This window comes from Aulonocara sp. 'chitande type north' Nkhata Bay, linkage group LG14 (genome assembly GCF_057382095.1).
Source record: "Aulonocara sp. 'chitande type north' Nkhata Bay isolate Kocher_YH1m ecotype deep benthic linkage group LG14, A_spYH_male_GT1.1, whole genome shotgun sequence".
NCBI classification, from domain to species: Eukaryota; Metazoa; Chordata; class Actinopteri; order Cichliformes; family Cichlidae; genus Aulonocara; species Aulonocara sp. 'chitande type north' Nkhata Bay.
The window spans coordinates 17,168,195-17,312,373 of NC_141357.1; the positions used below are offsets into that span (position 1 = coordinate 17,168,195).

The window sequence follows — 144,179 nt, forward strand, 5'->3', positions numbered from 1 at the left end:
CTTTTCCTTCCTGTTTGATGTCACAACTTTACACTGTGTACAGCTAAAACAGCCACAGTAGAGGTTGGCACCAGTCACAGTATGTGCTTTGACCTTTTGTGATCACAAGTCCTTGTAAGGAGCTTTGATTCCTTCAGATGGACAGTAGAAACAGTAATATGGCACAAACACTGTATTGGTTGAAAATCTTTTTTATTGATATCAACATTTTCTCCCTGAGAGAGAATACAAAAAGACTTTACAAACACAAATGCATACTGTACTCAGTGCTGCACGCTTGTTTTCTGTGAACTTTGTTCACTTCATTTAAAAAATACAAACAAACAAACAAATAAACAGAACAGACACGAAACTATATAAACTAGTGTTGAAAAGACTTGCGCCAGTACCCAACCATTTGCCTGTACCTCAGAATCTGAATAGTATTCCAGTGTTTCAAGTTCATGTGTCAATTCTTCTACACGTTATGGCAGTACTTAAAGAAAACTTAAACTTTGGTGTTTTCTCACCAAAGGCAACAACGTTGCTTCTTCAATACAGTTTTACACATTGGTTTGTTTTTCTTCATGTCCATGCTCTATGAACCTGAGGTGAGGCAAGTGGTAAAACAGAAGAGCTTTTCTTCATTTAAAGCAGGAGCATACTTTGTTCCTGCATTGAAGCGTGTTGTATAACCAGGCCTCCCTTTTTGAAAACAGGCTTATGGTCAGCAGACAGTGGCAGGTGTGGTTTTATATCTAAATAGTTCACAATAATGCTATGGAATTGATGGTGGCTTAAAAACACACACACACACACACACACACACACACACACACACACACACCTACACAAGTGCAAGTAAGCAGATTTTTTACTTCATATCTAAATGCTACACAATGTGCTGCCATTTCTATTTGTGTTGCTTTCCACCTCTTACATTTTGGTGGCATCTTGGGACTCAGTGATTTCTATCACCTCAAAGCCAGGATTGTCTTGTCCTTCTCTGGAGTGGTGATGATGACCCTTGATATTGTGGAAACAATAGGCGCAGTGTGCAGTGGCTACTGGCACCACTTTGGAGAAGTTGGAGAAATCGACTCTGTATTTGTTATCCCTGCTCCTTGAGATGACGGGCAAGAAGCTGTAGCCCCACATAATTTCCCGAGGAATATAGGAGGTCCGCACTTGACAAGAAGCACTTGTGGACTCCGCTGTGCCGTCCAGGAAGACGACCAGCTCAAAGTCTTGATTGTGGAGTGTGTCAACTGCAACCTCGAAGAAGGGGCTGCTTTTGTCGATTATGTGATGGAGAGTGAGAGGACAAATAAAGAAGAGGTTGTCCTTCCCAGCATCCACCATAAAATCAATGTTCACCTGATCCATGATTATCGTCTCTCCATCTTGTGTGGTTGTCGTTCTCAGGAGCTTACCGTAGATCTGGCTGCCGATCATCAGACTCTTACGTAGGTTGGCCACTCTGATTGAAAGGCAAAGATAGTCATTTCTGGGGCTAATCACAGCCATTGGACTAAATGAGATGGTTTTAGCTCTCTTTTTAGGTAAAGAGATCTTGGCCATTATAAGACCACACATGAAGCAATTAATAATTGCTCCGAGGACTGACTGGATAGTGACAAGAGCAACAGCACCCGGGCAGTGAGGTGTGAGTGCTCGTACACCGTACCCAATAGTGGTCTGTGTTTCAAGGGAGTAGAGATATGCTGTGGTGAGTCCTGCAACACCCCAAACACACGGAGTGTGATCTGGTGAGGGGTTTTGCCAGGTCAGATCTCCATTATTACGCACAATCCAGTACCACAGCAGACCGAACATGAACCAGGTGAGGGTGTGAGTTGCAGTGAAATTGAAGAAAACGAACCGCCACCGGGCCTCCACCAAGGTGGTCCAGAAATCTGCCAGGAAGGCAAAGTGTTTGCTGTACTTGACGTTTCCATATTCAATGTTGCAGCGGCCATCTTTGGTCACTAGCCTGGTCCTGTGATTTCTTCTTTCATCCAGATACTTCCTGATTCTTGTGCCTATGGATCCACACATTTTGTTTTTTGTTTTGTTTTGTTTCACGAGCCAGCAGCCTAAAATACAATAAAATAGGAAATGATGTAACGTGGATATGCACAACATGTAAATACGTAATAGCAAATCATTAAACAGTCTCTAGACCAAAGATGCTACGATAATGACAAAAAAATATTGAGAAAAAGAAATATGCTCTGCACTCGTTATAATGAAGAAGAATATAAAACTGACTAATAATCGCTTAGTTTCCTTAATATTGACAAAAAGATATTTTTACCACACAATTTGAGTTCTATATTCAATTTGAAACATAAAAAATAATGAAATAACATAATTGTAAATGAATAAAACAATCATTCTTGAACTTTAAGAGGCAGATTTTATATTTTATTTCAGGGCATTTTCTACTTTTTGATACCCTGTTGAAAGATTTTGCTCCTTGCCCCATGATTAGCTGAGTCTCACTGTAAACTCCCTATGCACAGCCTCAAATGTTCCAAGCTTCCCTGTCCCACAGTAAATTTAATCATCACTGAATGCCTGTAATCCTAAATGCAGCGCTGCAGTGGAGTCCTGACATTAATGAGAAACAAAAGTTTCCACTGAAGCATAACATGTAAGTGTTCCAAATAAACCAAATAATTCGGGAACTTTGGTCCTACGCAAGTGTCTAAACACAAGGATCATCTTTGTTTGCTGAGTTTCAATGTAGCATAACTTAACGTGGCATTAAAATAATTTGAGCAAACCCAGCCAGAAGGGGAACAGCTCACAGGCATAACAATCTTTGACTTTATTCAAGCTTTTAGTTCTCTCATAAGTCTGCTGCTTGATGGATGGTAGCTGGCAGTGTTGGCTGTACAGAGGTTTCCAAATAAGTATGGCCTCTGTTCTTGCCAAGCCATGCAAACAGCCATTTGGATCATGCTGTGCTTGTTAGCAAGTGTGAAGTAGGACAAAAAAGTCAGTACAGCGAGTTTATTTTTTTGTTTGCAGTCCTCAAAGCTCAAATCGTGACATTTTGCCAAAAGAAATCTGATAATTACACGCTGTTGCTTGTTGGCAAGCTTTAATGCTTTTAGAAGCAAACGTAGTCATTTTACACCTAATCATTAGATCACCATGTTGTCATGCTGTAACAAGATATGTGCTGAAGTAATTTCAAATTATATAGGCTTTTTAATTGCAGATATGATAAGTACAAAAAAACAGGTAGAATCACAATTGAAAACGTGACATAGAAGAGAACTCTTGATATGCGTCCTCATAGCTTTAAATGTACATTAAAACTGCTTGAAGTTTAACATTTAAAGCATAGTATATTAGAAGTTTAGTATATTCAAAGTTTAAATGTAATTCATGTTTGTAAAGCAGTACATGTACATTTCTGTATTTTATTTTTTCTGTAGTAAAAATTTAGTTCATGGATTTTTTTTTTGATTGAGCAATTGTTGCTGTGACTGAAATGCTGTAGCAAAAACACTTTCTTAAAGCTACACATAAAAAAATCACGACTGGTATGTTATGTATGTTTTTTGTCTAATATGTACATTGCTGTGGTAGAAACAAACCAAAAACAGGTCACGAGTGAAGTAACCTTGTTAAACTTCCTTGAAGTAAAAATGTACATGTGAAAATTCATACTTTAAAATAAAAGGCCTGAAGCCAAACTCACCGAAGTGAAAAGTTCACGTCGAAAAGTCAGTTTCGTCTCTGTCTTTCTTGCTTCCAGCTGATTGGGACAGTTTAGGCGTGTCCCTCTCTTGTGCTTGCTGATCTGTACCTGAGTGGCTTTATATCGTCCTGTCTCAATGTGCTGGAATCACCCAGGTGATGTTTACGCCCACAGACACATCAAGTGTCCCCACCCCCATCCCCACTTCTGACTCAAAACATACACATGACCAAGCATCCTAAGACACACACCCATGCACATGCTTCCCAAGTTAGAAGAAATACGGTTTATTTCATACATGCTTGGCACCTAGAGCCACCCTGACCTCTGTGCATCACACTTTGTGCCTATTGTGTTGTCAGAGTTCCTCTGAATTCACAGTTTGTTGGTTCTTTTTTGCGGCTTTCGTGCTGTTGCCCTCACATTTCGATATTGTGTGGTGTTGACACCACACGTTTCGTGTTCTGGATGCTGATGACGAAACAGACTGTGTTGCATTATTTACTGTAAACTCTATACACACATAATATTATTGACAGTTTGGGAGGAAAACTTTTCTTTTCTTTTTTTTTTTTGGACAGTGAGACCATTTTCTGTGTCTGAAGTTTTTTAACAGGTATGTTGTCCATTTAACAAGTAGCGTGTATATTTCACAATTAACTCATGCACTTTACCAAAAATGACTGCTACAAAAATATGAAATGCACACTGCATGCGTAGTGCTAGCACTGTCAATAAAACATCTGCACTCACACTGTTCACAATTCTGAGTTATCATTCTCTAAGCAAAAAACACTTCCCCCTCTTTACTGTTGTGGTAAACCGTTCCATTGTGGTGGAATACAGCAATAAGTGCAACACGTGCATTGCACTGCACCATTAGGTGTGGTGCAAATGCTGCAAGGTCAGCGGTCAGTCAGGAATCAAATGATTTCATCATTCTAAATGCAAAGGGATGATTTGCCCTCATTCTGCAAGTACTGCAGGGTCTTTTTTCTACTTTTACAACTAATTATGGGGTACATGCTACATCACTGTACCAGCATGCATTAAAATGCTTAAAGATATTATGCTTTACATTTGAGCCAAAAGTTCATACACAAATTTAGTCTCTGCTGCAGTCTCAAGTGACAAACTCAAACTTTGCCATGTCGGCTGATTTTGTTATTTTCTTCTTCTTTCTTTTGAATGGCACAAAATTATCACAGTGCTCTAGTTACTGGTCAGCTTTGTGGCTATTTGTCTCACAGTAAAAGAAAACAATGCCAGTTCCTGTCCAGCTTAACTAAAACATTTAGCTGACCAGTGCTTGTTTCTGGATCACTTTTGGAACAAAAGGTTTGAAGTCATTCAGTTTGTGTCTTTGATTTGATCTGTTTGTTGCAGAGTCAGCACATAGAGCCAGACAACCATTCACTTTCACACCGACAGTGTGGAGTTAGGATTGGCTATAAATTTATGATAATGAACCCCACGCATGTCTTTAGACTGTAGGTAGGAATCTGGAGTATCTGGAGACAAGCTTTGCAGACTGGATTTGAATCCAGGATGTTTGTACTGAGAGGCAACAGTGGTACCACAGAAACACCATGCTGCTCAGTACGGCAAAACATTTATACTGTATTTAAACATATAAAGAAAAGAGTTTTGCGCAGTAGTGTGGATGGAGATCTGACTTTATTTCTTTATTATTTAGATGATAAAGATGAAGTTACAAAGCTTCCTATAAAAAAGTTAAAGTCCATCTAACTATTTCAGCTGGTTTCCCCCTAAAGTTATGTTATGTGTCAGTCCAAGGCCATCATTGTCAAAAAGTGTTGACCTCCTGCTCCTCTAATGGGTGCTGTGCTAAAAAAAAAAAAAAAAAAGCCTATAGGGAAAAAACTGTCACTTTTTGTTCTTACATCTCTGGTGGTACAAGGATTTAGAGAATTTCAAATCTCTGGTGCCTTTTGGTGGCATGATATGAAATATATAAGTGAAACATTTATTATGCAGGTTTAGAGACACCTTCTCCTCTAGCAATGCTGTACCACCACTGCACAGCAGAAAGTGGCCTTCATAACACAGGAGTCTTTCTTTTTATTGGTCTCATATCACCCTTTGGAATACAAAAAGAAATCAAGGCCAATGAACAGTTGTACAGTTTTATTTTTCAGTGGGGTGATATTTTAGCATTTTGGTGTCATTTCACATTATACAGTATTTTATTTGTTTTTATTCCTCGCAAGCCTTTGTGCGATTGCAGAGTGGTGAGGTGAGAAAAAAAACAACTTTGAATGAGAGAAGTGATTTAAGCTTATAAAAAAAGGGGTTTTGTATTTTATTTCCTCTTCACTGAGTTAATTGTTTTCATCTACTAATGCAAGCTGAAGTCCTTTGAATTGTGGGAGGGAAACAGTAAGGCAAGAACATATGAGAAAAGGAAGTCGAGGGAAAAACTGCGTATGCTATCCGATCCCTGTGAACAGATCAAATAATGCCATACCTAAGACACGAGCTTCGATTTCGTACACATTTCTTAGCAATAGGATTAGTGAGGCCTACTGAGAACAAGAACCGAATATTGTTTTTGAAGAGACAATGTTCAGTTCATCCTTACTAGTTGTCCACTTGCCTGAATGATTTCCTTGCTCTATACTACAAATTCTAAATGTTCAAAACAGCAAAAGTTTACACCACTGCAGTACTCGGTGTCCTGTTCTTCAGGTCTTGAGCTAGGACTCTTCCGGTAATAACCATACTTGCTCTGAATTCAACTGAAAACTCTAAATATAAACTATAAACACTCCTAAAAAAAAACCCCATTTGGTTTTATTTTCATCATAATGAAAAATGCTGTTTGTGGTGTTTCAGTCTGTCAATGTGACATATCAAGAAATCAAGAGAGATCCCAAGAAATGTATAAGATTTCTCTTTAGCATGAGAATACACTAACAAACAAGTGTTGCATAAGATAATGGAAGATTGTGGAAGGAAGCAAGCCAACAAAAACTCTTTAAATAGTTTTGTTATGTCAGTCCATGCATGTAGCGCAGACAGAAACAGATACTAAAATGCAATCTATTTAGCCTCTTCAATCGGAGACTAAATGTGAAAAGCTTTTATGACAACAAATATTTCCCCAAAACTTAGATTCTAATATTCCAGTTCAGAGGCCATAGTAGTCTGGCTTTAAGGATCTTTCTGTTTGCAAATGCTAAACTTCTTACAGAAGAGCAATATAGGAATTATTGCCTGCTATACCCATTATCACCACATAGTGTCACTGTGTCAGGGCAGTGCAGTGGTGTCTATAAAAGGATCATTCACTTTCTCTTCACCCAGTTAAAAGTGTAAAACAACAAAACAGGATTTATGATTTGAACAGTCATGGATGCAAAAGACTACATTTAAAGATGTTCTAACGGTGTTGATACATTGTGATACAATTACAGCAGTTTGCTTCTATAGTGAAATATTACAGCACAACTCCAATTTTAAAATGTAAAATGTAAAATATAAATAACAGACTGCAGGGATTTACAAATCCCATAAACCCATATATCTTGTTTTTTCAGCAGAACATAGAAGCACATGACATGTTAAAACTGTGACTTTTATGGAAAATACTAGCTTAATTTGAGTTTAATGGCAACAACACATCTAAAAAAAATGGAACGGGGGAGACAAAAAGGCTGTAAAAAGAAACAAGTGGGGCAACATTTGACAAATAATTAGGTTAACTGGGTATAAAAAATCTTAGAGAGCCAGAGTTTGTCAAAAGGAAAGATGGGCAAAGATGTACAAAGCCACAAAAAAAAAATAGAGTCATGTTCTTTAATTTAAAACTGCAAATACAGTGAAAATCTCATAGTACACAGAATCTGGAGAAAACTGTGGGCAAGCAACAAGGCTGAAAATCAACAGTGGATGCCCGTGATCTTCGGGTCCTCGGACGACACAGCATTAAATTCAGGCATGGAAATCACTGCATGGGCTCAGGAACAGTTCCAGAAATCAGTGTCTGTGAACATAGTTCAGGGTACCATCCACAAAATTCAGGGTACAGTTCTGTCATGTAAAGAAGAAGCCATATGTGAACATATGAATGCCATCACCCTCTCTGGGCCAAAACTAATTTAAAATGGAATTAGTGGAAAACTGCTCTGTGGTTGAACAGGTTGAAATTTGAAATTCTTTTCTGGAAAACATGGACATTGTGTCCTCCAGAATAAAGAGGAGTGGGACCAGCACTCACTTCAAAAGCCTGCATCTCTGGTGGTAGAAAGGAGAATTAGCTTGCATGGAATTGGCAGCTTGAACATCAGGAAAGGCTGCAACAGTGCAGAAAGGCACATATATGTTATAGCATAGCATATGCCCATCAAGATGGCCTTGAAATGAGAGCAACACTACAATTCAATACAACATGACCCATTTTTTTCCTTAAAATGGTTCATTTTCTTAGTTCAAGCATTTGATATGTTGTCTATGTTCCGTTAAGGATAAAATATGTAAGGGTTTTCAGATCATTACACTTTGTTTTTATTTTCATTTTCCACTGCACCCCAACTCTTTTTGGAATTGTGGTTGTAATTCTAAAAAGTCACTGACTGCTATTATGTTGCCAATAAAAATAATAGGATCAATGCGCCTTTAGGAAGCAGTCCAAGCTTTGTTCACACATAAAACAAGAGCAGTGGGCTGACTTAAGCTTCACATTTATATTATTTACAATTTAATACTAAATGATTTAATACCAAAAGTTTGCTTGCCTTTAAAAATTGTATATAACTAAAAACAATTCACTGACAGTTACTGCACCTAAATATTTCTTTATAAAATGATGTGAGCTAGAGAACTAGACAATGTTGAGTAAGTAGGACAAATTGTTTGATAATTTACACATTACTGATACCAAGCATATCTTTCTTCTCCATGCAGTGACTGGTTTGTCATAATATGAAATTCCAACCTACAGCTTTGCCCCTAGGTTTTGTAGTGCAAAATTAAAAAAACAAACAAACAAAAAACACTTGTTTCAAGTATAGATATATAACATAGATGGAAGTATAAGGTCATGTTAGTCTTTGAATTCAGGTGTTCCCAGTCCCATTGCCCTGCCGTTCACTTTGTCTTTTCAGACATTTGTGACATTGTGTGGATTGTTCTAAAGAGCTCACTGAATTCAAGCCGGGTACTATAATAGAATACCAGCATCAACTGTAAGCAGTATTATTGCAGAATGGAACTGTTTACGAACCGCAGAAACTCAGTCATGTGGGGTTGCAGAGTGGTTAGACACATCGCTGAAAGTTGCTGAAACAGCTGAAACCTCCTCTGGCATTAACATTAGCATGAAACCTGTACTATGGGAGCTTCATATCATGGGTTTCCATGGCCGAGCAGCTCCTGGAGGTGTAATTTCCATTTGGCCATACAGTGTATGAGACTATAGCAGTAAAAATCATAGCAGCTTCAAACTTCAGAAATCCTGCTAAGATAAGATAACCTTTATTAGTCCCACATGTGGGAAACTATTCAGTGCTCTGTATTATGCCCTCCTACTATATTTTTTTCCCGGCTGGCCTCTGATTTTTCATTCCCACTGTGTTCTGGGTTGATGGTAACAATGCACTTCATCGTTGTGCCATAAGCTCTGACAAGAGGATCAATCAGAGCTAATGAAGCCTAGGAGGAGGTGAGAGAAGTGTAAGAGGGACGGCGCCGAAGGGGGACTTGGTGGGAATGTGAGGATGGAGGCGGGTGTGGCGGTGCCAAGGATGCAGTGAGGGGGATTAAGAAAAATGGCACTTCCACCAGTTCTTTTCCATTTCCTCACTTCCTGTGGAATAACACACACCGTTATCTGTGGACCACAATCTGCTGACCTATGATACTATCATTACATTGCAGAGAAATGGGCATTGCCAACATTTCTACATCGTACATTTCCCTTTTGCAATCTCTACTATTTGTAAAGATTTAAACCGCAGCTTACCCAGTGCTTGCTATCCTCATATATTTTTCATTTTGTAGGAAGGAAATCAAGAATAACTGCATTGAAAAGAGGAGATACCACGCGTTTTTTTCATATGGAAATTTCTGCACTGATGGATATTAAATCAGACTGGAAGCATACATGACACTTAACAACATTTGTATTATGCTTCTTTATCCTGCAGTTCACCTTAGCAGGATAACCATTTCATGCTTCTAATGGATTATTTATTACAGGAACAACAAAGAGCCTATTATACTGCACACCCCTTAAGCATCATACAAATGGGTGTACAATATACACAGGTTTCCTTCAAGCACTTGTAATAGCAAAATGTGCTAGGAAGCTTTATTAATGTATGATGTGTGGTTAATGTGATATGTGTAAAGTCACCTGCAGGGATTTCTCCACAGCATGACGTGGAGAAGTAATAAGGTGGAAGGGGGTTCAAGCTTTGATCAGTCGTGTAACCTCAGGAGGGGAAATAATTAAACATGCCCCAGATCTGAACAACTCAAAGCCACGCGGGGCTCATCCACAGCCGGGATCGGCACAGCTGTTGCTGAAGAACCTGAATTATTACAATTAAAATCACCAACATTTCATTATTACCGTCGAGCTTAGCGCCGCTAACCCTGAGTACGGTCCAGAACTCATAACCCTCGGCCAAATCCCAAGTTCCTCATTATTACAGCTTCGCTCATTGATGTCCCATAATCCGCTGTCATCGCTTCCCCAGTCGGTGAATCCTGGGAAACAGAAACAAGAGTCTATCCTGGTGACAGGAAGTGGTGGGTGGGGGGTGATGTGCAGAAAAAAAAGGGGGGGGGGGGGGCTGCAGAGTCATAAATATCCTCCCAAACTCAGTGTAGGATGTACGAGAAGAGCCTTTCTGGTAATAGCTGCTTCTGTTGCTCCTCCCCTACTTATCATCATCTCCTTATCTTTCTTTCTCTCTGCTCTCATTTTCATCTTTCGCCGTCTGTTAAGTGGAGAGCGCACATTCAGTTTTCTGTATGTCATGCTAATAACATCTCAGTGTCAAGCATCCACCTCTCTGCCCGCAGCCTGATGGGTATCATATTTTGTGTACATATTACCCTGGTAACAAAATTTGAAATATGATCAATGAATATCTACATGGATGTATTTGAATAAACTCCACACTGATCATTGCCCCATGAGCTCAGTGACCATCAGCATGGCTGATGTGACTGCATGAGACTATAGTTTCAGTTTGTTTATACAGGCATCCTTTATTCTACGTTAGGTGCTAGTGTGTGACTTGAAAACTGAACTTCTAGGTCCAAAGGGTCCTTTTCACTCTTTTTAGCACCTCCTTCACCTCTGTCTCGTATGTTTTGGTTCTTTTTTCCCTTTTCAGCTCTTATTTGTCTTGCTCCAGCTATTTTTTATATGAGATCTCTTTTCACTGTTTCTACTTTTTTATGACTCTCTCAACCCCTCAGGGTGTTTTTTCAACTGCAGTTCTAGAGCAATTGATTATACCACACTACTGTACATGACTGCTCTTTCCCTGTCTGCAGCCAAACACACACACACACATACACCACCCTCATCTGACTTTGCCTCCCTCTCACTGTACTTGACTTTTCTGAGTCTATTTCTCTCTGCCTATGCAGCAGATAAAAAAGGAACCATGTGGTAGATGTATACACATACACACACACTGAAACTGATGCTCAGTGCAAACAGGCATAAACACATACACTCCAATAAAGGACAAATCCCGAGAGACGGAGAGTACAATCTCAGTCGAAGTGAGAAGACAGGAACAGGAAAAATAGACAGGAAAAAAAAACACATACATATTAACATCCTTCCCATCTCCTCTCGCATCCACTCTACCTCTAGCTCTCTCTCTCTCACTCCCTCTTTCCCTCACACACAAGCACAGACAGACCCCCCTCTCACACAGGAGTAGATAGAGAGTGGTGAAGAGCAGAAGGAGCTGGGTGGCAGGAGGGAGGCAGGAGGGCTGTTGTTTATTGAACAAAGCCAGGAAAGGAGCGTGCAGTCCTGGGAAGAAGAGCCGCTGTGAAATGCCTCGAAGGGAGCCCGCCAGCTACTCCTGCAGAGACCTGAAGGTAAGCGTCGTTCACCGCCGATGGAGGAGGGAAAAAAAAGCAGAGGAAGAGACAGGGAGAGGAAGGCAAAAGAGGAGAGGGGAGGTTTTTAAAGCCATTGATGCATGATACGACCGTGGCACCTCGTCCAAGCTGTCTTCTCTCAGTTTGACTGCGAATGGCATAGCATGACAGCATTATTTGTTTGAGAATTGACAAATAAAAAAAGTGTACATTACTACAAGGAGAAATCCAAAACTGTGAGAATCCAATATCCACTATTTAGAAACAGCGAATGCAATGGCCGATTGAAAGAGAACATGTAAGCTAATTCAAGAGGAAGAGACCGGGAAAAGAAAAATGTTTATGGTACTTCAGCAATAACCTTTATCACCACATCTTGCACTCCCCCCCCTTTACCCCCACCCCAATCCTATGTCACTGCAGTGATATATAGATCATCACTATGCATCCCCTCATTGCAGGGGGCAGGGTAATCAAAAAGGCATTGAATATCTCTGACGCAAGCAGAGAAAAGCCTGTCAACGCTTCTACTGTTTGTGCCTATTTGGGCTCCGTGCTGTAGTTCTCTCAGTACAATGCAGGAGTTTTACAAGCGCAGCAGCGAACCTAAAGTGAACGTGCATCTGTGTGTTACTGTAAGTGTGACTGTGCGCGCGTGTGTGTAGAGGAGGGGGTCTCGCACGTCCAACATGCAGCGCAGCATGTTTGGGCTTTGCATGTTTCTTTTTTTACATTCTATAAAAGTTGGAGATGAAGCAAAGGACACTGGGTCGTGATAGCTGCTGGTATGAATATTGCAGACTGCATCAAAAGTGTTAAGAGAAAATAATTCCTCTTTTCTGGCCTGGAGATTATACAGCTGCTCGCTTTAATGTCTCATGCACCCCACTTTTTTTCCCCAACCTCCCTTACTGTATGGCGGACTCTCTGGGAGACACATCTCAAGAGTTGCTGCTGTAAAACTTTGATGACATTGCAGCGGGCTTAATGGTCACATTAATTGATCTCTAAAGCTCCTGTCTGTCCTGGTATCGTCTCATCAAGGCACATCGGGAAGACGGTGTCAAGGCAATGTGCAGACTCGATCATGATTTTTTAATGTGGAGGAATACTAAAGCCGATGCTCTGATCATTAACCACATTTTTACACATCACTCAAACTCAAACCCAGAAAAAGGGAAAGCCCGGGGTGATATCCTAATGCCGAAATTTGCAACAAAAACCTGCTTATTTGCCACGCTCGATGTTACTTTTAATCACTGCAATTCACCGTGACCCTTCTCGCATCTGCTTGAACAGTGATTTGCTATTTCAAGGCTGCAGATGGAAAGTGTGAACTGCTGTGATGTAATGCTTTTTGATAGATAGGCCTTTGACCTCATAGGGCTATCATTGCAACTGTAATTCATGGCTGTGCACCTCATTTCCCCCTCCTACTAAGCCCGTGTTCAGATCTCCCTAACAAGTGGACAAAACAGGGCAAAGGGCAGGAATAATGCTCAGCAGGATCTAAAGAGACTCTCAAAAGACAAGACAGTGTGAATAATTAATTGGATGTGTTTATTTTGTTAAGACTGTGTGTCTCAAGGGGATGGGGAGAAAACCACATCCGCGATTCTCTAATACCACAGTGGCACATTTGTGTCAAGAGATTAGCCAGCCGTGAAGATTTTGTCTGTCTTTCTTTTGCTTTTTGCATCTTTTCTTTTCTTTTTTTTTTTAGTATCACACACCCTGGAAAATGTGCATCCATCTCCGAGTGCAGCTCAGAATTACAGTATCTTATTTTTTTTATAGATCTACATAAAGATGCCTTGTTTATGCAGCCCTACTGAACTAGTTGCCATCTATAAATTCTCCTTCAGTTTTAGCTTGTGCTCTTGATAAACTACTGTCTATAATTCAAAGCCCCGCCACTCTGTGAGCTGTACATGCAAGCAATCTGATGCTTGTGTTACTTGCAAGAGACAGATGTGCTGAATACAATTTCTTAAATAATCTAGTCTTTCCCTCAGGAAGATCAATCACTCTGTTTATGTGCTCGTAAATCTGCAACCAATGGAAATCGGTGCTTGTCCACTGTATGTTAAAGTGGCACCTACAATGCTTATGTAGCAGATTTATAACATGGCACACTCTCTGCTTCTGCCACAACTTCACAGAGCGTGCGTTTTCTCTATAGTCTCATCACACATAAAGTTGATAGAGTGCATGAGACTGCTGCTGCTGCTGCTGCTCCAGCCTACACACAACACAAATAAACCTTCACCCTGTGTTTGGTAATGAGATGACTGCTTCAGGGATCACTGCTTTGTGTCATGGTTGTCTTTTTGTCCAGCACACCTATACTAACATAAAAAACATTAAAGCATGTCTACACTTCTACATATACCTAGGGTTACCCATCATGAATGGGAAAAAAACAGCTTTAGGGATCTTGTAGCTTGATGCAGTGTTGTTCTGTACGTGGGTAATTGCCAAGAAATCTTTTAAAAATTGTTGGATGTTTCAGGACACTTTGCTCTGAACATCCCTCAGTGAGCTTTCTAGTAACATATGCTGTCCAGGTGGTGTGAGAGGATTAAAAACTAATGCTGCAAAGCTACCTCTTTAACAACAGGACTGTAAAATGTACTCTGTCACTGGCTACATTTTAAAAAATGTGAAAAATTGTCACATTTCCAGGTTAAGTGGACATGTTCATGATGGGCCGCGCTCCTTTCTGGTAGCAGCAGGTTATTGCTTGCACTATCCTTTATTTACTATGTTAAGGGAGAATGCTTGCACTATGCACATGGCTGCCTTTGTCAGGCATTGCAGTCTGTAGGAGATGTGCATTGATGTCTCATATCCAGTGGATAACATTTCAAGCCAGGCCAGTTAGCTAAATCACACAAGGGCAATTGCATTGTGGGACATTTACATGGTGCATGTACTTGTAAATATCTGTCTTCAGACATGCTGGCAGAATTGGATGTTGTTTAGTTTGAAATGCACCAGTCTGCTATTTTGTTTGGCCAGTATAACAAATGCCCATCAATATCATTTGCAGACACAATGACAGCTTGACTAAATTCGATCCATATTGTGTAACCATGTTTTTTTCCTTTCTCTTTTCGTAAGAACAATGCGCATTAATCAGCATTGTGATAAATACAGCTTTTTATACAGAAGAGCACATACTGCTGATGCACATACTTAATTTTGAGCACTCGAAAAAAAATTACAATAATAACGTCAAAAAGGATGAAAATGTAAATACACCTCGGATCTGTTCTATCGGATCAGAGTGATTTTTATCAGGTTTTATGCACGGGATGTGAGCATCCATCACCAAGAGGAAGATGATGGATCTGCAAAGTCTCCGTACATTTACCATTCATTAGCAGAGATGCAAGAGCAACGTGCTGCACGGTTAAGGCCTATGGAGTGACACCATGTTCTTTTTTAATTTGACATCTTTTGAAAGAATGTTTTCAAGATTGCTCTGCTTTTTTACTTCGACACCAACTTGCTTCACATTTATGCAGATTGGACTCACTCACAGCATGTCATCTGCTGTCAGAAACAGAGGTTTGAGCTTTCCGCTGAAGGACACGTCAGCAAAAAACTGAGCAGAGACCTTGTTACTCTGCTGCTATACCCAACATACCGGAATAAGGTTTGGGTTTGTTTTGTTTTTTGTTTTTTAACATGCAACTGACAGACCCTAATCTCATTTCATTCTGACTTAGTATGTGCTGACTATGGAGAAGGAGCATCCTCAAAGGGACAAGCACGGGGACACAGTGAAGCATGTTATGAATTCTGATCCAGATCATGACCTTTGGCTCTTCCACCATTCTCCATGTGCTGCCCGGCTCTGCAGCCCCACCCCTACCATGCTTGTGGCCTCACTTCACCTCATCTTCCCCTCCTGTTCTGTCCTCTACAGTTAGATGAGGCAGAGGATTAATAAGCGAGTACACTAAGACTGATTTTGGATGCAGAGAATTTGTATCAGTGGGTCCAATTTATAGACTGCACAGAAGAAGTTAGGGGGTGTTAGGGAGCATATCCACCTCTCTGCCTCACACATCTCACTTCTGTTTCCATCACGTCTCTCACACTTCAGGCCAGCATGGTTGAAGAGGGTGCAATTTGGCTCCAGTAGGTGTTGGGTTTTAATCCCATCGACTGCCACTTCAGCAGCAATGTGAAATGGCCATCACTTTTTCTTTTGTAAAGGTGCTCATCTTAGTGGAAGACTGACATTTTTGGCTTTGGTGAATTTTTTGTAAAAACTGTACAGTAGTGAAAAGACTCAATCAAGGAAGGTGTGATGCAAAGGATGTGTGTGTGAGAGAGTGGGATGAATCATTAGGAAAATTATTTCTCCAGTGTGAATGGAATGTCTTGGTGCAGCAGTGTCACTCCGGAGAAGGTCATTCGAAGGAAGGGCACAACTGGATACACTCAGCTCACTATCGGGCATAATGGGAAAATGGTACATGGTAAGTTGGTAAGTTCGTGTGTGTGCGTGTGTGTGTTTGCAGAGCCTGGAGACAAACTAGCTGGGGACATTTTTAGTCATTTGACCTGCCCGACCTCAAAGTGTCATAAGTGAGCAGAGATAGGGATGAAGCCATGTTATTTTATGGGCCAGTCTTAGCCTTGGATAATCATGACAGGTCCAGTAACCATGACTGAAGGGAGGAGTGGAGAAGCGTGGACAGTCAAGCAAATACAAAGCTCTTGTGCTCCTGTAGAAAGACTCTACCAGTGCAGATATCTTTACCATGCAGGGACTGGTAAACCTAAACCTAGCTGACGTCTTAATGTCTTAAGATAATCCTAAAAACATCTTCACAAAATTAGCAACATCTGCCTTTCTTCTCTTTTTATTCTATTTTTTCTTATTCTTCATCCTCAGCCTGTGTTTTTATTTATTTTTCTCACTATCAGCACCATTTGTCTTTCTTTTTTTGATGAAACAACAGAAAACACTCATCCATGAGCTCAAAATCTATGGATGAGATCCTCCAATAGTCCTGTTTTTACCGTTGAACTAAGGGATACTGCTGTGTTTGCTGCATATCTTGCTGCCATTTGTAACCCTGTCATGCTCAGCAGAAAGGTCAATGAGGAATGGTGAAATGAAGCACCACTGTCAGGTAAAAGTCTAGTGTGAAGTCACTAAAAATGCATGCTGTTTTATTTGTATTAAAAATACTGCAGATTTTATCTTTTATTTTGGATCCTGAAAGTTATTCCTGACTGGGGCGAGCGTCAGCATTTCCAAAATAAGCACAATTGCAAAGCTTTCAGACAGGAAATAAGGAAAGCACAATCGATAATCTCCACATAATGTGAAATAAAGAAGAAATTGGGGGATTACTGAACCAAACAGTTGATCAAGTAAGAATTATAATTCAGGATTGGATCTGATTCAAGGGCTTTATTTGCATGTTGGTGATTAGTATTGATGTGAACCTCTCTTAGCTCAGTTACAAGCTCGCTCTTACTTCACAAAGCTGACAATACAAGTTTCTGAAGTTCAGGAAAATATAGGAAATTAAATCACAAAGCAAATTCTATTCAGTACCAGTCAGCCCCTGAGGGGAAATTATAGTGCTTGCTACAGGTTAGACGAAGAACAAAACACATTTTGCTGCGCTCTGTATGGATAATTGTTTATAGCATGCGGTGTCAGCAAATAAGGGAAATATATGTAGTGTAGATATCCCTTAGGAGGCAAGTTGCCTGGTTTACTAGTACCTCTTGGCTTTAAACACAATAGATGAGTGCTCTTGTTATCAGGACACAAACACAATTCAACCAAAGCATCCAGTCACTCTTCGGGTAACAAGATAAATGCTTGTTACCCTCTTAAAGCGCTGAGATAAAACACCCCAGCTGGTATCCATTTCGAACACTTCTCATTCGGGCTTGTTGAATCTGCAACTGCGAGCAGACACTGCAATTACAGCCTTTCTGAAAGCGCACACGGGTCTGGAGTTCACAAATCTCTGGGGAATCATATTTAATTCATGGGAGAACCTAAAAAAAAACGAGTCAGAAAGTGAGACCTTGCAACCCCTGCAATGTATTCAGCAAGTTATGCTGAAAGCTTTGTGCGCACCTCTGCTGTCTGTCTGTCTGTCTGTCTGTGTTTTCTCTGCTCAGATGCCTGTCACGTCACTCTGCCCTTTGCTTTGGACGAACATTGTCAACACTACATTCCTGTGTGGATCTGGTTTGTGACGTGGTCCTCTCACTTCCCCTGTGCTCGCTTTTGTATTCCCTCCCCTCGTTTGTCAGTGATCAAATAAAGTAACATCAAAGACAGATGGCAAAGAAATGTCAGGTGTTGTTAAGGTCAAGAACGAGCCACAAAGGTAATTTACTGTTCCTTTGCTTGGTTACTTTCAAGGCCCCGTGTATCCCTTGTTCTTTGAGCAAATTAAAAGTATCTGATTTTCAAATAACACCCAGGGGCTCTATAAATTAATTGCCTCTTTTGGGGCTCCAAAGGTGTAGTAAGATTGCTTCCAAAACTAGGGCTTCATCTGAAACCCCACATACACACCACTTCCCTCTAAAATTATAGTAGTGGCAGTAATTAAATCCCACATCATTCAGGAGACGTTCAAAGTGTTCCCTTTCTACTTTCCCTGTCACTTTGGACCTCACACAACAGATGTTTAAAAATACCTGTTTTGTAATACAACTCAACAGCAGAGGAAAAGCTCTTTAAAACCGCATCACACTGCACCGGAGGCTGTCACAGCACATCACCTACTGGCTTCAGTTGTGCTAAAAACAACCACAAAGAAAATATGTATGCTCATTTTATATTGGAATGAATGTAAAGGGAAGGAAACAGCTGAAGGTGCTTATTTCTCTGCCACTAACTGATTAAGAGAATAATCATTAAATTTAATGGGCAGGATGATGAATAGAGTGAAAGCAGTGTTCGGGTTTTTGGTTGTTGTTGTTTCGTTTTTTATCGAGAGAGCAGTGTGTGCGAGTGGGTACACACAGTCACAAGAACTGGCAACGATGGCGATGAGGAGCCTGCTCTTTGGGAAAATGACATCATTAAAATAAAAATGTGCAGCTGAGCCTCATCATCCAGGCAAATTGGTCAGCATTGGGCACTGGGTCACCTCCAGCGTGATGAGGTCAGCTAATCCCTTACTTAGGTCTTGTTTGGTGGTTATAGTCAAATATTTAATATTTACTTCATGAGTCTGAACTGGAAATAAAATTAAGCGAGCACATCAGGGTTGTTCAGGTGCTGACTTTTGCCCTCACGTCCTCCATTTGTGTGCATTATTTTGTGCATGAAATGATGCACAAATGATTTGCTTTGTCAAACCTAGTTTACAAGAAACTGAATTCATGGAAATGCTCAGCCTCACAGCTGATATCCTCAGTGTGGTTAGGTTTATGTAACAAATGCTCACATCCTGTCTTGTGATTCAGTCTTGACCTCAAATGTTCCCTGCGCTGTGTATACCAAAACATAACCGTGAAAAAATATTCATGCTTGACTTGCTACATGCAGATAGTGCATTGCCAGTACAGTTATTGGTAAAACATGCAAACTACACTGTCAGCAAACATTTTGGCACGTTCAGTGCTCTAGTTTGGCAGTGTGCTGTGTTCATTAACTAGCAGCGTGCGGCCATGATGCTAGCTCTTCTTGGCGGTGATCACCTACAGCAGTTTTTTGAGCTAAATACTAATAAATACATATGGCTGTGTTCTCACTGATTAAAGCTCAACTCAATGTCATTCAAGAAACCAGTTTGAGGTGACTGGAGTTTTGTGGCACCAGAAGATGGGTGCACTGTGGTCATAAAGGGATAACAGGATCAGCAACAATACTCAGATGGGCTGCATTACTTAACTGGTACAACTAGACGCATTTTCTAATTTTGATGACATAATTGGGACCTGTGTGGTCTTCTGCTGCTGTAGCCAATCTGCTTCATGTTGTGCATTCAGAGACGCTCTTCTCCATAACTTAATTGTAATGAGTGTTTGGTTTGTTTGTTTTTTTGCTTTGTTTTTCAGTTGTTGTTGTCTCCCTGTCAGCATTTGGTCATTCTCCACTGACCTCTACTATCAGCAAGACATTTTATGCCAGTGAACTGCCACTAACTGGATATTTTATGTGTTTTACTGACCAATATAAAAACAAAAAGGTCAGGAAAAATGGGAAAAATCCTAGCAGGTCAGCAGCTGTCTCACGTTCAGATTCACATAAATCACCTTTCTTCCTCATTTCTGACACAGTTAGAACTTTAGCTGAATGTCTGGGCCATATCTGCATTCCTAAATACATTGAGCTGCTGTCTTGTGATTTGTTGGTTAGATATTTGGGTTAACAAGCAGTTAAACAGGAGTAAAAAATAAAGACATTTTGTGCCTTTATATTTTGAATATCTTTTGTTTTCTTCAAAAATAAGCTTACTTTTGCTTCTACGCAGCAAAGTCAAGCTGCCATAACAGTAATTTCCCCCCACAAGTACATCCCTGGAAATGCCTACATGAAAGAAATCTTTATATAGACTTTTGAAAAAATATATTGCAACAATTACAACTGCAATGGCTTGACCTTTTTTAACCTTATAGCTTTCTGTGATCTCTTAATATACCATCTGGCAAACCCTGACATAATGACAAATTCATGCGATTTCAAAGCCATTCATCCATTTTCTGCTTATCTGAGTTCTGGTCTTGGAGAAGCAGTCTGAGCAGAGACACACCTTCTTTCTATGCAGCCACAGGCCAGATGAGACATGAGCTCCTAAGTGTATCCTCTTCAGGCCAAGTGTTTTGGGTGCTCAAAACACCTCGCCTTAAGAAGTGTCCAGGAAGCGTGCTGTTGCCCAAATTGTCTTCTTTCAATGTGCCATCTCTATTCTGAGTACTTACTGAATTACTGAGATCCAAGAGTGAACCTAGAAACCATTTGAAGTTTGTTTTATTGAGTCTATTTTGTAAAACAGTGCACTTTCATGGGTGATGTTATTCTTTCATTTTCTACCTATATGTTGTAGGCGTGGTTTAATTCAGTTTTAATTAGATTTTATTTATATAGTGCCAAACCACAACAACAGTTGTCTCAAGGTACTTTATGTTGCAAGGTAAAGACCCTGCCAGAGATTAATAATAACTAATGATTAAATTCAGAATGGTGTAAAAACACAGTTAGTGGGGGGAAGAAAAAAAAGAGTGAAGAAGAAACAACAAATCAACACTCACTCAACTCACCTCTCATTCTCACCAGTCCACCTCTTAATTTCAAGCTGGACCCTCATCCCTCATTTGAACCAGGCCTGAGATACTTTATTGGTGCAACAACTCCTTCCCAGTCTGGAACCTACCATTTTTTTTTAGCTTAAAACCACTGCCTCAGATCTGGAGGTGCTAAGGAAAACTGCCGCAGTGTAAGCTGGAGGTCAACAATCCACAAAAAGCAGAGTCGAGATCCTGTGAACATAAACCAGACAGCCTTAAACCACTGGCTGCGCCTACAAATCCTGTCTGCAAAAGTTATGACCAACATATTTTCCAAAGCACCCAAATCTTGCTACAGTTGCACACGGACCAAATCAGCTTCAGTAATGGATGCAACTAAATGCAATGTGTTCACGCAATACCTGTATCTGTTATGCAATACCTAGGGGTTGAAATGTAAAAAGCCTGAGATTGTACCTACAATGCAGTATGTACTCTTTCAGTAACATAGCTATGACCTTTTATTGTTTGTCGCATTGGTTTATTTAAAAAAAAACAAATGACCATTCTGGAAATATGTTTAGTATAACAAATCCCATGAAGCACTTTTTCATTTTCGACAGGTTAGCTCCAGCTGAGGATGGCAGGAGATTCCCGAGTCCTAATGGACCACAACATGGAGATAGGCGTCACCCCTGCACAGGTATTCGCACAGTACACACACTGTATTTTGCCCAATCTGTATTACTTTATATTTAAACAACTGGGAGAGATTAACTGTGAAATACTAGAGAAACTATATGAGAGAGTGGAGGTGAGACCTCGTTTTTGGGAAAGCAGGGGTAGAAAAATAGATGAGAGATATATAGAGAGAAGATAAGAATGAATAATATGGAAAGCTCTGACATTGAAAACAAAGCATTGTGGAAAGCATTATGGAAATGCTTAAGAACTTAAGAATTTATCTACCCTATAAAGTAGATATGCTGTAGAATTATTGAATAGATAAAATAAGTACTATGAACATGAATTAAGGCTACCAAAGTGTAATTTTTTTAGTAGTTTAAATAAGTGTTTAATTCAGTTTACCTGGCAGTGAAGATAATGACCAAAAAAACAGCCATCCCAAATAACTAGTGGAGTTGTTATCCATCCTGAATTCCCAAGCTGATTGAAACTTATGCAGCTTACTCAACCTTGTCTGGCGAGGCTCAGTGAGAGAAAACTCCCAGTACTTACTAGTGCCAAACAGAGACAGCTAATGAATTTGTTTTAAGGGCCATCACCCCCAGGGACAGTATTGACTACAAAGGCTGGAGTTTGGGCAGCACTAGCTGTGATGTCTTCATCTATCACTCAATTAACCCAGCTCAAAGAGTGGAAATGAAAAGGCCTGTTTTGGCTGTCTTTCATTGAAAACCTCTGTAGTAGCGTTTAACAACTCGAGAAAACACGGCCATACGTCAAGTCATCTTGTCAGTAGAGAAGAAACGCTTAAAGCATTACCTTAAAAAGCGGTGTGCCGACTGCATTCTGCATGACTGTTTGATGCATTTTCCCTGACTATGGTCTGTAATAAGGAACCGCATTGACATTTAGTGAACGCACGGTCATCAAGCCACTAATTGCAATGCAGATCAATAAGAATAGTCTTTCAATTCTTCTTTTTCAAAATGGTCCTTAAAAACTGATTACATTAAATCTATATCTAGAAAATCAATAGTATATAGATGTGACCTAGCACAGCTGCAGTTAAAAAGCAGCTGACACAGTAAAACGATTTGAAAATTAAAATAAAAATCCGGCAGGTTTTATTTTTCAGGCATTACAATCAAAGGCACCAAAAAGGACACTGTTTGTGGCTCACACTGTGCTGTTCTCCAACTAAACTACGATAATGATCATCCCTATGATGGATGCAACTTCCCTGTTGATGAACGTGTGGCTGTGGGGAGAAATGGTTTGCAGGTGTAAGATTAGCAGAAAGAGACACAATCGTTGTCTCGTCTTGACACAATCATTTCATTTACCAACTGAGATCTGACAGCGTCAATGTCTCAATAAAGAGTCCCTGTGCTTTTCTGAAAGGTCCCTTAAAACACTGTCTTTGGTGTATGTTGGTCTTTTATGTATTTATTTGTGTAAGAGGGAGGCCAAAAAAACATTTTTTTTTCCAAATCATGTTTGAATTTATAGCTACATTGTGAAGCATTGCCTTTTCTAACCATAAATAAACTCAACAAAATATGATATTATAATATGATATTATAATAATGCCTACAAGTGTAAGGTGATTCTTTAGTTATACATCAGTTTTTTTAGGGTCTTTTAAAGGGTCTTTTAAAGGATGGTGGTAGATCTGTTCTTATCCGAGGTTGCAAATGTTCCATAGAGTGCAAAAGAACACAAGGGACAGGGAGGAAGGCAGGGCACAGTTGTGGAGCCAGATTGCCTCGCTGGAGCTGGGCCAACATAGACAAAGGCTTGAGTGTCCTTGTGTTCTTGTTGTGTCCTTACTCTCTGTTTCTTTTTTGCCCTCTGTGTATACATAGACATCTACAAAGTGACTTTGTAACGGCTCTTAATTTGATTTGCCTCGCTTATCTTCTCTCCCTCACCTCTAGTGTGGCTTAGCAAAACCTGATAGAAAATCCCATACTGCAGTGATAGTTAACACATACATCTTCCAGCACACTATGCCTAACAAATTCTTCAGAGCAAATCAATGCGGGTAAAATATCTCTCTAATTCTGTCTTTTCATGCCTAATTTCTTTGACCGTTTTTCTTTTCCTTACTTTAGCACTCTGTCTTTTTTCTTTCACATAGGTGAAGAAGCTTCCCAAACATTTGAGGGAGCCTCAGATCTCTACAGAGCGAACCCACCTGATAGCCGACCCAGTGAAGAAGCCACGTCAGCGCTACGTGCAAAAGGATGGTAAATGCAACGTTCATCATGGAAACGTGCAAGAGACCTACCGTTACCTCAGTGACTTGTTCACTACGCTGGTGGACCTACGCTGGCGTCTTAGTTTCTTTATTTTCACACTGGTCTATGTAGTCAACTGGCTCTTCTTTGGGTTTCTTTGGTGGCTGATCGCACTCATCCGTGGGGATCTAGTGCATGGTGACGAGGAGGGCTGGACCCCCTGTGTGGAGAACCTTAATAGTTTTGTCTCAGCCTTCCTCTTCTCCATTGAAACGGAGACCACCATTGGGTATGGTTATCGTGTAATTACCGAAAAATGCCCTGAAGGTATTATACTACTTTTGGTGCAGGCCATCTTGGGTTCCATTGTCAATGCCATGATGGTGGGCTGCATGTTTGTTAAGATTTCACAGCCAAAGAACCGTGCTGAGACCCTCATGTTCTCACACAACGCTGTCATATCGGTGCGAGATAACAAGATGTGCCTGATGTTTCGGGTGGGCGACCTGAGGAACTCTCACATTGTGGAGGCATCGATTCGAGCAAAGCTGATCCGCTCACAGCAGACCAAAGAGGGGGAGTTCATCCCGCTCAACCAGACTGACATCAACATTGGCTTTGACACGGGGGATGACCGGCTGTTCTTGGTCTCACCACTCATCATCTCTCATGAAATAAATGAGAAGAGCCCCTTCTGGGAAATGTCCCTGGCGCAAATGGAAAAGGAGGAGTTCGAGATTGTGGTTATTCTTGAGGGAATGGTGGAGGCCACAGGTATGAAGGGGGTAAGATTATCAGGAAGGGGTAAAGGAAGTATGGGAGGGCATACAAATGAGGATAAGTCAATAAAAAAAGAGATGAGGAAATGTTGCAAGCAGTGAGCTAGGATGGATTAATGGATGGAGAGGCGAAAGAGGAAAGGTGAGCCTGCCAGTAAGCGCTGCTTACTGGAAATGATGGAAAGACAGAGATACTAATTAAAACCTAATAATAATGCATTAAAAAATAGAAGACATTTTTTTATATCTTTCCTATTCTATATGGGTCAGTTTAGAGTCAATAAATTGTTTGAAATGTATATTTTCTTAATTCCACAACAGTTGTTGACTGTTCTTTTATTTAATCTTTAACTGCAAAACTAAATATTTCTTCCTTCAACCGAGGCAGACAAATAAACTCTAAAACCTCTTTACAAATGTTTATCTGTACCGGCATCTCTACTGTTGCTACTTCAAAGTTTTGCCTTTGATACTGTTTATTTTCAATTCAATGAAGCGTACCTACCTGCAATGTTGGCGTGTGTTTTTGGTAAAAACCAAGCAGTCCTGAAAAGTGCTGCAGGCTGGTTACATTAATGGCGCAGAGATGACCAGGTGTATCTGTAAAGTTCCAGAAAGTATTTCCCAGCTTAAAACTGCAGTCAAGACCACAAGTTCAACACAAGTCATTTGTCAATCTAACTTGTTCCTGTGGCTAAATCAAGTATTGTTTATATGCCTAACCTGCATTTTTTAATGGCCTTTGTTGAAGGACTTATTACAATATACTCATTTTAAATTAATTGAATTATACATGCTACTAATTTACTTTACTGGATTGCATCATACTTCACATGAGTAAAGGAGACACACAGTGATTAGCGGTCTGATGATGCCACAGTTGGCTTTTTGAAAATTCTAACAAACCATCAAATGACCTAATATGACCAGACACAGCTTTGCATTCGTGTGAACATTTCTGCTCTATTTCATCTTATTTATTTATTTATTTCCTTTTTCCTGCAAAGCACCAGCAGTCATCCCACTTCCTGCTCACACTGCTTGATACTTGACTCAGGCATTAAATCACCTTTCGCTTCACCGGCAGAGACCATGGCATCATGCAGGGGTTATGTCGTCACTGTCCTTGACCGCTAGGCAACAAACTAATCTGACCATCCACCAGCCCTCCCCCACTTCCTTTTTTGTATGTGAGACTTTCATTCTGTGCGTGAGAAAGAACACAGTGACAGACAGAAAGCTACCTCAGGCCCAGGCTTTACGTGTCGTTAATAAAAAGTCATTAATAAACAAAATATCCTGCGTACGACCTCACGTGGATGTCGTCACGTATATTTTGGAAGCGATACATACGTGGGTGGTGAAACTGGCTTCATGCTCTCGCAGCCATTACTTGTTAGCTGTGTAGCCTGTGGTGTGCAGCATAATGGTGAGTAAGGCTCTGGAAATCACTTACAAGAGGTGCTTCCACATTATTTGTTTGTTGTTGTTTTTTGTTTTTTAAAAAAAAGCAAAACACAAACATGACATATTAAACCAAATTTTGCTTTTCAAGTGTAATTGCAATAACAAAGCGGCTCTCTGAAATAAAAGCAGCTTATGATACACTTCACAGTTAGTCAACTTAAAATCGTGGGAAAATGTCACGATACAATAACCGAGTCTAATGAGTATAAGATGAGTAAAATTATGCAATCATGTTCACACTTTTTATTCCAAATTTAAATTGGAGTTTAAAATAAAGTTTAAACTGAATGAGATTCTTACACAAGACTTTGGATCACTTTAGCTGATGCAACAAAAGCTATCAATTTCATATTTAATTGAAAGCAAGGAATGGTTTTACTTTAATAAAAACAAACAAAAAAATAGGCCACCCCTGCTTCCCTCACTCCCTTTTCTATAAAGTCTTAATGGGAATTACTTATTAATACTTATTATTATTATTATTATTAGTAGTAGTAGTAGTAGTAGTAGTACTTATTAGTACTTATTAATACTTTTTTAATAATACTATTTAATAAAAATAATAAAACCTTTTTTAAAAAGTTTTATGACACCTATTTGAAAATTCCAAAGTGGTAATGTTGTGATTTGATTGAAAAACTTTCCTACATATCCATAGATGTAGATACTAACGAGCCTGTTAAATGCTATATAAGTGATAAGTGCTTATGGAGAAGTCCAGCACAACAGGATAGTCTTTCTCCCACATAAAATGAGGTCATCGCACCAGCTATTTTGCTGCAAAGAGCAGAGATCCAAACTTCCCTGGTCAACAGCACAAACACCTCTGCCCTGTTGTAAAGGGGGGACAATGAGGTACAATCAAGTTTTTATGAAAGTACGCCATATGTAGGCAAATAACATTGCCGTGCAGTCAGCTATGAGAAGAGCACACAGAGACTGTGTGCAAAGTGCAAATAAATGATTCAGTCTTCTTTCATTAATTGGCATGCAGACTCAAACATGCAATCCATATTGTATTAACTCAATTAACAAATATCCATCTATCTTTCTCAAAATAGCCATACCCGACATGAGAATACTGGTGCCTTGGTTTGAGCTTTTATGCTGCAACACAGCATGAGAGAGAAGTCATTCAATGATTGCAAACAGCAATTTGCTGACCCTCCTTTGCAGTGGAGGTTTTAGTTATCTTAATAACAATAATAATGATGTAAAATTCGTCTTTCTTTTTTTCTTTTTTTTCCTTTTTCTTTTACAAAATGTTGTGGTGTAACAAACAGGACGCTGTTGGTGTCTTGACTGATTTTGGGAAAATATCCCTTTACAAAGTTGCACTTTTGAGGAAAGTCTCTTCTCAATTACATCACAGTCCAGTGCAATTCAATAATCCATTTTGGAGGGTGGCTTCTTTAATGAGAATCAAAACACTGGAATGAATCCTGTGGCCAAGAATTATGGAAATGTGGGGCAACATTTATTAAAAACATGGGAGCAAATTGTATTACATGTGCATGCACTACGTTTTATGCACTCAATTTAGTAAAGTGTGCCTTGCTTGTAATTTCCTCATTGGCTGCACTCTGGCTGTGACTTTGAGTCAGACTCTAGATTTAAGATGTACGGTCACGGTAAAAAGAAAGTACACCCTCTTTAAATTCTAAAGTTTTACATATTGGGATATGATAAGAAATAATAACAGTGCCTTAGATGAACTGCAAAGCAGGAAATATATATTACACAGTTTATTCAAACAAAACAATGGCCAAAATTCTGAAACACTTTAATATAAAAGGTACACCCTTGATGTTTCCATATAAACTCAGAGAATAAGTAGCAGCTAGATGCTCCTAATTAAATGCACTTGATAAAGTGATCATCAGCAAGTGTGTACCTAAAAGGTAGAGCTTTAGGTATTTGTCAGGTCTGAAACACTCAGTTTAAAACAATGTTTGGAGGAAATACATTCAATTGAGTTAGATTTTCCTTATATAGCACCAAATTAAAACAACAGTGGCCTCAAGGCGATTCAGATTGTAAGGTAATGGCCCTGCGACAATACAGCAATGATCCTAAATCTAGTCAATTTGGCATAAAGTTGATCATCTCCTGTGAGAAAGATCATTCACAAGTGGAAAGCATTCAAGACAGCTGCCAATCTTCCCAAGAGTAGATATCCCAATAAATTAATTCCAAGGTCAGATTGTGCAAGGCTCAAAGAAACTGAAAAAAGAAGAGCAAGTTGTTTGGATATAATGCATAGCACCATGTTGGTAAAAACCAAACACAACATATCCACACGTACACCTTATACCAACTGTAATGCATGGTGGTGTAGGGCTAATGATATGGGCTTTTTTTGCATTCATAGTCCCTGAGCACCTTGCAGTCATTGAGTAGACCATGAACTGTACTGCATACCGAAGTATTTTAGAGGTAAATGTGAGTCAGTCTGTCCTACAGTGAAAGCTTGCCCCAAACTGAGTGATGCAACAGGACAATGAACCCAAGTAGAAAGAATCAAACAGAATGGCTGAAAAAGAAAAGACCTAAACCTGACTGAAATCCTGTGGCAGGAACTTAAGAAAGCTGAGCATAAATGCAGGCCCACAAACCTTGATGAACTGATACACCTTTATAAAGAAGAGTGGGTCAAAACTCCTCCACAGCTATGTAAGAGATAAAGTCATACAGCATCTTCACTCACAAAACACTCACTGCGGTACTTTAAAACAATAAAGCCACTAGAGGTTTGTTGTCAGCAACATACAGCAGATGCAGTTTTGATGTTTTATATTAGGAAACTAAAACTGTACGTGACCATGCTTCATTCTATTTAGTACTTGCTGTGATGGAGGCCCAGTCATATACACTATGTTGCTAACAACAAACTTTGCTGTCATTATGAGAAGTGTTTCTAAACTGAACTGAACATAGTGTGTTTGTCCCCTGTGTCCTTCACAATATTTATATATAAAATAAACCCTCTTTTATGCCAGTTCTCAGAATACAGAAAGAATATTGCATCATCATCATTGTTGCTTGTGAAAACAACAGTGTCTGCACTGCTGTTTTTTGTTTTATACTTTGCAAGAAAATTCATAAAACCGATATCTGCAGCAGGACCCACAAAGATGATTTCAAATGGTGAAAAGAGAGACAAATGAAAAGAAAAAAAGTGAATATGACTGTAGGCTGCCAGAATTAATATAAAGCAAACAATCTTTTCAAACACTGAGATGGGGCCATTAAAGTTTAATACAAACAATAACTAAGCTTAGAATGACATTTCAGGAGTCATTACTTATTTATTTTTTTATTTACTTAGTTGGTTGGTTTTCATTGTTTATGTTTATTTGTTTGTTTGTTTGGTCATCATTTGTGATTCTTTGATAGAGGCTGATTCTTGATTTACAATACAAAGCCTGCAGCCTATGTATCAGCAGTTAAGTTCATTAGAGCATGTTTAATAGCAGATTTTCAGATTGAAGAAGGATGGTCGATTGTCTCGAGGTTTTTGCCTCGGCCCACAAACAAAAAGTAGAAAGAAAGTCACAAGATAAGCCCTCAGCATCTTTGTTCATCAGAGGACACGTGTGTACTGACAGGAACCCTTGAGGGCAAAAACAAAAGAGTCAAGACACATGGTCAAGTTACAACCTTCAACTTGACCTTTACAATTTAACTTTTTTGATGATACTGTTTATATGGTTTATCCGTTAGCAAGATTACTACAACTATTTGCATGATGGACACATTGGTAGTAAACAAAATCACCTAGAAGAGACTAATACATTATGTGTCAATGATGTTCTAGGCTCTATCACTGTCACTTACTGTAAGGATATGTCAAGTTCAACAAATCGTTTCCACCTGGATTTCAAGTCATGGTATGCTCACAGGTCATGATCTTTTTCCATGACGGCAGTTTTCCATGGTAGCCTTTTTCCTTTGGAAAAGAATCTGTTCCATTTTCCAGCAGGCATGATACCATGAGACTTAAAGTTGCACCTCCAAATGGAAACCAATGAAATATATGGTTTCCATTTGGAAAATCCTTTTTTTTTAATTCACCCTGATTACTACATTTGTGCGGCATTGTTTTGGAGGAAATGTACTCGTTGCACTCACTGTATGGATGAAACAAATCTGAGTCCTCTTTACAAGCTGTAGAAATCTCCAGATACTGCTTCTACAGAAGTGACCAAATTATCCTAAAAGAAACATCAGTTGTTTTTTTTACTGTATATTTATAATGTATCACAATGAAATTTACAATAACAATCTACACATGGCTATCAGGAGGGTCTTTGTTCATTAAAATGGCTAATAAACAAGGGGGGGGGGGGGGGGGGGAGTACTATCTGATCACAACAATAGGGACTAAATTAATTCATTAGCAAAATACTGTAATTATATCTGTGAAGTCTCTATCTTCCACGAGGCCAATATAAAGTCAAATATTGTTTTGTGACAGTCATGACAAAGCCTGTGCACCACTACTTGCCAACAGGAGAAGGTACTAAGGATCTTCATTGAACAGCTTAATGGATTTAGACTACGAAACTAGGGCTTTAAAACAAACACATCAAATACTATTTCAACAACCTTAAAATACACTATAGAATCTCTTGTCATTAGGAACTGAAAGATGCTATATTTCACAAGTTAAATGTGGAAAGTAGGCCACTCATATCCAGAGGGAAAGCTGAAGAAAATGTGCAAAAGCCTCTCCTCTCACACTAGATACCATATCAGTTTCATCCCATGCTTGATGTTTTTGGGGATGTTACATACATACAGATTATTTATTTCAAAGGTTATCGATGGAAAGTCAGATGTTTGCAGTTTAAAGTGATATACAGCTACATATCGAGCGTGTGAATGATTGCTCCAGCTTGGAAAGTTGTGGCAGTGATTATTTTGTGGCTATTTTAAAAGCTGTAAGTCTTATTAGCTAATTGACGCAGACTTTTCAAAGCTGCTGATATAAAAACAGACAGAATACTGAGAAGTGGGAAAACTTACTTTGCTGTCAGAAGTTTATATGCATTCACTGTGGGCACGAATGCCATGGTAATTTGGGGTTTTAATGATTTCTTTGAACTGTTCTTTGTTCCTGGGTGGAATGATTGTACAGCACACATCTTTATTGAAAAACAAATTGCGTGGACAGGTTTCCATACAATTTGGAATTCTTTGTTCCATGCAAGGACAAAAGCACATCTATACAGACCCAAATCTATACAAACACTTGAAGGTTATATAATGCCTTTTAACTTGATAAGCCTTAGGCATATTGAGTAAACAACTGCAGATTCCAAGAGCAGTATTTCAAACAAATCTATGTAAATATAAGTTATTTGGGTATGGCACCCCTTTGCCAAGACGTAAAAGAAGAGCCAAACTGTCACAGAGAAATGGTTAGGATGTTCATAAGCCCAACTGAGCCCAACTTTATATGATTAAATATTGAAATGCTTCATTTTAAAATTGCTTTAAAGTTATCAATGAGGAGGTATGGTGAAATACTGTTTTATTATTTTTTCCTCAATAAAAAAAATGCAGTGGTTTCTGATGCTAGCTGCTATTTAGCTTTAGGTCATATTTAATTTATTAACAAGAACATATTAACTGCACCACTAACTTCCTGCAGCTCACATTTTTAAGGCTATTTCACACCAGCTACCTACACTGGAAGAAAAACACAGTTATAACTAATGACAACGATAGCAAGAGTTCGACTTAGGTTAGCCAGTTTTCTCAGCCCTACAAATGATATGTAAACATGAGCAGACATTTGCACTTGTCATAAAAGAAAACATGCAAAGGGACTTTTACAGTTGCACTGCTTCAGTAGCTGTGCCACACAGCCACCATGTATAATAACAAGACCATGGATGTAGCTCATCAAAAAGGAATGCTATTTAGTTGGAGATTAAGTATCGGAATTTCACGAGCCGGACCACGCCTCCATACTGCTCCTTCTGGTTCTCATCTATATAGGTTCCCCCAGTCCTACAAGCTGTTCAATCTTGTTTACGTGCCCTACCGTCCCTCCCCTTTTCAATTCTTCCTCTTCAGTCCCCTTCGAGGCCTTCCCCAAACCACAGCTCAATTCATGTCCAAGCCATTCACCTTTACCTACTAAAACGCTGTCAAACATAAAATGAGGACGTTATTTATATATTGTTAGTGTTACCAGTTACACTTTTGCAAGCAGAAATGCTGTTATAAAATATATTGTGAATGCTGCCTCCCAAGTCTTATACTTACACCAAGCTTTTATTGTTGCTATTTGAGTAACACACCTGTGTTAAGCCACAGTGTTAAACCATACTTTAATACTTTACTGAGCAAAAGCTACAAACATGCAATTAACATGTGCCTTTAGCATTTAAATGAATCAATGCGTAGTTGTTTTGCCTTTTGACTATCAAAGCATGTGCACACACAATATTGGCATGTGACGTGTACTATTTTTATTCAGATTTGCTTACTATTAAAACACAACTAATGGAATATATACAGTCTTTTTTATGTGTAAACTCAACAAACTAGCCAAATACTTCAGTGTTTAAAAAAATACTCTAGTTATATGATTGGAGACTGATGATAGGAGTGTAGAGAAAACAGTATGCACGTCTTTGCTGTTCTTTTGTAACCATGAATAATTAACTGATGCTCTTTCTCCCTATGCCTCTTTCTATGTCATTGTGTGCTTACCTATCCACTCTGGTTGTGTGTGTTTGGCTCTCTGGTTTCTCATGTATGGACCCCTCGGACTGTCGTGTGTGCTCTTTGATTTTGTGTGAATGTTTGTGTGTGTACATACACCTGTCTTTACCTTTTGGCAGGGATGACGTGTCAGGCAAGAAGTTCGTACCTGGACACTGAGGTCCTGTGGGGTTACCGCTTCACTCCAGTGCTATCCTTAGAGAAGGGCTTCTACGAGGTAGATTACAATAATTTCCACGATGTCTATGAGACCAACACACCCACCTGCAGCGCCAAGGAGATGGCGGCTAAACTTCGCGAGGAGCCGTTATTGCCACAGCTTTCCCTCCTCAGCCCTGAACCCAAAATGCATACGTTTGACCCCCTAAACCGACTGTCACAGCAGGATCCACTGAGCCAAGATGAGGAGATTGAAGAGAGGGTTTCAGGGGGTGACAGAGGGGAGACCAATGGCTCAGCCGCTGCTTTAGAGGAGCTCCCACTTGCTGACAGACTGTCTGACTGATGGGTTTGACAGCTAAAAGCCCAGAAAACTTTGGATAAAGACATATGACATTATATGGTTTCATTTGGTCAATGGCCGGCTTGGTCCTTTGCAGCACTCAGAGATAAAAGACATATCTCCAGCCACCAACTCATGCAATATCCCTCTACTAGAGTGTCAATCTATAGTATAGATTGGTTTTGTAGACAAATAGTCCACATACAGAGAAACACACGTACAGTATCTATATCTACACTTACAGGTGGGGGGGTTCAGATTGTGTTTTTATATACAATAATGACCACTTACTGCTATAACTCTGACAGTTCAAGTTGTATAATGTAAACTTGAGCGGAAACTGGTAGCCATGACAGCTTACCATGGGCTTATTATGAATCCAGTATTCTCATTTTAGAGTGTGTTAATTCAGCTTCGTTAAAGCATAATCTCATAACTCAGCTCGTGTGTCTGACTGCAGCTTCTGTGTGGTAATGGAACCTTGTTATCTGCAATTTTTTTGATTTAATATAGGAGATTATTATCCTTTCTCTGTCACTGTTGTTCTTCTGCGTCAGAAATCTCACTCACCTAGAAGGAAAGAGTCTTCAAGTATGCACAAACAAATAAGAACATTATGAAGGCAATGTGTGCCGGCAACCACAATCCAGTGTTATTTTCTTTGATCGCACTTTTTCTCACGTCTGTGCTGTCTCTCGTTATAGATGTCTAATTCTGTCCTCGACACACTGGGAGCCTTGACCCAAAACAAACCAGCTAGTACCTCATTTTCTACCCATTTTCAGGTTTTTAAACTAAGAATAACAACAAGGCAAATGCTGGCAAAACTGCATAAATGTGCTACGGTATGGTTGGTTAAAGATTTAATTCACCTGCCCACTGCAGCAAATGAAGCTTTCATTTCAAGCCCCTGGTACATAAAGCACAATTTCTTTATAAAGGGGACTCCACACTGACCTACCCTACCCTCCCACCTAGCCACCGCCACTGGCTAATGCATGTCAGTTCTAGTTAAAACTAACATCCAGATATAGCTTTCAACACTTATATGTAATGTTCAAGCTCAAATCCTATTTGAAATGCTCTTGGTTTTTATATATGACAATTTCAAATGCTCCTCAAGCAAAATGTAATATTCCATGTATCCTTTTTATGTTTTTTTTTTGTTTGTTTTAAAAGCTTACAGATAATCAACCTTGATATTTTCAGCTGCATTAAAGCTAAATATACTAAAGATATAAACAGGATGTCTTATTTCGTGACTTTAGCATCTGGCTAACTTATTGCTGTTCTTTTTTCCCCCCTTTGAAGGTCACCCTCAGCTTTTGCCCTATAATCTGGCACTTTTTTAGTGAGCACACACATTCAGTCTGCAAATTCACCACCATCACACAAGCCCTAGATGTTTCACATTATATACTTTATGGTCCTTTAAACTTTAGACTTGTCCTTGAAGGTCACTTGAGCTTGCATGGATGAGGTAACAGGAAAAACAGGGTATTTTCTAGTCAGCCAAATTATACATTAATTAATTCTACATTCATTCTACAGTATACTGTCACATGATGTGCAATTTTAAAATCACCAAAAGAAAACCCCCCATTTTTTGGGTAATTTCTTTTATTTAATTTGATGCCTTTTTTTAAAAATGATTTTCACTATGACATTTTGGCACCTTAGTATATTTATCATTCAAGTGAGGTCATTTTTTTCATTCCTTGAATGTCATCTGTTTTCTGTGTGTTCTTGTGGGAATAAACATAATATGGCCGAAAGAACAACATGTTCCTTTTAGATAATCTGCACATGCACAAACAAGTGTATGGGAGTCTATGAATGTGTAGGCATTTCGCACATGACGTTGCGACTGAGGATTTAAAAGTACCTTGATGTGGAGTGACTCTGAACTCTATCAGCTGATGTGTGATAAAATGACACATTTAACTCAAGTGGCTCTGGGTGAAACGACTGCGCCTCGTACACATGCTACCTGAAAACTGGATTAGCTGTGCATCAAATCATGAGAAGGGAACTTTAGCAACCAGCAATTATGAGTGCAGAACAATCTCGTCTTGCATTTAAGCTTGAGGCAAGGAAAACAAATGTGGGAAGATTAGAGCAACTTTGTTTCCACCACACACCCCCTGCCCCTACCGCACGCCTGAATTTCAAAAAATGGATTAACATTACTGTGGCTGCTAGAACCTTCAGGACTTAAACAGTTTCCCTGAGTCAGCTTTGTGTTTTCTGTGACTACGATTGAATTTGCATGCACAACAGCCAGCAGACTGATTAAGAAAGGCACCGCAGCTATTAACTACCAACAGAGAAAACACTGCAGAAGTCACAGGGGTAATGACATTTCAAAGAGTACAACCAGTTAGGAAAATGAAACATGGTGTTACATTCAGTGGCCAGCGTGCCATAGAAATTCAGTGAATCACAGCAATGTGCTGTCAAGGCTATTCTTGTCCAAGCTATTAAATGTGGAAGTTGAATTGCCAGCAAGCTGACAGACCCTGATTCAAATCTGAATAATGTACGATGATGAATATAATGCATCCATTCAGTGGTGCATTGAAATAGATACCCAAGGCAGGTGCATGGGGATGAGCGTGTGTGTGTGTGTGTGTGTGTGTGTGTGTGTGTGTGTGTGTGTGTGTGTGTTTGCGAGAAAGAGAGAGAGAAAGAGGAGACAGACAAGACTGCACAGTCATGACAACCTCGTGCCTACAATGACACATGCAAACAAAACAACACACAAAATGTTCTTTTATTATTTTGCCAAGTTGCACATGCTATTTCTGCCAAAAGGAAATCAAAGACAGGTACATTTCTAAAGATAAAGATGAATGGCACCACTTCAAGACACTAACTATTGTTCGTCTGCTTAAGACGCCTAGCTAAAATGCTCCCCCTTCTGTTAAATTATGCATGTATTGAATGAAAAAGAAAGCACGTTGGCCATTAACATCTCAGTAGTCAGAATAAAGCATCCTGCATGAGGGAAAGAATCACAGTCCCTGAGAGACAGCAGGCGGGGATGACTTCTGCAGTTGTTTGAGTTTTTTCCATATTCTTTTTCTGTCCATCATGTTTTGTTTTGCAAACAAGTTGACCCTGTCAAACATCTCCCACCGAGAACAAACACGGACAAACTGACAGAGCCGAGTAAAGCGAGCAAATACTTTATGCCCGTGCTGATTTCAGACGTTTCTTTCTTTCAGAATCCATCCAGAGACTAAAGGACAAGCTCCTAAACCCCATTGTCCCATTTTTAGCAATTATGTCTCCCTGCTGCAATTATATCTTATTAAGCATTCAAATCTCGTCTTACATGATACTGTAATGACTCCCCTCGTTTCATTCCCTTGAAGCTCCCACTGGTAAAAGACGGGTTCGTGTCACTTATATCTTTTCTCTCCCTCTTTGTCTCTGTCTTTCGTGAAAGGCTGCAATTTAACTCCTTCGCTTGCGTGTGCTACACACATCAGCAGAAGGCACTTTTGCACACACAGCTGTGCACGTGGTCTGCTGGGTTTCCTGGGAATCTTTCCCTGCAGTGTTAGTCAGAACAGAAGCTGAAATCCTCTTGAATCCAGCAGTGAACGTGTTAGAAAATGTTATGTAATGCAGCTTCAGATGGAGGAAAGGAACCAATTGCACTTTACGCGGTGACGTAATTCAGTCTGCTGTTTGTTCATGATGAAAATTTGTCTGCTGCAAGTCAGTTATACAGTCTGTGGTTCAAGTAGTTGCAAATCCACATAAAAAAGTTTTCTGAACTTCATAAAGCAGCTATGTTGTTCTTAGAGCACAAATATGCTGCAACCCTTGTGTTAAGGACAGCATCATCACCACACACTCCACCGTTAAGTCAACACAAAAACTTTTAAAGATGTATAAAAAGAGAAAATCGATAGCACTGCGAGTTGAGGAATGATCTTTTTCCCGAGTTTTGAATGATACAGACAGATGGAGGCACAGAGTGAGACAGAGAAACCTTTGCCTTTTCCAGCCAGTAGACAGAGGTCTACCCTTTGATGTCGATGGCAGCCTTTGATGAGGATTTCTATGGCTGTAGAGTGTGGCTGCAGATTGAGCTCCCTCAAATTTACCTGCTAAGAAAAACAGACAACCAGGAAGAACCAAACATACTGAAGGAACTAGTCAGTGTTAAAGTTAATAAAGCATTAGTACAACACTAAGAATCCAAAAAATTCATGCTGATAAGATTGTGTGGTAAGGTAAATATGAAGCGATAGCCAGCACCTGGCTGACAAAGTTTTCTAATGCAGAAAATCTTTCAGAATAATTGGGTGAAGTTTTTTTTTTTATGGTGGGCTACTGTTTTTGCTCATAGCTCACATTATGTCGATGACATTCTAATTCTGTATAATTCTAAACAGTAAAGCTAAGATGAACAAACTATGTCTAGCTACTTCCTGTTGGAGAACTCAACGTTAAGGCTCAAAAGGGGAGGGGTCAGGGGGAATCGACCTGCGACAGCAGTACTGTTCATATGTCGCTATAATAAACCAAGGGATCTCCATTTCTGTCTGTTTCACGCTTGAGTGGTTGTCTCATTTTTGGGGTCATCTCCCTGTTGCTAAGCAACATCATTAGAGGGACTGGGACCTGATAAAGATGTCACCAGTTCTGATCACATAGTTCATAAATTACCAGACTGTGACTGTGACCGTACATCTAATGATGCCAAAATGCCTGTGATAGTGAGCACTGCACTAGTTTTTCCAAACCATAGAAGAGAAACCATAAAAGAAAATTCAAAGGATTGCTTCATGTTGGAAACTTCTGGAGCATTTTTGTTCCTAATGCCCTGTGAGCCAATTCTATCACTCAAGGCCTTGTTTTAAACACCATTGTACAAACCAATGGAGCATACACTGTTGGATTAATTAACAGTAACCTTTTAGCGTCATTGTCAGACATTGCTTCTACATTAATACTGCAGTGATACACGAACAGAACTTAGACTTACTGTATGTGTGGGAGAGAAGCCTTAGAAAAGTGTAACCACTTTGCAAGCTTATCCTGATAGTGGAAATAAGAGCAATGCCGCAAACCTTGAGATGCTTAAGATTTTTAACAAAACAGGCAGATTATCTGAGAGGTTTCTTTACTTTGATGAAGGCGTTCCCAATCAGATGCTTTCCAGGTGGTACTGCATGGTGGAAAAAAATGTACTTTTCTGGATTCACAATTTTTAACAAGATCCCCAACAGCACTGTTGTAATGCAAGCCCAAACCATGACAGAGCCTCCACAATGTTTTACAGATGGGTGTAAACACTCCTTGACCTCCACTGTACATACTAATATTTGAACCAAGGTTTTTAGGTTCAAATCACTGTATAAGATCTGTTGCCACTGATTTTAACCAACGTCTTGTGTAATCTGGCATACGTTTTCCTTCCTTACGAATGGCTTGTTCACAGCCACCATTTTCTATGAGGCTTCAGTGAGCAGTAGATGGATCAACTGAGGGGCCAGATGCATCTATGTCAGGTGTTTGCTGATTATTTGTCCTTATTTCTGAAGTTCATGACTTTAGATACTGTTCATCTGCAATAGATCTTTTTTAGTTAGGCCTGTCACCTTTTCTTTTGTCATTCATTTACTCAAAATATTTAACGGCGCACTGCACTGAATGAATCACGGGTCATTGTTAGGTCACTTGTGAAAATAAAATTAAAAAATTGGAAAGTGGCAAGATACAAGCCATCAGAAATCCAGGGAACTGTTCCTTGAGACCAATTTTAAAAAGTCACAAGAAAGAGTGGCTCCTTGGAAGAAAAATATAAAGGAACTCGAGTGTCTCAAGACTTTCCTGGAGTACTGTCTAGTCTCTTCAGAGTATTTTTTTTTTACAACTTCTAACTTTGTGAACTATATTTTTATTCAGTTATGACATAGAACCTGTTTTTCTCTCTTATCTCAATATCACAGTGGTAAGTATAGGAAAAATGGTGTGGAACTGATGCTTGCTTTTGAACTCTTGGTGGATTTAAGCCCACTTGAGAAGCTTTGAATGAGTAGGAGAAAGGCGAGAGAAAGTGTGTGAGATATCCCACGTCAGTGATAGAGATAACATCAATACTTCCACACAATGGCTTCAAATGAATGCATGGGTTGTCTTTCTCTGAGAACTCGGCTACCAAGAAGCACTTTGTTTTAAAAGGATATCAAGCCTTAAAAAAAGCCCTTTTTTTGACTTCAAGCAGTCATGTTTAAAGTAGTAGGCTGACTGCCATTCACGTGAAACCTCTTTATGTGTGTTGTGAAAGCAAATAAGAGAAGACAATAAAAACAGATAGCAAATTAGTGACAAACAGTGTTTGATTAAATTCCTAAACCAATGAAGAAGTCTCCTCCTGTGAATCATACAGATTAAATTACAGCAAGCTTATTCATGTGTCCAATACTCCGTACATTATGCAGCAACAAAACAAAGTGTGATTTTACCTGAGAAAATAGTAACATTGCAAGAGCGCAAGAGTGCAAAAAGTTTTGTGTGCTCTCAATAAAGATGGCACTGTGTGTCAAAGACTTGCAGTGCTGGAAAAACAAGCACTGCAAATCGTAAAATAATGCTTGACTGTATAATGCACAGTTCACCAGCATCTGAAAGAGGCAACTGTGGGAAACCGAATTACCTCATGCAGAGATGAGCTTGTATTCTAAATTTATCTTTCTATTTCTCTCTCCCTCGTTCTTTCTCTCGCTCTCTTTATCCATTGCTCCTGCTCATTGAGTTGGTAACCTTCATGATTCCTCTCCCTCCTACGCAGCAAAACAGTACTAGAACAGGAAAGAGAGCTGTCCAGTTTTTGCCTGCCTGTAGATGATTGCTTATATGTTTTGGCTGATGCAGAAGATTGCAACAAAATTTTCAATTACCAGATTAGCACTAGAAAGTTCTGCTTAATGCTTTTCCTTAAGGACTGTATCACAAATATGCAACTCAACCAGCTGACAGTGTGAGAGTGTGCTGGGCAAATCCTTGCCTCTTATAAAACATGCTCATTTATTACTCACACCACCAAATAACATCACTTGTGTAGTGCAAAGTCACTTCAGCTGTGGGTTGGTTTCGGTTTAGGAGAGAAACATCAAATATTTATAGATGTGACAAAACCAAGCTGCAGCAAATTGTACTAAACTGAAGCATTTTCAACCGGGCCTATTGTCTCCTTTGGGTCCTGGCATTAACATGCATCTGTGAACTGCTCTGTCATATATCTCTTCACGCATAAGCCAGCCACCCTCTGTGAGTCACACTATAATCACATCAAGCATATACCTCACCACACATCCTTTGCTCCTGTTTCACATGCGCTGACAGAATGCCACTCAGAGCGCACCGCTGAGGGAAACGCTGCGTACATCTTAGTCCTTTTGTGCAAACTAAGCCAATGAGTCTCAAAGACTCTTGAAGTCCCAGAAGCTTTATGCATCTTCGACACGTGCTTCCTTGTCACTGCATGTCCTCCCTCCAGCCAAGCTACTTGTTTTGCCTGTGACCTTTTAACAGATTCCCTTGGCATCACTGAGGCCTGCAGTCATTTGCAGTGTGCACTGTCATAGGCAGCATAGTAAACGTTTCCAAAAGGGTCATAAACTGTATGTCAACCATCAGAGGTGATTTTCTTTTCTTTTCTTTTTTTACACAAACTGTGCTGTCATGCCAAAATACTTTAGGGGTGAAGAATTTGTTAAATGCCTCACCCACCAAACACACACTCGCATGCTGTATGCGATTTGTTTGTTTGCCCTTCAGCATTGGATTAGGACTATATTTAGCCCAATGAAGTATGCTAATGAGCACCTAGTTTCTGGAAGGCATATCTGACAGCTTCCACCACACTCTGCCAAATCCAGAATCTTTATCACTGTTCTTTTTTCTTTTCTTTTTTTTTTTTGTTCTTCACTCGTCTTGTTGTTAAAATGCTTAAGCATTTGCATGAGATAAGGTTGACATGGGTGCACAGGGTGGCAGGATGTTTATTGGTTGGTGAAATTCATCTTAATTTGACAGACAGCAGACCTCCCCTGTGAAAGAAAACCAGTGGCCAGTGGCTGGTATCCCCATCTGCCAGTGTCAGGGGCTGGGTGCTCGGGTGTGTACTGGCTTACTCCCAGCGGCTCCATAGCGGGACCCAGGCCCACAGGCTCTGTCGGGTGTCCTTGGGTCTCAGGTCTCCGTGGCCGGAGCTCGGTCTGCTCTGACATAGCCAGCTCCCAGCAGGGCCTGGATGTCGGTGGGGTGGTGGGGCCTGGGTCTTCACTGTTGTTTATGCATATGTTGGTTGTTGCTGATGTTTCTTTGCTGTTTTCTTTTATTTTCTCAGCAAGTGTTGAAGCAGATTCGCAGTGTTTGTTTCTGTTAACTTTCTCACCAGCTTCACATTCTTACTTATTTTTTCTTTTCTGCCCTTCAATCTTTTCTGTTGTGGCTGTAATAACCCAAAATTAAAAAAAATCCTCATAAAGTTCTGATAAAATACGACTATCGAGTGGATCATTATAGCAGGTGCCTTAATGCTGCACTTGTGAAAGTAAATCTGTTTGGCATGTTTTGGCCTTAAGACAACAATTCTGATTGCTACACTGTTGGACAGGACAGGAGGAAAGAAAACTGTTGCGTAACTGTGCTTTCTCAGATAGCAGTTAGAACTGTGACCCCTGTCCAGCCAGAGCTGAGTAGCCTGGTGAATCACACACACACACACGTGTACCTTTTTATATTAATTTTGCGATCTAAATTAGCTTGTCAGGTCATGTTATCCACCAGTAGACAAAAGTAACACTGCAGCCTTCACCAAACCCAAATTATTTTTCAGTTTCATTTTAAAAAATAGATGATCAGGCTAATTTTGCTATCTAGACTAACAGATACACTCAAAAAAGCAAGGACAATCATCAACCCGACAAACATCATTGATTTAAATCTTATATTGATGTGAAGTGTTGTTTGAGGGAAGAAATAAAGCACTGCTTACTGTTTCTAATTAAGCAGCACTCGGTTTTCTTGAAATCAATGGAAGTTATTTTCAGGAAGCTTTTAAACCACATGTATTGATTTTTGTAGCCATCTGCACTGCACTGATATTAGAAGACACATTTTGGGAAATGTAAACTATTAAAAGTCTAGGAAAAACTACAAAAACGAGCAGCAAACACCTTTTCTATGTTACAATGATTAATTAACCATTTACCAAAACCATGCTGTATATGTTGAAACAGTTATGTGGACAAGTAAATCTATAGCATGTGCAAATTCTGAAAACTGTCTTTTATCCGTAGGTTTGTAATTTTGAAGCTATAATTGATTGACTTGTCTGGGAAAATATTAGTAAATTGGATTCATCACACTCTCCCTTACAAATAATGAAATACCAAGTTACTAGTTTTTGTTTGTTTGTTTGTTTTACACCACAGAATACATCCAGATATGTTACATTTTAAAGCTTAACGCAATTTACCAACTCGTTTAACAAATAAACCTTCACCACGAGACGCTTTGGGATTTCTGTGGTTTTACAGATTGCTCTTCGCTGCAGGCAGTGATATCTGGGTATTGATTCTTGATGGACGCAGTCTGACAACTTTAAAAATCTCCATGGCGGTGCAGTGCAATTTATATTCCTGAACCTTAACCGGGATGGATCAAATTTATGTTTTAAAGCTCTTAAAAATCCTCACTGGTCATTTCCCCGTGGCTCAGCAGATTAAGGCGGATGTTGGCTCATCAAGACATGGTGCTCGAAGTTTTCATCATTTGCATAATAAAACCTCATCCCTCGTATCTCATGTGCACGCACTCCACATCACCTAATCAAGCAGATATCCCATGATAGCAGACTTTCGATGGCTCTCAGGAGATGATGAATAATGTTTAGCAAATCCTTCAGTCCACTGATGTGCCTCTTATTAACGTGCTACTAAACTGTGATGGGCTGTGAAATCAGCTTCTTGTGATACTATAATGGGCTGCTGTTTTGATTAACCTCTCTACTGCTGATGAGTCAAGGTGCAATATGATTTAAAGTTTTCTTGTAGAATCGCTATTTTAACTATAAAGCTGGTGGTTGGTCATTTTGAATTCATGTTAACCTGATTTTCATCATTGCATCCATTCACAGCATATTTATCTGCACAATCAAATTCAGATTTGAAAACATTAAAGAAAACTGTGAGAAACGGCAAATATGCATTAAACCTCTTATTTGTTATTGTCCTACTGCAATGATCATATGTTTGTATGCCTGAATGATGCCAATTTGGAACGCATGCCATTTTTACATACATAAATGAACATAACTGTCCACATAACATTCTCATGTCTGTCACATTTTAAGAATGGGCATGTTTTTATTCCTGATCGGGCATGCTGTTATGCCTCTATACCATTAACTGAGGCTGAAAGATGGTCAAAATACATTCAGAGAAAGGGCAGTTTCTCTGACATTTGAATGCTACATGCAAAGAACCATGATTGACATAAAAGGTGGGTGTGGCCATTCATTCCATGAAATATCACCTTGCCTTACCAAGTATTTGTCATTTCTGTGTAAGGCAGGAAGGAACCCATAGGTGCAGGACTTACAGGTAAAACTAAACTTAAATGCACCTTTGTTGCTGAATTATCGAATACAATATATTTTTTTTTTTTTGGGTTGTATGGAAGCCCCAAACGCAATTTCATTGTTCTTGACAATGACAATAAATAAATAAATACTAATAAATACTAAATACTAAATACTAATACTACATTTACCAAGGAAGTCACAAGGAACCTAGACTGAGATATACTTAACAGACAGAACACAGCCAGAGGACGAAGGAGAGCAGAACAAGGAACAGAGGGAAATGCAGCCAATTTATACACACAGGGAATCAGGGCAGAGAGGTAACACCTGGGGAACAAGGCTGGACATATTCTGACTGACAAGACACAAAGCAAAACTCAACATGACGCAAACAGGACAAATGACTATTAGAATAAAACAGGAAACAGACAGAAATCACGGTCACATTGAAAACACAGGCACACTCAGACTGACTAAATACAGTGAACGGATAACAAACAAGAAAACTTCCAAACAAATCAGAGGAGACTGCGCAAATGAGGCTTTTATGGTCAAATGTCTAGGAATGGACACTGGACCAATGAAAATCTGTACTTTGGTCTGAGCAGTCTAAATTTGAGGTTTTTGGTTCCACCCGCTGTCTCTTTGTGCAATGTGGAAAAGGTGAATGGATGGTCTCTAAATGCATGGTTCCCACCATGGAGCACGGAGGAGGTGTGATGGTGTGGGGGCGCTTTGCTGGTGACACTGTTAGGGATTTATTCAAAACTGAAGGCACACTGAACCACCATGGCTACCACAGCAGTGACATGCTCATCATTTCCAGCACTGCCATCCCATCCCATCAGAATTTGGTTTCTGCTTGTTTAAAAAAATAAAATAAAGATAATACTAATTATTATTGGATGACCTTTGGAGGTGCTGATTAATCAGGGTTTGTTACCTTTTGACAGAGCTAGCCATGTCTTCTCTGCATCTTCCATTTTTGTTAAAGCTGTCTCTTAACTCTTGACAAGAAATGTGTCAAAGTATTAATTTAGATATTAAACTCTAAACACAAAATTCACTATGGTTTGTCTTTGCATGTGTTCGTCTTTGTGTGTTTCCATTTCTAGCCATTGCAGATGTGTGGCACCCATGGCTGCCAGCACTGTTCTTGCTGGTGTTTGCATGTGTGTACTGGTGTTTGTTTGTGCATGTCTGTTTTTTGTGAGGACTCAGCTGTAAAAGGTTTTAATTAGGATTGGATGGCTTCATGCATTATTGTTAGTTATCACAGTGGCAGATCTCCAGTGGGAAAAGGTTCCCTAAATTAGACATGGACAACTGGGTGGGGGGTAGTTATTTGTTTTTGTTTTTTCTTTAATATTTCTGCCATCATTATATTTATTCATCAAAGACAATAGGTCTCATATTTATCTCTGTTGTTATGCTGTATAGTGTGGACTTATGTTAGGTGTTAAGTTGTGTTTTTGCTGTTTAACTAGATTTAAAAACTAATCTCTCTCACAAATGCCTTTAATTGCTTTAGCTTGTGTCCTCCATGGCGGTGGCATTCAGAATGATGACAAAGCAACAATCGCTTCACATGATTTGGTAGTTTGAAAAACACTAATGTGCCATCTGACAGATGTCTTTTGATGGCTTCTGTTAATGTCATTCTAAATCCACGCATATTCCCACTGGGTAGATGTTACGGGTGAAGGAGATGTCAGCCATCTGCAGTGTGACAGCGTAATCAGGACAATGTCATATGACTTGATGAGTTCCTATGAGACCCTGGTGACACGTACTGTGCAGTGCTGTACTGTGAAAAGCAGCTTCTATAAGGAACAGAGAAATGAAATGTTTAAATGAAATGTTTCCGCCTGTGTTTTCTTTATTTAGATCACAGTTGTTTTTTATGCTTGTACTTATTTGTCTGTTAGTGCTTTTCTTTTTCTCTCAGCAAGTGTTGTTTTTAAAGTATGGTACTAAAATTACTGCCAACCACAGTGTATAATCGTGGCGCTTTCAACAGCAATCAACATGAAACCCATTCATAAATAGTTTAAACAAGTACTCAGTATTATGACATAAATCTCTTCCCGTGGGTTTGTGTTTGTAAACTGTTTCTTAGCTGATCAGAGACTCGACTAGACACTTCCCTGCTGGCACAGACAGAATCACCAAATAACTGTCTCGTCTCCTTCCAGCTGAAAAGGTAATATTCTTCATCAGAGCAGTCTGTTTTGCTCAGCGTGCCAGATCTAAATGGCTGAAATTCCTGCCCACTTACAGCAGTTATGTGAGCTGCTTTGGCTAAGATCAGCTGTGCAAGAAATACAAATTCCCAGCCAGTTTTTTCAGATGTTTCTTTCACTGACTACAAAAATTGTACCAGGTTTTTTAAACATGACATCTACATGCACCAAATGATTAATAACCTACCAGAGAGGCAACACCAGTTATTATCACTGATTCTCATTAAAACACCAAAGATTTCCAATTGACCCTTAAATTGAGTGCAACAACTTATTGGCCTCACTGACTGATATCGGTGACGATACAATGCATACATGCATATTTACATATATATTGAAAACAGATTTCAACTTGTCATCTTGTGGCCTACGTCTGGATGTCGCTGTGAAAATGATGTGGATGAATAACACTGTAGTAACATAATTGCATCAAAGAAAATGAAGGTAGCAGGGAGGAAATTAGCAAATGAAAATATGTGAAGCAGCAGGTATGACAGGCAAAGTAATACGCCAAAGATGAGGAGCTACAGGTAACACAGCCTTTAATTAATGCTGGCCCAAACTCTGATTAATGCAACTGTCAAGACTGAATTTGATGGATGGAGAGTAAATGTATTTGCTCACCCAGGATTTGATGTAAGATTTACTGCCTTGTGGTACCAATGTTTTATTCTCCTTTTAGGGTATGGTATGAGAGTAAAGGAAGGGAAAGGGTGGTTGTGGAAATGATGCAGATGAGAGGCCTAATTTAGAAAACATCTCCAAGCCCATAATCTGTGAGGACTGGCCTGCACTGCCCACCTTGCGGTTTCAGCCTCAAGTGTTCCTGCATCCTATTATGACACATGCTGAGGCCTCAACTTGAGTAAGAGGTGGCAAAGAGATTATGCTGGGTGAGTATTAAAAATTTCATATACTGGCCTTAAGCCCGTTTTCCCTTCTTTTCTGGGGAACCTGTGGTGCTTGAGATGAGGATGATTACTTGCAGTAAGGCAATTTTCTTTCTTCTCTTTTTTCTCTTCTTAAAACATAAAAGCCTGAATACAGTTTCCCCTAATGGAAGGTACATTTTATCCGCTTGTGTGTGCTTGAGAAAATGTGAAAAATGCAAATTAACTAAAATATTAGGTAAAAGTTGGGGGGAGAGATGTTTCAGAAGGAACTATTGTGTAAAGTGTCTACTGGCAATCACAGTGAGTCTTGTGTGGCTCCCTGTGCACAGTGTGGCACGCTCCTATTTCAGAGTAACTGTCAGTCTCTTGCCTTTACTCTGACAGCTGTGTTTGAGATGTGTCCAAATGTTTGAACAATGAATTTGATAGCTGAAAGTACCTGTTTCGTGTGTGTGTGTGTGTGTGTGTGTGTGTGTGTGTGTGTGTGTGTGTGTGTGTGTGTGTGTGTGTGTGTGTGTGTAAAGATAATTTACAACTTGGATACCTTCCAACAAACATGCTACCAAAGTTGAGCTGTAGTGCTGAACAGTCTAACTCTCTGTGACACCATCATTATCTGGACTGGAGCTTTAACTCATTCACTTTTTCTACACCAATCACCCTCTAACAAAGTTAGACAGCCACCTTTTGATGTGAGGCTAGCAGAATAAAATACGGCCCTGTGGCTGAGTTTTTATTAGCCAGCGTTTTCATTTAGCAAGCTGAACGTGGATAGCCTGTCTAATAGCTCTGATTCCACCCTTCACTCCACCCAAATCTCACACACCTCACCAGTTGATAGTCAATATATACTTTCCCTATTTTCATCTACTGCCTGGTTTTACCGTAGTATGTCTTATTACACCCTGAGCCCTTCTCTCTGTCTCTCCCAGTAGTGTGTTCTTTCTGCGACAGCTGTCAGTCAAATGCAGACAGATGGCAGTTTATATTGAGCCAGAAATATGGGAGTGAAATTGTGCATCACTGCCAATTCTTCCCATCAGTTACACTTGGTTTCCTCTAAATGCATCCTATAGCTATATAAACCTGGAAAGTAACTGAGACGGAGAAAAAGAAAATGCATTTGAAGTAAGAAGAACACAACTCTTTTTTTCTGTCAGTCTAACACAGTTGCAAATGTATGCAACACCAATATTAATCCTGAATATTATGCACTAATCCTCTGTTATTTACTGCAAAGTATAAGATGATCAAACACGCTGCCTTAAGATAATACATTTTAAACATCTTTCTCATCTGAAGACTTCAAATGAACGTGTTGGCAATATTTAGTTGGACCCAAGCATAAAATTGAAATTCATGTTTGCCTTCTGCAGTAATCATTTCAGGCCTATCTGCTAGAGGACAGTCTAGGAAAATACCTTACTTATCCTTTCTGCTTTGTATACACTGGCTGATTTTTACAGCACTGACTGTGCCAAGGCTAGAATGCTGGGGGAAAGTAAACTAGGACACTGCTGTAATACACACTGGCAGGCATCTGAGCTGTTTGATAGATAAAAGGGAAAGAAACATATAGAACAAAACAAATGGCACAGAAGAAGAAATGACGCAGATAGCATGAGCCGATGTGCTCATCATTTCCAACACTGCTCACGCAACGAGTCAGGCTGTAGAACTGGTGCTGGGTTACTATTACTAATAACAGCCTGTCCTCATTTGTGGAGCAGTATGGAAAAAAAGTTTTGTAATGTTGTTTGAAGACAATACATGTACAGCATTCACTGTTATTTTGGAATAATTATTTAAAGGTCTAGAGGAAACTTTGGGTTTTTGCAATTTTCTCCACTTTAGACGTCAAATGCAAATGCTCTTGGACATGTATCAGTTGCTTTCATACAATTCTCTACCGTCTACAACATTATCATTTGCTTATGTCATGTCAGTCAAAATGAACTATACTTCTGGATGCTGAATAGTCGTTCCCAATAAAACTAATAGTCTTCATTTCATTGCTCGAGTCATCACATACAAAACTGGTGAATTAGTTTTCAAATGCTGTCCAGCAAATGTTATACCTTTTTTATTATTTTTTCCTGGAAATGTCCCCCAAATTGAACAATTTCTCTCAGGTGAACTTCAGCTTTCACTGACAAGGAGGTGTGTGTGAAGTATTAGTTGTAACCAATGACAAGCCACTTGTTCACAGTCACTCATGGATTAATCCCATGAACCCTCAATTGGCAAGCATATATGAACCGAGCAGGACATAGTGTGTACCATTTCTACAAGGTCAGCATTGTGGAAGAGGGGTGAGGATGCGGGGGGGAGGGGGGGGGGGCAAAACAGCAGAGGGAAAAGACAGCAAAAACATAGGCAGATCCCTAATGAAATTAGGGCAACACTTGTCGACCATGTTGTCAATTACGGCCTCACAATGGATGATGCTGCAAACAAATGTTGGAAGAACACTGTGAAATCAATCAGTCAAACATTTCGTAGGGAGAACAGGTATGTATAGTATTGGACAGTAATCCAACATCTCATAATATCTCATGTTTAGTGTACATTACTGTAATTTTACTGTACACGACTGTACAAAAAGTGTATAGTGCTGTCTTGAGCATTTTCAGGTAGTGTCACTGAGTTCTGACCTTTTTTTGCATTGGAAAACACTGAAAGAATACTGTACACTGTCATAATGGAAACGTGACAAAGCCACATGACTATCTTGTTCCTCAAGATGGTGTCAACACTTCTCATTTTGATGACACTGGCAGTTTCATTGACGTGAATACTTGCTTTTAGACAGACAGACAGACAGACAGACAGACAGACAGACAGATAGATAGATAGATAGATAGATAGATAGATAGATAGATAGATAGATAGATAGATAGATAGATAGATAGATAGATAGATAGATAGATAGATAGATAGATAGATAGATAGATAGAAGCTTCATGGTGAGACCTGGTGGGGCCTGTTTCCTTATAATTACATAAGACATTAAACATATAAAAGATCTGCAGCTGATCGCAGGTGCTGTTCACTAGAACTCTCAATATGAGGACCAAAGACATGCAAGTGAGGGGACCATATGTCAGGCTGAAAAAATAAAATAAACCTTTTAGAGTCAGAACATAAAATCTGCAATTATACCCTGCATACCTGAGTGTCTCTGTGAGCGTGAATACATCCAAGTCCAAGCTAATTAATTGGGGCAGGGACCAAGGGAAAGAGTATCTCCAGCTGCTCCTCACCAGCTCGGTGCCCCTGGGTTAACTCAGTCCTGTGAGACCAGTGCATACACATGCACACACTAGTCACACATACTCACACAAGATCTTATGTACCGTATAACAAGAGAAAAAGAGAAAGTCCCAGAGGAAAGCCATTTAGGGGAGCCTAAATGACAGTTTAAAAGAATGTCATCAACTTCACACTAATTCCTCTTTAAAATGTCCTCATATATATTATATTTTTCATTGTTTTTCAAAAACAAATTAAGAACGTGGATTAAAATTTTGCTTCTTTCTTCTTTCTCCCTAATGAAAAGAAACTATTGCAAACTTTGGTTTCATCGTGGTCTAATGCAAATGATCTTCTTTTTGCATTAATTCAACAGAATATTTATATCAGAGTTCGTAGGCAACAGAAAAAAAATACATTGATATTCATAATCTTTTTTAATGCAGTGACATCACTGCTTTAATATTGTCAGCACAGACAACAACACACTGCCAGCTGTGAATACACATGTTGTCTTACACCTTCAATGAAGGTGAACAAGCTAAAGCATACTTTTCTAAACATGCTGCTTGTGCTATATTATGTTTGCTAAGGATTTTGGCTTCTTAATAAGCTTCTTTTTTGTTTTGCATTTGATTCATTGGAAGGCAACTGAGCTCCCAGGGCTACTGTCTAATCAGCAGCAAAGCTGCAACCCATTAAACTGAAGTAAGATACTTTTCAATACCATTAACTACAAGGACCATGAAAATACATTTGTATACTGAGACATTCATGTATACTGAGACATATTTATTTGTTTTTGTGATGTGAATTATTGATCTTTTAATGAAAAAACCAAACCCAAGTGACAGCAACCTGAGTGATACAAGTGTAAGTGCAGAACATGCTCAATCTGAGCTTCTTCTCCTCTGATTTAGAAAACACAGACAGGACACAGGTCCTTGTTGTAAAAGAATTGTAATACTGTCAGCGCTGACACTGATGATAACGTTACGACTGACGTTAACAGTGACAGGCCTGACACTTTGGTAAGAATGTTTTTGGGGTTTTTCTTTTACTGACAGCTGAACTGTAAAACTCACAATTCTCACCCAGAAACCTCCTCCAGTAGATATCTGACATGAGGTGTTCTGGATTTGCATTTCATATTTTTAATGTATAACGTTGTACATTTAACAGTAACACAAATTAAGCACAAAGATTTTTCGCAGAGATGGGCTTTTGATGTTTTACTCATTTCCCGAACTGTAAAATATGTATTTAGACCCCTGTAGGACAATGTTGTTATTCTAGTCTAGGTCAAAACGCAAAGACATGTCCACTGACAAGAGAAAGTCACCCTTCATGTCCATCAGGACGTAACACAGAATCGCACTGTAAGCAAAAGCTATTTTGTCGACAAACATGGCATGATTTATCGTTTCCTTGCACCCAGTCATGGTAACATAAGACATAGCATCACACTAGACATGTTTTCACTCTTGTTAAATCATTGAGGGTTACAGTTATTTGTTTGTTTTTTGTTTATTTGTTTTTATTTAATAAAAAAAAGTTGTTCTTTCTTGTTTATGTTGCTGATCGTTTTGTGAAACTGTAATTTTCTATTAGTAAAAGAGATCAGAATTAGAGATATTCTGCCAGACTGATTATTAAATAGTTTCTGATCTTGTGTGGTTTTATTAGCAAACCTTCTTGTCATGTTGCGTGACCCAGTTTCGGTGAAACTTCACATCATCGGACTGATGATCTCACACTGACTCTGGAAACTCTGGCATACAGAGTTCATGGTCAACTCAATCACTGCAAGGTTTCCAGGACCTGTGGGTGGAAAGCTCATCACCCTTCCACCACCGTGCTTAACAGTTGGTATGAGGCGTCTGTGCTCATATGCTTTGTTTTATGGCCAAACAGGTCAACTCGGTCCAAAGGACATGTTCCAGATGTCTTGTGGTTCTCTTGGCAATCCTTCCAAACAATGCATAACTCTTTATTCTTTTTCCATTTGTACCTTTGTTAGCATATTAAGTGTTAGCATAACATCGTTTTAGCACAACTTTACCACAACAGAATTGTTCTAACTCCTGAATGCTTTGGACCAGTAAATAGTCAAAACTTATCCTTTTATACATGTGCTCACCCTTAATGATGATCAGTTACTCAAATGGATGTAATTAGCCACGTCAATCCTTATTACTTATCCTTCCAAAATCCTGTGTAAGCTAGAGTTTCCGTTGTGCTCCCTACACTGTTTCAGCATTTTGGCTTGATATTTGTTACATAAATAATGAAATGGTGTAATGTCCAACTCAGGCACTTACCTAATTTTAAGACCTGGTAGGGACCAGATGACTTGTTATTATGACCTGGTAAAGTCATACAATTTAAAAATTGTGTACTTTCTTTTCCACAAGACTCTAAGCATTTCTTTTTCTCTACCCTAAATCCCCCCAGTTCCTCATCTCCTGTTGCAAGGTGCTCATCAGAAAGTTTTTCTTATATTTGTATATATTTATATATTGAAGTCTTCGTTATAAAATAGATAAAATACCTACAGCTGCCACACACTGTAATTTGCATAAGCCTGCTTCCTGCATGGAGCCTCTTTGGAGGTTGTAATTCAGCCCCACTGTTCTAGTGACTTTAAAAATGTCTTTTGAAACTAATATTACTGTGATAATGGCGGGACTAACAGATGACACCTGAAGGCATTTTTTGACAACTGGATATGGAAGAAATTGAGTCCAGGCGAGTTTGTTTCTGCCTTTAGAGTGGTTAAACATGCTAGTCTGCACAATCTCAGTTGCTCATTTTCTTTTTCATTCAGGGAAGGAAATACATGGCAAGAGCAGGATACCCACTGTTTTTATACTCTCTGATACATGGCATACATATTATACAAAACAGTGAGGGAAAATATTACAGAGAAAAGTATGTTTTGGAGACAGGCTTTTATCAAACAGACATTTGTCAAATGTAAAATATGTATTTATGGAGGACAATACAGTGTAGTGTTAGGTCAAAATACATGTGCATCATGACATGACCCAGAATCACACTGTAAGCAAAAGCTATTTTGTCGATAAACATGGCATGCATTATTGTTGTTTCCTTGACACAGTACATAGCATTAGAGAGCTTTCAGATTGTATTAACATACTGAGGGTTCGCAAAGTTTCTTTTAGGAACCCCCAGTACCACCACCACCACCACCGCAACCCCCGCCCCAACTCTCTCTCATCTACAGGTAGTTTCCCTTTATAAAAAGGGGAGGGGTGATCACTCACAGAGGTCCTTTTCAAAAGGGCAAGCAGGTTTTGGCATAGGGCCAGCTAATCAAGGTCATCTCCTCTGCTTAGTACAGCACTTCCTCTCTGCAGTGATCAGGACTAAATAAAATAAGGTGTGTCAGATATGATCTCTCTCTCTGAATACCATGTGCAATGGTAGAATGAGCTACTGAAAAGACAAAGAACTGCTTGTCCAAGCTTAACATACGTGGCCATCGCTCTTTCGCATATGTTTAGGCCAACCAGACACTGTAGTGTAAATAAAGGATGGGCATGGTCATCATGGCATTACCATTCTCTGGATTTGCATTTTAAACAAACATCTTTTGTTCGTTTGTATTTTTTTTTTTTAAGTCAAAGGAGCAACTAAAATGTGATGCATTGCAAGAGGAATTATGTTTATCCACCATCACTCATACCATGCTGGAAAGTCAGACATTTTAACATGGGCTTCATTATTTCATTGCAGTGGTTTCCAGCTTGAATTTCACCCGCTGCACCCTTGGTTTAATTTTATGGTCTGGCTAAGACGTTCAACAAAAAATATGTATTCCAATTGTGACGCAGCACTGGAATAAAAGAAAAGATAGATTGACCTTGACCTCTTCTTCACAAATGATAGCACCTTTTGTGGGTAGGCTGAAAACAAGCGGTTAACAGAAGTCAGCAAATAGGGTCAGTAGATGAGCTCCACAGCTTCTAATGACAGAATCATCCATCACTGTCATTCGAAAGCTCGGGGAGGAAAAAAGCTTGAACCCTTCTCAAGTTAGCCCCAGATGGCAGAAGCTGGGCTTACAGTTCTGACAGAGTTTTGCTCTCGTGTGCATATAGGGCAAAAAAAATACAGGAATATGGAAAATAGTCTGCTGAAATCTCAGTTGCTCAAAAGTGGAAAGCTTACCACATTTCAGCATTACTAAATTTTCATTATGTGCTTTTTGAGCAGTCTTGCGAATACTCGCTTTTTTAACGTGGCATCAGTTAAAACTGGAACAAAAAAGTGTTGTGACATTTGACTTTTTCACTTTCACACTTTAAAACAGCTGAAAAACCCGTTTGCAAAATAGACACACACCCTTTAACGTAACAGAGTGGCTTCTCCAAAGTACCTCTTTTACAGAAGTCAGCAGATTGGCTTGTGAATATCATTTAGACAGGAGGGCGGATTTAAGGCATTATGAAACACTCCACTTCTGGTTGTATTTTTACATTGTTTCGTACGGTCATTAGTCAAACAGACAGGGAGAGGAGAAAGAGAGAATTGACCTCTTGATATCGTGGGAGGGCATTACCGCGTTGAGAGGTGGTTGACAGGTAACAAAGGCTTCAGTTCACTCCAAAAAAGTCTATTGAATGTCGAAAAAGAGACATCACATTCTTATGTAAGTGCATATTACGAGACAAATCCCCATAAGCATAACGGGCAGTGCAATTATAGATAGCAAGTCTGAGAGTGGTTTAGAGAGAAACACAGAGAGAGAAAAGTTGGAAAAAAAACTGAAAAGCTAACAACATTTGCACAGATGCAGACTTTTATTTATCTGTATATTATAATAACAGTAAGATCAGGCACCACGTGACACATCCCATGAGCAGTATCCTCAAACCATTCGTCTTGATTTACAGTCAACAAGGACTGATGACTGAAATGCTCCCATGTGTCTGCAAATATTTTTATTCAATAACATATACTCTTAGTGTGCCATAAAAGAACAAGAAACATAAATAACTATCTCTGCCATGTAGTGCTGGTAATGTCACATCCAAAACATAGTCATTATGTGTACAGTTATATTGCAGAAGTATTCAGTGGTAAAACAAAATATATATATATATGCATATATATATATTAGGGAGTGGGGAGGGAAGAAAGGTGGATAATCCCTAAAAATGTCTGATCTTTTAAAATAGCTACTCTGCTGTCAAATCTGATGAGCTATAATGAGGTCCTGTATTAAACTAGATATGATAAATTACGAGTGCAAATCAAACCGTGTGTTCCCATCACTGTCTTTCTCCATTTTTCTTTTTTACCAAGTGAGGTAACATCTGTCCCACAACGTGCCAGGTGTTCTGCAGCAGATCTAATGAGAATTTTTTTTACCATGGAGGTGTCGGGTCTATACGCTGAAAGCTCTGAATTATCTGGGTATGTCTTAGATCTTTAAATGTCTGGTTTTATTGCCAGTTTATCGCTGCAGACGAAAGTTTAAAAGTTTTCTGCACTTCTGAACAGCCATTCATTTTTTCATTCATTGATCCTCTTTAGTTTTTTTCATCTGAATGGACAACAGTGTAACCCATTCAGACACACTCATCCTTTGTTTGGTTGCTTCATGTGAGAGATTTTTGTGTTTCTATTTTCTCTGTGCTTATCTCACTCATTTGAAGAGGCTAGTTCCAGAAGAAAAGGTCACCCATTTCTTTTGACTCAACAGTTGACTGGGGTTCATGAAAGAATGCTAATACTACACGGTGTGGGCACATGGCACTTGATGATTAATAGCTGGTACAAATTAGAGATTCACCAGAACCACTTTTCTTAAGATTAAATATGGCCGTGCAGCACATGTGAGGCTCTGTCTGTGAGGCTTTTGCATTAGAAATTTGCCAACAAGTAATAATATGAGATGTAGCAAGTCATCCATAAAAGCCATAGTTTTTACTAATGCAGGAGGAATCTTTCACTATAATCATGAAACACTCCGAGAGTGTAAACCTCCACCAAAGCAGTTCACTCTTTGTATTAAGTTTGTTTTAGCATATACACTTTGTTTTCTTTGTTTTTTTCAAATTACTTTAGGAAGTTTGTAGTGCAGTAAAAACAAGTTCAGACTTTTGCTATTTGAAACTTATTTTATATTTGACATACTTTGGAGTATTATTGTTTTTATTATTTTTATTTATGTTCATATAGTACATGTTAAACATGCATTTCACTGTTTATTAATATCTGTTTAACTGTTTAGTAATAAGTATCAAGTGAAAAAAGTTTATTTGCTTTCCAAACAAAAATTATACTTCATCAACATTATATATGTATATAAATGTGTATGTATTTAAAGGGCTTTCAAGGTCAAAGGTCCAAAGTAATGTGAATCCCCATATATGAAACCCTGTATACCTGTATGTTGCCAATACAAACAATGGGAGTAAGAATTCAGTTCAATTTAGTTTTATTTATATTGCGCCAAATAAAAACAATAATACAGAGAAACCTACAACATTCAGATGAACCCTATATGAGCCAATACTTGGCAACAATAGGAAGAAAAACTCCCCTTTAACTGGAAAACCTCCACCAGAACTAGGCTCAGGTAAGGGCAGCCTTCTGCCACCACTGGGTGGTGGTGAGAACCAGTAAGAACTATCATTTTTAATAGCTCTATATAGCATTATTATCACTTGGACCTTCAGATCATTCTATTGACCTTGAAGGAGAGGTCGGAGGTCAAATGTGACTTGATGTTTTAAAATTTTTATATGGCACTTTTTAAACACCAATTGAAAAAAAAAGCCAGAGTTATTTGGCTTTTTGTCCATTTTTGACCAATAAAGTTTTACAAGAAATTTATTCACTACATTAAGACTTAGCAGATTTACAGACAGAAAGGCACGCACAGATGCACGCAAACAAAACCAAAAACGTAAACTCTTTAGTGAACTATAGAAACTATAGATGCATAAGTGTGAATCCTGGAAGAGACGGAAGCTGGCTGGATGGATGGATATTATGAAACAACTTGTTCAAAGGTCTTTTGAGTGATATTTCTTGGCATTAAGAATTTTACATGCACAGTTTCTTACACCATCTTCTGGATAAGATCACAGTGCACTGGAACACTATCACCAAATGGTTAGGTGGTCTTTGAGGGTTTCAGTAGACTCAAGCCCAGAGGTGGTGAACAGTAAGCTCACTGATCTCCACAGGCCTCACCCTGCACTGAATCAGCTTCTGTGAAGTGGTGAGAAAAATCCTGTACCATCACAAGAGCGTCTGTTGTTTTTACTCTCCACGGGTTAGCTCTGGACTCTTCTTTTTTCTCATTTCTCTGATGTTTGCTGCAAGTTTGGTTGTTACTGTAACTGATAGCATTACCCAAGTTCTTCAGCTGCCTTAGGAGAGCAGAGCTTCCATCTGCCTTCGCTTTTGTCGTTGGTGCATATTTTAAACTCTGAACTGCTAATATTTGCTCAGCAAATGTGGGGCATGCCATAAATAGCCACAGGAATAGCTGAATACTAACCATCATTGAAATATGCAAAAGATTTGAAATAGAGTTAAAGGATAGATTAACAGTACAGGCTGCATTCTGTTTCGCATTCTGTTCATGCACTTTTTAGATTTTCAGTATTGGAGGGGGTGAGTACTCAGAGCACTCACCCCAAAAATATTCCCACTCTACTCTGCCACTGCAGTGCAAGGTTGCCCGCTGCAGCTTTCAGGTCATGCAGCACATGTGAGGCTCTGTCTGATGAAACAAAATAGGTCCTACGTTATGGACGAGAAGCACACCCTGATGCCTTCAGTTCTCCGGGACCAGCAGACAGATGTACCAGCAGACTGTCAGACAGAGTGGTGCCAGGATAAAAACTCCACCTTCTTTGGCACAATAACAGGAGAACAGGATTGCTGAAGCCACACTCAATGTGCAGATTGGGATAACATAGAAAACATGGAAATGGAGCCAGAGCACACTGGTGCATCCAAACACACAGTTTGGATGTGAAGGTCATTCAGAAAAAAGCCTATTCTGGCAGTTGTTTAAAGACACATAGGGGCTGCCTTACTTGCCCTATTCTGCCTATTCAGCCAAGTTTTAGAACGAGACAGGCGATGTTTATTTATTTTATCTGTTGCCTAAATAGTTTCTTGTTATTTATGGTTAATGTTCCATTACTTGTAAAATGATCTAAGACAAAGCCATCATATAAGATAACCATCTTACAACTGTGTATATCCGAGCCACATTCCGACTATTTCCCTGCTGAAGCAGAGATGGCTGAGCCTACGGGTTTATTTTGCCTCGTCACGCCAATACACAAATCTGAGAAGCAAGATCTTGTGAAAAGAACAAACACTGTGTATTTTTTCTAGATATATTATATAAACCATTGTGTGTTCTTAAGCAGTGCACATGTAATATCTTCCAGCTTTCAGCTGTTGGCCTTTTTAGAAGAAGGTACTGGAGCTGATTCATTTTCCTAGGAAAAGCTGTAGATACGTGATTATTATTTGTATCTCAGGTGCAAATTTAAAAAGTAAAAGTCCATTAATATACATTAAGGGGGTGTCAAACATACGACCCCCTTATGGAGGGGGGGGGGGGGGGGGGGGGCAAAGACTGTGATCTGGCTCACTGGATTGCTTTAGAAAAATGGTAAAGGGGGCATAAACTGGACTTTTAACTTTATTTTTATATGTTTAACAGCTTTTTTTAATAGCAATAGCTCACCCCCCTTAAAATCAAAGTGGGTTGTATATGAGCTTGACATCCTTCCATTAGAGATGTCACATTGAAGAACAACATTTTTCTTTTTTAAATCGATGAAAAATTCTATTAGCGTTGCCCCAATGACCTTTTATAGTAGGGTGACCAACCATCCTCTTTTCCCCGGACATGTCCACTTTTCACGTTCTGTCCGGGGCGTCCGGGGGGATTTTCGAGATTAATGAAAATGTCTGGATTTTCGTACAGTGGACCCATATGTGTGACTTCATCCCCGAGCAGCTGCTTTGTGAGTGGTTGTTCTGCGCTCACAGATGGGACAGATAGCGTGCAGCAGCGCCTAGTGATGTTTAAAAGATGCCAAAGCACAACTGCAGCTTTTCAGACAAACTGCGAAAAAAAAATTCCCCCGTACCATACCGGTACTGGTAATTTTTCTTATACAGTTGAGGCCTTATTTCTGTACCATTATTTAATTCCAGAGGTTTTGAAGTTATTTTTTTTCCCCTTGTTGACTTGTAAAAGCCTATATCACATTTTTTTCATTAACCGCACAGAGAGGCATCGTTTAAATATGTTAAGATTTTCTTTAAGCAAACAGTATTATTAAAGTTCTTCATGACTGGGCAAAGTGTCCTCCTTTTTGGAAATCAAAATATGGTCACCCAATTTTATAGTGAAAACATTTCACAACAGGATATTATCATGAAACCTCCTCAGTTATGTTTATATGTAATACACATTGAATATACAAAGTATTAAAATAGTTTTAAAAAAAAAAGACCTAAATGTGTTTTGTGCAACAACAAAAAAAATCCTAATATCCCGCAGCTGATCAGTGCATGATCAGCTCTTTGGAGTACAAGATGACCTTCACAGATATTTTACCATCCATGAATTTATTTTCTTTCAAACTTGCTTATCTGCAGAGCTTTTGCACTGAACTCATAATATTGCATAATTTATAATGAGATAAAAACAAAAGAGGCACGAACATAAAATGCTCTTTCTGGCTGCCTGTTAGGAAACAATGACACCGTGTTAGCCTTTAAATCAGCTGAGCTGGCTGACCTTTCGGGCTGTGCAGCAGATACAAGGAAACACTTAGCATAAAGTGTTGTGAATGAGTCTATTTCTATTTTTTTTTATCGCTTTCTCAGTCTGTTTGCAATTTTTGAGATCTGTTGTTGTCAGTTACCTAAGAATCAGTTGGTTTGGGGTCATTTGAAAACAGGAAATGGAGCTTTTTGAAAAAAGATGAACAAATAGCAAAACTGACGCTGTAGAAAAGCTGCTTATCTTTTTTTTTTTTCTACCTCACTCGTCTTATTTCCTGCTCATTCTCGCAGTTCCCATGGTAGTGTAATGTTTGAGCACCTGACTCACGGCAGCTCTCCGGGCTGTGGGGGTGTTACAGGATCACCAAGCCAAGCCAGATGCCCTCTCACTAGGTAGCCAGCTACATACTGTACATCTTCCACCTCTTCCCACTTTAACGGTCCACTGGCCTCCTCACACAGACACATTGTGCATCGATGCTGTGCCTTACTGTTTGTGAAATAGGAAAAAAAGGAAAATATCACATACTGCTGAGCTCCATTTTTTTTCTTGGTAGTGATACCTGCTGTTCAACAGACAGTAAAACACTGGTGTCAGTATTGACAGAGTAGAAAAGCAGTAGTCATGTAAAGTCATGTAAAGAACAGAAAAGCAGCCAAATACCCAGGATGCAGATGAGCGATGGTAAATCTTCCTTACTGAAATTACACACAAGCTTCATTTCATCTTTTTTCATGGTCAGCTGTGCAGAGAGCTTTAAATGGTTAACGTCATTTTCAAGTGACTTTTTGACAAATACTTCATTTTCCTTTCCCCTTAACAGTCCATATAATAAATAGAATATAGACGACATATCGCAGGTTATACCATCCCACACTAAATATGCAATACACAAGTAAGAATTAGAGTTCTGCAGTGTTTTTTTTTTCTTCTTTTTTGTGTGTGCGTTCATTTTGCAACAATGCTGAGAAAAATGTAGGCCATAGGAGTCTTCAGTAGGCTACTATGTACCTCACATTAAGTCTAGTGTGTTTTTTATAGTTTGGTACAAATTTCCAACCCTTAAAACTCACAAGCATAAAACACTAAAATCTGCTTTTCTCTCTCTCTTGTTTTTTTTTTTTTTAATCACATTGCTTACTTCTAAAATGTAAAAAAAACAAACAATTTGTGTTATACTGCTAGTGTGCAGCATGTGCAAAATTTTTTGTTTAAGGACATCTAATTAGAAAACAACTGCGCTAAAGTAAGATGTTGCTTGTGCAGGCTGAAAGCACAGTGACTTGAGCAGATGGTGTAATGAGATATATGGTAATAACCACACTGTCAGCGCGTTGGCCTGTATGAGACCGTGCTTAGACAGTGGCATAGCAATCATCCCCCACCGCGTCTTTATTCCGAAACAGATGCATTGTGAACTACAAGTTAATGCATTTGTGATCAAGATGTCCTGGGAGTCTGCATGAAAGTTCAAAGCTGTGCATTGTACATGCATTTTGTTAGTTTAGTACAACTTTTGGGTTCATTAGGTCAACATTACATGCACAGGTGAGCTTGCAGGGCTCAGTTGGTGCGGCGCAGTGTCATTAGTAACAGGGTTAGGAGTTTACGTCATGCAAAAAAGTTTACTAACTCACTGTATGTGTAATACACTGTGGCACCGGATGTTTAAAAGTGTTCATCGTATACAGTCTCATGAAAAGTCTGACCTGATTTGCAGCTGTCATATAAACAGCCCGCACACAAGGAGTCACACAAACCTTGTTCAGTTATGTAACCCCCTGTTGTGTAAGCATGCATACCCCATCGAGTGTGATGGGGCTCATTCTTTAATGAACTCTGAAATTCTGTGAAAAGCATTAATTCAAACAGATATCTGTTTATTCTCAAAATAAACAGATCCATGTGAAGCAGTTACATGTGAAAAAGTTCTTCTGCATTTGAGATTAAACATATGGTGTGTAATTATGTAAACAATCATGAATGTGAGTTGGTTTGAGCAAATCTAAGGGTGAAGGATGAAGGATGATGTGCTCTATTCACTCTGTAACTTCTGATGATAACCTATGAGGAAAAACACTTGTCAGTGATGGGAAAGAAGGGCTTCCTTTAAACACTCAAAGTCCTGAGCTCAGGAAAGGGTAGCCATCTGTCACAAGTAGTTGGACAGAGGGAGGAAAGAGGAGATTTAAAAAAAAAAAAGTGGAGCAAAGGGAGATAACAAACAGCAAGTAGCACCATTCACAAGGAAAACTACAGAAGAGAGAGGAGAATGGTTGTTGACATACTGGAATGTAAAAGCATCGTGATCATGGAACCATGGAAGCTAAGGGATGATTCAGGGTCAGCTGATAAATTGCTGATAAAAGTTTTATAAGAAGAGGAAAGTTTTAACTTTAATTTTGAAAGTAAAGAAGATGTCTGTCTCCAAAACCCAAACTGTGAGCATGCTCCACAGGACAGGAGTCTGTCTCCCATTCTTCTTTTGGTAACTAAGAACCGCAAGCACGCTGTCTGACAGAGAAGTGCTCTATGAGTTTTTTTAAGATATAATGGGGCCTGATCATTCAAGGTTTTATATGTGAGAATAGAGAATTTTAAACTGAATTCTAAATTTACTGAAGTCGAAGAGAAGCTAATGTTAGACAAATATAACCTCCCTTTCTTGTTCCTGTTTGTACTCATGCATTAGCATTTTGGATCAAGCTTTTCAGTGAGCTTTTAGGAAAACCCAATTGTAAGGAATGAGAGCAGTCTAGCATAAAATACATAAATGCACAGACTAGTTTTTCTGCATCATCCTGAGACAGGATGTTCTTAATTATGGCAACAGTGCACATATGAAATGAGCCGGTGGTAGATGTTTGTTTACCTTGCAAGTTAAAGCCATCCACAAAACAATGGATGAGTCAAATCTGATTATACTGTAAATGTGTTTTTGCTTTTAGATTCATTTGCAAATGTGTCAGTTAGCAACTGTCAATTTGAGTGTAAGGGGTGTATGACGTTTGTTTCTACTCTATTGAAAAAAAGGACTGTCCTCCTTACGGGTGATATGCAGGCAAAACATGTGGACGTGAGCCACACAGCAAATATACCGAGTTTGTAGTATCCATTCATGGTCATGTGGTGGGTTCTGCTATTATGCAGGCGCAGTAAATCATATTTGCAGCTTAAAGGTATCCCGCTTCCAGTGTGACCTTCAGGAGAATGTCTGCATTGCTGCTCAGAAGGCACAACACTACACTCAGGTGTGATATCGCTCTAGCTCCACAGACCACATTCACATCTGGAGAAACTACAGTGTGAGTGTGCTTTTACTATTAGTCAAAGTTGTAGCAGTGGCTGTATCACAGCATTTGCTGGGGTAATTGAAAACGCAGCATATGTCTGCCATTAAACTGACATAAGCAGATGAGGCAGTCACTGTCACTGCTGAGGATGTACCACTCTGTGAATGAGCACAGCTCAAGCGCCAAGGGCCAGGCTCCATTCACGTTAACATTAATAGAAGGTTTGGTGTCTACAGAGAGCAGAGAGCAGACCATCATCGCTGGCATGTCACCTGCAGCAATTGTATCTTAGTCCTTCCAAGTTTTTAGGTTTTTGGTTTCCCAGACGTTCATACCGCACACGTTCACTAGCACATGCACTAGTGCTAGGTTTAGTGTTTCCATTACTCCAGGCACTTTGGGGCACGTGGGGTGGGGGGGCTGCTGCATGATTGCACCATGTGCAGTGCAGTAGACTGGATATACTGTATATTATGCATGCAATGGAGACATACTGCCATCTAGTGGTAACAACAGCAATATTCAAATAAAATAAAACATTAAGAAAGGGCAAAGCAACTGTAAAATCAATTATGATCAGTTTTGATCACCTTTAATTTACGAATGTATTTTATTCTGTACATTACAAAATATCCAGTGGTACCATTTGTATCTGAAAAAAAACCATGAAATAAATAATGAAACAATCACCGTAGTCAAAGTATAACAAATGAGCAAAATTGTCATTAGATTTTTTTAAAAAAACATTAACTTGAACACAGTTCCATACTTTAAAGATAAAGAATCAGAGTTCAAAAGAATTAACAAATTTCATTCTAAACTCGATAAACCACTCGCATCAGGCTTACATCTTAACGATATACGTGAAAAGTCCAGACAAGTGAAAACTGCGCATGTCAGATGTTTTCATTCCATCAACTCAGTTCATCACAAGAACCGAAAAACAACAAGCACCAAGACTGGACATCTACTGATGAAACCAGTTTACTGCAGCTATCTTGTCACAAACAGCTGGGTCGCTACACTTAGCATTGATGCCCAACATTTTTTCTATTTCAGAATTTTATTAATTAATTTCTTTATCTACAGAGTTGAAGATTCTTTAGAAAAAAATGCTGAACCACATCGCCAAAGAAAAACATTTGAAAAGCGGTTAAATCGCTCTATTATTTCACTTTAGGAAAAAAACACACATAAGGTGCCAGGATTGTCACGTTCAGAAAAAATCAAATATCCAACCACAGAAGGCACATTAAGAGCTGAGACAGATGACCCCACGAAAAATGGAGATGGATCTGTATCATAAATGTGGATGCAGGTAGAGAATGGCTCCCGAATCCTCCAGTCTTTTTAAGGCTTCAGCTTCATGATTAAGGTCGTGGTAAGAATTCTGTAACAGAGTGGAGGAGCATTAGTATTCAAGGAATATGAAGCTTTGCCAGTGAGCGTGTTAAAACAAAAAGTACATCACTACAGGTGGCCGCGCACCTTCATAGACTTCATGGTGGCATATCCATAGTAATGGATCGGCTGCTGCTGTTGGCTCTTTGAGCGAGGGTATCCGAATCCAGCAACGTGGACCACGTCACAGTAGTTGAGAGCAACAAAAATGGCAAGTATACCCGTGGTGGGATGCACTGGGATCTGCAACAAGCAAGAGATCATGACAGCCCACTGCACTTCTTCTTGTTTTCATGATTTATTATTTCTAAAATTAGCAAATATTAGTAGATACCCCCAAATAAAGAACTGAAAGATTTTTACCTTGCACACCTGAGTAAAAACAGATAAAAAAAAAAAAAAACAATAAACAAAAAAAGGTTTGTATAAATCAAATTAACTTTATAGAAGGAGAGTTACTTAAAAATGTACATGCTGAGCTTTGCTGGTTGTGCAAAAGAGCTTATGATGTAAAAACAATCTCCAGATGGCTTTGGAACTGAAACCCTAAAAGAAGCCCCTCATTTCACCACTAGATGGCGATAGAGGAAAACTGCAGCTTTATATGCGGTTCATTTGCACAAGCATTTCTATCTGCAGTATTCGCTCTCATAACCTCACCCACATGGCTTATGCAAACACAGTTTTGTTTCTATGCTTTTTATTTCAACCACCTACTGTTCCAACAGAATTTAAACGTTGTGAACAACAATTAACTTAAACTCTTAAAAACAGAAAAACTTGAGTATTTTGACATTTTATTTTGAAATTCATTTGCAGCTCTGAGACTGCTGTTCTCAAGCAAAGTACAGCTGCTTTTTCAAACACAGTGATTCAAAGCATTTAAGCCCTCTGCCTTTCCTTTCCTTCCCCTCGATTACAGTAAATTAGTCTTTTTCACAGTAATCGAGAGGAAGGAAAGGAAAGGTGTGTGAAAAATTGATGGTTACTACACATATAAAGCCTCTGCCATGACTTAATGGTATGGTTAGCAATTATGTTGTTAAAAAAAAGTGGACATATGCAGAGTAAGCATGGGTGCACCATGTAAGCAGAGTAAAAATGGGTGTGCCATGGTAAAGGATGAGTTTATTGTCTAAAGTCATTGTGACAGATACATACGTAGTCCTGCAAGTGAAAATGCTGGCCTTATCACTAATGTACAGGTGCACATACACTAACCTGCAAAGGTTTTAGTGTGGCTGCAAGTTAGTTACAGAGACATAAAAAACTCAAGATTTGGCTGAAAGCTGGTCTGGTGTGATGAAATCCAGGTGGACTACGTCTGTAAAGAGGACACAGACTAATTCCTACAATTCGATTCCACACTACAATTTTTCCTGTATATCCCGAGGGAAAAACAGCCCACAAACAGCGGTGATATACATTTCTCTTCACATTTTGTGCATGTCACATTCCTTAATTGGCTTCTGCCTAAAAACAATGACAAAAGAACATGCAGGAAGCAAAACCTTCCGGCTGATATTTTATTTTTGCTTCTTTAAGGAAAAACTAGAACTCAAGGTAATGTGAGATTTAATGAGAGGAGACATGTTTGTTGTGTTATTCCTGGCTGGCTCTTTCTGTCCACAGAAATTCCCCTGTGCTGTTTGCCACTCCCTATATGACTGATTATGATTACGCGTGCTCACATAGGCAAGAAGAAGAATTATTTCCATATGACCTGAAGACAAAAGAAACTCTCATTCACTTTTCAAATTAAAACCCACTTTAACAAAAACCTTTTATTCTTCATCTTTCCAAATCATCATCTGTGTTTTGTGTTTTTTTCCTGTGCAATGCTCCATCGGTAAATGCACCGGTGTTTATATTAGCCTACTTCCAGTATGTTCTCTTCTTGTCATGGTTTGCTGTGTGGCAGGCAGGAGAAGGACCCAAGATGCAGACTCACAGACACGGGGATAAACTCAAAAAACACAGCTTTATTGCTGGCCACGAGAAGTAATACAAAATAACCTAAAACTGGGAAAACTAAAGCATGAGCTGTACAAGGAACCGAACCACGGGGAGAATTACACACAACATGAGGGAGAACGCGACGCCGAACAGAGGGAGACTCAGACAGAAATACACAGAGGGTAAACGAGGAAAGTGGGCACACACGGGGAACACAGGTGACACTGATAATCATAACGAGACAGGGCGGGGTGAACTGAACATGACATGTACAGGCACAGAGGTTCAGACAGGAGGAGAGAGAGCACGGGGAAAACACAGACATAACGGGCTGGGGAAACATGAAACAACCACAAAGGGAGACGAGGGCTCATAAATACATAGAGGGCACACAGGGGGGAGAGAGAGCACGGGGAGAACTTAGACATAATGGGCAGGGGAAACATGGAATAAAACATAAGGAGAGACGAGGGCTCACAGATACACAGAGGGGCACACAGGGGGTAAAAGCCATGAAGGGAAAACACTTAGGGAACAACACAACAGGGCAACTCAGAAAACATGGCCTAAATAAGGAACGAAATACAAAAATACAAGGAACTAAGAATACTGGGCCCACATGGCCCAGGACCATGACACTTCTAGTTACGGGGCTTACTGAATGTCAAAACCAATAGATCTCAAACTTTTTTTCTGGCGTGCCTCCCTTCAGGAGTCAGAAAAAGTTAACACCCCACTGTTCCTCATCAAATGTTAACAATGAAAAAGTATTTAAACTTATTTAGTGAAATGTCAACACAGCATCTGCAACCTCTTGTTTTGGAAAAAACTCTGTGTAAAAGATCCTGATATCAAAATAAAGTTAACATATAAGTGAGCCTTAATCACATCACAGGTGTAAGTATCACAACAGACGTCATTGTGTCAAAGTAACTGAGGATGGAACACAGATTTTTTTCTTGGCCTAATTTTTTGTGTGTCTTTTACAGCATGAACCTGTGCTGCAGTAGATCAAAAACTGAAGAAAACCATGAGTCAACAGATGGACATTACCCGTGGAAAGATCAATGCTGCTGAAGTGAAACAGAGCAAAGTTACAGAGGTTTGATTAGAGACATGGCTAAGCCTTTTGCAAATTAAAAAAAATTTGGCACCATCTGTGAGAGCTGATATTTCTTCAGCATTGAAAAGCAGAAATTTGGCTTTCTTGCTGGAGGTCAATTTCGCAAAACAAATCAATAAACATACTCTAAAAAATTATGGACTGGTGCGTAATGCGTCCGCGCGTAAAGAATCAAATAAGGCAGAAAGTAGGAATTTATGACAGGAAACTGCTGTTGAAACACACTGCGAAATGGAGCTGTGCAGGAAATGTGATTGCATCAAAGTGGATTTTTTTGGTAACAATACAGCACAGGTAAGACAGAACTGATGCTAATGTTTGTCACACTTGAAGCGAAATTTTGGTCTCCTTTTGCTGCTGGCTTAGTGAATTTTTGGTTGGGTCGTGATGAAACTTGCACTTTTGGACTCGGTGAGATCTGTGCTTTCAACAGAGACATTGTCCGTGTACATGCTGTCAGATTTGTTGTTTTAGCTGTGTTTGGTGGTCATGGAAATGGTTTTGTGAGCTTTAGCTAAGATTCTGATATTTCAGTGATGCCACACATCTATATTTGAATAACAGATCTGGCAGCACAGCCTGTGAAACTAGCTGTTGCTTTCAGTTTCAGATGAAAACGCCGTTTTCAAATTTATCTGGGCTGGTGTGGACGTTGTCTCAGTGGAGGTTTTTGAAACCCACGTTGAAGTGTGAAACCTCAGGGGAAGTGCTATTTTAAAAGTTTATTCAGAGGTACAGTAGGGCTCAAGTGTGTTTTTTTTTATAGTTTAGCAACAGGTCAGGCTGGCATCTGGTACTCAGTGAATGATCAGCACAGCTCCTCAATGTGTGCTGATAACTCTACTTCTGCCTTTTTCAGGAGATGTTTAAAAGAAAGCCTACACACAACACACCGGCATGTAGATGACAGTAAGTGTTCATTTGCGTGAGTCGTTGAGCTTTTGTACCCTCAGGGTTAATTTTTTGCAAAATGTGTGTCTAAACAAATGTGCAGTTGGTTATAGCAACAGAGATAACAATTTGTTTGAGTAGCCTTGTCAAGAATCTGAAACAGAGTTTTTGCCGCTGCACAGAGCATAATCGGTAACCTGAGGGAAACTGATGATGCCAAAGCACAGGAGTTCCAAAATGAGACAAAATGTATCCAACAACAACACAGAGTGAGGGCGTGCCAGATGCACATTTCCATCGTGTTCAGTAATGTGTAAAAAATGTCATGCTTACAGCCCCGAATAAACATAATTCAGGTGTTACTTGAAAACTTTACTGCCTGCAGGCCCCAGTTCTCCCACCACTTCATCCCACCTCTCCTACTGCTGCCCCCCAGCCATTCCCGTACAAGCTGCACAGATGGTACAGAGCTCCTGTCGAGTGAGCCTGCTGATTGCCTGCAGGATCTCTGCCTTCCCGCTCCTCACTCTCGTCTTGCAGTGAACCAACTGTGTTTATACCGCAATCTGAAATGGTTACACCCATTGTCAAGTCTTTGACAAAAAGGTCTCAGTGGGAACAAGCAGAACCAAAACAAAACTTGGCTGAAGATCCACATCGACGACGATCCCCACCAAACACACAGAAAGCCACACTTGGAAGATGAGATGCTATGGGCCAATAAAAAATGCTGTAATACACCAGTTTCAGTCCAAGAGGGATCTCGTGGTGTTTCAAAATCTGATCAGCAGGGGAAAAAAAAAGAAATGTCATGCACTCTGGATCTTCATTGCGCAACTGCTGTTTTTCCTCGAGTTTATGGGTTTAGAGCAATGCTTTCACTTTTACTTTTCGTGTTTTGATTCAGCCATCTTGCGTTTCATTTGCCTTCTACTTTAAAATGTCAAAGGATATGCTCAGTGAAAACCAACTAAACATTAAAATCGAGTTAAAAGTTAGTGAAGGCCACAGTACAAAAGCAATAATCCGCATCACAGATAAGCACACTGGGAACTGCCTTTTACCTTTAAAGACATACAATAAGAAAACAATATTTTGGCTTTTCTTATCCCCAAAAAATGAAATAAGCCAATTATTTCCCAGGGAACCACCGATTTATCGTTAAAGACATGAGACAGTTATCTTACAGTGAGATACCAGGACGCCAAGCAGAAGCTAATTGTCACCAAATTCACAGTAATCACCAACTAGATTTCAGCAGAAACGCCTCTTACAATAAACTGTTTACCACAAAGGTCATGACGGATCATTCTCAGGAGCAGTGCCTAATCAGCAGAGGCTCCGTCCACCCTTGTTAACATTCATGTGGGAAGCAGTGAAAGGCCAGAAAAGAAGAACAGAAACATAGGAAAAAGAGCACAGAAGAGGAAGAAAAGTCTGCTGCAGAGGATGCCAGAAATTCTTGGTATTGCAACATCCCCACCACAATTACAGAGCAAAAACTTATGATTAAGTAAGAAATGGGACTGATTTGAATAAGGAATAAAGACAGTTTGGTTTCGATCTGCACTGAAACTTCTACTACCACAAATTGAGATCACGCATAGTCACGACTGCAAAAAAACCAAACAAAAAACACTTAAGTGAAAGTGATCACTCACCTGTTTGCTCTTGGGGTGAAAATTGATCTTTAGCAGCTTGACTGCAGTCTGATGCAAGAAGTGTGGGTCCAGCACTCTAACTTTACTGGCATCACCCAACCAAATTTGAGGAGGGGGCTTCCAAAAGCCTTTCCTGACCTGGCAAAGACAAAAAAACAGACAGGGTGTTTACAGACTGAGAGTGAAAACGGCCACGAATTGCCCTTTATTTGGCAGAATGGATGCATGCAAGGAGAGACGCATGTAAATCTCCATGTTTGGAGGACACTAAATCGATGTGCAAATTAGCGGGTAATGACCCTGCAACTATTAGCAGCAGGAGGCCGGAGGTGCCGTGGGATACGGAGTGAACGATGCCTGCAATGGAAACAACATTTAACTCTGGAGAGTGCTGGCACTGCTCAAGTGGAACCTCTTAAGTAGTTGTTCCTGATATGCAAGACAGACAAGCTTGAAAAGTAAAGAGAATGTGTTCAGTTGAGGCAGAGAGAGGAAAGAACGAAAGAAAGGGAGATGACTGTGTGTGCGTAAGAGAGTCTGTGTTTGCATGTGGGAGAGTGCATTCTCACACACATCCAGTACCCTCTTCTCATTGTAGAGGATCTCTTTGAGCCACCGTAGATCTTGCTGTTTGAAAGGCACCAGGACCATAAGGGTGTCAGGCTCATTGTCCAGTCCAGGGTTGTAGAAGGCTGACTCAGGGTAGAAGAACCTCATGGTGGTCTTGTTCCCCACGTCTTCCTCATAGCCTCTTACCGGGGCATCATTCAACCTGAGGCAGGAATAAAATATGTAAAAAAATTTAAAAAAGGATTTTCAGAGCTGTTTTAGTCAGGATTTCAATTTTTGCAATTAGAAAAAAGTTGATGTAAATGAGCATTGAATAACCATTATTCAGTGGATCGTGAAATACTGCACTCCCCACCTGCAGCTAGCCTCTCAGAGCTTCATCAGATCAGATCAGAAAACTTTATTGTCATTGTCATGAGAACAACGAAATTAAGAATGGTCCCCGATCATTGCATCATCCCTAGCAATATCAAAATATAAATAAAACAATAAAATTCAATAAATAAAATAGATAGAATACTTAAAATACTAATAAGATATAACAGTAAAACATTCACATACATTCCCACACACATGCTTCAGACCGTGCATAGATTAACACAAGAGTGGCGTGATGGACATTTTTTTTGTAGTATTCAGATGTGTTATTGCAGTTGGATAACAGCTGTGTTTGAGTCTATTAGTCCTTGCTCTGATTGCCCTGTACCGTCTGCCTGAGGGCAACAGTTCGAACAGGGAGTGGCCAGGATGTGAGGTGTCTTTTATGATGTTTTGGGCCTTTTTAAAACAGTGGGCGTTGTGTAGAACTTCCAGTGTGGGGAGAGGGCAGCCAGTGATCTTTTGGGCGGTGTTAATGATCCCTTGGAGTGCTTTCCTCTGAGCCCCTGTGCAGCTAGTGTACCAGATGCATATGCAGTAAGTTAGAACACTCTCAATGGTGGCTCTGTAGAAGGACACCAGCAGTTTCTGTGTGATGTTATTCCTCCTGAGAATTCTCAGGAAGTACAGTCTCTGTTGGGCCTTTTTCAGCAGCTCGGAGGTGTTCACACTCCAGGAAAGGTTCTCCTCTATATTGACTCCCAGGAAGCGGAAGCTTGCCACCCTTTCTACACAGTCCCCATTTATGAATAGTGGTTGGATCTCTGCCTTTTTCCTTCTGAAGTCTATTATGAGTTCTTTGGTTTTTGAAGTGTTGAGGAGGAGGTTATTGGCCTTACACCATGACGTCAGCTGCTCCACCTCGTCTCTGTACGTAGACTCGTCTCCCTTGGAAATGAGCCCCACCACTGTGGTGTCATCTGCAAATTTCACAAAGATGTTGCTGTGGTGGCGAGGAGTGCAGTCGTGTGTGTAGAGAGAGTAGAGCAGTGGACTGAGCACACAGCCCTGGGGTGAGCCAGTGCTGAGACTCAGGGCTGAGGATGTGTGATGGCCAACTCTGACTCTCTGTCTACGGCCCGAGAGGAAGCTGTTGATCCACATGCAGGTGCTGTCTGGAAGCCCCAGGTCTTGTAGCTTGGCCACCAGTTTGTGTGGAAGGACTGGTGGCCAAGCTACAAGACCTGGGGCTTCCATACAAGACCTGGGGCTTCAACCGATTCAGTTTTTACATAAATGATTTAAGGTCTGATCGCATGCTTAAAGACACTGGAGGTAACATGACCTCGGCCTTGAGCATAGTTTAGGTAAAGATCCATTAGGTGATCTTTGCATGCAATGTTCACTGAAATCTGATAATACTCTAAGAGGAGTAACAATTCTTGTAAATCACATAAGCTCATGGGTCCTTCAGCCCGAAGTTGACAATTCTTGATTTCTTGTGTTTTTGCAGATTTTTCACACTTACATGTTGCAGATCAATAAACTATACACGGACAACCTGAATAAGTACATGTGGCAGAGTTGTGGTCCCTGGCTGAGCTGCAGGGGAGGGGTGGTGCAATGAACTCAAGTATGCATATGTTTTTTTTTACAGAACTTTATGCTGATGCACAAACTCAACAGCGACATCCTTTATTGCACAGATAGTCCATGACCATCTCTTTAGTTTCTGACACATTAATGTGCAACAAGGACAACTTGCAACACTCTTTTTCTGGTCAAGGTTTACTCAGCAGAGATGCAATCACTGTAAAAATAAAACTGGAGAAAACGCACTTCTGTGATGGCAAATAAAACACGATTTACCAACATGTCACACCGCAATCAGTCTTATGAATACTAAGAAGTTGCAGCAGCATTAATTTTGGTGTATGTGTAAAGTTGCACCCAGATATGTCGTCTACTGACAGATATTATCTATCACACGATTAAGAGCTGGGGGGAAAAAATTAATAAAAGTTAAAAAGTTGCCTCAGAACAGGATGACTAACTCACTCTACGCTGTACACAGCCTGAAATTCGAAACCTTGTTCACTCTGTGAAATAAAAAAACATCTGTGTTTCATCACTTAACAAAAAAATACAATATAACTCTATAGTTGACAAATTCAATAGCACAGACTGAGAACATTAAATTATTAGCAAGCACTTTGAGAACTTAATTCTCAACAGGCTTTTAAGAAGTCAAGCAGTGTTTCCATGGCAGGAAAAAAGCCAGATGACGTCAAAATCTCAGGCATGCATTGAATTCTGAGTGTCAATAACCTGACTTGGCTGGAAAATAATTAGAAGAGAGCGAGAGACGTGAGGGGAGGGAAAGAGGGGGGTTGGGGGGGGGGGGGGTGCATTGCTGCCAGGCCTAATTCTGGCTGTTTGAAAGAGGCTTAAAAAAACTCAGAATGCGGTCGTTCATTCCAAGGCTGTAGAGTCAGATCTGCTAGATGCCTTTGTCCCTGAGTAAACTCAATGCTTTCTTTTCTGCTTTTAAAGAACCTGATTTGACCCAAACTTAGCCTGAGAGGACGGCTCTGTGTCAGAGTCACATGCTTATACAGTCTACAGCTAAGTGAATTAAACCCTATTTAGAGAGGCTGAGGGTAAAAGAAATCAACACATTCTCTTTTTTAAAATGCAATAGCAATGAGTCCTAACTGCCTTGAAACATGGAAGTTTAACTGCTCTCCTTTTAAATCAACCTTGGACATGATTTTTTCTGATTGGCTGTGCTTGATAAACAGAAGGGCAGAACAGCAGGTTGGTTGGGTTTCAATCCCTACAACAAAAAGTGTAGATGACCTCACTAATGATATCGCCAACAGCTCTATCCCTCAACCTGCTTGTACATGCACCTATATTTGAAAGTCCTACATCCCTTAATTCACGAGTTATTGCGCTCGCAAACTTGGGTATCCACCCAACCTGGCTGTCCACCAGGCGAGGTGATGACATTACCCCAAGCCTTTCAGGCTGAGGGGCTGAAGACTGTCAGCAATCAACTATTTAGAGCAGTCTGAAGTCTGAGCTTCTGGCTTAAAGACATTTAAGCCATATACTGACTTCATTGTTTGCAACTTTGAACATTTTAAATCCAAGCATCCATCTAAATAATTGGATTTAAATATATGGCAGACACTTTCAAACACACTTTAACCCCACTATTATTGCACAGTAGAGCATATCATTTCATTTTAATACCATAATCAGGAAAAATGATTTCACTGTTGTGTGGAGTATGATTATTGCTTACCGAATGACCACATCGTATTTATTGATGATGCTTCCCAGGGAGCTGTTTTTAATGGCAAAGCCATTACCTATGACTACACAAGTTCTGCACTCAAGGCTGTGGAGAAAAACAACACAGGTTCACATTATGAATTAAATGTGGCAAATTTTTCTTTATCAAGGTTTCTCATCGGTCTTAAAATGAACATGTTTTGTTCAGTTACAAACAAAATGGCTCTCTGGAGGCAAAAACCTATCATCACTACTGGAACAGCACGCGAGGACATAGGGAACAGTTATAGGGAACAGTTACAGAGAGCGTTTTCACAGAACTCTTTGCAACCATGTTAAAAATCAAGTACAAGGCCACAGTTAGCATGTTAAACGTTAAAGTTCATGACAGCACAATTAAAAAAAGATGGAACAAGTGTGGCTTGTTTGGAACGTTTGCCAAGAGAAGGCCTCGTCTTTCTAAAAAGAACGTGGCAGCACAGCTTAGGTTTGCAAAGCTGCATTTAAACAACCACAGGAGCTCTGGAACAATCCTATGGGCAGACGAGAACAACGTGGAGATGTTTGGCCATAATGCAGAGTGCTACATTTGGCAAAAACCAGTGCCTGCAAACCTCCATGTTGTAAAGAAAAATGGACCAAAATTCCTCCACAACGATGTGACAGATTTCAAGTTATTGCTGCTAAAGGCGGCGCCACAAGCTGTTGAATCATAGGGTGTTTTTCACAGGACTGCATAGTGTGTATTTGTTGGCACCGATCTTGGCCTACTCTATTTTGAGCATGATGGCTTGAATTGGTAAACAGAGCAGGATACTGAAAAATTTTTAAATAGTTAAGAATATTTAGAATAATTAGAAAAGTGCAGATTAATATTCTTGTAAATAAATAAATTGTAAGATGGTCTAAAAAAGCAAATCGTTATCCATGATTGCAATATTAAACTAATTCGCTTTACTACTGTTGGCCAAGTTTGCTAAAGTGTGCTCAAACTTACTTTTCAATGTTGGCTGGCACGTGATAATTTGTAGTTACAGCAAGCACTTTCAGTAGCAGCAGCTCTGGGATGAAAAGTGAGAAATGGAGAAGTTCAAAAGTTCACGCCGAACACAGAGCTTGAATTGGTGAAAAAGCTACAGTCCTGGGTTTCAGCTGTATTAACAGTTTAAGATGTCATCTATTTAATCCCCAGTCCTGGTCCCAGTCAAAATGAGACAAATTTGCTAAAAGTGAGTGGGAAGAGTGGGGATTAATTTAAAATGCAAGGTCAACATACCACTGCCCTTAATGCCATAAGGTAATGCCAGATCTGACAGATGCTGCCGCCAAAAGAAATCCTCCATTTTCATAAAGAGCTGCGTCCGTCTGCTAATGCTGCATGAGAAATGTCAAAGCAGGGTTTATAAGATGATACCACACAGTTTCAGTGTACAGATGAGTTATGCTGCCAGAGGCTTTGTGGCCGGGAGAGCAAAGAAAACTGCTTCAAGTTTTTTGTCTAAAATAATCAACCCACACAATAGACAATACCATCTGTTCTGCCAAGCAGTACAGTGTTCAAGCTAGCACATAAAAAAGAAAAAAAAACTGCTTTGTAATCTTAACTGATGCACTAGCGTTACCAAATGTTCTGGTACCCATTAAGCAGGTAAGCCAACCTCGTTATAAGAAAATCACCTATTTATATGATGCCATTCAATAGCAATTTCCTTCATTAAAATTCTCCGCTGACATTCCCTCGCCATGGAGAGGGGAAAGAAAACAATAATGCTCACAGAGCCTGTGGAGTGAGACAAATGTGGCAGGTTGTAATATGTGAAACAGTTGCTCTTCTGTGCTCACTCACTCCAGCTGTTTATAACCTACTGTCTTTGACAGTAAGTCTCTCAGGCATTTATTACTCTTGTGTGCCAGCTAGCCCTCTGTAGGAGATCAGGATAAATCTCCGGGCAGGGAGTCTAATTAGAGAAATGTCATTGTAACTGCCTCGCAGGCTTCCCTGTGACTGACTCATGTTAAAAATCCAAGAACAACGGACTGGTAACTCTGAACTGAACTCTTTTTCAGCTACACATCTTAACTGTTGCAAATGTTAAAGGGCAGGCGGTGGAAGGTCGACTGGGCTAAATAAATAAACAGTGACCTTGGATGAGGTTTGGCCAAACCACACATTCCCTTTTACTAATAAAGCAGAGCCAAGAATAAAGGTGAGTAAATATACAGGTCGATAAACTGATAAAGAGACTAAAAGATAGATAACTGTGAGCATGTTAGAGAATGTGAAACAGGGATTAGTTAACAAAACGGGCTAGACATTATCAAGTTATAAAAAAAATATGTATATGTCATGAAGACATTGTTAGCCAAAATTAGTTTTTCACATTAACTCCCCCTCTCTGGCTTTTTATCAAGACATTCCACTGGAATGACTGAAACTTACTGTAACCATTATTTAGATGGAAACTCTTCTTTTAAACATAACTCTTCTTCTCTGTAAAATATGCTTTTCTGTCATGACTGGTACAGAGCAGTCCAGTTTCAAGGAACTCGGCACTTTATGTTCAAATAAAAACACTGCTATACACCACTCCTTTAATAAGTCAGTTTCCCCAAAAAAAAGAAAAAAAGAAAAAAGAACACACAGACATGCCATTACTCACTTAAAGTTAAGGCTCTCCCATTTCTTCTGGGTTAGCCAGCCACCACACAGCGACTTGCTACTGCTGGGAGACTTGCTGGTGCCTCCATAGCTGAAAGACAGTTGCCACAGATGGCATGAAAACTACTGCTGAATCAGTGAAAATGGAAAGTGCCAGTAATTTAGTCCAAAATGCTCAAAAAGTGCAAAAATTGCTATGTGTGAGGCTTTGGTTGACTAGCAGCTCAGACCACTTTGTGAATAGGCTGTCTTCTCAGATTTTAGTGACTCAGCGCTGGCCAGAAATCCTGCGAAATGGGTATTACTGTGATTCTGTGACTCAATACCAGAGAAATTAAGAAAGAAAGAAAGAAAGAAAGAAAGAAAGAAAGAAAGAAAGAAAGAAAGAAAGAAAGAAAGAAAGAAAGAAAGAAAGAAAGAAAGACAGACATGTTTGTGTTAGAGTGTGTCTTTGTGTGAGATTACCTCTGAATCAAGGCATACGAACAGTAGAACATGACAAAGGTGACGAAGAACAGGAGAACTGGGAGAAGCCTAGGCCACCATACTGGAGCAGACAAAGACAAAAACAGAAGCAAACATATCAGGGTATAAAAGTAGAGTCACCTGAGAGACAATGCTCAGTCTTCTTCTATGCAAATTATGATGTTTGCTTTTTCTGACGTGCCATTTTGAAACAGGTGTACGGGCAATGCCAATGAAACTGATTTTCATTCAAATATCACTTTCCAAATTAAGACAAATGCAAAGGCTTATAGGAAACTGTCCATCTGCTAGGATTTATTTTTAACAGCAAAGAGTGAAGATCACAAATTACGATACGATGTTCTCAAAAATGGTTTGAATTCTTTAAATACACTGAAAAAACTTGCAAATCTCATAAACACATATTTTATTCACAACAGAACACATAACAAATGTTTAAACTGAGATATTCTACTTTTTCATGAAAAATATTAGAAAACGATGGCAACAAAGGGCTCAAAAAGTCAGTGGTGCTAAAAAGAAACAGCTAGGGGAACATTTTGCAACTAATTTGGTTAGTTGACTACATGTTAGTTACATGATTGGGAATAACAAGAGCACCTTAGAGAGGCAGTTTGACAGAAGTAAAGCTGGGCAGAGGTTCATCAATCTGCAAACAAATCTGTCTACAAACCATTTCTGAAATTTGAAAGTGTAAATACAGGTTTAAGATCAACATATGCTCCAATCCAGAAAATGTGTCTTTCAGGAAAGGTTGCACATATTTTAGCAAGACGATGCTAAACCACATACCACCTCTGTTACAACAGTTTCATAGCAGAAAAGTACATGTGCTGAACAGTATGTCTGTGAAGGTTCTCAGTCATCCAGGTCATTGTAGTCAAAGGAGCTTGCAAAGAAAAGAGTCTGGACTTCTTTAAGTTGCTTGAAGACATTTCACCTCTCATCCGAGAAGCTTCTTCAGTTCTAAGGTCAAACATGTGAACATTGGCATCCCCTTTTGAGGATGTCAATGTTCAAATTTTGGACAGAGAGGACAGATGGTTTGAAAGAGGAGTGAAAGAAGCCATCTATGTCCACTGTGAGCGACCATCTTTGAACAGAGGCGGTGTCTGCCATCTATAATCCAGTTTTGAGTTACCTCCCCAGACGCCTTAACGCCCACTCACACCCTGGGCCATCTGACCTCAGGAATTCGCATGATAAGGTGGAGCCAGGTTTCACAATGAGCTCACCCGAAACCCTGGCTGATTGGGACCCACACCCAGTTTCACACCTTGGCTCAGGCGATTAGAGGATCATCAGGGGGTCCTTTTGTCCCTCTGCGGGGGGTCACTCCCACTAGGTTTAAATCAGGGACTCCCCACCATTTGACCTTAGAACTGAAGAAGCTTCTCGGATGAGAGGTGAAACGTCTTCAAGTAACTTAAAGAAGTCCAGACGCTTTTCTTTGCAAGCTCCTTTGACCATGTGCTGAACAGCACTCCAAACCTTTCATCAACTGAAAACAGTTGATACATCATGAAACCAAAAATACAATGAAGTCAAAGAAGAAGAGAAACAAGGATACTACACAGTGGTAAACACAGCTGTTACCCAACTTTTTTGAACGTGCTGCTGCCACCAAATTCAAAATGACTTATTTTGTTCATAAAATGGCAAATTTCTAAGTTTCAACATTCAATATGTTTTCTATGTTCTATTGTGAATGAAATATGGGTTCATTGCATTCTCTTTTTATTTAAATTTTACATAGCACATGTATGGAATGAGGGTTGTATATGAGTATCATTTGATATACTGGACTTATGTTAATGTGCATTTGGGAGCATCAAAAGTTTTCTTTTTCTTTTTTTTTTAACAACATCTCCATGAAATTACTCTAAAGCAGGGGTCGGCAACCCTAGGCACGCGTGCCAACTGTGTCACGTGAAGGGTTAACTGATGGCACGACCATAGCTGGACTGGCCATCAGGCATACCAGGCATTTGCTCGGTGGGCCGATGATTTTTTTTTTGTAACGGTATAAATGAAAGGTGGTGGATTGGCCAGTTGCTGGCCGGTGTGTAAAAATAACTCAGTTGTTTGGTGGTGGCTATGGCGTAGCTTCCACAGATTCAGTAAAATTAACAAGTGGTGGAGGCTGGCAGGTGGACGAGGGAGAGGGGAGGCAGGAGGAGGAGAAACCCGAGGCGGCCACTGGTCTGAGTGTGAATTGAACTTCAGGTAAGAAGTTATGACTACAGTCCATCTGGGTCAGATATAAACCAAGTTTAGGTGGAGTTTATTTTCATTGTGCTGACTTTTTACAGTCAGTTACAATAACTCGTACTGCGTGCTAGCTAGCATGACGGAGTTTCTATACAGCTGGGTGGGTGCTATGATGTTACTGATAGTGAACTTTATTTTATTTATAAGGTTAGTTAGTAGAGTTGCCAACTGTCCCGCATTCAGAGAAATTATTACGCATTTCGTGTTGAGCTGAGAAGGGACGCAGTTTGTCCCGGACTTCAGCTAGAATGGAAAAAGACACAAAGGTGGAGTTATTCTGTCTTTACGCTGCACAGCTGCCTCTTCTCTCATTCTCTCTCTCCTGTTGCTACTTTAATCATGAAACTGATCAATGATCAGCTGATTGGCTTTTCTCTCTTGTTTGTTTATCGCCCACTTTGCGCCAGAAAGAGGAAACTGAGGAGCTGTCCGCTCAGCGCAGCGTCAGCACCATGGAAATACACGGATACATCCGTAGACTCGAGACACAATGCGTTTTTGGGACTTTCAGGTGTATGGACCAATGTTTTCTTTTCTGATCAAACCAGAAATCTTTAATGAGCAGCTGGATTTGTCTCGCATTAACTGGCTGAGTTAATACCAGTTAATGCAACATCGAAGCAGCTGGAATCCACAGCTGTGCGTGTTCATGGAGCTTGCATTTTCACCAGCTGGACATCACTACCTGACAAGTTTAACTGTCTTCACAACATTGCAGAGGCCTTATTGACAGTATTTGGCTCCACATATCTGTGTGAGCAGATTTTCTCTCACATGAGTGTTAGAGATGGCACGATACCACTTTTTTATGTCGGCTACCGATATCATAAATTTGTATATCTGCCAATACCGATATGAATCCGATATAGTGTATTTTTTAATCAATAAAACTGTTTTTTAATATCTTGCTGCATTTTTTATAAGTTCATACTCAAGTTTAAATAAACAACAACACTAAAGCTATTCCGTTATACCTGTATGTAAAAAATACACTGCATCCAAAATATTTCATAGTTCAGCAATACTGATAAATCTAATAAACTTAAACCTACACAATCCTTCCTATTCTGGTATTTTAAAGAGCACTTAGCAGAAATATTAAGCAACCTAACTAATAGGGTTGCAAACTCCCAGCAAAAAAAAAAAAAGGAAACCACCCCCCACCCTCTACCTCATGATGCTTAATCAACGTAATCAACTTTAATTTGATGCAGTGTGAAAACAAAAATGCACAGAATTAAATTATTTTTCAAGAATAATTAAATAGATTCAACATCTTTCTTCAACAGAACTGCAGACTGCACAGATGGTATCTTCCCAAAGGAAAAAGTACTATAGCTTACTAGGGTATATTAGACTTAACAGTTACTATATACAGTAATGGACTTCTATACATTTTACATCAGATTAAAACTTTGGGTGTAAGATTCAGATAATTATTTATTAAAAGCTACACATTTTAAATGAGAATAAGAAAGAAAAGTATGTCTTTGTGCCCCATTTTCCCAGTTAATGCCCTATCGGCCCCCCTGGCTAAACTTTGCTAGATCCGCCCCTGCACAGTTACCAGCCGTCAGCTACGTAGAAAAAGATCCTGGTGTAGAAAGTAATATTAAATAAATTCTAACAACAGCTTATCAAGCTTAAACGTGCTGCTGTTGTTCAGCTGCTGGTTTCCTCTTTCTGGCGCGAATGTGTGCCAAAAACAAACAAGAGAGACGGAGTCGCGACAGGAAAGCCGATCAGCTGATCATTAATCAGTTTCACGTTTGAAGTAGCAGCAGGAGAGAGAAGGAGAGAGAGGCAGTCGCTCCATATATTGGTTGTTAAGCTTAACGCAGGAATGCTTTACAAACATTCAGAGATGAACTTACACACTTGCTTAACTTCTCTCTTGGATAACTTCCTCTGAGTTTGGTAGTGAGGCTCCAAATACACACAGCCGCTCTATCATGTGAGCACACTGCTCCGAAGTGCAACGGTTATGGGCCGAGTTACGCTGTGTCGCAAGTTTTGTGAGGTGCTTTTTTGATATTTAATGGATCGGATTACATTTTTTATTTCTCTCCGATATCCGATCCAGTAATTTACGTCAGTATCGGACCGATACCGATACGTAATATTGGATCGGTCCATCTCTAATGAGTGTCCTCGGGTAGCTGTCTGAATGCTGGACACTCGGAGACCTGTGTCTCTGAGTGGGAGACCAGAGATCAGATTAATATGTGTATTAACAAACATGCCATATTGGCCCAGTTTATTTTTCTTATCATTGTTGTGAGGAGACCATAAATAGCATTTGTATTTTTTGTTGTACAGTTAATTTGCTGTTATAGAGTTCTTGTTATGGATAAAAAGTGTCTTTTTTTGTTTCAAAATAGCTGATAACTATTCGCTGATAGCTGCCAACATCTGCAAACAAATATAATTCTATAAAGTGGTTCTATATAGTGTGTAACTGTTAATATAGAGCATTATTAAATTTATTGCTAATACAATCATATGGTACACTGACTTCTGAGGAAATTTTAAATGGCACTCGCCATCAAAAAGGTTGCCTACCCCTGCTCCAAAGATTGCTGTGCTTGGACTTTCTTCTCATCAGGTTCAGTGGTAAAGCTACACTGTACAGTAAATAAAGGTTTTTTCCTGCTAACTGGACTAATAGCGGGAAGTTTGGGGCAATTTAAGGTGTGATTAAATATTTTAAGCTTCATCTATAACAAGGCATTGAACAATAAACCCAAGGACCATTAAAAAGAGAGTTTGGAAGGTAATTTTAACCACTGTCTTTCTGACAGTTAGATAAGGACTCCATTCAATAATAAATTACAGCCAGTAAGTGCTGCACGGTGTTTGAAAACAGATAAATATACTTAGCCTGACTTAGCCTGATGCAAGTTTAAAAGAAGACGTTGTAGTGTTATGAGTGGTTTATGTGCAAAAATACATGCAATAAATTATACACGGAATACATGGAAATTGCTACAAAATTCATTTAACGCTAAAGTTTTTAAAGTGTAAAGAGAAAAGCCAGCAACAGCCTTTGGTAACATTTTACAGTGGTTCGAAAAAGTGTTTCCCCCCCGTCTTAAATTCCCTATTTTTTTGCATATTTGTCACACACTTATATGTTTCAGATAATTAAACAAACGGTAATATTAGATAATATAAGATAAGCTGAGTCAAAACAAAATGTAGTTTTTAAGTGAAAAAAGTTATCAAAACCTATCTGGTCTTGTGTGAAAAAGTAATTAACCCTGCCCCCTTGTTAAATCATGAATTAACTGTGATTAAACAGGTTTTTTGTAAAGCTGAGTTCAGTTTCACTAAACACACTCAGGCCTGATTACTGGCAGACCTGTTGAATCATTCAAATAACAAGGCCTGGACTGCTTTAACTAACACGATCTGTATGCTGGCTTAAACAGAATTATGGTTACTGTTTGACAAAGACTCACTGGTAACCAAATTGTTCTGATGATAAGTGATAGTACTGATAAGTTCTACAATATTCAAGAAGTCCAGTTTGACCTCTCAGTATCTCACATTAAACAACAGTGAATTTAGGGCATGTTAAAAATCCCAATCCTCAAATTTGCTGTTCACACAGAGAAAATCATAAAAAAGATCTTAAGACAATAAGTTAAAAAAATGCAATGAAAATACAACAACAGCATCAAAAAAAAAAAAAAAAACAATCACAGAGAGCAAAAAGGCTTACTTTTAGTTGCCTTCTGGGACATCTTCACATGCTCGCTGAGCCTCTCATGACTTCACAATATGTGGTCACCCTGATAGTAGGTACAGGAATAAGAAAGCTCAAATATTTGCACATATGACACTGCCTTTACTGTAAAAAAACAAAACAAAAAACAACTGAAAATGTGATCTGAAAGTCAAATGACATGAAAACTAAGATGTAGAGCATTTTGCACACATATGTAAATGTGTTCAAAGCATTTAAAAAAAGAAGGATCACAACGCGTTTCACAACTACAAGCAACAGCTAAAAATACTCTAAGTTAAAATGAAAACACACAACAGTGTGCACTAGCTAAAAGCAAACCTATACAAATAAGCCTTGAAGCGCTCTTTAAAACTTTCAATAAAGTCCAGAGATTTCAAATGTATTAGTAGTGCACAAGGTTATTGTAATTAGCTGAAACTAAACTAAAAACTAATCACAAAAAAACCATTTTAATTCACTAAAATAAGTATAAAATTAGACCTTTGAAAGACTCGTTAGAAAATATAAAACTTTAATAACTCTAATAGTGCATTCCGTAGTTCACAAGCTCAAAGCTCATAATCTGTTTTAGTTTTCAGTCTAGAACAAAGTGAACCACCAAGAGGTTTAGGGTGAAAGACCAAAATGACCTGTATGTAACTGTATGGATGTAGGAGTTACAAAGGTTTTGATAAAACCAAAGAAGAGGCTGTGAAAAATTACATAACGTCAATCACTTTGATGCAGTTCTCACATCCAGAAGTTGTCTCACTACTCTTAATGCAGTTCTCAAATCAGAAACACTTTTCTCCCCACTCAATTGCATTTCTCATTATTTTTATCTACATATACTTCACAACTAAATATATTTGTAATTATGCTGATGCACTTCTTACTTGAATCTCACAACTCATCAAAACAGCTTGTACTTTTGTCAGTCAGAACTGTAGATACTTTATTTCCTTGCATTTTTTCTCAGTTGCTTTAGTAATGTTTAGATGTAATTTCTTACATCAGAAACGTCATTCTCACCACTCTCCAAGCAGTTCTGAAAGTTATACAGTTAAGCATTTTTACAATTTTTTTTATACTTTTATTAAAAGGCATCTGAAGGACTTTCAGACCACGAGAAACAAAATTCTTTGGTTTGATGAAACAAAGATTAAAGTCTTTGGTCTGGATGCCAAGCATCATGTCTAGACAACATGTTCTCATCCCAACTCGTCACATACCCATGCGATAAGATAAATCGTCAGGATGTTACGCATTCAGAGGCATGAGAGCCGTTTGGAATGAATCTATACATGCAAATGTGTTTTACTCTCTGATCATGAATTGCTTTGGAAAACACTATCTGACTGGGTTAAGGTTATGGTTAGGGTTAAGGTTAGGGTAAGGGCTGGAGCGTGTGTTACCGCTGCGAGCAGCATTCTATTGGATTCAACTGAGAATCTGGAGCGTATCATAAGGACGCCAAAGGGTACCTTTCGCATTGCTATGAGATGCCTCGGGACATGACAAATTGCCGGTATGTCACACGCTAGGAAAGAGAATGCTCGGGTCTGGGGAAAACCAGGCACCGTTCATCACTGCGGAAATGCCATCCCTACAGTAAAGCATAGCATCATGCTCTGGGGATGTTTTGCAGCACCAGGAACTAGGACAATAGTGGGGGTAAATGGAAAAATGAATGCAACAATGTACAGAGACATCCTTGATGATAACCTGCTCTACAGTGCTCTGGATCTCAGAGTGTGATAAAGGTTCATTTTGCAATAGGACAATGACTTGAAGCACACAACCAAGATAAGAAAGTATACAAAACTAGTAAAAACTATAATTGGACCATGTCGGATTCATAATAAACTGGTCACTGAACGAAAGGATATAGTGTCATTTTTAGCACTTTGTGCTTGGTTCAGTAATGCACATCTTATCTATTATCTGATTTGTGACAGAAGCCAGAGTCCTTCAGAAACAGTTTAGCATGCCTGCCCATGCTTCAGAATCAGCGGAAGGAGTGCAAAGCAGAACGTCTATTTTAGGATACACATGAGTGCACATGCATTTGCTACATTAACAGTAATATAATACTGGTACAAATTTCTTAACACTACCACAGGGTTGCTCTGCAGATTGTACTTCTGGAATAGACTGTAGGCCAGTCAGGGCACCTACAGTAAAAAAAATGGTTATCTCCCAACATGAAATTTAATATAATGCTGCTGCCAACTGAATCAGGGACGAGTTATATATGGGTAACGCCGTGTGTGTGTGTGTGTGTGTGTGTGTGTGTGTGTGTGTGTGTGTGTGTGTGTGTGTGTGTGTGTGTGGATATGAAGCCAGCTTCCTATCCAGCTCCAGATCCTGTGTTATTGTTCAGGAAAACACAAAAGAACTGAAGAATGTGGACAGGCGCACGCTTGTAACGCAACTGTATTTTCTTTGATAAAACACAGTTATTTTGTTTTTTCCTCTCCACCTCACTGTGGTCTCCTGCTGTCCACAGAATTACAGGATGAACATGTTCTACGCTTGTACTCATTGTTGTGCTGGACTGTTGTGGAGCCATTTGTTTGCTTCAGATGTTTCACTTAAATAAACTCAGTTACTCTCTGAACAAACTGATTTGTTAGTTCAGACATGAACTAAAAGCTGCTTCCCCGTTTCCTTTGCTAACCCTGCAACTATTTCAACAGTTTGTTTGGCAGTCGAGCCATAGTTTAAAAAAAAAAAGACTTAGAGTTAAAATTGAACAGATCTTGCAGACATTACAATGATGTCAGATCGAAGTACTTCCTAAACACTGCCCGGATGTCACTGTTAGACTTTCTAGCAATACAAAGTTCAAGAATTGTTTTAGCATAAAAGGAGACAAACTAAAGCTTTCAACTCACAACCTCACACTTTTGGGCTCTGCACTATCCTACTAAGCTGATTAACCTGATGTTTATGTGATGCCATTCCTGAGTTTTTGCTGTTGACATCGCAGACAGAGAGGAGATAACTGTAACTGTAAGAGCCCTATGTGTTACGTTCACTGTGGACTTTCTGACAGAGCGCTCCACAGGGCCGTGTGTTAACACCTCTGCTTTTCACTCTGCTGACTCATGACTGTGCTAAGTCACACAACCTCAACCACATCATGAAGTACGCTGATGACACAACTGTGCAGGACATGATAAGCAGCAATGATGAGTCAGCATACATCCCACCCTCGCTCATCATCAACGGCTCTGCTGTGGAGATGGTTTGGACCACCAACTTCCTTGCACATAACTGAAGAACTCCTTATCAAAGATATCTCAGCAGAGAGTGAACTTTGTGATACAGCTGAAGGAAGGAAGCTTCCCTTCTCCCAACCTCACCACATCCTACACAAGCACCATCAAGAGCATTCAGGCCAGCTACATCACTATCTGACACGGCAACTGCAACGTATCTTGCCGCAAGCAACTGCTGTGGGTAGTGAGCATTACTGGAGCCTCACCCGCCACTACAAGAGGATGGAATACATATTGTGATTTACTGTTATGTTCTGGCTAATGGTATGTTCTGGTGCTCAAAACAGAGACGTACAGCTTTTGTGCAATCTTAAAAAATCCACAAAACTCTCTTAAAAACTCCTACAAACAGCTAGAATCATGCTACTTTTGTGCTCACCGCAAATGAAACATTTTTATTGATAATTTCTTGAGATCAAATTGTCCAGATCAGCTAAATTGCCACTTAAGTGACATTTTCAGTGATACAGTGACATTTTTCACACTTCTACATTCAAAAATGGAAATACTGCTGTACGGAACATTAACAGAAATTTGGTTGGGTATGCAAGACCGTTTTAAGACTTTTTAATGCACCATAATTACACATTCTCCTAACAAACGTCTTTATTAACACTTGCACACTGATCACTAAATGAAACAAAGCTCCTCAGGAACCAACCAGTGGTTTAAAACAAACAAACAGGACATCTTACCTTTTTCTTCTTTCATTTCAAAAGGCTGGGTCCTCAGTTGTTCCTATGTAATCAGTCTGGGATTTTCCCTGCAGTAAAATGAAACTGCGATCAGTCATATAAAGGCAAACAGAGAAAGCCTGCACAGTAAACATATTAACTTTGATATCCTTTTCTCCTCGTCTCCAAACTAACTAAAGAACCATGTCAAAATTCCAGCTATGAAGAGAAAGTAAGCAAACTAAATAAGAAACATGGATAGCAAATTACTGTATTGCTGTGGGATGAATGAACTATAGATGCACAATAGCTGTCTGCGTGAGATACAGTCTAGAGGAAGGGTGGAGCGATGGCAGAGTGGAGAAATAGGCTGACTGGTACTGAAATAAAACTTCCACAGGATGTTAAGGGCAAACAGAGCAGATGAAGGTTTAGTCCTATCAGAAATGCCCTTCACCACAGATGCTCCTTAAAGTATCACTGTAAGTCTAATCATGGATCAGGAAAGAAATCCAGACAGACCACTTAAGAGGCCAGTCACAGACTGCAGTGATTATAGATGAGTCAGGCAGCTACCACGGAAAAGCACAGGGGAAGTAATTCCAGCAACAGTACTCCATGGGAAATTTGTTGTCAGTGATGTATTGGTTTAAACTGTTTCCACCAAAATTCTCAAGGAAAGTCAGGGCTGGCAAAGCAATACTTATCATTAATACTTAAGCTAATGTGATCACTGGTTAAGATAACTGCAACATATGTGCTCTGTATTTAAGGTTAGTTAAGGTATTCAAGGGGTTGGGAAGCTCATCTTGTAACCAGAAGGTTGCCGGTTTGATCCCCGGGTCTGTCTGTCCTGGTCGTTGTGTCCTTGGGCAAGACACTTCACCCTACCGCCTACTGGTGTTGGCCTGAGGGGCCGATGGTGCGATATGGCAGCCTTGCTTCTGTCAGTCTGCCCCAGGGCAGCTGTGGCTACAGCTGTGGTTTGCCTCCACCAGTGTGTGAATGTGAGAGTGAATGAATAGTGGAACTGTAAAGCGCTTTGAGTGTCTAGAAAAGCGCTATATAAATGCAATCCATTATTATTTTTATATTACTGTGTTACAGGCCTTGTGAGTAAGAATATGATCAATGGTAATTTCACTCACTCGTGTTTGCCCTGTTCATTCATTTTGAACCAGTGTGAGAACATGTCTTCGTACAGACATCACCATGATATCCTTGTACCCCGGGCAGATTCAATTGGGTTTGTCATTTTCATACTTTAGCAAACAGATCACAATAACTACAGTAAACTTACATAATGTAACTGGATCTGACAATTAAAATAAATATTGTAATTTTACCATCATGTCGTGTCAAACTGTTAGGCAAAAAACAGAGAGCAACAGTTTTTAATGCAATAGTTGGAATCCACAAAAGTCAACAAGTATTTTAAAACACCCTGAGGAAAGACTCCTACAAACAGCTAGAAGCACGCTATCTGTATACCTCTGGCAGCAATAAGCATACTTAAGGGTCTTTTATGCTCACTGTAGAGTAAGCATTTTGAGTGATAGATGATAAAATATCAAATTGTCTGGATTGGCTAAGTTGCCACATCAGTGACATTATCATAATTTCAGAATGTACAGTAGATCAGTGATTCCTGAGATTAGGGACAAAACAGGCTTTAATTTTCTAAAATATATTTTTTGATTTTTCAAAAATATATTTAAATATAATTGTTGTACAAAGTTTGGCTGTCTCACCAAGTTTTGGTCCAATCTCCCAGGTGTAACATTTTTTAATAATTTATGGTTTTTGCTGGAGAAGTACAGGGCTTTTGTGCCTTTCCTTTATGAAAAACTCTTCCTTCAACTCAGGGTGGCTGTTAATTTTTTTTCTCCTTTTTTGATACTCCCTGCTCCTCCTCTTTCATTCCATTACTGACAGGTTCCCCTTAGCCATTCTAGCCTGAAATGTACCATTTTGTAATTACTATAATTTTTCTGAACCATATGCATTTATACAGATTAAGGATCAATATTCACAACACAATTATGTATTAAGCAATAGAAATGCTATCCGGTCTTTAAGTCTGATGTCATTAGCCGTTTCCAGGTCCAAACTCCGCTGCATATCCCAACGTCAAAGGAACTCAGCAGCATCACTGCGAGTTACAAACTATCTAAATTCTTTCATCTTTAATAAAACGATCAGTGTGGCTGAGTTAGAAGTTAGCTAGCTGGTTTCCACCTACATTCCAACATAAATGAAGACAGAAAACTAAACAGCAGTGACTTTTGTCAGGTTACTGAAGTTGGACTAGCTGGTATATAATGATGTGCTAGTTGATCGCTAGCGACACAGCTATGTTAGCGTAACATAAACCAGGGTAGGGCTGGGCCATATTATACCGTTCACGGTAATACCGGTATAATGTTAGGCAACGATAGGAAAATGAAATATCGCGATAGAATATGAGTAAAACGCGCATGCGCAGTGCCTTTGTTTTCATACGCACATGGCCGATTGTTGAGTGAAACAGATGAACCAGAATTGGTTTGTAAAAATGGTGCAACTTCAGTGATGTGGAACTGGTTTGGTGTTTGTCCGTCAGATACACGACAAAGCACATGTTTTTGCAGAACATGCAAGCGGCTATCGTTATTGTCGTATTTGTCGGACTAAGATGCTCTTAAGTCTTGGAGTAATCTGGGTCCTAAACTCCGTATACTTCAGGTCAAACGAACACTGCAGCATCACTGAGTGTTCAAAACTGTCTAAATTCTTTCATCTTTAATAAAACGATCAGCATTGCTGCTTTACCAGGTGTAACTATGAAGTTTAACTTCCAGGCATCCATGAAAACAAAATTTATTACATTTAACGAAGTTAGAAGTTAGCAGGAAGCTAGCGGAAGTTAGCTCGCTAGTTTCGCTAGTTACCTAAGCATGATATAGCATGTTCTGACAGAGATTTCTGAAAAAATTCAAACGTACAGCTCTGCTATCACTTCCAACATAAATGAAGACAGGAAACTAAACAGCAGTGACGTTTGTAGGGTTACTGAAGTTGGGCTAGCTGGTATATAATGATGTGCTACGTGATCGCTGGCGACACAGCTATGTTAGCATAACATAAACAGTGAAGCTGGAGGACGAACACTAACACTTTTCCACTTATAAAAGTTAACGCGAAGGTTCCTCATGGTTAGAGACAAATGCAATCGCATGGCAGGATGCTGTAAACGGACCAAACTTCAGTCAGGAGAACAACTAAGATAATCCATCCACAATACAAGGTTAGTCATTAATATACTGCAACAACATGGGAATAGAGCAGCTGCCAGAGAATTCAACATTAATGAATCAATGGTACAGAAGTGGAGGAAGCAAGAAGAATGAGTTTAATAAAGTTTGATTTATCTGACTGCTTTGTTTCGCTTAATGTGCGTTATAATCCCGTGCACCAAAAAATACGTACTGCACACTGCAGTTTAATGTTGCAAAGCACCTCTTTTTAACTTCAGTGGATATTATACATAGTTATGCTCAGGATATGTCAGCCCATTTCTACTGGAAATGCCTTTTGGTTAAACTTTCAGCAAGGAATTTGCATTTGCATTGTTACATTTTTATAAAGCTTTAATGTACATAAAAACCAGCTTCTTGTTTAAGTGAAAATAAATGGAAGGTTGTCTTTTTGCGCTAGTAATGTTGTGGAGTTGTATTTTGTCTCGCATCAATTATATCGTCAGTTATATCGTTATCGCAAATTTTCAAATATATATCGTGATAAATATTTTTGGCCATATCGCCCTGCTCTAAACCAGGGGCCTCAAACTCGCGGCCCGCAGACCATTTGTGGCCCACATCACCTCTATTTGCGGCCGCATATTGATGTGAAGAAATATTTTTTTTAAATTGTTATACGAAAAATGATTTAAACGACAGCATAGTGTTACAGGCATGGCCCTTTAAGACTGTAGCCTCATGAGCGGTGTAGTCCTTGCTGCAGGGAAAACGTGTGGGACCGCCCCTCCCGCTGTGTGTGTGTGAGCGTGAGGGAGGGAGAAAAACAAAAGTCGACATCATCACTTAAAGACCAGCTCTCGGGGCAGAGATAGCTCAGTAGACGCCACATAATCGGAAGGTTGGGCGTTCAAATCCAAAGAACAGCGGTTATCCTGGATTTGTAGCTGCCTACTGCATCACTGAGTGAGTGGGTTAAATGCAGAGGACTAAGCATTTTCCTACAGGATTAATAATGTATACATAAACAATGAGATTCAAGATAAGGCAAATTCGATAATATTCGACACACCTGTAAAGCAGAAATATCAGTAAAATACACAGGAAGTAATATGACTGAAATATTAATAAAAAATAACTTAATTTAATTGATGAATAGCACACTTTTGTGGCATTTGTCAACACCATTAGAAAAAGGGTCAACACAGTCAGACAAAAATCCTGATGGTGTTGACATCCGATGGTGCTGACAAAATACCCTACTTTCTCTCATAACACATCTTTTTCTGACAGAAGCCATCTTGTTTTTCATCAGTTGCTTATGACCTCTACAATCCACCTAAATGAAGCTTTTTTTACAAAAAAATAAAATAAAATCTTGCATTTCATCGACTTTGGTGTTGACGCATTGTTGTTACAGAAAGGTATGCCATAAATGAAATAAAAATTTAAAAAACTTATCACAGCAGTGACCTCATGGCATGTGTATCAAACAGGAAGTGGTAAAGGGGTCCTCAGAGTGTAAGCTACCCACAATAATTCCTGATTTTTTTGTACTTTTAAAAAAATCTGATGGTGTTGACAAAAACTCTGGACACAATTTTAATCACTTAAAAAATATGTAAAAACAAATTTTCAATTGCATATTTTGATATTATATAAGTTATTGACTTAAATACTTCGTGACGAGAGCCATGATGTTTAATTTTACATAACTTTTAGTTTTTTTTCTGTATTTTAATATTATCACACCTGCTTCTGGACAATGGATTTTTAAGGTACTGGTAATGTATTGTACCATTAAAAATAAATATATATGTATGATAAAATGCAAAATCATACTTTTGTTTTATACTCATTGCCTTGGTTTGTCTTTTAGTCAGTTGAGTTAACACTTATATGCATATTTTTTACCCCAAAATTGGGTTTTATCTGGCGGACATGTTTTGTCCCTCAAGAATCACTGAGATCTTTGTTGCCCTTTCCTGTGGTGGCTCTGTTTTCATGGTTACCATTGTTGCCTCAAATTTTTATCATCTCCCCTGTGCTTGTAAAAATTATTATGTGAGAGTCAGCTCTTATAGCCTTGTAAACATAGCCTCTCTAGCCTCTCCATACACTCCCTTGATTTTATGTTTACAGCAGCTTGAGCAAAGTCTTTAAAAAATATATGAGATTCAGTGAATATTAGTAACAGACTAGAGAATATATGCAGGAAAGAAAATAAAACATTTCTTCATCTTCCTCCTCTTTGCCACCCCTCCAGCTGGTGACGCCCTAGGTTGGCACATTGTTAGGCAAACCCAAAATTAAAGAGTTGCAAGCTTCCATTTTAAAGTTTCAATTTCAGTAGCTTGGCTGCTAGACCTAATCATATGCATAAATTACAAGACAGTAAATTGTAACTATATATTATGCGAAATGGACAATTTAACAGTAATTCTTGAATACCAGGCCTCCCTGACGCAATATTTATGGTAATTATGGGACCAACACGGTCAGCGGGAAGATAAAAAATTGTCCAAAATGGCCTTTTTCCTCTAAAATCCTTTTCAAATAACAGGTTGTTTCCCTCAACCTCTAATAATACCGTAATGGATTGCATTTATATAGCGCTTTTCAGGACCCCTCAAAGTGCTTTATAATACCACTATTCATTCACTCTCACATTCATACACTGGTGAAGGCAAGCTACAGTTGTAGCCACAGCTGCCCTGAGGCAGACTGACAGAGGCGAGGCTGCCATATCGCGCCATCGGCCCCTCTGGCCATCACCAGTAGGCGGTAGATGGAGTGTCTTGCCCAAGGACACAACGACCGAGACTGTCCGAGCCAGGGCTCGAACCGGCAACCTTCCGATTACAAGACGAACACCCAAGGAACAGTGCTGATTTTCTAACACTGGAATATTTCTAACATTTTGAGTTATTTTCCAGCGTTAGAAAATCAGCACTGCTCAGTGTTAGCCATTGTTAATCTTCAAAACTGACTAGGTTACTTTTAAACATATAACACTGTCAAAAGTGTTAATTTAACACTCAACAGTGTTGTATTTAACACTCAGAGGTGTGGACCCATATAGACACTCTCCAGTAGAGCTGGGCGATATATCGAGTTTTTAAAACATATCGATATATTTTTATACGAGATATAAGATGTGACAATATCCTTTATATCGATATAGTCTATGTTACGTTATAATTATAGTTGTGGAGCCGCAAGTTTGCCTCTCTTTCGTCCACTTTTGTCTCTACGCAACGTTACTCCGCCTCGCCTTCACTGAAGACAACTCCCCCTCCTCCCCCATCGCTTCACATGCAGGCAGCGACAAGACGGACACGGCAAATCTCCGTTAACGAGTTACTGCGCATCGCCCCATGCGTGGGGCTGGACGGCGTCAACGTGCTAACGAGCTAAACATGCTAACGAGCTAACAGCGCTAACCCTAAAATCCTTTCATTCTCTCAAAAGTTGATAGCGCGCCTTATGTATGAATTCTGGTTGTGCTTGATGGCCGCGAACTGATTTTATGTGGTACACGGCGCTCAGCAATCTGTCAAAAATGTTTGAGTACGACTTTGGTAAGCTACGGAGCTGCACCGCTTGATAGATTGTCGGCGCATTACGGCTACCGAGGAGCTTCGCGGAGTGATATGTACTGTGCATCAACGTAATATTACCGTATTGTGTGTGTATAAGGACCATAAATGGCACCTGTAAGAGACGTGGTTATGAAGCGGATTTCAAACTCCAGGCTATCAGTCACACAGTAAAACTTGGGAACAGAGCAGCTGTAAAATCTGTCTGTCTTTGTTATTACGCTCAGCGTCTTTTAGTTTACATTTTGACTGCACAATTGTGAGCTCTTTGTTTAGCACAAAAACAACCTTGTTTTCTTTTATTTATGGAGCATTATTATTTAATGAATGCTCATAATTTAATTTTGAGTAATTTTTCATGTACATCTGTGCTGTATGTTAATAAAAGTGCCTGTGTGACATCTGGGACACAGCTTTGACTAAGAACTCTCTTTTTGTTCTTACTTTATGGCTTAAAAAAAAAATCGAGATATATATCTTATATCGCCATCCAGCTAAAAAATATCGAGATATGAATTTTGGGTCATATCGCCCAGCCCTACTCTCCAGTGTTAATTTAACACTGGAGATTTTGCTGTGTACATCTTTTTTTCTAGTTGTTTCAAGTGGCAACATGTTTCAAAAGACCTAAAGTATTCAGTTTCAATCTGTTGCTATAACAGCAATGGCATAAAGGAATATTGGAAGTAAATACTTGGGTGTTTTCCCATGTTTGTCAGTGTGTTGTACTCTTGGAACATGAGGAAGTACCTCCATAACAGGAACTTCTTCAAGGCTGCATGATGGCTCACATCGAGGAAATCAAATCTTAATTATACAAAATACAAATTTGCAGTACTTAACGATGCCACAAGACAGTCTTCTTAACTTCCTCACACAGAAAAAAAAAACAATTATGGGTTATGACACGAAAAAACTGACACATTGCTCAAAATTAGAGTAATCGATATGCTGTAAACACCATGTATGTGTGTGCGTGTGTTTGTGTGTGTACTTTTGGAAATGAATTAGGTTTTTATTGTTTTATTAAAAGATCCAATTTGTTTAAGTTTTATTTCTGGCAGCAGCTGTCCATTTCCAGCCTCATTGACCATCCAATCTCTCATTCACTACACAGTTTGACATCTGCAGGCAATTATCTACACATATTATCTCCACCGTGTGAAGAACAGACATGAAGGCATCTGCACGCTGCACCCTTCTGCACGTATACAAAAAAAAAAAGGATTTCCATGGTGACATGGCTACTAAGTGTCGTACACAAACAACAAAATTAATTCCATCAAGAAGGTAAAGAGATACCAGATCAGACAAAAGGAAGCAGCTGCGTAAAAGTAGGCCTTCATTTAGACTTGCATAAGAATGACTTACAAAATTTCATAAGCTCGGAGCTCTAAATTCATGTCTGATTTGTTTACGTTTTTCGTGTGTTGACCCTGGGATAGTGTACAGTGTTTGGAAGGGCAACGTGGGAGACTTAATCTGAGTGTTGAGGAGTAAATGGAAAATATTCGATCTGAAAGCGAACCAAGATATGCTGTAATTAATGAGGTATTTAATCTGATGTTTCTCCTACAACCACTGGAATAAAGAAGCAACATTAAAAAAAAAAACCCAAAGTAAAACAAGTGTTCTGCGAACGTCCTTCTCTATCGTCTCTGGTACGGCTTTTTTAACAGAGACATATCTAACGCGCAATTGACCAAAGTACACAAGAGTCCTGTGGGCACTGCTTACACAGGCTTTTCCCAGTTCCATCCCAGCTTCATTTTGTTCCGTTGTGAATAAAAAATAAAATAAAATCTGTGAAAAGCTCCTCAAGCTTTCCAGTGTGCTTGCAGGGTCAGGGAATGATTAGGTTTGCCTGACATCAATGTTTTGGGGACAGATGTGTGTTTATAATATTTTTTGAGCCCAGCTTTGAGCCCAGCTAATTGATTCAAGCAGAAATGAGTCAGTACTGCAGAGACCATATTTAATGATTACCTTCAAGTTGCCACACACTTCATATCATTAATCTCGATTATATATGATATCTGTAGAAGAAGAAAAAACTAAAGTCACTGCCATGAAGGAGACTAAACACAGAAAAAGGACACTGCACTTTGAGTTTGCATATAATAAAATATGCTTTGTAAATACATTTTCCATTCCCATCTAATCCTACATACTCTTTCAGATGGTTGACATTGGAGACTCCACAGCCATCCTGATCTAAAATTCAGCCATGCCTAAACTACCAAGGAAACAGAACAGGGAAAAAATGAAAAAGGGAAGTGTAACAGGAATGGATTAGTAATCCATTTAAAGCTACTCTCGCCTGTTCTCTTAGTCACAGAAGTTGCAAAGGTGTGTAGCTCAACATGACGCAAGCTCCAAGGGAATTTAGTTCGTAAAATCCCATATAAGTGTATAATAAACCTTATCAATGACCTTTGAATGCAGTCAAATATTAGAGTCCGAGGTTATTATGGCAAATATTAAGGAGTATGAATGCAGGTACATCTTCAAAAGCGTCTTTCAATCATTCATTCATTCATCATTGCAACTTTTACAGCATGACATTTACTGCCCTGGACAACAGCAAGTGGGAACAAGGATGTCGTCAAAAGAGAGGTGTGCAACTCTAATGCAGACTGATATTCTGATGTTAAGATTTCAGGAGAATTTGTACTCTACTTGAGTCATCATGAGCGGCTCTTTTAAACGGGGAAGCTCAAGACTTACAGTGGGGCAAAAAAGTATTTAGTCAGCCACCGATTGTGCAAGTTCCCACCTAAAATGATGACAGAGGTCAGTAATTTGCACCAGAGGTACACTTCAACTGTGAGAGACAGAATGTGAAAAAAAAATCCATGAATTCACATGGTAGGATTTGTAAAGAATTTATTCGTAAATCAGGGTGGAAAATAAGTATTTGGTCAATAACAAAAATACAACTCAATACTTTGTACCATAACCTTTGTTGGCAATAACAGAGGTCAAACGTTTACTATAGGTCTTTACCAGGTTTGCACAAACAGTAGCTGGTATTTTGGCCCATTCCTCCATGCAGATCTTCTCGAGAGCAGTGATGTTTTGGGGCTGTCGCCGAGTAACACGGACTTTCAACTCCCGCCACAGATTTTCTATGGGGTTGAGGTCTGGAGACTGGCTAGGCCACTCCAGGACTTTCAAATGCTTCTTACGGAGCCACTCCTTTGTTGCCCGGGCGGTGTGTTTTGGATCATTGTCATGTTGGAAGACCCAGCCTCGTTTCATCTTCAAAGTTCTCACTGATGGAAGGAGGTTTTGGCTCAAAATCTCACGATACATGGCCCCATTCATTCTGTCCTTAACACGGATCAGTCGTCCTGTCCCCTTGGCAGAAAAACAGCCCCATAGCATGATGTTTCCACCCCCATGCTTCACAGTAGGTATGGTGTTCTTGGGATGCAACTCAGTATTCTTCTTCCTCCAAACACGACGAGTTGAGTTTATACCAAAAAGTTCTACTTTGGTTTCATCTGACCACATGACATTCTCCCAATCCTCTGCTGCATCATCCATGTGCTCTCTGGCAAACTTCAGACGGGCCTGGACATGCACTGGCTTCAGCAGCGGAACACGTCTGGCACTGCGGGATTTGATTCCCTGCCGTTGTAGTGTGTTACTGATGGTGACCTTTGTTACTTTGGTCCCAGCTCTCTGCAGGTCATTCACCAGGTCCCCCCGTGTGGTTCTGGGATCTTTGCTCACCGTTCTCATGATCATTTTGACCCCACGGGATGAGATCTTGCGTGGAGCCCCAGATCGAGGGAGATTATCAGTGGTCTTGTATGTCTTCCATTTTCTGATGATTGCTCCCACAGTTGATTTTTTCACACCAAGCTGCTTGCCTATTGTAGATTCACTCTTCCCAGTCTGGTGCAGGTCTACAATACTTTTCCTGGTGTCCTTCGAAAGCTCTTTGGTCTTGGCCATGGCGGAGTTTGGAGTCTGACTGTTTGAAGCTGTGGACAGGTGTCTTTTATACAGATGATGAGTTCAAACAGGTGCCATTCATACAGGTAATGAGTGGGGGACAGAAAAGCTTCTTACAGAAGACGTTACAGGTCTGTGAGAGCCAGAGATTTTCCTTGTTTGAGGTGACCAAATACTTATTTTCCACCCTAATTTACGAATAAATTCTTTACAAATCCTACCATGTGGATTCATGGATTTTTTTTTCACATTCTGTCTCTCACAGTTGAAGTGTACCTCTGGTGCAAATTACTGACCTCTGTCATCATTTTAAGTGGGGGAACTTGCACAATCGGTGGCTGACTAAATACTTTTTTGCCCCACTGTATTTGTTTAGGCCTGCTCTCAACTAGAGATGGACCGATCCGATATTACGTATCGGTATCGGTCCGATACTGACCTAAATTACTGGATCGGATATCGGAGAAAAATAAAAAATGTAATCCGATCCATTAAATATCACGAAAGCACCTCGCAAAACTTGCAACACGCCGTAACTCACCTCAGAACGTTAGCAGTCGGAGCAGTATGCATCACGTGATAGAGCAGCTGTGGCATGCCGGACCTGTCGGTGGTCTGGATAGCATGTGGAGATTCGCTAGCAACCCGGCATTTCATCTCCGACAAAGTTATCCCCGAGAGAAGTAAAGCAAGTGTGTAAGTCCATCTCTGAATGTTTGTAAAGCATTCCCACGTTAAGCTTAACAAGCGACTGCCTCTCGCTCTCCGGCTGCTACTTCAATCGTGAAACTGCTTAAATGATCAGCTGATCGGCTTTTCTGTCGCGAGTCCGTGTCTCTTGTTTGTTTTTGGCCCACTTTGCACCAGAAAGAGGAAACCAGCGGCTGAACAACAGCAGAACGTTTAAGCTTGATAAGCTGTTGTTAGAATTTATTTAATATTTCTTTCTACACCAGGATCTTTTTCTACGTAGCTGACGCTGGTAACTGTGCAGGGGCGGATCTAGCAAAGTTTAGCCAGGGGGGCCGATAGGGCATGAACAGGGAAAAGGGGGCACAAAGACATACTTTTCTTTCTTATTCTCATTTAAAATGTCGAGCTTTTAATAAATAATTATCTGACACCCAAAGTTTTAATTTGATGTAAAATGAATAGAAGTCAATTACTGTATATAGTGACTATTAAGTCTAATATATACCCTAGTATGCTATAGTACTTTTTACTTTGGGAAGGTACCATCTGTGCAGTCTGCAATTTTGTTGAAGAAAGATGTTGAATCTATTTAATATTTCTTGAAAAATAATTGATTTCTGTGCATTTTTTTTCACACTGCATCAAATTAAGGTTGATTACGTCGATTAAGCATCATGAGGTGGCGCGTGAGGGGTGGTTCCTTATTTTTTATTTATTTCTTTTTGTTGTTGCTGGGAGTTGGAACCCTATTAGTTAGGTTGCTTAATATTTACGCTAAGTACTCTTTAAAATACCAGAATAGGGAGGATGGTGTAGGTCTAAGTTTATTAGATTGATCAGTATTGCTGAACTATGAAATTTTTTTTTGTATACAGGTATAACAGAATAGCTTTAGTGTAGTTGTTGTTTTAAACTTGAGTATGAACTTGCAGACTTGCAAAATGCAGCAAGATATTTTAAAAAACAGTTTTGTTGATTAAAAAACACTATATCGGATTCATATCGGTATCGGCAGATATCCAAATTTATGATATCGGTATCGGTATCGGACATAAAAAAGTGGTATCGTGCCATCTCTACTCTCAACCAGCGGATATTACCGTTGTCTTTTTGTATTTGTATATTTATTTGTTGCATGCTGTTTGAAAAGTGTTATAAGAATCTATTTTACGTTCTTACTTACTTACATCTTCCAGTTCAACACAGTCGTGCTAATTGCTCTTATATTAATGCCGATTCTTAAAATATTTTCCAGTGTGTTCTTCTTTTTTGCTACTGATCCAAAATCCACAAGCGGCCTCTTCACATCAGCAACCCAAAAAATAGGTCAATAGGACTTTGATCACGCTGATCATCACAAAAGTCTGTTTGTTGTCCCAGTCAATGACTAAGTGACCAGAGTGATCACCACAAAGGACAAAACAGGCATTCGCATCTAAAAAAAAGATTACGTGTCATCAATGAGTGAAACAGACAAGAACAAAAAAACACACACTACGACTTTGCTTTGAAAGTTTGCATGGCTGTAATATTACTGTGGAGCTACACGTCTAAAACAAGCTCAAACAGGGAGGCAGATAATCAGGAGACGTCGATCTCCACGATCTGAATTTATCAGCTCCGACCAAAAGTATATCTGTCGCTGCCTGCTTTTGTTTTTTCCACCAAGAATCCGGGCTCTTGATATACTTGCCAAACTTAAATTCCATTTCAAGTTAGATTCAATGTCACTGATTGCAGGGAATATATGTGAGACATGTCATTCTCGTGCACTCAAGGGTTTCCTGTCTACATCTAGCGTGCTGCCAGCATCACACAGAGATGACTTGTGCCAGCCAAATTAAATCTTGTGATCCATAATAACTCGGCTCCAATAGGTCTGGGGTATTTTTAAGACTAACAAAATTCACACAAATACACACACATAGCTCGCTTGCCCAAAAGGGGGGCCTAAACGGCCTCACTTACCAGCAGCGCTGTCGGACAGATGACGTTAAATCGGCGGGGAGCGACTCTGTTCAGAACTGCAACCAAGTTCACGTTGCTTTTGGTGCCATTCCGTGCATTTGAAACCAACAAACCCTGTCAGCCCACCGCTAAGGCACGCCGACAGAAGCAATGAGGGCGTTAACGCTCATGTGACGATGTAACGCTCCACCGGACGCGCAATACCACAGAGTTTATCTCTTCTGCCTGCTATGAAGTCGCTCTGACATAGCGGTTAACACTGCGGTCAAGTGAGCCCTCACTTACGAAGTCGCAGTCAAGCTAGCCGCCCCGCCAGCCGCACCTAAAATGTTGTTGCACTACTCTTACGCATATTACGGTATAGGTGCCGACTGGCTTAGAAACGCAGTGTTTTCTGTCCTGACACTATTTTACTTCACAATCCACTCCCAGTTTTGGTTAATCTCCACTTTCACCCCTGTGATCCACAGCCCAAATTACTGTATGATTCAGAGAAAATTAACAATAAAATTTACCCAATTTACTCAACTATACTTTTAATGTCCTCATCTTTGAGCTCAGATTACAGGAAAACTGAAAGAGGTGACGCAGATATTTCACTGGATTCTGACTCTGGGTGACCCCCACTCTGCATGCTGTGATCCACAGCCAAAATTACTGTACAGTTTTTGAGAAAATTGATAGTAAAATCTTCCCATTTTGCTTTACTGTACTCTACATATTGACATCTTTGAGCTCAGATTACAGGAAAACTATAAGAGGTGACGCAGATATTTCACTGGATTCTGAATCTAGGCTGTCGCCACTCTTCACCCTGTCATCCACAGCCAAAATTACTGTACAGTTTTTGAGAAAATTCATGGTAAAATCTTCCCATTTTGCTTTACTGTACTCTACATATTGACATCTTTGAGCTCAGATTACAGGAAAACTATAAGAGGTGACGCAGATATTTCACTGGATTCTGAATCTAGGCTGTCGCCACTCTTCACCCTGTCATCCACAGCCAAAATTACTGTACAGTTTTTGAGAAAATTCATGGTAAAATCTTCCCATTTTGCTTTACTGTACTCTACATATTGACATCTTTGAGCTCAGATTACAGGAAAACTATAAGAGGTGACGCAGATATTTCACTGGATTCTGAATCTAGGCTGTCGCCACTCTTCACCCTGTCATCCACAGCCAAAATTACTGTACGGTTTTTGAGAAAATTCATGGTAAAATCTTCCCATTTTGCTTTACTGTACTCTACATATTGACATCTTTGAGCTCAGATTACAGGAAAACTGTAAGAGGTGACGCAGATATTTCACTAGATTCTGAATCTAGGCTGTCGCCACTCTTCACCCTGTCATCCACAGCCAAAATTACTGTACAGTTTTTGAGAAAATTCATGGTAAAATCTTCCCATTTTGCTTTACTGTACTCTACATATTGACATCTTTGAGCTCAGATTACAGGAAAACTATAAGAGGTGACGCAGATATCTCACTGTATTCTGACTCTAGGCTGTCGCCACTCTTCACCCTGTGATCCACAGCCAAAATTACTGTACGGTTTTTGAGAAAATTGATAGTAAACTTTGCACAATTTACTCTACTGTACTTTTAATATCCTCGTCTTTAACCTCAGATTACAGGAAAACTGTAAGAGGTGACGCAGATATTTCACTGGATTATGACTCTGGGTGACCCCCACTCTGCACCCTGTGATCCACAGCCAAAATTACTGTACGGATTTTGAGAAAATTGATAGTAAACTTTGCACAATTTACTGTACTATACTCTATATATTCTCATCTTTGAGCTCAAATTACAGGAAAACCATAAGAGGTGACGCAGATATTTCACTGGATTATGAATCTAGGCCATCTCCACTCTGCACCCTGTGATCCACAGCAAAAATTACTGTATGGATTTTGAGAAAATTGATAGTAAAATCTTCCCATTTTGCTTCACTGTACTCTACATATTGACATCTTTGAGTTCCGATTACAGGAAAACTGTAAGAGGTGACGCAGATATTTCACTGGATTATGAATCTAGGCCATCTCCACTCTGCACCCTGTCATCCACAGCCAAAATTACTGTACAGTTTTTGAGAAAATTGATAGTAAAATCTTCCCATTTTGCTTTACTGTACTCTACATATTGACATCTTTGAGTTCCGATTACAGGAAAACTGTAAGAGGTGACGCAGATATTTCACTGGATTCTGACTCTAGGCTGTCGCCACTCTTCACCCTGTGATCCACAGCCAAAATTACTGTACGGTTTTTGAGAAAATTGATAGTAACCTTTGCACAATTTACTCTACTGTACTTTTAATATTCTCATCTTTGACCTCAGATTACAGGAAAACTGTAAGAGGTGACGCAGATATCTCACTGGATTATGACTCTGGGTGACCCCCACTCTGCACCCTGTGATCCACAGCCAAAATTACTGTACGGATTTCTGATAAAATTAAATCCTATTCCATTACCAAACAAAATGAGTTCATTGAAGTATTTGCTTAACTACAAGAAATGTCTTTCCACACACAATTTAAATTTTTCAAAATGTCATTCACACACCACCTCAAGTATCAACTTCAGTTTTAGACATTATTTATTCAGTTCTTAATCACAACAATAGTCAACTTAAGGCACTTACATAATAAGTTAAACCTTACAATAATACATACAGAGAAAAACCCAACAATCATATGACCCCCTATGAGCAACAGTGGGAAGGAAAAACTCCCTTTTAACAGGAAGAAACCTCCGGCAGAACCAGGCTCAGGGAGGGGCGGCCATCTGCCTCAACCGGTCAGGGTGAGAAATTACATTTCTCAGATTACTGATTTCTCATATTACTACTACACAGTTTAGATACACTCAACAAAAATATAAACGCAACACCTTTGTTACTGCTCCCATTCCCCATGGGATGGACGTAGAGACCGAAAATTCATTCCAGATACACAATATAACCATCCCTCCCAAACAGTGGTCACAAATCAGTCCAAATGTGTGGTAGTGGGCACATCTGCCATATTGAGATAATCCATCCCACCTCACAGGTGTGCCACATCAGGATGCTGATCTGACATCATGAGTAGTGCACAGGTGTACCTCAGACTGCCCACAACAAAAGGCCACCCTGGAATGTGCAGTTTTGTCTCACAGCAAAATGCCACAGATGCCACAAGCAATGAGGGAGCGTGCAATTGGCATGCTGACAGCAGGAATGTCAACCAGATCTGTCGCCCGTGCATTGAATGTTCATTTCTCAACCATAAGCCGTCTCCACAGGCGTTTCAGAGAATATGGCAGTCTGTGGAAAGATGTCATGGTTGGTTTGCAAGCTGTTTTGTAATTTCTTTATTTAGAATGACATCTTTCCACAGACTTAAAATATAAACGTACTATCAATTACAACCTAGTGGCAATTTCAGCTTCCTTTTACATCATCTTTATGATTCAATTCTGTCATAATCAATTGAGTCTGATTTTGCTTTTCAAAATGAAAACCCAATATGTGTTGAAACAGCAATTTTCATTTTTAAAACATTCTGAAATAATTGAAAGAGTATATCACATATGGACAAATTCGACGGGCCATTAATTTGAAAGGCGAAATCAGACCAACATGAAATTTACATGGTTTTACTGTCGGGTTGGATACTGTTGATCTAAAGTGGAATTATCCTGTGGAAACAGCATCTTTCAATTTAAGAGCATTTTGAAATCGTTAAACGAGTAGGTCGTCTACGGGCAATTTGAAAATACTTTTATTTTGGAAGGCAAAATCAGAGTGACTTGATCTTAACATCGTATCTCTGTGGGGTTGTATACTGTTGATTTAAAGTGAAATTATTCTGTGGAAACAGAAAATTTCCTTTTTAGAGCATTCCGAAATCACTGAAAGTTAGGTAAGTTATTGGCATTTTCAACAGGCCATTATTTTGGAAGGCAAAATCAGAATGACTTGAAATTGAAGTAGTACCATGGTGTGGATGTACACTTTTGATCTAACATGGATTCATCCTGTGGAAAGAGCAAGTTTCATTTTTAGAGCGTTCTGAATTCTTTAAAAGAGTAGGTCGTATATCGGCAATTTGAAAAGTCTTTTATTTTGGAAGGCAACATCAGACTGATTTGATATTGATATGGTATCACTGTGGGGTTGGATACTATTGATCTAAAGTGGAATTATGCTGTGGAAACAGCAATTTTCCATCTTAGAGCATTTTGAATTCGCTCCAAGAGTAAGTCATATATGGGCAAATTGAAAAAGCTTTTATTTTGAAAAGCAAAATCAGACTGACTTGAAATTGACATGGTAACATCGTGAGGTTGTATACTGTTGATCTAAAGTGGAATTACCCTGTGGAAACTGAAATCTTCCTTTTTAGAGCATTCTGAAATCACTGAAAGTTAGGTAAATTATGGGCATTTTCAACAGGCCATTATTTTGGAAGGCATAATCAGAATTACTTGAAATTGATATGGTAACATCGTGAGGTTGTATACTGTTGACCTAAAGTGAAATTATCCTGTGGAAACAGCAAAATTCTGTTTAAGAACATTTTGAAATCGTCAAAAAAGTAGGCCGTATATGCTCAATTTGAAAGGGCATTTATTTTGGAAGGCATAATCAGAATGACTTGATATTGATATGGTATCACTGTGGGGCTGTATACTGTTGATCTAAGGTGGAATTACCCTGTGGAAACAGGAAATTTCCATTTTAGAGCATTTTGAAATCACTGAAAGTTAGGTCAATTGTGGACAATTTGAAAAGGCTTTTACTTTGGAAGGCAAAATCAGAATGACTTGACATTGATATGGTATCACTGTGGGGCTGTATACTGTTGATCTAAAGTAGAATTACCCTGTGGAAACAGGAAATTTCCATTTTAGAGCATTTTGAAATCACTGAAAGTTAGGTCAATTATGGACAATTTAAAAAGGCTTTTATTTTGGAAGGCATAATCAGAATGACTTGATATTGATATGGTATCACTGTGGGGCTGTATACTGTTGATCTAAGGTGGAATTACCCTGTGGAAACAGGAATTTTCCTTTTTAGAGCATTTTGAAATCACTGAAAGTTAGGTCAATTATGGACAATTTGAAAAGGCTTTTATTTTTGAGAGCAAAATCAGAATGACTTGATATTGATATGGTATCACTGTGGGGCTGTATACTGTTGATCTAAGGTGGAATTACCCTGTGGAAACAAGAATTTTTCATTTTAGAGCATTTTGAATCGTTAGAAGATTAAGTCAATTATGGACAATTTCAAAGGGCCATTACTATGAAAGGCAAAATCAGACTGACTTGATATTGATATGGTATCACTGTAAAAAGACTGTGGTTGGAAAGTGTTGATATAAAGTTCAAATAGTATTTGGAAATACGACTTTTGCTTTTAAGAGCATTATTAAGTCATTGAAAGAGTAGTTCAAAAATGAAGATTCACAGGGCTTTTACTTTGAAATCCAAAATAAGATGGCCTTGATAGTGACAGGGCACAATTAGGGTACAAGGCTGTGTCATATAGATCTAACATTAGAGTTTGTAAAAAAAAAAAAAGCCTAAATTATATGTTATTATGTTCTTAACATATCTGTTAATTCACTCGAAGTTGGCTTTTATTTTGAAATCCGGTTTCCACATCCATTCCCGTAATACTTTGAATACACAGGGAACGTAAAACAAACTGGAGGCTGGCTTGACTGCAAGTCTCGAATTGGAGGCTGGCTTGACACAAGTCGGTTAACATAGCGCTTTTAACAGCGGACACCCCTTCTTCCCCCCCTCCCCCCACACACACACTGTGCAGCAACGCATGCGCAATGTGGGGTATGCGCACTGGCCGCTAGAGAGGTTTCACTGACTGCGAAAACCGGGCAAGTTAAAACTTGTGTACGGGCGTAGCAGCAAGCAGGACTTCTCAAAGTGCCCCGTTCAAAATCTACAGCTCATCACGATCATTTGACCTATGCCTCATAAATCCGGCTCAAACTGGACTATATTGCAGACGGAGCAACATCTGGAAAGGCTTTGCAGCTGGCTGAGATTAAAAAAAACAAAAAGAAAACTCTAAATGCAGCTGACACATGAAGTGAATTCTGAGCTGTTTTTTTTTTTTTCTTTTCTTGAAATATTGAAAATGTAAAAAAAAACGTAAATTACAAAGGATAGCTGCTTTCGGTAGAGTTAAATTCTTCACAAATATTCAACTCATTTGTCTTCGGAGATATTTCACTTTTATTGATAGGGCTAATTCACAACAACAGCTGCCACAAGGCACTTTATGCTGTCAAGACCCTACAATAAGCAAGCGTTTGGCGACAGTGGGGAAGAAGAGCTCCCTCTTAGGACAAACCTCCCACAGCAGGCTCAGGGAGGATCAATATTTAATTATGTATAATGATTAATTGCATTATTGATGTGTACGCACACAGAAGGTTTAAGGAAATGGCTGAAAAAGGTGCTCAGTGCATCATGGGAATTTCCCACCGGCTGAAACTTATTACAGTGTAACTAAGGGATGGTTCAGGGTCACCTAATCCAGCTCTAATGATGAACCCTATGAAAGCCTAACCTTACAAGTAGAGAGAGTCTCTCAATAATTAATTAATGGCACTGATTCTTTGCGCAGTCTTTTAGGAACGAATTTTAAAAGAAAATAGGTGCTATAAATGCACTAGATAGACTATCAGGTAGTTTACAAAAAATTGAATTACCGAGGTAAAAGTAGGCTCCAACATCAAAACTTTGCTCATGTGCACATAAGAGTCCACATTGAGATAGTGGACTCTTATAAGTACCTGGGTGTTCACCTCAACAATAAACTGGACTGGACTACAAATGTAGACGTCCTGTATAAGAAGGGCCAGAGTCGACTCCACCTGCTGAGGAGACTGAGGTCCTTCGGAGTCTGCAGGACTCTGTTAAGGACATTCTATGACACTATGGTAGCATCTGCCCTTTTCTATGCAGTGGCCTGCTGGGGGAGTGGATGCACGGACAGGGACAGGAGCAGGATTGACAAACTGGTGCCGAGGTCTAGCTCCGTGCTGGGATGTCCCCTGGAGTCTGTGGAGGTGGTTGGCGAGAGGAGGATGTTAGTAAAGCTGACATCCATCATGATCAACCCACATCACCCACTGCATGAGTATGTGAGTGGGCTGAGCAGCTCCTTTAGTCAGAGACTGAAACACCTTCGCTGCAGGAAGGAGCGCTTTCGCAGATCATTCATCCTAACAGCAGTTAGACTCTATAACTCCTCATTCACGATGTCATAAGTCACTGGACACTGTGTGAACATCCACGGTCACCACTTCATGCATAATGGACCTTCCATGTGTATGGACATGTGAAGGTATATATGTATGTATATGTATACATATGTATATTTAGTGTGTACATGTCTATACATAGGAATAGTAGTGGTACAATAGCTAGGTTCTCAGAGCATGTGCTGACAAACTGACCGGAGTCTTCACTAAAATCTTCAACCTTTCCTTGTCATCAAACACCGTCCCGCCCTGCCTCAAAACCTCCACCATCATCCCCATCGCCAAGAAGACAGCTGTGGCCAGCCCAAATGACTACAGGCCTGTTGCACTTACGCCTGTAGTGATGAAGTGTTTTGAGAGACTGGTCTGTCAGCACATCAGGGCCGGTCTGCCTCCCACTCTGGACCCCCACCAATTTGCCTACAGGACAAATCGATCCACCGAGGACGCTATCACCATAGCGCTCCACACTGCGCTGAGTCACCTGGAGCACCGAGGAAGCTATGTGAGAATGCTCTTTCTGGACTTCACAGCTCAGCATTCAATCATATCATCCTGGAGATCCTGGTCCAGAAACTGTCTCACCTGGGACTCTCCACCCCCATCTGCCTCTGGATCAAGGACTTCCTGACAAATAGACCACAGTCTGTCAGACTCGGCCCCCACCTGTCCAGCACCATCACACTCAGCACCGGGTCTCCACAAGGATGTGTTTTGAGTCCCCTCCTGTTTACGCTCTACACATCCGACTGCTCCCCTACCCATCTCTCAAACACCATCATAAAGTTCGCGGATGACACCACAGTGGTTGGACTCATCTCAAGGGGGGGATGAGTCGGACTACAGAGATGAGGTCAACAGACTGACTGAGTGGTGTTCAGTTAACAACCTCCAACTGAACACCACGAAAACTAAAGAACTTATCTTGGACTTCAGGAAGGGCAGAGCAGACCCGGCCCCACTTTACATTCACGGGAACTGTGTGGAGAGGGTACACTCCATGAGGTTTCTGGGCGTGCAGATCTCTGATGACCTCTCCTGGACTGCAAATACCACGGCGGTGGTTAAAAAGGCCCAGCAGCGTCTCCACTTTCTGAGAGTGCTCAGGAAGAACAACCTGGAGGAGAGGCTGCTGGTGACATTTTACAGAGTCACCATAGAGAGCATCCTAACGTACGGCATAACAACATGGTATGCAGGGTGCTCAGCTGCGGACAGGAAAGTACTGCAGAGGGTCATCAACACAGCCCAGAAGATCACTGGCTGCTCTCTGCCCAGCCTGGGGGTCACTGCAAACTCTCGGTACCTCAGCAGAGCTGGCAATATCATCAAGGACTACTCTCACCCCAGCAACCAACTGTTTGAACTATTACCGTCAGGCCGACGGTACAGATCACATAAAACCAAGACAAACAGATTCAGGGATAGCTTCTTTCCCAGAGCTACCAACATAGTAAATAAGCACAAAAACAATTGAACCTATTCCATACCGTCACTGTCATTATATTATGCTGCTATTCATACTGTCATTATATTAATGCTGCTATCCTGTATATATTGTACTATTGTTTGAGTACTTACGATTGGTTTTTTTTGTACTTTTTATATTTTACATTTATATTTATTCTGTTGATCTTATGTGCTGCACAATAATGTTTAATATTTAGTATTTACTGTCATATTCCCATATATCATTGTGATGTTGTTTATTCTATTACTCTTGTTCTCTTCTGCTTGTTTTCTTTTTTCTTTCTCAGCAGGTGACCCAGGTGATCGATATATGCATTTTTTTTCTTTTTTTCTTCTTTTTTTCTTTTTCTGCCCGTTCTGTTGGTTTTTGGTTTTTGCCCTTCTCCCCCGTCCCTCTTCTCAGCTGTTTCTCTTTCCCTCTTTCTTTCTCCCCTTCTTTCCCCCAGTCAAGTCTGTCCTATATTCAGTAAGTGAAAATAAAATAAACAATAAAAGGTGAATCAAATGGACCATTATGGCAAGGCTGGGATGGTCAATTTGGTAAAGTAAATCCGTTGGGCATCTTTCTTTGCCTTTAGACAACAATTCTGATGGCAAAAGAGCCAAACGGGACAGGCAAAAAAAACAAAAAAAAACAAACAAAAACATTTATATTTATTATTGAAACTTGCACCAAGGGAGTGGCACTCCAATTTCGTTGTACTCTGTACAATGACAATAAAGGCTATTCTATTCTATGTCAAGCTATATAGTTTATGTCTTGCATATTTCCAACCATATCCATCATCACATACTGTGTATGCTACCATTGTATACAGTGTATTATCTTACTTTTTTTTTTCATTGATTGTACTTTTTTGTATTTTTGTATTTCCTTCTGATATCTGTAACGCAAAAAATTTCCCCGTCGTGGGATCAATAGTCTTATCTTATCTTAGCTTAGCTTAGTTTAGCTTAGCTTAGCTTAGCTTATTCTATAGATGTCTCATCAAATCATAATGAGTTTTACTTTGATCTGTCAAACATTAACTCTTGGTTTTGGATAATTAGCATGTTGCTCTCAGTCACACTACATAATAGTGTATTCTGACCAAACTTAAATTTCAGTTCACTTTTCCCATCTTTACTATCAGAGCAAGAAACACCAGTTTGTGTCAAGCTTTGTCCTTAAGCCTACATTTCTGCTTTCAGTGAGCATCGTCTTGTTTCTTTTTTTAACACAATCAGGAGCGTGTCAGTGGAAAGTTTTGAGTCTTGGCTGCCTTTGCAGTTCATTAATAATGAGCATTAATCCAGGCAGTTTCAGACACATCCAAATACCACGGATTCATGAATGCCCAATGATTCAATTCAATATTTCCAACCCTCTATGCTGACGCACACTGCACACAGTTATAAACACACTTTTTATGAGACATTGTTAACTACTTTGTGATATGAAATACAATTTCACGTGAAACTGTACTGGCAGAAGCTAGAGTTCGTAATGGTAATCATTCATGGAGAATGATTTTCCAGTCATTTATGATGTGATCATGGATTTGAAATAACCTATCCCTTGTACCATGTATTCCTAGGAAGTTGTTCAGTAGCGACAAAAGACACACCCAGATACAGAGTCTACAAGGGAGGTTACTCTGTGGCAAGACAAATAATGTTTCTTATGTTGCAATGTCCCTTCCTCTGCGCTTCTTGTTCTCACAACAACATCTGGAAATAAGTTAATTAGTAACACAAATAATCTTATATCAGCTAGACATAACTCAGTTGAGTCAAAGATCTGATGCCAGATATTTGTTGTTTCCTTGAAAGAGATACCAAGCAAATACTGGGGAAATATTACATAATACAATGACAGCCACTATCTTTTGAAATTGTTTTGTTCAAGTAGTAGGACATTTGATTCTCACTCTCACCAAAAGAAGCTGAAATAGCCTCATATATTCTATACAGGTTGATCCCGCCTGTGGGGTGAATTAGATGGAGTTACTGTTGAAGGGTACCTGATGAACTCGTCTTTACATTTTTTGTACAGGTACCAACATTTAGAGAGACATATTTTTTATCTGTAAGTAACAGCATGGTGTAGTCTGCCATAAGTAACAGACTAAAACATAAAAAAGAAAAGATCAGCGCTTCTGTTGGGTTAATAATAATGGATTGCATTTATATAGCGCTTTTCGAAACACTCAAAGCGCTTTACAATTCCGCTATTCATTCACTCTTGCATTCACACACTGGTGGAGGCAAGCTATAGTCGTAGCCACAGCTGCCCTGGGGCAAACTGACAGAAGCGAGGCTGCCATATCACGCCATCGGTAGGTGAAGTGTTTTGCCCAAGGACACAAAGACCAAGACAGACAGAGCAGAGGATCAAACCAGTAACCTTCCAGTTACAAGATGAGCTTCCCAACCCCCTGAACCACGGTCGCCCCACAAACCACGGTCGCCCCACGACGGTTACTGGTTGGTTTATACTAGTTTTTCCTTAGAAAACTCATAATTCTTTGTTTGATTTTAGAACATAGATGTTTAATTATGTAGATTTGAGAAACCACAGTCTGAACATCTTCTATATCTCTTGGCAACGAACATTCATTGGGTTCTTTAAACGAAAGCGTCGCTCCTTTACGACTTTATTTGTCCAGTTCCATCATCAAGTTTAGCTCGTCATTAATCATGTCTGACTCAGTATAAGATAGATTGTGTGCAGTCTTTCTTAAGTGGATGTCAGAATTATTTTCCCAACAATGCCCAAGAATACAATAGCAAACGGGATCCTGAATTAGACTTTTAAATGTTATGTAGAAGAAGTAGCTGCAAAGAAGCTTTATCTTTCTTCCTTGTTTCACACTGGGGAGAGGGTATAGTGAAATCATAAACACAGAAATAGTCCAAAGTGCAATAAAACTAGATGTTCATGTTATAAACTTAATGCTGCTGGTAAAACAATTAAAAAAACACAGTGGCAGATAAGTTAATGAATAACGGTGTTTATTATGTGGCTTTAATTCAATTCAATAACATTTTTTATGTAGCATCAAATCACAACAGTTGCCTCATGGTGGTAAAGACTCCACAGTAAACTCCAAAAATCATACGTCCCCCTTCCCCCTTTGAGCAGGCATCTTGGCAACAATGGTAAGGAAGGAAAGACTTCTGTCTTTTATTTTGTCTATAAAGCTACTGTACTGTAAGTGATTCTCATTTCTTATGGCTCAGTATGCTCACCAGTCTCACTGAAACCACGAAAATGTTTATCTGTAACCCAGCTGCTTCATCGCTGTAGCACAGCCAGCTGAACTCACTCATCACAGGCAGAAAGATCCAGGTCAGTGCCACCGCACACTGTACAGACCACCAAGGGGACTTAAAGCTCAACGCTCTCCCAACGATAGTGATCTAAAACACACTGCTTGCTATTAAGAGACCTAAACTCTGCGCTCTCCTTTACATCTTTCTTGGTGTTGAAATTTGTGGGATGATGACACTCAACTTGCATGTTCGGGGGCTTTTCCACACCAAACCACAGTCACTGTTTTCAGTTTTAGTCTTTAGACAAGTGGATGAGCATTTTAGTCATTTATCAGTATTATTCATCAAAAACCAAAAACATTTCCTTCCACTTACCCAATTCAAGGTCAGTTCGAGGTGAGGGATATGACATGTTGAATCTATCCCAGCTCTAATCATGAAAGAGGTGGGGTACATCCTGTGTGGGGCTAACACAGATAACTGTTTCCACTCACAATCGCACCTATAAACTCACAAAGGCACAGTGAAACCATGCACACTCTCAGTAAGAACACACAGGCAAATATGATCCTATTTTAAGCTGTCAAATTTTAGTGAGCCTAAAATAGGTCTAGTGGATTAGAACACAGGGTACACATATCTGTGAGGCAACAATATAAACCACTGCCTTGCAGTGTCACATGTCAATCTAATCAAATCATGTTTTGTCTTTATAAACAAAGGAAACCTTTTATATTTTGGCAGATTTTAGTCTAACACTGATTGATATATGGAACATTTATACTGTCCTGAAGCAAGGTGCTTTATAAACAACATGCTTAATTCACCTATTCACAGCCAGTTATACAAGCACTATTTCTATGCAGAACTGCTTGCTATCTAACATTCACACACATTCATACCCTGATGGATGCATCACAGAGCTACTTCGGTTTATTATCTTGCCCAATGATATTTGGCATGTAGACAGGAGCAGGCAGGGATCAAACCACCAACCGATTGGTAGATGATCTGCTCTGCCTCCTGAGCTGAAAAAAAAAAAGAATACTGTACTCATAAATATACTACTCGCTTCAAGTGCCATTACCTGAACCGAAGTCAGGGCTCTTACACACAAAAGGATACATTAAAATGCTTATGTATTCAGAATATTGTCACAATTACTTAGTGTCAGAAGATTAGACATCTGGAATCCTGACAATGAATCAGCTAAACAGCAACAGGTGGCTATAAGCTAACATTATGGCAGCTAATGTTAGGCTAGCGCTCAAATATGCTTCCTCTCTGATAAACAGCTTGATTAAATTCTCACATTAATTGAGAATTCATGTCCAAGTCCAACAATGCTGTGCCTTAACGTTAGCTAACACGGCACAGCAGAGCACAGCATGAGAAAACAGAATTCAGCTTACATTCTGCAATTTGCTGGCATTCATTAGCGATCGTGATCAGACCATTTATAGGGCCACAGTTCGTTAGTTTAGCTTGCTTTTTACATTACGTATGTGAAATGTGACACGTGTTTTGTCTGACGTTAACAGCCATTCACATAACTACATCTGAATGTGTGTGTGTGTGTGTGTGTGTGTGTGTGCATACACATGCGCATGCTCAAGGATTTGGTAACAACAAAGGCTTCATAGAACATCTGTTCCTTTTAGAGATTAGTCTCAATTTTTATGTTGCAACGTTGGCTTGGCACGAAATAGCCGATTATAAGGGATCTCTGTTTGCAGCGCTAAATGTCTGCTGTTGTTTAGGAGGTTGGGGAAGAGTGAGGAACAGAACACAGTAGTACATCTTCAGTGCAAACGATTCCTTGTAAAGGGAATATAAGCCCTGTCTGCTTTTTGAAAAAAAAAAAAAAACATCACACATTGTTCTCCACTTGATACTGTGAATACTTCATATTCCAGGATGAGTGGACTAAACTTAATGTCAGCTATCTAAAACCTGTTGTTTGTTACTATGCTTAATGAATAGTGAAGTCTGCCAAGGAGAAGTGAAAGCTCCCTTGGAAGGACGATAGGGGTTCACAACAAATTTTCAACTTGATCAGACTTTGTTTCAACTATTTATTCATTAGTTATAGTTGGACCGGACCTGGTGCTGTCTGACACTGTCCAAGTGTCAGGAAGATACAGTCTGGACAACACACGTTCAAATACACCCATGCACTGCAATTCCAAACAAGAAACAATGGTTGGCAGGTTGGCAGAAATACTAACAGCAAAAGATGATAAGTCTAAAGAAATATTTAATTTAAAATGAAGAAAGAAGTGTGTTTTTTTTTTCCTAAAAAGGAATTACATTCCCTGTGTTATCAGTTCAAATGTCATACCACTGTCAGCAGTTTGTAATGGGTGGGTATTTCCCTTTCTCATACACAACCCACACACAGACCTCATGATATGACCCATTCATGTTTCCTCACTGGTACTCTCTATTGTTGGAATTTGCAGTAGAATACACCACCTAGTGGAAAAGACAACCTCCTCTCATTACAAAGCTGAGACTACAAACACAAACGCCTTTAATGTTTACATTTAAATATCTTGCGCACTCACACTATAGTTCACAAGCTGTGACAGGAAAATTGAATTCCCATGCTGATCATTTTTATTGTTCTGCCACATATCCAGTGTTAAAAAAGCAATAACCGCACGCTGTGATAAAAGGAACACTAAAACGGAGGTCAGTCAGTAGCTAAGTTTCTCCCTTCCTGCGTCATATTCTTTAATTGCTGCTGCTGATGATCACAGGAAATGCCACTAAAGTGTTTATGGCTCTTTCGCATCACTTCCAGTGGAATAGCAGTCCCAGCAGGGCTGTGCTGGGACATCAGCTTGTCTTCTTTTGAGCTGTCTGCTCCATCTAATCCACTGCTAGAGCCACTCATCTGGAAATTATGAGTCACCTCTTTTTTAACCAGGTCCTCCAGGTCTGAAGAAAGAACAAAGGAATGTTTTTAAAGATATTATCTCACCCAGAGAACTGATTCATGCAGATGACCCTTTTATTTCTTTTCTCTTTTTTTGCTAGTTGGATATAAAAGAAGATTTACAAGTAAAGTGTTGGGTAAAACAAACATGAAGGCTTCCACAAACTTGAGCACGCTCCTGTGCATTTTAAATAAATTCATTTGAAGTTTATGAAAACGCATCAATCTTTTAGAAGCTGTAGTCAAACACTAATCAATATATATTTATGAGGAGAACATTTTTTCTAAATAATAACCTAGAAAAGGTCATCGCTGTACCTTTGATAAATGACAGAATCACTTAAGAATTGTATTTTCTATTAATTTGGATTATCTTTATCTAATATTTGATGATCTGAAACATTTAAGTATGAGAATCAGGATGAGGAGTTTATCACAGCACATCACTTTGATTTGTGATGTGTTAAATCAGTCTGTGATTCCCAGCTGATTTAAACAAATATCATTTTAAACATGGCATGACTGATCTCAGCTCGTGTTCATATCACTCTCTTCTCATTACTTACACTGGAGTACCGTCCTGTTGACAAGCGTATAGGCTTGGATGGGGTTCCTGCTCAGGTCAATGTAGTAGTAGAACTTCAGCTCCTTAGGGTACTGAGAGTGGGACAGGCTGTGAAGCAGAGGAATCATCCTATTGGACATGGGTCCCTCTGTCAGTACCTGGTGCATCATATAATTACACCAATCATCCTGAACAAAATTAGGAGTGATAAGCAGAGCTCGTAAGTGACTGTTCTCCACTGCCTGACAAAACTCGGTGCAAACTGCACCTCCTGGACAGGCGTCCCTCTGCCACAGAAAGCATCTGAGGCTGCGGGGCGAATCCTCAAGGAAGGAGACCAGGCGTGTGGCCTCTTCAATGTCACTTTGGGCGCTGCTGTGACAAACAAATAGGTCATACTTTCTTTTCCATCTCAACTCACAACTGAGAACAGTAGGCAGCTGCCGTGGTTTCGAGGGGGTCCCCCCGGGTGATGATGACAGCGACGACGAAGAGCACGATGGTAATGTAGATGAGGATGATGTTAATGCACCACTAACAGAAGACACTGAACCTTTTGTGGCTTCTTTATTGTGTTGCTTTGATAAAGATCCTCTCGATTTCAAGAGTTTCTGGAACCAACCTAAAGGAAACAAAAAGATTTTAAGGTCGATTTGTTTTTCTTTTTAAGTATAAAGATTTCCTGACATTCCACACAACTTATGAAAAATCGTGTGAATAACAGTAGATATTTTTGTCACACATGCACAAACAAATCCTCAAAAGGATTCTGATCAGATTTACACTGAAAGAAGTGACCAGAACTTTTTACTTACCGTGCATGTTGCTGAGGTCGTCATGGTTGTTCAAATCGTATCCAAAGTACTTCTGACAAATAGATATAGATAGTGATAGATAAATAGATAGTGTTGAATTCCATCGGTGGGAGCTTCTAAAAATCCAATTTCTCCACTCTTTAAAAACATCGCAACCCGAGGCTGTAGCCGAAAAGCTAACTCACACAATAGCAGCAAAGAGAAAGTCACTGATATCACCATAAAATGAGGAAGTTAGAGACTGCTGGAAGGGATGTCTCAGCATGTGCAGTCGAATTTCAAATGCAAAAACTGTCAGACTTCACTGATCACCTTATTCATCGCTGTAAACTGACATTTGTCAAAAAAAAAATGTTGCTTTTTTTTAAACAATATGATAGAAAAAACTGATCTCATAAAGAACAAAATGAAGTGGGAAGCATGAAGACAAGGTGGGAAATGTTAATAGGCCTAACCATGTCCACAAATCTATTTCTGTAATCCATGTGTTACTATGGTTTGCATTTCCAGCTTCACCATGAAGGAAGTTAATAAAACCACTGTTATATATTTAAACAAGAGGAAGTTTGGGGTGACAGTAAGCCTCAACCGCCTCCCCCCAACACACACACGTTATTTATGAAAAAAAGTCCTGTACTATGTTAATTGTGGTGGGGGGGAACCCTCATTTGGGCTTTTCCCACATTTCAGCATTTTTGAAGTGTGGGAAAATTTCAGTATAATTGGTCTATTAAAATTTGAGTAGCAGGGTCCATATGAGTGCACCAGAGGTGGGCGGGTTTCGTGCATCTGCCCGCATAGCAACCACTGCAAAATGATACCATGTACTTTTTTGCCCCTCAGAGGCATGAGCTTTCACACTTTTTTCCCTTCTGCTATGCCACCTTTTGTTACACTTTAAGGATATTGGCATTTTTGGGTTGTCTCAAGTCCCAGAACATGAATTCTCTAATCATTTAAAGTAACTGAAAAAATATGGTAATAGCTAGCCAGTAAAAACTAAAAAGAAAAAAGATTTTAAAGATTTTAAAAAGCAAAGTAACTCATCATTACACATCTATACATGTTTCAGAGTTTCAGTCAGTAAAATAGTTGCTTTGGTTTGGTTAATCTCCCCTGGAAATGGAGTTTGTAATCAGTTCTGTCTGTCTGTTAGCAGTCTAGCATCCATTATTTTCATTATTTTCATTTTTTTTTTCTTTGATGGTAGATACCAATAACAGTTCCACCTGATTTAATTTTTGTTGAAATCTGGTCAAGTTCACACCTAATGTGAAAATCAGCAAAAATTTTGTATTACTCACAATTTTTCCAAATCCAGAAAATTTATCTCCACAGATAAAACTCTTTATTAGTTATGCACATAAGGAGATCCAGGAATCTGGAAACAGCGAAAACAGGTAAGGCCAAAAAAAAAAAGTAGTGTGATGGACTGAATCACAAGTGTTGGTATCTCACAAACACCCACACTGATAGATAGAAGAGATAAAGAATAAGGAGAAGAAAGACAGATAAAAAGGATGAGCCAGCACTATCTTGTCTATTTAGTATTTTTACTACACTGTGTTAAACTGGGAAATGGGTGAAGGTTTAATTTCTATCGCCATCAACAGCATATAATTTCCTAGGCCCTAGAACCTGTAGAGAAACAGTTTTCTTGTATATTTACAGTACAGTTTGTAGTACTACATGTATGCACATAGGAAACATACAGACCAATCACGTGCATTGTAACTCATCACACATGAAGCTACTCAGCCAATCATTTAGTTTCTTCAGTGCAACCCTGCGAACACGTGTGTGTGCAAACAGAGAAGTCTGAGAGGAGATGAAACGCAGAAGTCCAAAGACAAAAGTAAAAGCAACAGAGAGAGAAAAGCGGTCGGTAAAAGCTGTTCTTAATAATTCTTGATGTGACTGAGGATAAAGAAGATGAAGAAACTTCTCTTTCCCTTTTTAAATGAAACATTTTTTATGACAAAAGCTCATTTATTTTAATTTTGAATGTAAAAGAACATTGTTCAATTTTATTATTATTCTATTATTATAGAATTCTCGAGTTCATGGTGAAATAATAAGCATAGTGCAAAGTATTATTTAACTGAATGTTTTTTCTTTTATTTGAGAGCCTGTTGTTTGACTACATACAGACACTGATACAACTATTAGGCTACCTCAATATATATTATATTGAATTATGTGTTACTTTGTAATAACCGAAAATATTATAAAACAATAATACTTCTGGACCTTAATTTGAGGACTTTTTCTTTAATTGGACTTAGATTAGCTTAGATTTTAATTGTCCTGTCTTCGGCCTATATTATTACTATCAAATAACACAATTATTTACCTGAAATTTCTCTTTAGGTAGTAGCTTATACTGAGTACTCAGGGAACTGTAGGGGAATTTTTGCTGGTTAACTTAACCCAGCTGTTTCCTCTTGGTGGTTTCATATTTACTTTTTTTGTTTCTCTTTTTGTCGTATGTCTGCTTGTCTGTACCATCAGTTGTTCATATATATATATATATATATATATATATATATATATATATATATATATATATATATTAGGGGTGCAACGATATTCGTATCGATATTGAACCGTTCGATACAGTGCTTTCGGTACGCATATGTATGAACAATACAACATTTGTAATTTATTTTATCAACTTTCCTTCTGACGATGCTGTCTGTGTGGAGCGCTCAGTGAATCTGTGTTCGACTACTCCGCCTAGGCTGCACTGTCAAGCACAGATCCACTGAGCGCTCAACACAGACAGCATAGTCAGAAGGAAGAGCACAGGGCAAGCTAGCGAGACAGAAGTTAAGCTCTCCTTGCAACAGGCAAATTGACCCTCATTCAGATCTGGCGTTTGGAATTATTTTGGTTTTCATGTGAAGTATGACCCTGAAGGTAAGCGAGTCATGGACTAAAGTAAAACAGTATGTTGGATGCAGTGGCGTGTCTAGAAAATTTTTGTTGGGGGGGCCAGGTAGGGGCACAGATTTGGAGAAGGGTGGCAGATTTAATTGGCAGATAATGTTTAAAAAAAAATTCTACCAACCCTTAACCATAATTCAATAATCCTATAAACCTAATAACCAAATGCACTTTTAACTCTTATTAGAATGAGATTTTAACCACTACGGTGCAAAGTTTTTAGATACTGTGTTGATAAAGTACAAGAGATACAATCAGTGCTTTGTCAGTGTTTACTCAGCATTCAAGGACATCAATATTTGCATAGTATTTTTACTGACATATAGTGCACATATGTTTTGGGCAAAAACATTTTTGAAAATTAAAATACGAACATTTGTAACAAACAATTGACAAATTAGCCAATGCCAATGCAAAACCAATGCCTGTTAAAAAAAGAAGATAATCTTCTCACAAACTGGTGTTTGATTTTGAAACAGGAAAAAAGTGGAGAAACAAATGAAAAGACTAACATTTGAATAAAACCTGAAAGCAAGTAAATACTTTCTATGCTGCCTTATGGTAAACTTTGGTAATATTGATAAAGAACAGCACTGGCTGATGATGAAATACAGTCAGCTGGCATGGTGACACTGCCAGTATTAACCTGCAGGGCTGGACTGGGACAGAAAATCGGGCATTTTTACTACAGACTGACCCACCAGGTAGTAAAGCCATAAAGACTTTGACTGAAAACAAACCCTGAATACATCACTGGATGTACAGTCTTGTTGGTATATGTATGATTTCTATACATTTTACGTCAGATAAAAACTTTGGTTGTAAGATTTAGATAATTATTTAATAAAAGCTAGATATTTTAAATGAGAATAAGAAAGAAAAGTATTTCTTTGTGCCCCCCTCTCCCTGTTAATGCCCTACCTGGCCCCCTGGCAAAACTTTGCTAGACCCGCCCCTGCACAGTTACCAGCTGTCAGCTGCTTAGAAAAGGATGCTGGTGTTATTTGTCTCTCAGAAACAGTTCATAACTTCCCTTCAACTCATCCATGTCACCTAAAAGGTAAACCTGTTTCTCCATCACCTGTTCAGCTCTGATGATTCAGTAAGGACATCTCCTGGTTTCATGTTTCCCTCTCAACACATATCTAAACAGACATCATGACCAGCAGCTTTACAGCTGTGGCTCCAGCAAACATCAGCTGATACTAGAAATTAATATTAAATACATTCTAACAACAGCCGATCAAGCTTAAACGTGCTGCTGTTGTTTAGCGCGACATCCGCTGGTTTCCTCTTTCTGGTGCAAAGTGGGCGATAAATAAACAAGAGAGAAAAGCCGATCAGCTGATCACTGATCAGTTTCATGATTGAAGTAGCAACAGGAGAGGGAGGGGGGGAGAGAATGAGAGAAGAAGAGGCAGCTGTGCAGCGTAAGGACAGAATAAATCCAGCTTTGTGTCTTTTTCCCATTCTAGCTAAAGTCCGGGACAAACTGTGTCTCTTCTCAGCTCAATATGAAACGTGTAATATTTTCTCTGAATGAGGGACCATTCCATTTTTTTAAGGAGCCGTTGGCAACTCTACTAACTAACCTTATGAATAAAATAAAGTTCACTATCAGTAACATCATAGCACCCACCCAGCTGTATAAAAACTCCGTCAAACTGGCTAGAACGCAGTATGAGTTATTGCAACTGACAGTAAAAAGTCAGCAACACAAAAATAAACTCCACCTAAACTTAGTTTATATCTGACCCAGATAGACTGCAGCTCATAACGTCTTACCTGAAGTTCAGTTCACCTGACACTCGGACTGGCGGCTGCTTCGGGGCTCTCCTCCTGCCTCCCCTTCCCTCATCCACCTGTTGCCTCTGTGGAAGCCCCGTCATAGCCACCACCAAACAACGGAGTTATTTCTACACATCGACCTGCATCTGGCCAATCCACCACCTCTCATTGTTCATGCCATTACAAAAAAAATAAAAAATAAGTCACGGGGCAGATGCCCGGTATGCCCGATGGCCAGTCCAGCTATGTTAACCTGCAACCAAATCTGCAGCTCCATACAGCAATGTTACGACTTAGATTACATCTTATAACTCATAACTCTTATGTTAGCTGCCCTCAGTAGCATACTGTCTGAAATATTCCACAGCTGCAATAATTCTTTAAGTGTTATTTTTTTCCTTGGTATTCTAATTTCACCGAAGTTTACTAAACTCAACAAACTTAATATTACTTACCGGGACATTTATTCTGTCCTCATTTTCTTTCACCGAAAAATTGTTTCCTGCAGTGCCATCTTTCGTGCTTGGCTCTCCTACCTTTGCTAACGTGATGCACATAGCGCAGAAGCGATGCTGCATTCACTTACACTCGGATATCTGAGCGTCACCGTGAAAACATAATCGGATATTTGATTGAATTTTATTGTTTTGCCTTTGGGGTGGCACCTGGGGTGGCCAGTCTGGTTTGGGGGGTGGCCTGTGCCCCCCCAGGCCACCCCGCTGGACACGCCATTGGTTGGATGTGCCATGCAATGCTCAATTACATTGGTGTGAACTAGTGTGTTAGCGCAGTTAGCTCGTTAACGTGTTGGCCGTCTAGCCCCATGCACGAGCGATTGGCGGTAGCTTGTTAACGGAGATTTGCCGTGTTGTGGCGTTAAGGTCATTTCAACGAGATTAACCTGAAAGCACTAGTGGGAACACAACGAATATGACTGCACATTTACGCCGACATCATCCTAGTGCAAAGACAAGTGGAAGCAGACAAAAAAAAGCAAGCATGCTACTAACTTTAGCCGAGTCATTTAGACAGCTGTTAGCACATGATTCTCCTTATGCTGCTGAGAATATAGCCCAGAAGAAGCGGATAGTATAGCTTTTATTTTGGAAAGAGACATTTCTCTGTAATAAACTCTCTTTTCCAAAGATGAGTGATTCCTCAATCAGATACAGGGCTCGCAATATCGCTAGCCCGATGTCCCGGAGCTAGCGATTTTTTCAGTCGGGCTACCAAAATCTATCTCTGCCCTGCCCGTCGGGCTATTGTAGGAAAAATATATGTCAATGCTTTTGCATTCTTTCGGAAATGTAGCTGGGTAATTATGTCATTGGCATCGGTGAGCCACTGTCAATATGTGACATATTGAAGTCGCGTTTGAATTTGCGCTTGTTTTTTTGCTTTCACTTTGCAATCGTGTGAACTGTGTATAGAGAGCGACAGCACTGATCTGTGAGTGATGATAATTTGTGCACCAATTCCTCTGACATCGTCTTATTAATCGTTAGCTTACTATGCAAACTATGCAAATCGAATTTCCCAGAGGAACCCACCCGAGGGATTAATAAAGTTCTATCTAATCTAAAAAAACATGACGAGTGAAATCTCCCGCAGCAAGCTTAAACATGTGAGAGGTTGATCGCGCAGAGAATCGCTGAGCTTATGTGAGTGCATGTGTAAAAGCATTTCAGTTCTGCTGAGCCAAATAAGACAGGTCAGGGTGAAGAAGTGACAGCCAAAGAAAAGCTTACCACAAAACGGAGAAGTTATGACAAATGAGACTATAAGGCAAAAAGAAAGTGCAGCTTTATGGTTTCATGGACAAAATAATTTCTGTGGCTGCAATATGATGAGCTAAATAACCAGGGCTGCACATAAGTGGTCCGCAGGTGCGCATTCGCTGTCAAAATAAAAAACACGCACAAGGGTTAGGGTTAAATTTAAAAACTGTACTTTTGAGTTAAAATATATATTTATAATTTTAATAAATGACAAATTAAAAAGGCATGAACATTTTTTTTGTATCGAAAAAATATCGAACCGTGACACCAAAGTATCGAACCGAACCGTGAATTTTGTGTATCGTTGCACCCCTAATATATATATATATATATATATATATATATAAAAAAACACCCAGCACGCCCCTGCGGGCGGTTTATCCTTCAAGCTCGGGTCCTCTACCAGAGGCCTGGGAGCTTGAGGGTCCTGCGCAGTATCTTAGCTGTTCCCAGGACTGCGCTCTTCTGGACAGAGATCTCCGATGTTGTTCCTGGGATCTGCTGGAGCCACTCGCCTAGCTTGGGAGTCACCGCACCTAGTGCTCCGATTACCACGGGGACCACCGTTACCTTCACCCTCCACATCCTCTCGAGCTCTTCTCTGAGCCCTTGGTATTTCTCCAGCTTCTCGTGTTCCTTCTTCCTGATATTGCTGTCATTCGGAACCGCTACATCGATCACTACGGCCGTCTTCTTCTGTTTGTCTACCACCACTATGTCCGGTTGGTTAGCCACCACCATTTTGTCCGTCTGTATCTGGAAGTCCCACAGGATCTTAGCTCGGTCATTCTCCACCACCCTTGGGGGCATCTCCCATTTTGACCTCGGGACTTCCAGATTATACTCGGCACAGATGTTCCTGTACACTATGCCGGCCACTTGGTTATGGCGTTCCATGTATGCCTTGCCTGCTAGCATCTTGCACCCTGCTGTTATGTGCTGGATTGTCTCTGGGGCATCTTTACACAGCCTGCACCTGGGGTCTTGCCTGGTGTGATAGACCCCAGCCTCTATGGATCTTGTGCTCAGAGCTTGTTCTTGTGCTGCCATGATTAGTGCCTCTGTGCTGTCTTTCAGTCCAGCTTTGTCCAGCCACTGGTAGGATTTCTGGATATCAGCCACCTCCTCTATCTGCCGGTGGTACATACCGTGCAGGGGCCTGTCCTTCCATGATGGTTCCTCGTCTCCCTCCTCTTTCTTGGGTTTCTGCTGCCTGAGGTATTCACTGAGCACTCGGTCAGTTGGGGCCATCTTCCTAATGTATTCTTGGATGTTCGTTGTCTCATCCTGGACTGTGGTGCTGACACTCACCAGTCCCCGGCCCCCTTCCTTCCGCTTAGCGTACAGCCTCAGGGTGCTGGATTTGGGGTGAAACCCTCCATGCATGGTAAGGAGCTTTCTTGTCTTTATGTCAGTGGCTTCTATCTCCTCCTTTGGCCAGCCTATTACCCCAGCAGGGTACCTGATCACGGGCAGGGCGTACGTGTTGATGGCCCGGATCTTGTTCTTACCATTCAGCTGACTCCTCAGGACTTGCCTGACCCTCTGCAGGTACTTGGTGGTTGCAGCTTTTCTAGCGGCCTCTTCATGGTTCCCATTTGCCTGTGGGATCCCCAAGTACTTGTAACTGTCCTCTATGTCTGCAATGTTGCCTTCTGGTAGTTCAATCCCCTCAGTTCTGACTACCTTCCCTCTCTTTGTTACCATCCGACTACACTTCTCCAGTCCGAACGACATTCCAATGTCATTGCTGTATAGCCTGGTAGTGTGGATCAGTGAATCGATGTCTCGTTCACTCTTGGCATACAGCTTGATGTCATCCATGTACAGGAGGTGGCTGACAACTGCTCCGTTCTGTAGTCGGTATCCGTAGCCAGTCTTGTTAATGATCTCACTGAGGGGGTTCAGGCCTATGCAGAACAGCAGTGGGGACAGAGCATCTCCTTGGTAGATCCCGCACTTGATGGTGACTTGTGCTATGGGCTTGGAGTTGGCCTCTAGTGTTGTACGCCACATCCCCATTGAGTTCCTGATGAAGGCTCTTAGGGTCCCATTGATCTTGTACAATTCTAGGCATTCCAGTATCCAGCTGTGGGGCATTGAGTCATAGGCCTTCTTGTAATCAATCCAGGCAGTGCACAGGTTGGTCAGTCTGGTCTTGCAGTCTCGGCTGATTGTTCTGTCTACCAGTAGCTGGTGTTTTGCGCCTCTGGTATTCTTGCCAATTCCTTTCTGTGTCCCGCTCATGTATTGACCCATGTGCCTGTTCATCTTAGCCGATATGATGCCTGACAGGAGCTTCCATGTAGTACTGAGGCAGGTTATTGGTCGGTAGTTGGAGGGGACCGGTCCCTTCTTGGGGTCCTTGGGGATCAGGACCGTCCGGCCTTCAGTTAGCCATTCCGGGTGTCTCTCGTTAACTAGCAGCTGGTTCATTTGTGCTGCCAGACGCTCGTGGAGTGCAGTCAGCTTCTTCAGCCAGTAGGCGTCCAGTAGCAGCTGGATAGCGTAGTGGTTAGACTACACGCCTTTGGAACAGAGGATCGCAAGTTCGATTCCTGCCTGGGGCGTCTGTATCCAGTAAGGGTCCTAAGGCTAGACCCCCTATGCTAAGCAAGCCTACCGCAGACATGAGCGAGACAGATAAATATGAAGGCATGCCGGCTCGGACGTCGCCCGGATCAACAAGGTCCGCGTCAGGTGTTGAGGAACCAGGGCACCCTGACGAAAAGTGGGCTACTGGAACAAGAAGGCATCGGTGGGCAAGAGACGAAAACAGGGCGTTGTTGGAATGCTACTATGCAAGTAACCCCGGCGGAAGGGGCTACATGAATAGGATGAGGGACCTATGGATTCTTCGATACCCAACATCCACAATGACGGCGAAACAACTAGTAGCTCAGTGTTCCAACATTCGAAAGAAGGGACTGCTCTCACAGCTAGAGATTGACGAGGTACAACACAAATGCTACGGCAAGGAGGAATCAGGACGCCAGGTCAGGGGGGAGATATCATCACCCCCACCCGAGATTGGGTACATAGCCCCAAGTGCGATAGGAGAAGGATCGTTGAGTGCGAGAGGAACTGACCTGAAAAATAGGATCATGGCCAAGCTTGAAACCTGGATCCCGCGTAGCCGGTTACCAAGATTACGTGAAGTTCCCTCAGAAGGTCTGCTAGATGATGTTAATGCAGCACTACGGGCAATACCTACAACCACGATTACCGACACTAACAAGCTGATCTACAATACGGCAACAGTGATCAGTGAGATGCTTGGCTACAAGTTGAACAGCGACAAGGGGCAGTACCCTCCATGGAGAAGGAGGCTAGAGGGCAAGATCAAAGTAGCACGGAGGGAGGTTAGCCAACTAACGGAGTTGCAGAAAGGTAAGACAAATAAGGTGCCTAAGAAATACAGCAAGCTGTCCATACCTGAGGCCTTGGAAACTGCCAAGCAAAGACTCACAGCCTTGGCCAGCCGCTTGAGGAGGTACACCAGAGAGATAGAAGGCAGGAGAATATATATATATATATATATATATAGAGAGAGAGAGAGAGAGATGCAGATGTCACAGCTTGTCACTCTTTTTTACCCTATAGGCAGGGATTAGACCAATTATACGGGGATCTCTGTCCAGAAGAGCGCAGTCCTAGGAACAGCTAAGATACTGCGCAGGACCCTCAAGCTCCCAGGCCTCTGATAGAGGACCTGAGCTTGAAGGGGGTGAGCAGGGAATTTTTATTTATATATATATATATGCTTGTTTTTATTACATTTTTAATAAATGGCAGGTTGGTTCATCTGCCTCCATTTCAGCTCTTACCTCCACTATCTCTGTATATGTCCAAACTACCTCAGCCTAGCTTTTTTTCACATTGTCTCCAAAGCTTCCAGCCTGAGCTGTTCCTCTGATGAACTCATTTCTAATCCTGTCCGCCCTGGTCACGCCCAATGAAAGTCTTAACATCAACTTTTTGTCAGTACCCCCATCTCCAAACCATACATCATAGCAGGTCTCACTTCCAATTTACAAACCTTTACTTTCCTCGCTTGCTGAAATCCTCTTGCCACAAATCTCCACTGACACTTGTCTCCACCCATTCCACATTTCCTGTACTTTTCTTGACCTCTCTTATGCACTGTCTGTTGTTTTAGATGGTTGACCCCAGGAATTAGAACTCATCTGCCTTCAGTACCTCTATTCCTACAGCTTCACAGTTACACTCGCCTCATTCTCATTCGGACATGTAATCTGTCTTGCTTCTACTGGCTTTCATTCCACTTTGCTCCAGAGAACATCCCCCCAGATACATAAGAGATGGGTGGATCGCTGGTATTATACCAGTGCTGTCGTTGGTATGGGATTGACGCTAGTGTTATGTTGTTTGTAACCTCTAAGTTTAGTATATAACCCACTTAATTGCTTTAGATAAATTATATTTTGGGAATGAAAAAATATATCTCAACGTGTCCTTTTTATTATTATTATTATTATTATTATTATTATTATTATTATTATTATGATAAAAATCACATTAATGAATAAATCATGTATTAATTTATTCATTAATGTATTTATTTAGTTATTTTTATAGCCTATAACACATTTAAACAACAGAAGTTGACCTAAAGAGACAGGCCCAATACAAATTATTTTTACAGGTAACTGGTAAAAATATTGGCATTGGTACTGGTAAAATAGACAGGAAAACACTACCGGTTCATTGAAATGAACACTGCGCAAGCGCAAACCTCAGCAAAAAAAAAATGCCGGAAGTCAACATCACTTCCTGATCGTGCCTCTGACGTGTCTAAAACAGTTTTTTCACTGGTAGTGGGTTTCACTCCTGGGGCATTTATTATCAGTTTAAGTATTATCCGGTAAGAGTTCGTGTTCTGAATGGCAGGCAGGAGCCGTTAAAACGACACTGTATTTTATAAACCCAGGGCTCTCTTTCGCTTTTATCCACATATCTGTCTGTGTTTTTATTTAAACCAGGTACGTGCTTAGAAGATGCTAGACTTCTTCACCATCTTCAGCAAAGGGGGGATAGTGTTGTGGTGTTTTCAGGGAGCCGGTGTCACTGAATCCTTCACGGGGCCGGTCAACGCTTTGATCCGCTCGGTGATCCTTCAGGTGAGCCTCACGGCTAGCTGCTTGTGGCTGTTGTCTTTTTATCCAGCTCTCTGTAACAAGGGGCCAGCTAATGCTAGCACTAGCGGGTAGCTCATGCTAGCACTAGCTTATGGCGTAGCGATCAACTAAATAAGCTTCTTCTGGGCTGTGTGCCCCCCCCGCATACCACTCATTCATATATAAGTTTAATATTTCCTGTGCTATAGTGACGTAATTTAGGTGGTTGAAAACACACACAGCGATAGCTGCAGTAGCAAAAGCTCCCGTTTACATGCTGTTGATGTTCTTTTTTTTTTTTCAGGAGCGAAGTGGGAACAGTTCGTTTAGTCATGGGGGCTTGAGTCTTAAATACAAGCTCGACAACGAGTTTGAGTTGATTTTTGTGGTAAGTCGTTCATATAAGTATTGAATGAATTAAAAAAAAAAATCAGGTGGGGATAGGTGTTTGTGTTTTATATGTGTTTATGATCATTACCTTTTTCTCGTTTCACCTGTGCATCTCTAGGTGGGTTTTCAAAAGATCCTGACGCTGACATATGTGGACAAGTTTATAAATGACGTCCAGCTTCGCTTTAGGGATCGCTATAAGAATGAGCTGGAGCAGAAGGGAGCTTTAAAGCTGCTCAACAACAGCTTTGAGTTTGAGAATGACTTCAAAGTGCTTCTCAGGTAAAGAAACAAAATAATTTCCATAATAAACACTTAGGTACCAAACAACACACAGGCCAATGTCTGTAGGTAGGCATGGAAATGTGCAAATAATGTTATTAGTAATATAAAGCCAATTCATTCATTGTCTTCCGGTAATCCAAATTCAGATTGTGGTGGCAGCAGGGTAAGCAGGGCATTCCAGATGTGATTCTTCCCAGCCACACTTTTCAGTTCTTGGGCGATTGCACAAGATATAAATCTCTCCAGCGGGTTCTGAGTCTACCTTAGAGTCTCCTTCCATGCCCAGAAAACCACCAAAGGGAGGCGCCCAGGCGAGATCCTAACCAGATGCCTGAATCATCTCAGCAGCTTTTAACATGCAGGAGCAGCAGCAGCTCTACTCTGAGACCCCCGCAGATGTCACAGCTTGTCACTCTTTTTCACCCTATAGGCAGGGATTATACTTTCCACAAGTCTGCTAGAGTTCGCTTGGGTCCCACTGACACAGTTTTCGTCATCAGATGGCTAACATGAGGGTCCACTTGGACGTTTGCGTACTTGCCCGCGTTACTGCTGAGGCTGCATCAAACTATCTGCCCAACTTGCACTCTATCTTTCCATCCCTCATAAATACTTGAACTCCTTTGCTTTATGTTTGGGAACATAAAGCCAATTCAAATTTTATTTTAGCAGCAATCAAACTCAAGTCTGTCTTGATAATGGCCAAAATATGTTTGTAAATATTTGTTTTACATGCCACATAAGAAATATGATCAAAAAGCTGTGAGATTTAATAGTTTTGTTGTATGTTTGTTTTATTAACTTAGAAAAAGTGAAAGATGCATCCCTGACAGTTTCTTTTTGTTATTACCTATGTTGACATATATTAATTGTTTATCAAAAGTGTGGCGGAGGAGAGCAGTAAAGCTCGAGGCCCTGCCGGGATGCGGACCTTTGAGCAATCTGGGAAATCTCAAAAAACTGTGAAGTCAATGATTGAGACAAAGGGTGGGGACAAAGGCAAGGAACAGGGTGGCAAGAAGAATAAAAATGCCAAAAAGGAGGGTAAGTGCTCTCTTTCGGTTATAAAAAGCAAACTCTAAATGGGTAAGGGTAACGTGATTTCAAACTCAGTTCACTCTAATCCTTTCCAGCTCCTGCAGCTCAGCCTGCCAAAGGGGATCAAGACAAGGCCTCAGCCTCTGGCCAGAAGATGGTGGAGAATGGTAACCAGAGCCTGACTGCTGAGGAGATCTTGCAAAAGAACAGAGAGGAATTCTTCCGTAAGCACAGGCCAGGAGCTTCTGAAAAACCCAGGTAAAGCAGCTGATACTTCCATGTAAAAGAGAGAGCAGGCCAAGAGCGATGTGTGTTTTAAAGACACATCTTGATGTCATTATCAATCTGTCCTGAATCCCAAGTTTATTATTTTTAATTGTTTCCTTATTATTTAAAATTCATTCATTTTTCTTTTCCCCAAAACTTATATTAAGTGTTACTTGTGTGTGTGACTGTCTGCTGTGTTGTGTTAGAGCCATGGTTTGATGATGATAATTGATTATTTTCTTTCCTCCTCGTGTGCAAAGCATGTTGAGACACTCATTTTTTTTTTTTTTTTTATTCTGATCTCGTTCTCACAGTAAGTCGCCAAAGCCTCAGAAGCCAAAGGGGAAACAAAATCGTGTTTGGAACAATGGAGGCAGCAGCACCAGGGATCTGGACTACAGCGACAAGAATGGAAATGGTTCTCCAAATGGTGCCGAACAGAACCTGGAAGCACAATTTGATCCGGTATTTAGTGGTCTTTAATCTAACCACCTAGATCCCTAAGACATCTGCAGTTAGATTAATGTGATTAAAATAAGTGACGAGATGCCACATACTTAGTTCCTCGTTTGTTTTTCAGGAAATGCAGCCAGCCTCCATGAAGGGAGACTTGCTGTCTGTGGAATACGAGTCCAGTGATGAAGAGGAGATGGAGGAAGAGGATGAGGAAGTGGTCATCAGAGAAACAAGCAAGCCAAGGTATGAAATATTAGTTTTAGAGTATCAGGAATAACATTTTTAATGTTGTCTAAACTATAATTTGTGCATTTCTTTCTTTCGTTTTCAGTTCCAAAAAGGGTGGAGGTTTGTTTGGGATGCTGAAGGGCCTGGTGGGCTCCAAGAGTTTAACCCGGGAGGATATGGAACCAGTGTTGGAGAAGATGAAGGACCACCTGATCGGTATGAAGTCAGCTGCAGAAGGCATGATAGCCTGGTATTCGTTGTCTGGTATTCATTGTCCTCCTTTCTGATCACACAGCAAAGAATGTAGCAGCCGACATTGCCTCCCAGCTGTGTGACTCTGTAGCCAAAAAACTGGAGGGCAAAGTCATGGGCACATTCACCAGTAAGTACACATTATATACATAGCAAAGTATTGATTTGTAATTTATAGTATGGTTTAAGGATCATGTTTATATTCCTTCTTCCTCTGAGTGCACCAGTCCGCATGCTGGGAAGAGTAATAAAATTACAGTAATCCATTTTAAACATGAAGTGTATGTCAGAGCCTCTCATACTGATAAGTAAAGTCAATTAACTGCAACTCTTGTTGTTAAAAAAATAACTCTGATGATATGAATGCTGTAACAGTATGACCCCCTTGACTTGATTCACATACTTGGCCTTAACTGGCAATTCCAACTTATTCATTTCTTTTATTCATTGTAATTATGAATTGTGGTACTATGTTACTTTATGGTGTAATTATATTAAATACACTACATCTGTAAATGATGTTGTGCACTAGCACATATGGGTAACGCCGTGTGTGTGTGTGTGTGTGTGTGTGTGTGTGTGTGTGTGTGTGTAGCTGTGGCCTCAACAGTAAAGCAGGCCCTGCAAGATTCACTGGTGCAGATCCTGCAACCCAAGCGAAGAGTGGATATTCTGAGAGATGTCATGGAAGCACAGAGCCAGCGAAGACCTTTTGTCATCACATTTTGTGGTGTCAATGGAGTGGGAAAGTCCACCAACCTGGCAAAGGTGAATTGACATTGAAATTTTTCTGCTTGTTGGTAATTTGAGTAATTTACCGTGTCCTTGTAAAGGTAAACTTTCCTTTCCCTTGGTCTAGATCTCCTTCTGGCTGATAGAGAATGGTTTCACTGTGCTGATCGCAGCCTGTGACACATTTCGTGCTGGTGCCGTGGAGCAACTCCGCACTCACCAGCGCCGCCTGAACTCTCTGCATCCCCCCGAGAAGCACGGTGGACGACCTGTAGTCCAGCTTTATGAGAAAGGTTACGGGAAGGATGCTGCTGGAATTGCTATGGAGGCCATTGCCTATGGTAAAAAAAAAACCAAAAATCTACTGTGGCATTAGTAAGGGGTTGCTGGTTGATGCCACACAGCACAGTGTGTTGTACCTTAGCTGTAAAGAAGGGATGTGGCACTTTTAATATTAGCATTGCACCCATTTCAGTATCACTTGTTCACCTTTCCACTTTTGATCCCTGTAGCCCGCAACCAGGCGTTTGATGTGGTGCTGGTGGACACTGCTGGACGTATGCAGGACAACGCCCCCCTAATGACAGCGCTGGCCAAGCTTATAGCAGTCAACATGCCTGACCTAGTGCTGTTTGTTGGGGAGGCTCTGGTGGGCAACGAGGCAGTTGATCAGCTGGTAAGATCACTCAGAAAGTTGAAATATTTTTTTTGTACATATAAGATGTAATAATTAGTTCATTTTCAATTTGAAGTAATACAACAGTTAGTTCATATCTGTATGAGTCATGCGATCAGCTGCTAGAGCTTTCAGTCAGTGTCTAACGCTACTAAAAAAGAACTTGGTTAGGTTAAAAAAAAAATTCTATGTATTCAATTGTCCAGCAGAGGGCAGTGCTATTGCATTAAGCTGCTGTTTTGTTACACCCCTGCCTCTAGACAGCATTAGGTTGGAGATTTACATGTGAACTCTTTCCTCAGCAGTTTGTACCTGAACAACTCTGCTTTTGCTTCATGTCCATAGGTGAAGTTTAATCAGGCTCTGGCAGACCACTCCATGTCTGACAAGCCTCGCCTCATTGATGGAATTGTTCTCACCAAGTTTGACACTATTGATGACAAGGTATTTTATTCTGATCACTTTACCATTGGGGCCATCTCATTTCTGTGATTTAGAGAATATTTGAATGCAGTTTGGTAATTAGTTTGCAGCTGCTTTCTGCCTTGTGAATAATTTGCATTATTTCTCATTCGTCATCCTTCCTTCTATACAGGTTGGTGCTGCCATCTCCATGACTTACATCACAGGCCAGCCTATTGTGTTTGTGGGCACGGGGCAGACCTACAATGACCTGCGCAGCCTCAACGCCCGTGCTGTGGTCAGCGCCCTGATGAAGGCTTAAGTTGGCCGCATGTTCTTCTGGTTTATTCATCATTGCAGAGAAGCCTTTGCCACACTGCCACAAGATGTTCCAGCCCCGCTATAGCCCACGTTTCCATGCTGCTGCCCTGCGCCCCCTGCTTTTGGAATCAAATGAATGAACTAAATGTCTCACGCAGGATGTTATTCTTCCAGTAAAAGGACAAGTGTGCATTTGAAAAGACAGAACGTGTTGCATCAAAGCCAGAGGAGCCTCCCTTTGTATTATTTTTAAACATTTGGGCCAAATTTAGAAAGTACCTCAGATCAGCTTGTGTTCCGAAACGGTGAAGTCTCATTCAAATGATATAATTGCTGACTGGACCTAGGCTGTGCTATCGGTTTACTGGTTTACACAGTAAAAGCTTGGAAAAGAAAAAAGCTCCCTACCTGGCATTTGTCAGTCAGATTTCTTTCATCTAAATGAGGTCGGGTAGTGCGTGTTTGCTGGATGTGACATTTCAGCAGCTGCCTGTGCCTGAGGAAAGGTTAGTGACCACAGTGCCTGTCTGTCTCCTGTCTTCTCAGTTAACACTTCAATAATGTGGATACTTACCCACTAATTTCATGGCTTTGCAGAAGAAGAAGAAGCAGCCCCACTAGTCTAGTGGGGAAGACAGTTTATGATTTACAATAGGGTGGGTGTGAATACCAGCACTTATCAGGTTAGATGTTTTTTTGTGTTCAACAAGAAGAAAATCACGGCATAGAAAAATCAAGGTCGACAGGGCAGTGCATCAAGATTTCCTGAGCAAATTAACAGTTATGATCTAAAAGTCATCTCCCAGAGTTCCTCACCTATATAACACACAGTTAATTCATTGCCATTACAACATGAAGACTTTGATTCCCCAGTTTATAGTGGATGAAAAGCAGAAATCCATTTGTAAGTTTAGGTTTTTCTTGTTCTTACAGGTGTCCATAGATGTTAGACTACACTTCTTAGTGGTCAATTAAAGTTCTGTGGCCCTTTGACTTATTTCCCCCTCTGATTCATTCATCATTTGTAAGAGAAAATTGAAGTTTTAAACATTTCGGCCCCCCTTTAAAATGTGGTAGTGCAATATGAGAACTATAAAGAAAATTTGAGATAATTTATGAGAATGTAAAAGTTTCTAAATAAAGCTGCTATATGCTATGACAGCCTCTAAAGTGGCGCTCGTTGTACTTTGTGTTAGAGATGCATGTACGAAAGGACAGATGGAATACCAAAAGCTTTATTTTGAAAATGGTGCTTATTATTATAAATACTACATCAGAAAACACATGCAAGTATTAAAAGTACAAAAAGGGGCTTTTAAAGAACTATTTTTTTTTCTTTATTTTTAGCACAAGAGTGGCAAAGAGGTTGCTACTGCCGGGAACCGCTCTGATATGAAAACATCTGAATGTACGTTTTTACGACAGTCGTTACAGTAACTCGTCCCTTTCCCCACCAAGCAGTGTGCAAATCAAGTTTTCCAGGTTGTGGGATGAGCATGACTGATTCAATCTATTCACACAAGACTTAAAATCGAGAGCAGGGGTTGTGCGTTAAGCTCAATGCGTATTTACTGTATGTTGAAAATTCAGCATAACTTAACTACTGTGGATTCACATGTAGTGTTTCTGTCGAACTGAAAGGGGAACATCCCATTCAGTTACCCGGATGCTTCCCACAAAGTGGATGTTCCAGCAACATTTAAATCCAGTATAGTAGGGGATGCCAGGCAAACTTTTTTCCCTTTTAGTTAAAAACGGAATGGGAAGGGAATCTGAAAAATAATGATGTAATTAAGGTTCCCCATAGATTCCTAAATGTATTCAACAAAATCAGACTTGATCTGTGAGTAAAGCTGTGGAAGAAAATGCATCTGTCAAGAGTATGGGGTTGAAAAGAAGTGGAAGGAATTGTCTGAAAAGCTTAAAAAAAAGTCAAAGAACATCTACTGAAATGATGCCACTGACAATTGTTAATACTGCCACACCAGTTTGTGGAAAAAAATACCAGTATTTTTTTTTTTTTTTTTTTTTGTAACTAAAATTCAAGACAGACTTGGATTTTCTACCAGCATACAGTCAGAAAACAGTTCTGAACAGGACGTTTAGTCTGAAAATGTCTTTAGCGAGAGGCCGCAGCTCCGAGCCAAAGAGACGAGTTCAGTCTTAACCTTGAAGGAGGCTTTTCTGTGTGTTAATACCGATCTGCTGTTCCTCTCCGTTCTGCGACGGGGATCCTGCGGATACACATTGAAAAGAGACAACGTGCAAAGAGTAAGCAAGTAAAATTTTATTTGTATAGCACCTTTCTAGATAAAAAGATCACAAAGTGCTTCACAAAGAGCCCACATTTATGATAGATTTTTGATAGATACTGACAAAGAAAGAACATCCATGACCTCTTTCCTGTCCTTATTTCTCATCTTGTGATAAACTGAAAGCTCTTTTATAGAGCCCCAGTGCTAAAATAATAAAAAAATTTGTAAATGTGATGGCCCCTTTAATGCAGATCATTCAAAGGCAGGCTAATGTGTTCCAATTCATTCTGCTTACCCCAGCCATTGGTGGACACGTCACGGTTGCAGATCTCATTGGCCAGCCTCTCAAAGTACTCAGGCAGGTCAGCGTACTCGTCTCCATAGGAGATGACCTTGATGCCCTTGTCAAGCATGTTGTCGCGCAGCTTCTTGAACTCTCCCACATCCTCTCGCCGCACGAGCATGAAGTGCTCGAGGTCCGACTTGTGTTTAACCGCCTCCAAGAACAGAGCCTGGAAGGTTGTGTCGTCTACTGTGCGGCCGCAGCCCAGAAAGACAAAGGATTTGGTCTCGTACAACTTCTGAATCTCACGCTGCAAAAAACACCCAGTGATAAAGCTGTATTATTTCATTCACAGGAGAATCTTTCAAATAAACTAGTGCACGTCCAGAGGAAAATTGTAAATCATTAAGATGTACACATATAAATGTTTACATCTTAAGCCAAAAAGGGGGCAGAAAGCAGTGAACGTTAGTGCCTACCATAACCTCAGTGTTCCTCAATACATTCTGATAGCCAGCAGGGTGCAGTACGATACCACTGGGGTTGGTGTAAACACCGTGGATATGCAGAACACTTAACCTCCGTTTCTCCTGAGCCCACTCCAGCACCTAGACACACAAGCACACACGAGTGCACACTTAACAGTCCATTGCACAAAATCCTGTTCTGGCTGGGAATGGAGCGCAATCACTGAGCAGCAGTGAGAGGATATTCGCCCTGATGGAGATGAGGCATAAATACCAGGACTGAGAGGCAAAGTAACGGGTCTCTCAGAAATCTCTGCTCACTCTGGCAAACTTGTGTTCTCTTTAAGAAACCACTCAGCTAAGTTTAAATGTGCTGGGACATAAATGATGGGCAGCTGAGAATTTGCAGAAAACTTATTTGGTACTTAAAAGAAACGTTTTGTACTAGAAAAACATGTGCTTCCTCTTCAGCCCACTTTAAAGCCAAAAATCAAATATTGTTCAATGATTAAAAATGGAAGTTAAACTTTCCTCCACCTGCCTGACAGAAAGGGCTCTTTCAGGTCAAAAGCCTCGTTTATTTTTTCTCCTAAACCGGCCAACGGGGAACTTCAGTGGAAGCCGGTGTCATAAATGTAACCAGAGCACAAGACAGTGCTCGGGGCAAAGTTTAAGCAAGATTTCAATTTGTCATTTATTTTGTCTGAATTTTAGGGAGTCATACCTACAAACCTTCCAAAGTGCTCGTGGTATCACATGATGTTGGGGACCTTTGCCCTCATTTGAGAAAAAAAAAAAAAAAGACAAAAAAACCCCAAACAGCTGACGGCATCTATTGCAGCAAGAAAGATCAATCAATCACATTTCAAGTAATATTTACCTTCTTCTCATCTGTCAGGTCCAAAGACTCCAGCTTGGTGCCCTGATGGGCTGCATAAATTTCCAGCAGGTTGTCGAAGTTGGTAGTGAGAACGAGTGCGCCGCTCTCCATTAACTGCAGCACTGACCGCAGTAAGTGTTTCCCTGCGTGCTCCATCTTACACTCCAAATCATCAAACACTTCGTACAGGCAGTCCTTGAAGAACGTGGACCTTACATTACCTGTTCTCTGTTTAAAAAGAAAGAAAAAGGAAAAGCACGTTGTTATTAGTGGATAGTTTTTTGCCCAGTTGGGGCTTTTACTTCAAGATGTAGTAGGTTTGGAGACCTGTGTCTAGTTGCAACTGCTAAATGAGCATTTTAGACCAAACTTGAGCGCACCTTACTAATGCAGCCATGTGATTCAGGCATAACAAAGGATTTAAACTTGTCGTTAAAATGCCTCTCCTTGGCACAGCCCTTCACGATAATTTAAGTGAAACTTAGGTGGCGCCGAAGAATGAGATAGCTGGAAAAAACTGTCTAAGGCACATTCACTTACTTCTTCTAGTAACTAATAGACTTCGCTTAAGTCTATTTAGAGATTACAGACTATGACTTAAACCTCATCCTCACCTGGTGAAGCTTTTAGTTTAAAAAAAAAAAAAAAAAAAAAGGTGGAGGTGGGGGAACTGGGCTGCTAAGAATAGCTAAAAGACAATTCAGAAATGCACTGACCACTGTGATCCTAGGACAAGGAAATACTCCGCGGACTCTCACAGATTACAGCTCTAATGGGCTAAACAGCAGGAGTCCTTTCCACAGGAAGAAACTCATTATCCACATCCAGCGTCTACAGCACCCATCCTGACCGCCGTGTCCTTGGCCTGTCTCTGGTCAGGACTTACGTAATAACCAACTAAAGCACTCGAGACCAACTCTGTCTTGTAATTCTAATCCTAATTTTTTATAATGCACTTAGCAGCTTTACAAACAAAAACACTCACACTTTAATTTTTCAGGAGCACAGTAAGAGAGAGTTCAGTGGAAAATTTTTTTTTTACAAAATACTATGATTTGTTTTAAGTAGTCATTGCAATACAAATTGAAGATTAAACATCTCAGATTATGGTCTAAACAACTATCAAAATTACACGTCTTCCCTGAATTGAGCCAAACCTTTGGTCAGCACACTTGTAATTAGCCTCTTCACTGCCAAGGGTTTCAGGCCTAGACAGTCTCTTTAGGTTTTAACTTTGGATTACCCCCATTACAGACCGCAGCCACCCTACGAATACACAAATCCATGAAAGTGGGTTAAACTGTCTCTGTCTTATGTTATTGGAAGTCTCTGACACTATTACACAGCTGCTGAGTTCTGTCTAAAGCACTGTACAGCAGTTGCTCTGTTAGCCCAGAGCAGAGTAAAACTACAGTGTACATCTACCTAGCTCTAGTGCTAGCATGTGTGCTTCTCTTCACCAAGAGAAGTATTTGCACATAGGTTTTTGTGAATTAAATGCCTATAGGCATTTAACACTCATACAGACTATACATTACTGTGTGCTTGCACTAGACTTTAACTCTGCTTGAATGTGAAATCTGGGCTGTGGGGGTGGGAGTGGGGGACTGCTGGTTCACATTATTCTGTGCTTGTTTTTTTTCCTCAGCATGTTAGACCCGGCTGTGTCTGTGGCCAACGGGAGTGGGCTGGTGTCTGCACGACTGTGGATTGAAATAAACACGATGGATAAAGCCATAAAAGCGCTGTTTGTTCCCTTTGTTACAACAGGCTGAGGGCTGAAACAAAGCGTGTTTTATCAATGTCAAAGGTGCGATGAAACATGACTAACACAGGAGGCAAACGGTATTAAGTCTTCCATCTGCCAGCCCAGCTCCAGAGCAGACTGGTTCAATAGTAAGAGAACTGAGTCACATGTAAATCTATCAATCTAGCAAACTAATGAGTCCAGCGAGCCGTGGTTTGGTTAAAAAAATAAATAAACTAAACATTGTTTTCTCACCTGCAGCCTCACACAGCCTGTGGGAAAAAATGATAGCAATGCGCTGCATTTAGACACATGGCACAGTAACAGTCTTCAAAAACACACAAGAGGGCTCAGGATCTGACTGTAAATGTTTTGTGTTCTTCTACACATAGTACACGCTGGCGGTTACACACAAATGTCAGGTTTATACGGTTGAATAATTTAGAATAATGTGACTCTACTTTGGATAAATCCTGAGCTCCAGCTGAGTCTCAGTCCTCCTCAAACAGATGAATTCACCTTTATCTTCAGCCTCCTCTCCTTTATCTTAACTGCCACACCCTTTTCAGAGATAAACACATATAGAACATGCACTTAGACTGTGTCATTTTTGTCAGGACATCACTGCATTCTGGCAGTACCACACCTCTTCTGTGCAGTGTGTCACTGAGCCTGTGAAAGCTGGTAAGGTTACTGTTATGATTAGGTGGTCAGGTAAAGGGAATTCCTGACAGCTTGGGTAACCTTGATTGGCTCATCATAACATTTCAGGTGTTATTAACCTATGATATTTACCTTTGATGTTTTACATATCTCAAAATATTATGCTTTCATCAGTCATCACTGTAAAGGGTAAATGGACTGATTCTTTTCTACTCAAAGCAATTTTGAAAGGAAAATACTTCCCACTCAACAGGTCAGGGAAGATCTTGTCACATTTTTTTTAATTTGTAGCCTTGCTAGCAAAATATTTTTTTACAAGGGCGACCGGTCTGGGCTGCTGGAAGTTCAGTTTAACATTCAGGCTCTTACTAAGAAGCAGTTGCATTATGTGCAGAATGTGGTTTGACATTGAGCTGTTAAACTAAGAAAGACTTTCAATGAAGAAAGTGTGGTTTGCTCCAAAACATAAATGGTGTGTGGAGTGTGACAGATGTGCAAGACACCCATGTTATACTGGAGATACTGCAGCAGCATTTCTGAATCTTATTTATATGCTTTTATCTTTATCCTACTCTCTTTTTGTATATAACATATATAATGTTTGTATTTAGAAATGATTGTAAGCTGTGGGGTTTTTTCCCTTTTAAACAGCATATTAGCTTGTTGCAGATACATTTGTATCCTTTACTCTCTACCTTCCCGTCACCTGTGAGATTTCCTTTATTCTAACGTGGCATATACCCCTCTAGTATTAATCCAGAAGTTTCATATATCAAATCAAACTTCTGCTTTCATTTCTGCATTCTGACACAGAAGTTATTACTAACATTAAAAACGGGAACAAATCAAAAGTCAAAATAAAAAAAACATGGATGCACTTCCAAACTGGCACTACTTAACTAAACATTTTAAAAGTCAAAACTGTTCCAATATAAAGCACCTGGAGGCAGTGAACATAGCTTGTTCTATTACATATGCAAATAATTTCAAAATGACTGAATAAATGTTTGCCTGTATTGACTTTTGTGGGGTTTTTAAAAAAAAACAACAATCCACATTAAACCTTATGTTATAGGCTATAGAGGTTTTAACCTCTTATGATCTCTTATGTCAAGCCACAGAAGCTGAAACAAAATGTCTCCAGCTGGGGAAAGCACACTAAGCTGCCAGTCTGTCTAACATGTGTTAGTGTGCATGCAACAGGGAGGTGTAGGAAAGAAAGCCGAAGAGGAAAGGCTCAAGCAGGCTTACCGGGGAAAGTTTCTGAATGAGGTCATGGGCCACATGCACCAAATTCTTGTCTTCCTGCATGTGCTTCTGGAACCGCCGATTTTCCTCTTCCTCCAGTAGGTCAAAGTCATTGGCTGCATCGAGCAAGGCCTGGATGAGGCCCTTCCAGGAGCGGAGAGCAGGGACCTGAGGGGCCACTGCAGAGCTTACCCCCGTACCAATCACCAGGACAAGCTCGGGGGCTCGCTTAGTCTTCAGACTGGGCAGCAGTTTCCTTTGGGGTAGGCAGAGATTGAGTGACGATGGTTCCCAAGATGGTACTTCCCAAATCCTTCCGACAGCATGAAGGTTAAACAAACTATTTTCAAGCCCACTAACATGCAGTCGGACACTAAACCATACCTTTTATGTAGGGCCCGCAAAAATTAGGAACTCAAAAAAAAAAGAAAAGAAAAGATTTTAATCAGCCCTGTTGATGAATTAGTTATAGTCATAGCGTGCAGCTGGCTCTAAAGCAGCATCTGAGCTTACCTGGGCTTTTTAGCATTGGAGTCTGCATCCTGAGAATCCACTGCAGGCCGCTTCTCAGTTTTCACTGCTACAACAGAGGCCATTCAGCTCCTGTAATGAAAACATGATCAATTAAGAGCCTCTGTGCAGTATGTTTAGGGAGTGACTAGTTAACCAAGCAAAACACAACAAAACAAGTCTGGACCCTAAATGGGAGTGGTGTGTGAAGCTTTCTGAAGAATCTAATTACACTGAATCCTACCAGAGCAGTAGAAAATACCTGTCAAAAAAGGGGGGAGGTATGTCAATCAATGTAGCCTGCCTTTGTTCTTGTTCCGCATGTCCCTGTTCTGCTCTGCAAACAGTAAATTACTTATTCATTTCCTCCTGCAAGCACACCTTACCTCAAACCTTCAGTAAAGCTACTGTACCTGGAAAGTAGGAGTATGACATAAGCTAGTCATTAACTAGATAACAAGAACATGTAACTTGTTCTCTTTTTATAACTCCAGCTTTAATTCAAAGCTCCACCGGTTCAATATCAAACCATGAGTAATTAGTAGTAATTACTAATTAACCTATGGCAGTTCGTCATGACAACATTAATTTCTGAAGACACAACTTCGGTGACATTACATACAATCGATTACGTGTTACGGCGTCATTTAACAGCTAATGCTACGGTACATTGTTCAGTATTGATAGCTTACTCACCTTGGTACCGGTATGGTAATGCCCACTGTTTACTTCGGTTAAAGTGGAAATCCTCTTAATGCGAACCAGGCGAAAGTTAGTCCTTTGTAAAGTGAAATAGCTCGGAAACTGATCTGAATTCGAAGCTTTTAGGTTTTCAGTGGTGTTTAAGCCAACCCGGTAAAGTTACAGTATAGACAGTGTCTTTTACTAAACAACCTAAAAATGTAACGAACTGGCGACGTCAGTTAGCTACAGTTAAAACGTTAACTTCCCTGATGTTCTGAGCCGAGTTACCTTCTAGGTGTTTTTAAAATCCTGATTTAGCCTCCTGTTTACTTGTCATGATGATTGTAGAGCATTTAAATCCGCTATCCGATATAAACCAGTCCTTCTAGATAAAACTTATGTCACTTATTCTTCGGAGCAGCGCAAACAGCACAAACGTTACCGGCTCACACCGCTTTTCTACACATTGTCACTCTCTTAACTTCAGCGGTACCGTTGAAGTCGCCGCCTGCTGAGAAGTGCACCGGGTCATATGATGCCTTCATGTGCTGAGCGAATGGCTCCGCAGTCTTTATTGATGCGAGGCACACAGATCAACTCACGCATCGTTGTAGCTATCGGCTAAACGTGTCGAAAAAAGCACCCAGTCTACAGAGGTGTTGAGTTTTTTCTTTTTTTTAAAATGCAAGATAGGTGAGGCTCTACTTTGTTTCAAACCAAAGATTAGGGCAATTTCATTTTTTTAAATATACTATGCTTTGATAGTTATATCGACACGGTAATGTACAAATAGATTTCTGACCTCCACGGCAGCCCAGGTATAGTAACAAGTTTTATTTAAGGAAAAAAAACCAACAAATGGACCTGCTTTAAAATTCAAACCCACAAAGGGGAGATTTACAAAGAGCATTTGAAAGCAGCAGATTTTCTGAGCTTTTCTTCCCGTGTTACGTCCAGCTAGGCAAGACGTCTCTGTACTCTATACAGATGTTATAGAGAATCTCGAGTTAATACTAAGAAATAATTTCTATTGATTTATTTATTTGTGCAGATTTTACCTTTTAGGGACAATAAAGCATGTGAATTCGTCTTT

General features: G+C 40.0%; 5 protein-coding genes and 1 pseudogene across 14 annotated transcripts; 2 read left to right on the forward strand and 4 right to left on the reverse strand.

Annotated features, from left to right (window-relative positions):
* Positions 1-219: 219 nt before the first annotated feature.
* Positions 220-3,817, reverse strand: LOC147314365 (ATP-sensitive inward rectifier potassium channel 1 pseudogene; annotated as a pseudogene). Its single transcript, XR_015124846.1, has 2 exons — positions 3,695-3,817; positions 220-2,075 (listed from the first exon to the last, which is right to left on the reverse strand). The product of XR_015124846.1 is annotated as an ATP-sensitive inward rectifier potassium channel 1 pseudogene (transcript).
* A 7,645-nt stretch (positions 3,818-11,462) lies between these two features.
* kcnj5 (potassium inwardly rectifying channel subfamily J member 5) lies at positions 11,463-35,198 on the forward strand. Of its 2 annotated transcripts, XM_086261264.1 has the most exons (4): positions 11,463-11,785; positions 21,643-21,722; positions 23,847-24,720; positions 33,050-35,198. In XM_086261264.1, the coding sequence occupies exons 2-4, from the start codon at positions 21,660-21,662 to the stop codon at positions 33,433-33,435; spliced, it is 1,323 nt and encodes a 440-aa protein (XP_086117390.1). In that variant the 5' UTR covers positions 11,463-11,785; positions 21,643-21,659; the 3' UTR covers positions 33,436-35,198. The 2 variants fall into 2 exon arrangements, with proteins under 2 accessions (XP_086117390.1, XP_086117391.1); XM_086261265.1 differs by lacking the exons at positions 11,463-11,785; positions 21,643-21,722 and adding an exon at positions 23,665-23,750.
* A 28,896-nt stretch (positions 35,199-64,094) lies between these two features.
* st3gal4 (ST3 beta-galactoside alpha-2,3-sialyltransferase 4) lies at positions 64,095-113,795 on the reverse strand. Of its 5 annotated transcripts, XM_086261269.1 has the most exons (14): positions 101,311-101,640; positions 96,858-96,922; positions 96,673-96,722; positions 87,873-87,940; positions 83,888-83,957; positions 77,872-77,953; positions 77,408-77,497; positions 76,024-76,121; positions 75,745-75,808; positions 74,758-74,853; positions 71,133-71,331; positions 70,560-70,697; positions 65,016-65,171; positions 64,095-64,917 (listed from the first exon to the last, which is right to left on the reverse strand). In XM_086261269.1, exons 5-14 carry the CDS (start codon positions 83,907-83,909, stop codon positions 64,828-64,830), a joined length of 1,035 nt encoding a protein of 344 aa, XP_086117395.1. In that variant the 5' UTR covers positions 83,910-83,957; positions 87,873-87,940; positions 96,673-96,722; positions 96,858-96,922; positions 101,311-101,640; the 3' UTR covers positions 64,095-64,827. The 5 variants fall into 5 exon arrangements, with proteins under 5 accessions (XP_086117395.1, XP_086117393.1, XP_086117396.1 ...); XM_086261267.1 differs by lacking the exon at positions 96,858-96,922; XM_086261270.1 differs by lacking the exons at positions 96,673-96,722; positions 96,858-96,922; positions 101,311-101,640 and adding an exon at positions 113,707-113,795.
* A 1,230-nt stretch (positions 113,796-115,025) lies between these two features.
* On the reverse strand, positions 115,026-117,782 carry tirap (toll-interleukin 1 receptor (TIR) domain containing adaptor protein). The gene is made up of 3 exons (XM_086262799.1): positions 117,653-117,782; positions 116,839-117,459; positions 115,026-116,274 (listed from the first exon to the last, which is right to left on the reverse strand). Exons 1-3 carry the CDS (start codon positions 117,657-117,659, stop codon positions 116,027-116,029), a joined length of 876 nt encoding a protein of 291 aa, XP_086118925.1. The 5' UTR covers positions 117,660-117,782; the 3' UTR covers positions 115,026-116,026.
* Positions 117,783-128,912: 11,130 nt separating this feature from the next.
* Positions 128,913-136,834, forward strand: srpra (SRP receptor subunit alpha). Its single transcript, XM_086261272.1, has 15 exons — positions 128,913-129,049; positions 129,168-129,305; positions 129,607-129,690; positions 129,811-129,974; positions 130,861-131,021; positions 131,111-131,273; positions 131,597-131,747; positions 131,863-131,981; positions 132,070-132,182; positions 132,262-132,348; positions 132,814-132,986; positions 133,078-133,291; positions 133,463-133,626; positions 133,972-134,070; positions 134,222-136,834. The coding sequence occupies exons 2-15, from the start codon at positions 129,183-129,185 to the stop codon at positions 134,348-134,350; spliced, it is 1,944 nt and encodes a 647-aa protein (XP_086117398.1). The 5' UTR covers positions 128,913-129,049; positions 129,168-129,182; the 3' UTR covers positions 134,351-136,834.
* siral1 (SIR2 antiphage like 1) lies at positions 135,569-143,629 on the reverse strand. Of its 4 annotated transcripts, none has more exons than XM_086261274.1 (8): positions 143,099-143,629; positions 142,665-142,739; positions 142,406-142,495; positions 141,896-142,205; positions 138,235-138,462; positions 137,367-137,495; positions 136,900-137,197; positions 135,569-136,583 (listed from the first exon to the last, which is right to left on the reverse strand). In XM_086261274.1, the coding sequence occupies exons 3-8, from the start codon at positions 142,486-142,488 to the stop codon at positions 136,513-136,515; spliced, it is 1,119 nt and encodes a 372-aa protein (XP_086117400.1). In that variant the 5' UTR covers positions 142,489-142,495; positions 142,665-142,739; positions 143,099-143,629; the 3' UTR covers positions 135,569-136,512. The 4 variants fall into 4 exon arrangements, with proteins under 4 accessions (XP_086117400.1, XP_086117402.1, XP_086117399.1 ...); XM_086261276.1 differs by having other exon boundaries at positions 141,896-142,148; positions 143,099-143,627; XM_086261273.1 differs by lacking the exon at positions 142,665-142,739.
* Positions 143,630-144,179: the final 550 nt, after the last annotated feature.

Excerpts from the sequence above, each read along its gene's own strand:
- tirap (XM_086262799.1), bottom strand. Across the intron at positions 116,275-116,838 it reads CAACAGGACGGTACTCCAGT|ACCTGGAGGACCTGGTTAAA; the intron begins GTAAGTAATGAG and ends TTCTTTCTTCAG.
- srpra (XM_086261272.1), top strand. The coding sequence starts at position 129,183 with ATGCTAGACTTCTTCACCATCTTCAGCAAAGGGGGGATAGTGTTGTGG. Across the intron at positions 131,982-132,069 it reads AGAGAAACAAGCAAGCCAAG|TTCCAAAAAGGGTGGAGGTT; the intron begins GTATGAAATATT and ends TTTCGTTTTCAG. Across the intron at positions 132,183-132,261 it reads GATGAAGGACCACCTGATCG|CAAAGAATGTAGCAGCCGAC; the intron begins GTATGAAGTCAG and ends CTGATCACACAG.
- siral1 (XM_086261273.1), bottom strand. The coding sequence starts at position 142,488 with ATGGCCTCTGTTGTAGCAGTGAAAACTGAGAAGCGGCCTGCAGTGGAT. Across the intron at positions 138,463-141,895 it reads TCATTCAGAAACTTTCCCCG|AGAACAGGTAATGTAAGGTC; the intron begins GTAAGCCTGCTT and ends CTTTTTAAACAG. Across the intron at positions 137,496-138,234 it reads ACCTGACAGATGAGAAGAAG|GTGCTGGAGTGGGCTCAGGA; the intron begins GTAAATATTACT and ends TTGTGTGTCTAG.
- kcnj5 (XM_086261264.1), top strand. The coding sequence starts at position 21,660 with ATGGCAGGAGATTCCCGAGTCCTAATGGACCACAACATGGAGATAGGC. Across the intron at positions 21,723-23,846 it reads TAGGCGTCACCCCTGCACAG|GTGAAGAAGCTTCCCAAACA; the intron begins GTATTCGCACAG and ends TCTTTCACATAG. Across the intron at positions 24,721-33,049 it reads GGGAATGGTGGAGGCCACAG|GGATGACGTGTCAGGCAAGA; the intron begins GTATGAAGGGGG and ends ACCTTTTGGCAG.
- st3gal4 (XM_086261270.1), bottom strand. The coding sequence starts at position 83,909 with ATGTCCCAGAAGGCAACTAAAA. Across the intron at positions 77,954-83,887 it reads GTCCCAGAAGGCAACTAAAA|TATGGTGGCCTAGGCTTCTC; the intron begins GTAAGCCTTTTT and ends TGTCTGCTCCAG. Across the intron at positions 77,498-77,871 it reads TCGTATGCCTTGATTCAGAG|CTATGGAGGCACCAGCAAGT; the intron begins GTAATCTCACAC and ends ACTGTCTTTCAG.